Source organism: Hylobates moloch, unplaced genomic scaffold (assembly GCF_009828535.3).
Source record: "Hylobates moloch isolate HMO894 unplaced genomic scaffold, HMol_V3 SCAFFOLD_12, whole genome shotgun sequence".
In the NCBI taxonomy this organism is placed as follows: Eukaryota; Metazoa; Chordata; class Mammalia; order Primates; family Hylobatidae; genus Hylobates; species Hylobates moloch.
Window position 1 is genome coordinate 42,419,971 of NW_026652287.1, and position 144,179 is coordinate 42,564,149.

Below are 144,179 nucleotides of genomic sequence, written 5' to 3' on the forward strand. Positions count from 1 at the left end.
CCTCAGCCTCCTGAGTAGCTGGGATTACAGGCATGCACTGCCACGCCCAGCTGATTTTTGTATTTTTAGTAGAAACGGGGTTTCACCATGTTGGCCAGGATGGTCTCGATCTCTTGATCTCGTAGTCCACCTGCCTTGGCCTCCCAAAGTGCAGGGATTAGAGGCATGAGCCACTGTGCTCGGCTGATTTTTTTTTTTTTAATCTGGACAGTTACCCAGTTGGGTTCAGCTTGCAAGTTTTAGTCAACACTCTGAGTTGTGGTTTCAATGGGAGCTTTATTTTCAAAGATTTTGTTGTACTCTTTGTGTCTACCTGGAGGCTAGACAACACGGAAGGTCATCTATCTCACAGTCCAACTCTCAAAGTCGATGGTATGTCTCATTGCCACCACAGGATTGCTTGCAGGCTGGAACCAAGTAAATAGAGAAAACAAACTGAGGTATTTGTCTCCCTCTCTTTCTCACTGAGCATTAGAAACCACCCCTCCCACCCCCTTGTTGATATTACCAGAACCAGAGGGCTTCTTCTGGAGCTCTCCATGTTGGTCATGATACGTGCCTCTGGTTTTTCAGCCACACTGAGTACAGACCAGATGAAACCAGAAGGGGGAAAACTGGTAAACTTACTGCCTGCTTGGTGGTACTTTAAAAGCTGATTTTTTTTTTCCATCTCCTTGCTGCTATTTACTTTTTAGATTCTTCAAATAGCTGACACATTCTGTCCAGGTGTTATCCTGCATTCAGTGGGACAGACAGGATAACCGCATTTACTCCACCTTTCCCTAAACCAGAACCAATTTTGCCAAGTCATACACACACACACACACACACACACACACACACACACACACAAACACACACATAAAATATAGGATGCATTCTCTTGTTACTTCTGGTTTCTTTCACAACATCATGTTTGTGAGATTCATCCACATTAGGGGGTGTACCTGTATAGTAGGCAGAATTCTGAGATGGTGCTTATGAGTCCTGCACTCTGGTATGCCTTGGTATAATCCCCTCCTGTTGAGTGTTGGTAGGATAAACAGTTTCCTCCTAATCAAGAAAATATAGCAAAGGTGATGCAATGTCAACCCTGTATTACATTATTTGGCAACAATGAAGGAATTTTGCAGATACAATTCAAGTCCCTATTCAGTCGATTACACATTACACAAAGTGAATAATCTCCTAGAATATCCCTAGGAGAACTTGATTTACTTACAGTATAGAGATATCTAGGGATATTCACCTGACCAAATTAGGTGAGTCCCTTCAAAGGGGATCTGGATATCAGAGACTAAAAAATAGCAGATGGCTGGGCGCCATGGCTCACACTTGCACTTTGGGAGACCAAGGTGGGCAGATCACAAGGTCAGGAGTTCGAGACCAGCCTGGCCAATATGGTGAAACCCCGTCTCTAGATAAAAATACAAAAATTAGCTGGGCATGGTGGCGCGTGTCTATAGTCCCAGCTACTCGAGAGGCTGAGACAGGAGAATCGCTTGAACCTGGGAGGCGGAAGTTGCAGTAGGCCAAGATCATGCCACTGCACTCCAGCCTGGGCAACAGAGCGACACTCCGTCTCAAAAAAATAATAATAATAATAATACTCTCTGTTGCTGGCATTGACAAAATAAGCTGTAAGGAATTCTACAGCCATAACAAAATTAATTCTGCCAACAATCTGACACAGATTAGAAGCACATTATTCTATATTTTAGCCCCAACCTCTCCAGATGAGAAGGAAACAGTGTAAGAATTCTGCCACCATGAAAAAGCTGAATGTTGTGATACCACCAAAGGATCACTGTCACTCTACAGCAATGGTCCCTTTCCAAAATGGAGGCACAGAGATGACAGGTGGAGAATTCAAAGCTTGGCCTGCAGGGAAACTCAACTAGATCCAAGACAAGATTGAAAATCAACACAAACATAAAGCAATCAACAAAATAAGAAATAAACATCTTAAGAAGTAATTAAAGCTACAGGAACTGAAAACCTCACTTAAGGAATTTTAAAATAAAATCGAAAGCTTCATCAACAGACTATACCAAGCAGCAGAATTTCAAAGCTTGAAGACTGGTCTTTCAACTAACCCAGTCAGACAAACACAAAGAAAAAAACGTAATGAGCAAAGTCTCCAAGAAATATGGGATGATGTAAAGTGATCAAATTTACAAATTACTGGCATTCCAGGGAGAGAAGGAGAAAAAGTAAGCAACCTGGAAACCATACTTGAGAGAATAATTTAAGAAAATTTCCCTAATTGTGCTAGAGAGGTAGCCATCCATATATAAGAAATCCAGACAACATTGCCAGATACTACATAAAACGAACACCACCAAGACATATAGTCACCAGCCTAGGGTCAACGCTAGAGAAAAAAGCTTAAAGGCAGCTAGAGTAAACGGCACATCAGGTACAAAGGGAATCTCGTCATCAGGCTAATAGCAGACTCCTCAGGAGAAACCCTACAAGCCAGAAAAGACTGGGGGCCTATTTTCATCATTCTTGAAACTCCAACCAAGAATTTCAAACCTGACCAAACTAAGCTTCATAATAATAGAATAAATAACATTTCTAAAGACAAGCAATCACTAAGGGATTTCATTACCACTAGACCAGCCTTACAATAAATCCTTAATGGAGTTTTTGTGTGGTGGGGGGGGTTTGTTTGTTTTTCAGACATTTCACTCTTGTTGCCCAGGCTGGAGTGCAATGATGCAATCTTGGCTCATGGCAACCTCTGCCTCCCGGGTTCAAGTGATTCTCCTGCCTCAGCCTCCCGAGTAGCTGGGATTACAGGCATGAGCCACCACACCCAGCTTTTTTTTCTTTTTTCTTTTTTTTTTTTTTAAGTGGAGACAGGGTTTCTCCATGTTGGTCAGGCTGGTCTCGAACTCCTGACCTGAGGTGATTCACCCTCCTCAGCCTCTCAAACTGCTGGGATTACAGGCATGAGCCACTGCACCCGGCCCCTTAACGGAGTTCTAAACATGAAGACAAAAGAATGATACCTGCTACCACAAAGCAACCAAACCTAAGTACACAGCCCACAGACCTTTTGAAGCAAAAACAAAATAGAAACTATAAAACAACCACCTAACAGCTTCATAATAGGATCAGATCCTCACATATCAATATTAGCCTTGAATGTAAATGGTCTTACCACCCCATTTAAAAGGGACAGAGTGGCAATCTGGATAAAAGCAACAAGTACCATCCTTCTGTTATCTTCAAGAGACCTATCTCACACATATGAGACACCCATGGACTCAAAAAGTGGGAGAAAGAGCTATCATGCAAATGCAAAACGAGAGCATGGATCATTATTCTTTTCTTGGATAAAATAGACTTTAAACCAACAACAGGAAAAAAGGACAAAGAGCACTATATAATGATAAAGGGTTCAATCCAACAAGATGACAACCTCCAACATTAGAGCATTCGCACTCATAAAACAAGTACTTCTAGACCTACAAAAAGACAGCCAAACAAGAATAGTGGCAGGCTTCAACACCCCACTGGCAGTGTTAGATCACTGAGGCAGAAAACTAACAAAGAAATTCTGGACTTCAATTTGAAACTTCACCAATTGGACTTAATAGATATCCACAGAACATTCTACCCATCAACCACAAATACATATTCTTCTCATCTGCACACAGAACACTCAAAGACCACATTCTCAGCCATAAAGCAAGTATCAATAAATTCATTCAAAATTTGAAAATCATACCAACCATACTCTCAGACCACAGTGAAATAGAAATAAAAATAAAGATCAATACCAAGATCTGTCAAAATCACACAATTACATGGAAATTGAACAACTTGCTTCTGAATGATTTTTGGGTAAACAGCTAAATTAAGGTGGAAATTTAAGAATTCTTTGAAATTAATAAAAGCAAAGAAACAATATACTAAAATCTCTGGGATGCAGCTAAAGCAGGGTTAAGAGAAATGTTTGGAGTGCTAAAACACCTACAGCAAAAACTTAGAAAGTCAGCACCATATGAAGTGAAAAAACAAAAAAGGAACATATCTCAAAATGATAGAGCCATCTATGACATAGCTACAGCCAACATCATACTAAATGGGCAAAAGCTGGAAGCACCCCACTTAAGAACTGAAAAGGCTGGGCACAGTGGTTCATGCCTGTAATCCCAGCACTTTGGGAAGCCAAGGTGGGTGGATCACCTGAGGTGAGGAGTTCGAGACCATCCTGGCTAACATGGTGAAACCTCGTTTCTGCTAAAAGTCCAAAAATGAGCCTTGAACCCAGGAGGTGGAGGTTGCAGTGAGCCAAGATCGCGCCATTGCACTCCAGCTTAGGCAACAAGAGCAAAATTCTGTCTCAAAAAAAAAAAGGAAAAAACTGAAAAAAGGCCAGGCACGGTGGCTCTTGCCTGTAATCCCAGCACTTTGGGACACTGAGGCAGGTGGATCATGAGGTCAGGAGTTCAAGACTAGCCTGGCCAAGATGGTGAAACCCTGTCTCTATTAAAAATACAAAAATTAGCTGGGTGCAGTGGCAGGCGCCTGTAATTCCAACTACTTGGGAGGCTCTGGCAGGAGAATCGTTTGAACCCAGCAGGCAGAGGTTGCAGTGAGCCAAAATCATGCTGTTGCACTCCAGCCTGGGTGATAGGGCAAGACCTTGTCTCAAAAAAAAAAAAAAAAAAAAAGAAAAGACAAGGATGTGCACTCTAACCACTGCTATTCAACATAGTACTAGGAGTCCCAGCCAGAGCAATCAGTCAAAGAAATAAAAGGCACCCAAATAAGACTATTTGTCTTTACTGTTGATATGAGTCTGTACATAGAAAACTCTATAAGACAGACACACATAGACTCAAAATAAAGGGATGGAGGAAGATCTATCAAGCAAATGGAAAACAAAAAAAGGCAGGGGTTGCAATCCTAGTCTCTGACAAAATAGACTTTAAACCAACAAAGATCAAAAGAGACAAAGAAGGCCATTACATAATGGTAAAGGGATCAATTCAACAAGAAGAGCTAACTATCCTAAATATATATGCACCCAACACAGGAGCACCCAGATTCATAAAGCAAGTCCTGAATGACCTACAAAGGGACTTAAACTCCCACACAATAATAATGGGAGATTTTAACACCCCACTGTCAACATTAGACAGATCATCTAGACAGAAAGTTAACAAGGATATCCAGGAATTGAACTCAGCTCTACATAAAGTGGACCTAATAGACATCTACAGAACTCTCCACCCCAAATCAACAGAATATACATTTTTTTCAGCACCACACCACACCTATTCCAAAATTGACCACATAGTTGGAAGTAAAGCTCTCCTCAGCAAATGTAAAAGAACAGAAATTATAACAAACTGTCTCTCAGACCACAGTGCAATCAAACTAGAACTCAGGATTAAGAAACTCACTCAAAACCGCTCAACTACATGGAAACTGAACAACCTGCTCCTGAATGACTATTGGGTACATAATGAAATGAAGGCAGAAATAAAGATGTTCTTTGAAACCAACGAGAACAAAGACACAACATACCAGAATCTCTGGGACACATTCAAAGCAGTGTGTAGAGGGAAATTTATAGCACTAAATGCCCACAAGAGAAAACAGGAAAGATCCAAAATTGACACCCTAACATCACAATTAAAAGAACTAGAAAAGCAAGAGCAAACACATTCAAAAGCTAGCAGAAGGCTAGAAATAACTAAAATCAGAGCAGAACTGAAGGAAATAGAGACACAAAAAACCCTTCAAAAAATTAATGAATCCAGGAGCTGGTTTTTTGAGAAGATCAACAAAATTGATAGACCGCTAGCAGGACTAATAAAGAAGAAAAGAGAGAAGAATCAAATAGATGCAATAAAAAATGAAAAAGGGGATATCACCACCAATCCCACAGAAATACAATCTACCATCAGAGAATACTACAAACACCTCTATGCAAATAAACTAGAAAATCTAGAAGAAATGGATAAATTCCTCGACAAATACACCCTCCCAAGACTAAATCAGGAAGAAGTCGAATCTCTGAATAGACCAATAACAGGTTCTGAAATTGTGGCAATAATCAATAGCTTACCAACCAAAAAGAGTCCAGGACCTGATGGATTCACAGCTGAATTCTACCAGAGGTACAAGGAGGAACTGGTACCATTCCTTCTGAAACTATTCCAATCGATAGAAAAAGAGGGAATCCTCCCTAACTCATTTTATGAAGCCAGCATCATCCTGATACCAAAGCCAGGCAGAGACACAACCAAAAAAGAGAATTTTAGACCAATATCCTTGACGAACATTGATGCAAAAATCCTCAATAAAATACTGGCAAACCGAATCCAGCAGCACATCAAAAAGCTTATACACCATGATCAAGTGGGCTTCATCCCTGGGATGCAAGGCTGGTTCAACATATGCAAATCAATAAATGTAATCCAGCATATAAACAGAACCAAAGACAAAAACCACATGATTATCTCAATAGATGCAGAAAAGGCCTTTGACAAAATTCAACAACCCTTCATGCTAAAAACTCTCAATAAATTAGGTATTGATGGGACGTATCTCAAAATAATAAGAGCTATATACGACAAACCCACAGCCAATATCATACTGAATGGGCAAAAACTGGAAGCATTCCCTTTCAAAACTGGCACAAGACAGGGATGCCCTCTCTCACCGCTCCTATTCAACATAGTGCTGGAAGTTCTGGCCAGAGCAATCAGGCAGGAGAAGGAAATAAAGGGTATTCAATTAGGAAAAGAGGAAGTCAAACTGTCCTTGTTTGCAGATGACATGATTGTATATCTAGAAAATCCCATTGTCTCAGCCCAAAATCTCCTTAAGCTGATTAGCAACTTCAGCAAAGTCTCAGGATACAAAATCAATGTACAAAAATCACAAGCATTCTTGTACACCAATCACAGAAAAACAGAGAGCCAAATCATGAGTGAACTCCCATTCACAATTGCTTCAAAGAGAATAAAATACCTAGGAATCCAACTTACAAGGGATGTGAAGGACCTCTTCAAGGAGAACTACAAACCACTGCTCAATGAAATCAAAGAGGATACAAACAAATGGAACAACATTCCATGCTCATGGGTTGGAAGAATCAATGTGAAAATGGCCATACTGCCCAAAGTAATTTATAGATTCAATGCCATCCCCATCAAGCTACCAATGACTTTCTTCACAGAATTGGAAAAAACTACTTTAAAGTTCATATGGAACCAAAAAAGAGCCCGCATCACCAAGTCAATCCTAAGCCAAAAGAACAAAGCTGGAGGCATCACACTACCTGACTTCAAACTATACTACAAGGCTACAGTAACCAAAACAGCATGGTACTGGTACCACAACAGAGATATAGATCAATGGAACAGAACAGAGCCCTCAGAAATGATGCCGCATATCTACAACTATTTGATCTTTGACAAACCTGACAAAAACAAGAAATGGGGAAAGGATTCCCTATTTAATAAATGGTGCTGGGAAAACTGGCTAGCCATATGTAGAAAGCTGAAACTGGATCCCTTCCTTACACCTTATACAAAAATTAATTCAAGATGGATTAAAGACTTAAATGTTAGACCTAAAACCATTAAAATCCTACAAGAAAACCTAGGCAATACCATTCAGGCCATAGGCGTGGGCAAGGACTTCATGTCTAAAACACCAAAAGCAATGGCAACAAAAGCCAAAATTGACAAATGGGATCTCATTAAACTAAAGAGCTTCTGCACAGCAAAAGAAACTACCATCAGAGTGAACAGGCAACCTACAGAATGGGAGAAAATTTCTGCAACCTACTCATCTGACAAAGGGCTAATATCCAGAATCTACAATGAACTCAAACAAATTTACAAGAAAAAAACAAACAACCCCATCAAAAAGTGGGCAGAGGACATGAACAGACACTTCTCAAAAGAAGACATTTATGCAGCCAAAAAACACATGAAGAAATGCTCATCATCACTGGCCATCAGAGAAATGCAAATCAAAACCACAGTGAGATACCATCTCACACCAGTTAGAATGGCCATCATTAAAAAATCAGGAAACAACAGGTGCTGGAGAGGATGTGGAGAAATAGGAACACTTTTACACTGTTGGTGGGACTGTAAACTAGTTCAACCATTGTGGAAGTCAGTGTGGCGATTCCTCAGGGATCTAGAACTAGAAATACCATTTGACCCAGCCATCCCATTACTGGGTATATACCCAAAGGAGTATAAATCATGCTGCTATAAAGACACATGCACACGTATGTTTATTGCGGCACTATTCACAATAGCAAAGACTTGGAACCAACCCAAATGTCCAACAACAATAGACTGGATTAAGAAAATGTGGCACATATACACCATGGAATACTATGCAGCCATAAAAAATGATGAGTTCGTGTCCTTTGTAGGGACATGGATGAAACTGGAAAACATCATTCTCAGTAAACTATCGCAAGGACAAAAAACCAAACACCGCATGTTCTCACTCATAGGTGGGAATTGAACAATGAGAACTCATGGACACAGGAAGGGGAACATCACATTCCGGGTACTGTTGTGGGGTGGGGGGTGGGGGGGGCGGGGACAGCATTAGGAGATATACCTAATGCTAAATGACGAGCTAATGGGTGCAGGAAATCAACATGGCACATGGATACATATGTAACAAACCTGCACATTGTGCACATGTACCCTAAAACCTAAAGTATAATAAAAAAAAAAAAAGAAAACTCTATAAGACTCCGACACTAGGCCCCTGGAGCTGATAAACAACTTCAGAATTTAGAAAACTCAATTCAGTTCTGGATACAAAAATCAATGTATAAAAATCAGCATTTATTTATTTGTTTTTAAAGATACAGTCCCGCTGTTGCCCAGGCTGGAGTGCAGTGGCATGATCTCAGCTCACTGCAACCTCTGCACATCAGCCTCCCGAGTATCTGGGATTATAGGCATGCAGCACCATATCCAGATAATTTTTGTATTTTTACTAGAGACAGGGTTTCACCATGTTGCCCAGGCTGGTCTTGAACCCCTGCCTCCAAGTGACCAGTGTGCCTCAGCCTCCCAAATTGCTGGGATTACAGGCATGAGCCACCACACCAAATCACTATTTCTATACACCAATAATGTTCAAGCTGAGAGCCAAATCAAGATGCAATCCCATTTACAATAATCACAAAATAAAATACCTAGGAATACATCTAACCAAGGAGGTTAAGGTTTCTGCAAGAAGAACTATAAAACACTGCTGAAAGAAAATGGAAAAACATCCCATGGTCATGGACAGGAAGAATCAGTATCATTAAAATGGCCATAGTGCCTAAAGCAGTGTGCAGATTCAACACTATTCCTATCAAACTCTCAATGTCATTTTTCAAAGAATTAGAAAAAAAAACTATTCTAAAATTTATACAGAACTTAAAAAGAGCCCAAATAGCCAAAGCAATCCTATGCAAAAAGAACAAAACCAGAGACATCACCCTACCTGATTCCAAACTACACTACAAGCTTACAGTAACAAAAATAGCATGGTACTGTTACAAAAACAGACACATACACCAATGGATCAAGGTTAAAAAATTTAAAAAGCCACATACCTACAACCATCTGATCTACAAAGTCAACAATAACAAGCAATAGAGAAATAATTCCCTATTCAATAAATTGTACTGGGAATAACTCACTAGCCATCTGCAGAAGAATAAAACTGGATCCCTACCTTTCACCATGTACAAAAATTCAGGATGGATTAAAGACTTAAATGTAAAACCTAGAACTGTAACAATCCTAGAAGAAAACTTAGGAAATACCATTCTGGATATCAGCCTTAGCAAAGAATCTGTGAATAAGTCCCTAAAAGCAATTGCAATAAAAACAAAAATTGATAAGTAGGACCTAATTTAACTAAATAGCTTCTGTACAGCAAAAGAAACTATCAAGAGAGTTAGACAACCTACAGAAGAAAATATTTTCAAATTATGCATCTGACAAAGGTCTAATATCCAGAATCTATAAGAAACTTAATTCAACAAGCAAAAAACAAATCCCATTAAAAAGTGGGCAAATGGTTTGGCGCGGTGTCTCACACCTGTAACCCCAGCACTTTGGGAGGCCAAGACAGGAGGATAACTTGAATTCAGGAGTTTGAGACCAGCCTGGCCAGCATGGTGAAACCCCCATCTCTACCAAAAATACAAAAATTAGCTGGGCATGGTGGCAAACATCTGTAATCCCAGCTACTCACGAGGCTGAGGCAGGCGAAGCGCTTGTATCTGAGAGGCGGAGGTTGCAGTGAGCGGAGATCATGCCACTGCACTCCAACCTGGGTGACACAGTGAGACTCCATGTAAGCAAAAAAAAGGGGGGGGGGCAGGGCAAAAGAACATAAACAGGCAGTTCTCAAAAGAAGACATACATGCAGCCAATAAACATAGGAAAAAATGCTCACTACTAATCATTAGAGAAATGCAAATCAAAACCACAATTAGATACCATCTCACACCAGTCATAATGGCTACTATTTAAAAGTCAAAAAACATGTTGGCCAGGATGCAGAGAAAAGGGAACATTTTTATACACTGTTGGTTGGAATGTACTGTGGAAAGTAGTGTGGAGACTTCTCAAAAGAACTTATAACAAAGCTACCACTGTAACCAGCAATGCCATTGCTGGGTATATACCCAAAAGAAAATAGATTTTTCTATCAAATAGACACATACACTCATATATTCATCACAGCAATATTCACAATGGCAAAGACATGGAATCAACCTAGATGCCAATCAACAGTGGAATGGATAAAACGTAGTACATATACACCATCGAATACTACACAGCCATAAAAAAGAACAATATCATATCCGCTGCAGCAACATGGATGAAGTTGGAGGTGATCATCCTAAACAGATTAACGCAGGAACAGAAACCTAAATACTACATGTTCTCATTTGTAAGTGGGAGCTAAATGAGTACACATGGATAAAACGATGGGAACAATAGACACTAGAGACTACTGGCGGGTAGGTGGGAGGCTGGGGGAGGAGAGGGTTGAAAAACTACCTATGGGATACTATGCTTACCACTTGGATGATGACGGATCATTCATTTCACAAACTCCAGCAATACACAATTTACCCATGTTACAAACATGCACATGTATGCCCTGAACCTAAAGGTCAGAAAAAATAATGTACTACAATGTAAGCAAAAATTAAAAATAGAAACTAACAAAATAGAACACTATAGACTGAACTGTATATACCCTCCTCCCCCCACAATGTTCATATCTCAAAATCCCAATACCTAAGGTGTTTATATTTGAATATGGGGGCTTCTAGAGGTAATTAGGGTTGGATGAGATCATGATGATGGGGCTCTCATGATAGTATTAGTACCTTATAAAGAAGAGACACAAGAGAGTTTGCTCTATCTGTCAGCCAAAGGAGAGCCAGCAGAATGAGAGATAATGAGAAAGCAGCACTCTACAAGCCAAGAAGATGCCCTCACCAAAAACCAACCATGCTGGCACCCTGAAAACATTTACAGCCTCCATAACACTGAGAAAATTAATTTGTTGCTTAAGCCATCCTGCGATAATTTGTTGTGTCAACACAACTTTACTACAGAAATCAAACCAAAAATATACTATAATAATCAAACCCATTTATTTTGAAAGGAATTAACAAAACTAAGTAAATTATAGCAATATTAATGTTTTTCATAAAGGAGAAAAGGCACAAGGAAATGATATCAGGAATGAAAAGGGGTATGCAAAAGGTATGTAACAGCAAAAGCCACAAATACTTAAAATATCAGAAAATATTACAAACATTGAGCATAAATTTTAAAATACAAAACTACCTATAAAAACAACTCTTGCCATAACAGACTTAAGATGAAATTGGAAAAGAATAAATAAAAACTTTAAAAAGATGAAATTGGAAACCTTACTAGTGCCTACAAAATATAAAAATAATTGAGTCCATGCTTTGAATTCATTCCAAAACATGAAAATAAAATCCCATAACAACGGCAACAAGTAATCCAGATTCAGCTGATTCTGCCAGTGAATTGTGACTGATAATACTTGTAATAAGAAAGTACTGTATGAGTTAAGGAAAGGAGAAAATATGCCAACCCTAACCTTCATACAAAAAAACAGGCAATGATAGACTAAGAAAAGAATATTGCTTGGAACAGGCCCCAAGCCTGAACATAAACAGGCCATGAGAAACTGGCCATAAACAAGATCTCTGCAGTACTGTGACATGCTCATGATGGCCATGATGCACACACTGGAGGTTGCTGGTTCACCAGAATAAGGGCAAGGAACACCTGGCCCACCCAGGGTAGAAAACTGCTCAAGGCATTCCTAAACCACAAACAATGGCATGAGCAATCTGTGCCTTAATGACATGTTCCTGCTGCAGATAACAAGCAAGAGCCTGTCCCTTGGTTCTCCATAAAGAATACATTCAGTTAATCTATAAACTGCAGAAATGATGTTTATCATGAGTTTACTGTCAATAAATAGGTGGGTCAAACTCTGTTTGAGACTGTCAGCTCTGAAGGCTGTTAGCCCCCTGATCCCACTTTGCACTCTTATTTTTGTGTCTGTGTCTTTATTCCTCTAGCACCGCTGGGTTGGGGTCTCCATGACCAAGCTGTTCTCAGCAAGTGGCGCCCAATCATGGGCCCGAACCTGGGTCAAAGGGTCACCAGAGCGATAGTTGGAGAACGTGGAACTATGCTGGAGGACACCTGAGTACTCTTAAGCAACCCGTGGCGAGTAAGAAGGGGAGCTCAGAAGCATCAGGGTAACAATGGGACAAGGGTCAAGCAGGCACAATTGAGTCTGCTTCGGCAGCTCCTCAGAAAAGGAAGAGTGAAAGTTAGCACTAGCCGACTTATGCAGCTTTTTAGTGTGGTAGAGAAATATTGCCCCTGGTTTCCCAACTGAGGAACTATGGAGGTAGAGGTCTGGGAGGAGGTAGGCAGCACACTGAAAAAGGCATATAAAGATGGCACTGAGGATATTCCTGTAACTGTCTAGTCAGTGTGGGCTCTGATTCATTCCACCTTGGAACCTTTTCACACTGATGAGGAGGAGGGAGACAAGAGGGGGAGAGTGATAATGTTGTGGAAGAGATAAAAGAACAGATCTGTCCACCACTTATAAGAGACCCAAGAAGGAGAAGCTTGTCCCTGCCCCTCAGCACCCCCTCAATACCTTGAAGATAGAGAATGGCCTGACCCTCTGGATCTTTCTTTTCCGGAGGACACTGAGCAAAAAGTAGTCTCCCCAACAACTGTTCAAGCAGCGCCCTGAGCAACTGCCCTCAGTTCTATTCAGGCAGGAATTCAGCAAGCTAGAAGAGGGTAATTTAGAGGCTTGGCAGTTCCCTGTTAGGATACACCCCCCAGATCAACAGGGGAATGTTATGGCTACATTTAAGGCTTTTCCCTTTAAATTACTGAAAGAGTTTAAACAGGCTATCAATCAGTATGGACCAGGTTCTCCTTTTGTGATGGGTCTGTTAAAGAATGTGGCTACCTCCAGTCAGATGATTCCCATTGGTGGGACGCTCTTATTTAAGCCTGTCTGGCTCCTGCTCAGTTTTTACAGTTTAAGACCTGGTGGCCAGATGAAGCTTCTACTCAAGCTGCCTGCAGTGCACAAGTTCAACCTCCAATTAATATAACTACTGACCAACTTTTGAGAGTTGGTGGCTGGGCTGCATCAGACGCACAAGTGGTCATGCAGGATGATGCTATACATCAGCTTAGAGGAGTGTGCATTAGAGCTTGGGAAAAAAATCTCTTCCGGTGGAGAACAATACCCTTCTTTTAGTGCTGTTAAGCAGGGGCCGAAAGAACCCTATGCAGATTTTATAGCTCGGTTACAGGAGTCTCTTAAAAAGGTGATTGCAGATTCAACTGCTCAGGATATAGTGTTGCGGTTATTAGCTTTTGACAATGCTAATCCCAAGTGCCACGCTGCTCTGTGACCTATTAAAGGGAAAGCACATTTAGTTATGTCAAGGCCTGTGACAGTATTGGAGGTAATCTGCATAAAGCTACTCTGTTAGTGCAAGCCATGGGAGGACAGAGTGGGTAAAGGAAATGCTCCATTTCCTGGAGCTTGTTTCAACTGTGGGAAACATGGGCATACGAATAGAGAATGTAGAAAAAATCAGAGGGTCCAACGGCCCATTGATGGAAAAAAGAAAACTGCTGAACCAGATCTATACCTGAAGTATAAAAAAGGAAAGCATTGGGCCAATCAGTGTCATTCTAAATTTGATAAAGATGGAAACCCAATTTCGAGAAACGCCATGAGGGGCCAATCCCGGGCCACATTCCAAACCAGGGCATTCCTGGCTCAGGCCACTCCCTCACCCCTGTATAATGCTTGTCCCCCACCACAGCTGGTAGTGCCACAGTAGATCTGTGTTGCACCAGGACTGTGAGTCTCCTGCCTGGAAAGCCACTGCAGAAAGTACCAACAGGAGTCTGCAGACCTCTGCCAGCAGCAATGGTAGGACTACTTCTGGGAAGATCTAGTTTAAATTTAAAAGGAGTGCAGGTTCATACAGGAGTAATTGATTTGGATTGTAATGGGGAAATTCAAATCGTTATATCTACCTCCGTTCCTCAAAAGGCAGAACTGGGAGAGCATATAGTGCAGCTTCTGTTTTTAGCATATGTGGGACTAGGAAAAAGTGAAACTAAAAGAACAAGGGGATCTGGCAGTACAAATAAACAAGGGAGAGCCACCTACTGGGTAAATCAAATTACTGATAACCGTCCTACCTGTGAAATAAGTATTCAGGGAAAGAAATTTAAAGGTTTGGTAGATACAGGAGCGGACAGTTAAATCATATCTCTGCATCACTGGCCGTCTGCATGGCCAATTCAGCCCACTCAATCTAACACAGTTGGAGTTGATGAAGCCCCTGAAGTATATCAAAGTAGTTATACTTTGCATTGTAAAGGGCCCGATGAACAACCTGGGACTATTCAACCAATTATAACTTCTATACCTATAAATTTATGGGGGCTCTCCCCCCATAAATTTATTACAACAATGGGGAGCACAAGTTCTAATTCCTGAGCAATTATACAGCCCTCAAAGTCAACATATGATGCATGAAATGGGGTATGTCCCTGGTATGGAACTAGGAAAAAATTTGCAAGGTTTGAAGCAACCTCTTCAAGCGGAAAGACAAAGTTCCCGCCAAGACTTAGGATACCATTTTTGATGGTGGCCACCGTTAAGCCTCCAGAGCCTATCCTGTTAAAATGGCTGACAGACAAGCCAATATGGATAGAACAGTGGCCGCTGAGTAAAGAGAAACTGGAGGCTTTAAATGAACTAGTCAAAGAACAGCTTCAAAAGGAACATATAGCTCAAACGCTCTCCCCTTGGAATTCCCCAGTTTTCGTAATTAAGACAAAACCCGGTAAATGGAGAATGTTAACTGACTTAAGGGCCATTAATTCAGCTATATAACCTATGGGGGCATTACAGCCAGGACTGCCTTCTCCTGCTATGATTCCAAAAAACTGGCCTTTAATAGTCATAGATTTAAAAGACTTGTTTCTTTACTATCCCCTTAGCTCAGCAGGACTGTGAACAGTTTGCATTTACGATTCCTGCGGTAAACAACCTGCAGCCTGCTAAGCATTTTAATTGGAAAGTGTTGCACAAGGCATGTTAAACAGTCCAACAATTTGCCAGACTTACGTAGGGCAAGCAATTGAACCTACTCATAAAAGATTTTCACAGTGTTACATTATTCATTATATGGATGATACTCTTTGTGCTTCCCCCACTCTGAAAATATTACTCCAATGTTATGATCACTTGGAAAATTCAATTTCTTGTGCCAGTTTAATTACAGCTCCTAATGAAATTCAGACTACTACTCCTTACTTCTACTTGGGGGCCTTAGTAAATGTCACCACAATAGTGCCACAGAAAGTAGCCATATGTAGGATCAATTGAAAACATTGAATCAGACTTTCAAAATTTACTAGGGTATATTAATTGGATATGGCCTGCTCTAGGCATTCTGACTTATGCCATGAGTAATCTGTTTTCTATCCTTAGAGGAGATCCTAGTGTCACAAGCCCTTGGCAATTAACAAAAGAGGCTGAGACAGAGCTGCAACTAATCGAAAAGCAAGTCCATAAGGCCCAAATAAATAGAATAGATCCAGAGAATAATCTAGATTTGCTAACTTTTCCAACTCATCATTCACCTACTGGTGTTATTGTTCAAGAGCAAGATCTTGTAGAGTGGCTTTTCCTTCCACATACTAATTCACGGACTTTGACTCCTTATTTGGATCAAATTGCTACTATGATAGGAAATGGGAGAACTCAGATTGTTAAATTACATGGATATGATCCTGGAAAAATTATTGTCCCTCTCACAAAGACACAAATACAGCAAGCTTTTGTAAATAGTCTTACTTGTCAAGCCCATTTAGCTGACTTTGTGGGTATTCTCAATAACCATTTCCTAACATGAAACTTTCAATTTTTGAAATTAACTAATTGGATTCTCCCTAAAATAACTAAATTCAAACCAATTGAAAGTACTGAGAATGTCTTCACAGGAGGGTCTAGTAATGGTAAAGCCTCTTATTCTGGATCGAAAAGTAAAGTTTTTCAGACGCCCTATACTTCAGCTCAAAAAGCAGAGCTTGAGGCTGTAATTGAGGCATTGACTGCTTTTAATATGCCTATTAATGTGATTTCTGATTCTTCATATGTGGTTCATTCTACACAGTTAGTTGAAAATGCTCAGCTATGATTCTACACACAGGAGCAACTGATGACTTTATTTACCCAATTGCAAACAGCAGTTAGGAGTAGAATGCACCCTTTTTACATCACTCACATTAGGGCTCATACACCTCTTCCAGGATCTTCAACTGCAGGAAAACAAATGGCTGATCGCCTAGTTGCTACTGCAATATCTAATGCTAGACACTTCCACAATTTAACACGTTAATGTCTCCAGTCTCAAACACAGATACAGCATTACCTGGAAAGAAGCTAAAGCTATTATTCAGTGATGCCCAACTTGCCAAATGGTGCATTCCTCATCTTTTACAAGAGGAGTTAATCCTCAAGGATTGGAACCTAATTCTCTTTGGCAAATGGATGTCACACATGTTCCCTCGTTTGGGAGACTAGCTTATGTACATGTATGTGTAGACACCTTTTCTCACTTTGTCTGGGCTACATACCAATCAGGAGAGTCTTCTGCCTGTGTTAAACATCACCTTTTGCGGTGTTTTGCGGTGATGGGCATTCCAGCTTCTATTAAAACAGATAATGCCCCAAGCTATACTAGCCAAGCTCTAGCTACATTCTTCTCTATATGGAATATTGAACACATTACTGGTATCCCATATAATTCTCAAGGACAAGCCATAGTGGAAAGAATGAATCTCTCCCTAAAACAGCAGTTGCAAAAACAGAAAGGGGGAGACGGTGACTATAGGACTCTGCACATGCAACTAAATCTAGCATTATTTTTTTGAGCCTGCCTAAAGGCCGATTGTTATCAGCAGATGAAAAACATTTACAGAAGACAGCTAAAAAGGCAGAAGTGGAACAACGGGTTTGGTGGAAAGACCCGATAACAAAAGATTGGGAAACAGGTAAAATAATAACATGGGGCAGAGGTTATGCTTGTGTTTCTAAAGGACCGAATCAACAGCCAATTTGGGTGCCATCAACACATCTAAAGCCCTATTATGTTGGGGTGATCAGACCGAACACCAGGCCATGGGGGCTATGAAGTATGGCAGAGTCAAAGAATGAGACAAGTTAAGAGTTCATAGGGTGGGTCCAGGGGGCCAATGCTAGTATGGAGGCTGTGAAGGCCCCGAGCTCTGGGAACCCACGCTATTGGTGATCAAAGAAGCAGGTGGTGAGGATGTGCAGATATGGGGGTAGACAGGTGAGGACGTGGGGGTAGAAAGGTAGTGGTGCCTCAAGTGTAGCTGTGATGGTTTAGCATATGCTCTGCTACTTGAGATAATGGAGAATAGGTTCTTCTAACTCAAGATACAATTGATTTATGAGCCACAAGGGGTTTTATGCCCTGGGCTTAGACTGTAGTGCAGCGGGGCAGCCTTCCACCCTTAGGCACAGAGCTTGGTGTTCCATAGGCCACGAGGGGTTTTGGACCCTGGACCCAGGACAAGTTCCAAGACTCTTTTACATTATGTCAGACAAGCAGGCCCTGCCTCAGCCCTTCTACCAACACAGAAGTGGAACAATGGGTTTGGTGGAAAGACCCAATAACAAAAGGTTGGGAAACAAGTAAAATAATAACATGGGGCAGAGGTTATGCTTGTGTTTCTCCAGGACCGAATCAACAGCCAATCTGGGTGCCATCGAGATATCTAAAGCCGTACTATAAGCCAGATAACCAGGAAGAGGTTTGGGGAGGATCCTAAAGACCCACTCGTGGCAGCATTATCCAAGTTGACACTGAGGATGACCCCCAGCTGTCACGAGCAACACTCATTGAACGCAGCCACCTACCTGGGGACAGATCAAGAAGCTGTCACAGATGGCAAAGAAAACCTGAGGAAAGCAGGACAACCAGTCACAATGAGTAATTTAATGATAGCTATGATAGTGGTGATCACCATTGCCATGAGTATTCCTTCAGCAAGGGCTGACACAGAGGGCAGTTATACTCATTGGGCATATTTACCTTTTCCACCACTTCTATGGCCTGTAACTTGGCTGGACCCTCCTAGTGGAGGTATACACTAATGATAGCTCTTGGATGCCTGTTCCTACAGATGATAGAGGCCCATCTCACCCACATGAGGAAGGAACTGTTATGAATATTTCTTTAGGATTTAAACATCTGCCCATCTGTTTGGGAAAGGCTGCTAGTTGCCTACCCCCTCAGTATCAATCTTGGCTGGCAATAATGCCTGGACGTAATCACTCTATGGCACAGTTACACATGCTTTCTGATCTCAGTATTTACCATAATGAATCTGCTCCTCTAATTGAGGCACACCGCACTCAAAAACCTATTTGTAAACAGGATTGGACCTGGTCAGAAAAAATGAACATGCTCGTTTGGGAAGATTGCATTGCAGAACAGGTAGAGGTGCTGCATGTTTCCTATGGAATCATTATTGATTGGTCCCCTAAGGGGATGTTTAGCATGAATTGCACCTCTGTCTGCATGCGATGGCCACATTATGTTCAGCTCGTCTGAACAAAATGATCAGATGGTAAAAATGATAAGTATGGCAAGAGTTCCTATTAACTGGAAATATGGCGGTATAGTGGCACCTCAACCTCAAATGATATGGCCCACTGTAGGAGCTAAACAGAAGGATTTGTGGAAACTATTAATAGCTCTTGATAAGATCAAGATTTGGGTAGGAAAATATACTATGCCATCATAATATAATCCTAATTACATTTTAGAACTTGTTGAAAACAAGAAAATTTGGATACAATGTTGTGTTCACCCTCCTTTTGTTGGTAATGGGTGATCTAAAATTTGACACCCCTAATTATCATGTAACTTGCCAGGAAGGTAGATTGTTCTCTTATGTGAACTCTTCCTTATTTAATACTAATCATTCTATCCTAGTAGTGAGAGCTCGAGAAGGAGTATTGTTACTGGTGAAGCTTTCCCATCCTTGGGAAGCCTCTCCCTCTGTACATATTACTGAAATTCTTCAGAAAATTCTAAGAAGCTCTCGGTGTTTCATTGCTACTTTAATCTTGATTATTATGGGACTGATTGCTGTCACAGCTACTGCTGCAGTAGCTGGAGTTGCACTACATTCATCAGTGCAGACAGCAGATTTTGTAAATAAATGGCAAAAGAACTCTACTCTGCTGTGGAACTCTCAAACTAAAATAGACCAAAAGATAGTTAATCAAAACAATGATCTCCAACCAACTGTAATGTGGCTGGGAGATCGAGTAGCTAGTTTGGAATACAGAATGCAGCTGAAATGCGACTGGAATACTTGTGACTGTTGTATCACTCCTCACTATTATAATGAATCACAGCATGAATGGGAAAGAATTTTAAAAAGCATCCAGAAGGACACTCTGCAGACTTGTCTTTGGATGTTGCAAAATTAAGAGAACAAGTATTTCAAGCATCCCAGGCACACCTGACCTTAATGCCAGGAACTGGCACACTTGAAGGAGCTACAGATGGATTGGCAGCCATAAATCCCATGAAATGGATAAAAACACTTGGAGGCTCTGTGATTTCTATGATGGTTGTGCTATTAATCTGTGTTGTCTTTGTGTAGTCTACAGATGCAGATCCCGACTCCTGCAAGAAGTAGCTCACTGTGATAAAGCCACCTTTGCTTTTATTGCCCTGGAAAAACAAAAAGGGGGACATGCTGGGAATAGGCCCCAAGCCTGCCCATAAACAGGCCATGAGAAACGTCATAAACAAGATCTCTGCAGCATTGTGACATGCTCGTGATGGTTATGATGCACACACTAGAGGTTGCTGGTTCATCAGAATGAGGGCAAGGAACACCTGGTCCACCCAGGGCAGAAAACCGCTTAAAGTGTTCCTAAACCACAAACAATGGCATGAGCAATCTGTGCCTTAATGACATGTTCCTGCTGCAGATAACAAGCCAGAGCCTGTCTCTTTGTTCTCCTTAAAGAATACTTTCAGTTAATCTATATACTGCAGAAATGATGTTTATCACAGGCTGTCAATAAATAGGTGGGTCAAACTCTGTTCGAGGCTGTCAAGCTCTGAAGGCTGTTAGCCCCCTGATCCCACTTTGCACTCTATCTCTATGTCTGTGTCTTTATTTCTCTAGTGCCACTGGATTGTGGTCTCCATGACTGACCTGGTCTCAGCAAATATTATATGCCAATGTTAATAATATTTTTTAAAAATCTTTACACTATAGGTATATAAAATATTCTAGCAAAAGAAAAGTTAACCCATTATACTCAAATGGCATTTTTCTGGAATTACAAGATGATATAACATTGGAATGTCAATCAGTTATCTTTCCACATTTAAAAAAATCTTTTATTTACTTACACATTTAAATATTAGGTATCTATCAAGGGCAGGTTCAGTCAGTCCCAGGTACTTGAATTTTCTGAGTAAGGCAAGATCATCAAAGAGGAATCAGGGGAAAGCATTCAATAAATTCTTAAGCCATTCATGGGAAAGATTCCCTAAACAATGAAAAGTAGAAAAAAGCCTTGACCTTTTAAAAATCTACAGCAACCAATACAGTGATTAGTAATGATGGAAACATCTGCCATTAGGATTAGAAATAAAAGTATGCTTGTTTTACTACTTCTAGTTATTATTCTAGTCTTTTCTGCCTAGACAAGACATAAATGACCGAAGGTTACAAGTTAAGTCAGTTACAGATGATATGAAATATGGAAAACTCAAAACAATACATAAAACTAGGATGTTAAAGAATGTTGAACAAGGCTTCTAGTAAAATTCAGTATACAAAGATCAAGTGACTTTATCAGAAATCAGCTTCTAAAAAAAATAAAAAAGGAAATCAGCTCCTGAAGCTAGGCAATTTCTAGGCTATGAGACTGGAGTATCATTTCTTAGTGATACATCACTATTAGTCCAAGCACCAGGATGAGGCCAACCTACAGTATTGTCCTCACCCATGACCCACAAGTGCTCATACTCCAGCAACTGTGAAAAAGTTTCAGGAAGAACCTATAGGTTTTGAGACAATCAGGATGGCATCTAAGGACAGTCTATGAGGTGATAGAAGTCACACAAGGCAATTAAGACTAATCTGCGTCTTTTGTGTCACTGGCAACAGTTAAACGCAACAAAGATGGGTTACAATAATCACACTCATACCACAAGAGAACCACTCTAAAACCCGTTCCTCTCCATAAGAAAACATGTAATGTGAAAATGCATGGACCTTGATTCAGTTTTTTTTGTTTTTGAGACAAGGCCTCTGTCACACAGGTTGGAGTCCAACGGCACGATCTGAGCTCACTGCAGCCATGACCTCCCTGGGGTCAGTGAGACTCCTATCTCAGCCTCCTGAGTAGGTTGGACTACAGGCACGTGCCATCATACCATGCTAATCTTTGTATTTTTTGTAGAGATAGGGTTTTGCCATGTTGCCCAGGCTGGTCTTGAAATCCTGAGCCCAAGTGATCCACCTGACTTGGCTTCCCGAACTGCTGGGATTACAGGCATGAGCTATTACACCCAGCTGATTCAGGATTGGTAAACTTACCTGAAGCTTTGGATTACCATTACACTGGCTGGATTAAGAACCACAGAAAGAATCACCAAGAAACAACAGCCTTAATGGCTGTACATGATATAACAGAAATATTTAAATTTGTACCACTCAGACTGGAACCTGGTTATGCAGCTTTTGTGTGTATGTATTCCAGGGCCACATTCAGGAAGTGCCAGTGATGGTGTCAAGCACAGCAGAATATCATGATCATCCATGTTCACAGGAGTTTTTGTTTTCATAGCACATGGGCAAAATGAAAACCCAGAAATGGGTCATACTGCCAATCATAGCAGTTAACTGAGTCAGGCATATATGATTGCTTTGCCAAACAGTGGCATCAAAGACAACATTCGTGGTTCCCACCACCTCTCTGCACTGCCTGATAGTACAAGAGTTCCCACCTCTCCAGGTGAAGGGTTATGGGTGTCCCTCCATGGCCATGAAATCACGGTATCTTATGTTACTATCTGTTAGTTCACCCTTTCTCCACTCAGACCCTTCTTCAACCCTGACCATTTACCTGAAAAGATCAGGTTTGAAAAGAGGAACAAGAGTATTTTTACATTTTAAAGCCGTATTATAACTTTTACCTTGGACAGTGTGAACCACTACAGGTGGACCATGTCTAAGAATATGACAAACCAAAAAGAGAATCTACACTGTTAAAACAGGATTGTCTGAATCCTGAAGGCCCACTTTAGGTCAGTTGTAACCCAGAGGATGTATAGCAACTAGAGTGGTGTTGCTATAGGATAAAGACATACCATGCCAGGAATGAGCAGTGGGGTATGAGAAACTTCCAAAATAGTTCTAGAGAACCACCCAGAAAGCCATGTCTTTGACAGGCTTCAGGGAAGCAATTCTGATATTCCATACATGCCCAGTTTCTCATAAGTGTGAATGCCCCTCATATTCACTAAAGGATGAAGAATATAAAAAATTACTTTCCAAGATTTATTACCTTCATGAAGTTTTTCTCCACTGTGAAATTACAGGTAAACACCAAAGTATTTGGCAAGAATAAAACTTCTGAACATATCTTACATCAAACATATCTTACATAAAAAGGGTTTATCTCTATTCCAAGAACCCAAGGAAACAGTGAAAGCTATTTCTTTTTTTTTTTTTTTTTGAGATGGAGTCTCGCTCGGTCGCCAGGCTGGAGTGCAGTGGCGTGATCTTGGCTAACTGTAACCTCTGCCTCCCTGTTTCAAGTGACTCTCCTGCCTCAGCCTCTCGAGCAGCTGGGATTTCAGGGGCGTGCCACCATGCCCAGCTAATTTTTATATTTTTTAGTTAGAAAGGGTTTCACCATGTTGGCCTGGATGGTCTCAATCTCTTGACCTTGTGATCCACCTGCCTCAGCCTTCCAAAGTGCTGAGATTATAGGCATGAGCCACTGCACCTGGCCAGTTTTCTATGTTTCTAACATTGTACAGCTTCAGGGTGAACTCTTACACAGTGCAATGTCAGCAGATTCCAATGGTTCTCCCACATGCCTTTAACTTTATGGAGCATCTTCAGAGTGTAAGTTCTTTCCTATCTTTGAAGTGAACAGGGACAAATGAGCACTTTGACACAGTGCTTACATTGATGTTTTCTCACCAGTGTGAATTACAATGTGACAATTAAGGCATATGGACTTCCAAAAGGATTTTCTTCATTCCTTACATGAAATGGGTTTCTTTGGCCAGGCGCGGTGGCTCACACCTGTAATTGTACCACTTTGGGAGGCCAAGGCAGGCAGATTACCTGAGGTCAGGAGTTCAAGACCAGCTTGGCCAACATGTTGAAACCCCATCTCTACTAAAAATACAAAAAATCAGCCAGGTGCAGTGGTGCGTGCCTATAATCCCAGCTACTGGGGAGGCTGAGGCAGGGGAATCGCTTGAACTCAGGAGGCGGAGGTTGCAGTGAGCCGAGATCACGCCACTGCACTCCAGCCTGGGCTACAGAGCGAGACTTCATCTCAAAAAAAAAAAAAAAAAGTTTCTCTCCATGGTGTTTACATGTTCAGTAAGATGACAAGAACACCAGGTGCAGTGGCTCACACCTGTAATCCCAGCATTTTGGGAGGCGGACGCACATGATCACTTGAGGTCAGGAGTTCAAGACCAGCTTGGCCAACATGGTGAAATTCTGTCTCTACCAAAAATATAAAAAATTAGCCAGGTGTGGTGGTGCATGCCTGTAATCCCAGCTACTCAGGAGGCTAAAGCAGGAGAATTGCTTGAACTTGGGAGGCAGAGGTTGCAGTGAGCCAAGATCATGCCACTGCACTCCAGCCTAGGCGACAGAGGGAGACTCATCCAAAAAAAAAAAGAGAAGAACTAGTGTTTTCCCACATCCCTTACATTTACAGGGTTTCTCTACAGTGTGAGTTTGTACATGTCTAGAAAGATTCAAGTGTTCAGGCTTTCTCACATTCCTTACATTGATAGTGTTACTGTCTCCTGTGAATTTTTACATGCTCAGTTAGGATTGAGGAAACAGCAAAGGTTTTTCCACATTCTTCACATCCACAGGGCTTCTCTCTAGTGTGTTTTCAAATGTGCAATACGAGCTGAGAAAGAAGCAAAGGCCTTCCCACACTGGTCACATTCAAAGGGTTTCTCTCCCATGAGTTCTTAAATGTTGAATACGTCCTGAGGATGTACGGAAGGCCTTCCCACATTCCTTACATTTATAGGGCTTCTCTCCAGTGTGAATTCGCACATGATTAGTAAGATCTGAATGACAAGTGAAGGCTTTCCCACAGTCCTTACATTTATAGGGTTTTATTTCAGTGAGAGTTTTTAAGCGATCATGAAAGCACAAGGAATCTTGAAAGGAATTTCCACATGCATTACATTCAGAGGTCTTCTCTGCAGCATGAGTTTTTAAGTGTTGAGTTAGTACACAAGACCTACTGTAAGCTTTTTCACATGCATTACATTTATAGGGTTTATATCCAGTGTGAGTTCTTAAAGGATCAACTAGACTGGAGGAGACAACAAAGGCTTTCCCACACTCCTTATATTCATAGGGCTTGTCTCCAGTGTGTCTTCGTAAATGTTTAGTAAGATCTGAGCGTTCTGTGAAGGCTTTTCCACATTTCTTACATTCAAATGGCTTCTCTCCAGTGTGTCTTCGTAAATGTTTAGTAAGGTATGAGCGCTCAGTGAAGGCTTTCCCACATTTCATACATTCATAGGGTTTCTCTCCAGCATGTGTTCGTAAATGTCTGGTAAGATATGAGCACTTAGTGAAAGTTTTACCACATTTCTTACATTGATAGAGTCTCTCTTCTGTGTGAGTTCGCATGTGAATACGAAGACAGGCAGAAGAGGTAAATTGTTTCCCACATTTGTAACACTTAAAGGGCTTCTCTCCAGTGTGAGTTCTCAAATGAGCAAAAAGAGATGAGAAAGAAACAAAGACTTCCCCACACTGGTCACAATCAAAGCATTTCTGTCCTGTGTTACTTCTTCTATCTTCGATAACACCTGAGGATGTACCAAAGGCCTTCCCATATTCCTTATGCTCATATGGCTTTTCTCCGTTATGAATTCTCAAATGTCCAAAAAGAGATGGGTAAGAAATAAAGGCTTTCCCACAGTGGTCACATTTAAAGGTTTTCTCTCTGGCGTGACATCTTATATGTTCAATAAGGCCTGCAGATGTACCAAAGGCTTTACCACATTCCTTACACCCATAAGGCTTCTCTCCAGTGTGAGTTCGTACATGTTCAAGAAAACCTGATGGCACAGTGAAGGTTTTGCCACAGTGCTTACATTTATAAGGTTTTATCCCAATGTGGGTTTGCATGTGATTATTAAGGTGGGTAGGGTATCTAAAATCTTTTCCACATTCCTTACGTTCATAGGGGTTTTTAATAATGTGTGTTTCAACATTTACAGCATGGCTTGTGGAGTGAGTAAATGCTTCCCCACATTGCTTCCATTCATAGAGTTTTTCTCTGCTCTGAGTTTTCCTGTGTGCTTCAAGTTGTGACTGATGAACGAAGGCTTTCCCATAGTCAATGCATTCAAAGGATTTATCCTGTGTACACTTTCTCTGGACCTGAACATTTAAAATCAGGCTGAAAGATCTTCCACGCTTACTGAACACAGAAACTTTCCTTATGGTAGAGGTTTTATTGTATAGAGAAAGGAGGTCTTTTGCATACTGAATACATTCAGACGTGTTGTCTCTATTTTGAGTACTCCTATTGGTCTTAAGGCATGAATGTTTACAGAAGACATCTTTACATTGCTTACAGTCATAGAGTTCCTCTCCATCTTGGTTTCTTGCCTGTTAACACAGGAATGAACAATAAAGGAAGCATTTTAGCAGACTTATTAATAGATACCACTCATCTAAGAAACATGATTATTATTATTTTTGCCACTTTTATAACATGCATATATTTTCTACCTTTTGGATTTCCTTCAACTTGAATAATGGAACCCTACTGTAAGAATCCTATGCCATCTGCTCTAATCTTGGAAAGATTCCTATAGCTTTTCATGAAGTTATTTTAAAAACTCAAATGTCTAGTTATACATGTCGGAATGAACATTCAGGGGAAGTCTTAAGTACCAAGCTTCACACTAGGTATGGGATCTCTCTCCAGATATTTCTCCCCTTGGGTGAATTGGGTGAATGCCACTTCTCTAAAAATATCTATCATTTCTGCTGCTTCCTTTCTTTTTTTTGAGATGGGGTTATGCTCTGTTGACCAGGCTGGAGTGTGCAGTAGCATGATCTCAGCTCACTGCAACCTCCACCTTCTGGGTTCAAACGATTCTTCTCCCTCAGCCTCGCGAGTAGCTGGGACTACAGGCGCATGCCACTATGCCTAGCTAATTTTTGTATTTTTAGTAGAGACGGGGTTTCACCATATTGGCCAAGCTGGTCTTGAACTCCTGACCTTGTGATCCACCTGCCTCGGCCTCCCAAAGTGCTGGGATAAGAGGCATGAGCCACTGTGCCTGGCCATTTCTGTTGATTTCTACAATGCAATATCAATCTTCTCTGAATGTGAAAAATAAGAAAGTTCTTTTGTTAATCTTACCAACTGTATCCCATTTGATGTTTTTAAACAAAAATTATCTTGCCAAAGGGCTGGCCCATTGGTTTTCAGGCACATTTTCCATTCTGAAATAAAAGAAAAATATATGAGAGTTTACACATGAAATGGTAGGTTAAATAAAAAGCAGATAGATTTGAGCAATTAATGTATGTCTAAAATTTGGCAATCATATGGGGTCAAGTTTTAATAATTTTTAAAACAACTTATTCTATGAAAATTAAACACAATAGTGAACAGAAACAGTACTATCAGGGAAGGAAAAGTAGGAAAAATTGGAACAAAAGCATACAATAAAACTATAAACATAAAGAAGGTCATTTGTTAGGTAACAGGGAAGTCTGGATAGATGCAAAGCAATGGAGGATGAAAAGTTAAGACATCCCAAAACATCCAAGTCCAGTGGACTCAGCCTTCTGATTCAAAGGGCATCTTATAAAACTTCATTATGCTTCCAAACATACTGAGAACTTCTCATGGACCACGGTTGTTCTTCACAAACACTCACCTTGGAGAACTCTTGGCAATGTGCTCAACTCTTCCTCTTCCTCCAGCCAAGAGATCAGACTGGGTTTGAAGAGCTGGTAACCTGTACACAGGGAGATACACCAATGGAAGAGGCTCATGCAAGAAATGGCAAACTTTTCCATGAAACAGGGACCATGTTTCTAATTAAAGCAGTGAAAAGCACTTAAATTGCATATATCCCATCTTTCTGTTCTCTGAAGACACTGGTTATCTCTGACCTCTGAAATTCACATTCAGGTTTAATCCATTTCCTGTTTGCCCCAAGAAATAAGCACTAGCAGTGAGCTGCACTTTTTCTTTCTAAATGGCAAATGTTAAATACAAATTCTAAAAACCACTAAAACCTTTATTAAAATAGAAACTAATGGAAGCTCCAAGACAGATCTTGATTCTCCTGGGAAAACTCCCATTCCAGTAGTTCTGAACTTTAGAGTGAATTACTCATCTGAATACAGGGCCCCAACAGCAGACTTTTTGATTTAGTACATCGAGTCTGAGAATGTACACATATCTAAGAGAGTGATGGTGATGCTACTGATGCAAACTACCATACAAGATTAAAACCCATTAGTACAGGAACAGTCTCTGTTATTTCCTATTTTACTCATTAAAAAAATTTTTTTTCAATGTGTATATATCCCACTGTATTCAGATTTGACATCACTAATCCTAGAATACAGTAAGTACATAATTTGTATCTTGTTCCAGAATAGGCCACAAGGGATGATGCCAGACTTACCTACTGAGGACAGGTTCTTGTAGTTCTCCAGCATCACATCACTGTACAGGTTTCTCTGAGTTGGATCCAGTAAAGTCCACTCTTCCTGGGTGAACTCCACAGCCACACTGTCAAAGGTTACCAGGTCCTAAACCATCAGACACATGCTGATTTGAGCCAAGTAACATCTCCACCAATGTTGGCTAAAGAATGAGGAAGGCGGACCCAATCCCTGTAAAGGGTACTGAGTGCTCCCACTATCTACACCCCAAGGTTCAATGGCCCTAGGAACTCTTCTATCCACATTCACTGTCAATTCCCTCCAATAACATGGCTGTAACAGAACCTCTTACACGTAAACTTATCAACCACAACTAGACCGGGAGCTCATCTCATTTGATTCCTCTCTATTGCAATACACTCCTGAGCATATGACAAATACTTGATAAATGAGGATATGGATAAATTCCTTAAGAAAAGAACACTTTCATACCCCTTACCCTCTGTTCTGGCACCCAGAAAAATAAATGTGCAGCTGGCACCAGGAAAATGAACACTAATTCGTAACTACAAAAATACTGAGATAATTTCCAGGGTAATTCCTCACCAATATGAGAGGTATGACTTTCTGGGGAAAATTCAACTAGGGTCTATATTTGCTTTAAGGAAAAATACGGACAGGAGTACCTACAAGAAAATGAGCCTTTGTTGATATCATTACTCCAATTTTAGAAGGATACAACTTTCACACTAAGTTTGGATCTCCCCAAATTCATCATTATCAGAGCATCTCTCCAGAGACATTGCTCCCTCTTGAGTGCATGCTATTTCTCTCAATTATCTTTTGTGCTTATTTTCTACATTGGAAGTCCCAACATTCTCTGAGTGTGAAAAATAAGAAATACCCTTTCTTAACATTACCATTTGTATCCCATTAGAAGTTTGTATTTTCCAAAAATCCTGCTGCAGTGCTGAAACACTGGTTTGATGTTTTATTGCCCAGTCTGAAACAAAAACATAAACTGAGGTTTTTTTAAAAAAAAAAAAAAAAAGGTAAAATGAAAGAGTTAAAAATTATAGGCCTCATTCATATTTGTTTTTAAAATAAACATAAGAAAAAGGAAAGCTAAATTTGAACATTTAGACTATGTCAAAAAATTGGCAATGATGAGAATAAAGGGTCAAAATTTTAGCTAATTTGCTACAAATTGACTCATTTAAATTTAAAACTAATGTTAAACAGAAAGAATGTTATTAGAAAAGTAGGAAAGATCTGGGCCAAAGCCATATTTCAAAGCAAAGAACTTGAAAAACAAAATATATAGTTTCATAAGATCATAGAAAGTTGGAGTAGATGGAAATTTAAAGAGTATCAGAAATTGAATATTTTCTAACTTCTGAGATAAATGGCCTTAACCTTGTGAGAGAAGGTGCATCTTAAAAAGTTCCCTCAGAGGGCCGGGCATGGTGGCTCACGCCTGTAATCCCAGCACTTTGGGAGGCTGAGGCGGGCAGATCATGAGGTGAGGAGATCAAGACCACCCTGGTAACACGGTGAAACCCCATCTCTACTAAAAATACAAAAAATTAGCCGGGCATGTTGGCGGGCACCTGTAGTCCCAGCTACTCGGGAGGCTGAGGCAGGAGAATGGCGTGAACCTGGGAGGCAGAGGCTGCAGTGAGCCAAGATCACGCCACTGCACTCCAGCCTGGGGGACAGAGCGAGACTCTGTCTCAAAAAAAAAAAAAAAAAGTTCCCTCATTATGTTTCTGATGGTTTGGATGTTAGCTCCCTCCAAATCTCATATGGAAATGTAACACCAAATACTGGAGGTGGGGCCTGGTGGGAGATGTTTGGCTCATGGGGGTGGGTCCTTCATGAATGGCTTAGTGACATACTCGGAGTAATAAGTGAGTTCTTGTTCTGAGTTCATGTGAGACCTGGTAGTTTAAAACAGGAGTCTCCAACTCCAGAGCCATGGACCAGAACCAGGCCACAGCACAGGAGGTGAGTGGCAGGAGAGCAAGTGAAGCTTCATTTGTATTTATAGCTGCTCTCCATCCTAAATGCCTCCTGAACTCCGCCTCTTGTCAGATCAGCAGCAGCACTTGAGTCTCATAGAAGAGGGAAATCTATCATGAACTGTGCAAGTGAGGGATTTAGCTTGCGCGCTCCTTTTGAGAATCTAATGCCTGATGATCTGTCACTGTCTCCCATCACCCCCAGTTCCCCAAATGGGACCATCTGGTTACAGGAAAACAACCTCACGGTTCCCATTGATTCTACATTATGGTGAGTTGTATAATTATTTCATTATATATTACAATGTAATAATAGTAGAAATAAAGTGCACAATAAATGTAATGCACCTGAATCATCCTGAAACCATCTCCCTGCCACTTGGTCTGTGGAAAAATTGTCTTCCATGAAACTGGTCCCTGATGCCAAAATGGCTGGGGACCGCTGGTTTAAAAAACTGTGACACCACCCCCAACTTCTCTTTTACTCCCTTTCTCATCATGTAATTTGTCTGCTCCTCCTTTGCCTTCTGCCATGATTGTAAGGTTTCTGAGGCTCTCACCTAAAGTAGATGTCAGAACCATGCTTTCTGTAGAGCCTGCAGAATCGTGAGCCAAATAAACCTATTTTCTTTATAAATTACCCAGTCTCAGGTATTTCTTTCTTGCAACACAAGAACAGACTAACACAGCTTCCAAACATACTGAACTTCTCACTGACCAAGGTTGTTCTTCATAAATACTCACCTTGGAGAACTCCTTGCTGAAAGGTCCTCAACTCTTCTTCTTCCAACCAAGAGATGACACTGGGTTTAAGGAGCTGAAATCCTTTACATGAAGAAATGATACATTAATGGAAGAGGCTCAGGCCAGGCACAGTGGCTCATGCCTGTAATCCCAGCACTTTGGGAAGCTGAAGTGAGTGGATTACCTGAGGTCAGGAGTTCGAGATCAGCCTAAGATGGTGAAACCCCCATTTCTACTAAAAATACAAACACTAGCTGGGTGTGATGGCCTGTGCCTATAATCCCAGCTACTTGGGAGGCTGAGGCAGGAGAATTGCTTGAACCCAGGAGGCAGAGGTTACAGTGAGCCGAGATCATGCCACTGCACTCCATCCTGGGCAACAAGAGCAAAATTCCACTTCAAAAAAAAAAAAAAATTAATGGAAGAGGCTCATGCAAGAGATGATAAACCTTACATTATAGAACTATAGTTCTTAGAGAAAGCAGTGAAATTATTTCAAATGGACTAAAACTGAAAATATCTCTTCTTTCTGTGCACCCAAAAATTGGCTATCTCTAACCTCTGCAATGCAAATTAATGCTTATGTACACATTTACAAAGCAATAACCCTTTAGTCACAGAAATAAGGTATGTTGTCAAACTCCTGAATAAAGAAAAAAAAGAAATAAAGTGAAACAAAGTGATCCTTGTATACTTGGAGAATAAAACTACACCAGTGATTCTTATAGTGCATCAAATTGATGTGGAACGATAGTTAACACACAGATAACAATCCAAGTAGAGAGTTTCTGATTCAGTAGGTCAAAGGCAGAGACTAAGACTGTACATTTCTAAGGGAGTAACAGTGATGCTGTCGAAACTGGACCACACTTTGAAAACAACCACAGTAATTAAGACCTATTATGGCAGGGACAATGTCTCTGGTGAATTCAGTGTTGAACAAACCAATTCTGAAACATAGCAAGTACACAATGTATATCTCTTCCCTAAGAGGCTGCATAAAATCATGGCAGTCTTACCTACTTTGGCCACGTTCTCATAATTCTCCAGCATCACATCTCTGTATAAGTTTCTCTGAACTGGGTCCAGTAAAGTCCACTCCTCCTGGGTGAAGCCCACAGCCGTATCCTCAAAGGTCACTGAGTCCTAAACCATCACATACATGCTGACTTGAGCCAAGTAACAGATCAACAAATGTTCACTGAAGAATCAGTTAACAGACCCCAATGCCTATAAAGAGTTGTCTCTCACTATCTACCCAAAGCTTAATAATCCCAGGTAAATCTCAGGTATTCCTCTCTCTATCCTTGCTCATTCACTACTTAACAATTCCAGTTACATGGCTTTAATGGCACATCTCAAACATGAACTTCTCATCACAAGCAGACTGTTGAGTGCTTTCTCAACTTATTTCCCTCTACTAAAAGATGTCCCAGAGTACACTGCATCATATACTTGATAAACAGTGATGAATGATTAGCCTTTTTTTTTTGGGAAGCAGGGTCTTGCTCTGTCATGCAGACTGGAGTGCAGCAGTGTAATCATAGCTCACTGCAGCCTTGACTTACTGGGCTCAAGTGTTTGTCCTGCCTCAGACTCCCGAGTAGCTAGGACTACAGCCATGCACCACCATGCCTGGCTTTTTTTTTTTTTTTTTTTGTAGAGACAATGTCTCACTATGTTGCCCAGGCTGGTCTCAAATTCCTAAGATCAAGCGATAATGCCACTTCTCAGCCTCCCAAAGTGCTGAGATTACAAGTGTGAGCCACTCACTGCACCTGGCCAGGATTAGCCTTTGAGTAAAGGATGCTTTCATCTTCCTTTCCATCTGCCAGACCACTCAGCAAATAAGAAACATATACCTGGCACCAATAAGGGACAAAATTAATTAACAATTACTGAAATGCTGAAATGCTTTTCAAGGATTACCAGTATGAGAACCTCCACTCCCTGGGGAAATTCAACAAGTGACTCAGTGCTTGAGTCTTTATTTACTTAAAGAAGCTCTGGAGACACATCTGCCTAGAAGGAAATGTGTTTACCTGGTGATGCAAGTATGTCATTTTGTGGAAGTATACATTTTCTGCATACCTGATAACAATTTGTCAGGGAGTAAGCCATCTTCCTTTCTGCCTCTGTCTTTTCTTCATGAAGGCAGATTGGGTTCCTAGAAAGAAGACCTGGAAAAGAAAGAAGGCATAAGAACCCAGACATAATCACAGTTCCAACATTCGCATGCATGGAAGTTATTCCATCCTGGTTCGAAATTCTCTTATAATTCATATAAACTCACACAAATATACATTACATCCATAAAATGCCACTGCAATTCTGTCTAACCTAGGGCAAGAAAAAGGAATTGTGAGCCAAGCTGTCGTAAGTAAAAGTATAATATCCTCATTGCACAGATAAAGAAACTTTTTTTTTTTTTTTTTTTTTTTGGAGATGGAGTTTTGCTCTGTTGCCCAGGCTGGAGTGCAGTGGCATGATCTCAGCTCACTGCAAGCTCTGCCTCCTGGGTTCATGCCATTCTCCTGCCTCAGCCTCCCAAGTGGCTGGGACTACAGGCGCCCACCACCACACCCGGCTAATTTTTTGTAGTTTTAGTAGAGATGGGGTTTCACCGTGTTACCCAGGATGGTCTCAATCTCCTGACCTCGTGATCCGCCCAACTTGGCCTCCCAAAGTGCTGGGATTACAGGTATGAACCACTGCACCCAGCCAGGTAAAGAAACTTAAGACCTGAGGAATGTAAGTCTTTTTGTGCCCACGGTAATATAACTCACAAATGAGATTACACAGTACCTCTTCTCAAAGTACACACATAAGGGGGCTAACTTACACAACAGCCCTCTCTGGCCCACTTCAACACCTCAGAAAGGAACTACTAACGTGAATACTAAGGCCTAGAGCCCTGGACTATATATTCTGCATGGGGTACTGATATGGTGTGGCTCTGTGTCCCCACCCAAATCTCATCTTGAATTGTGATAATCCCCACAGGTCAAGGGCAGAACCAGGTGGAAGTAATTGGATCACGGGGGCAGCTTCCCCCATGCTGTTTTCGTGATAATGAGTCTCACAAGATCTGATGGTGGGTTTTTTGTTTTTGTTTTTGTTTTTGAAACAGAGTCTTGCTCTGTCACCCAGGCTGGAGTGCAATGGCGCAATCTTGGCTCACTGCAACCTCTGCCTCCTGGGTTCAAGCAATTCTCTTGCCTCAGCCTCCTGAGTAGCTGGGATTACAGGCATGTGCCACCAGACCTGGCTAACTTTTGTATTTTTAGTAGAGACGGGGTTTCACCATGTTGGTCAGGCTGGTCTCAAACTCCTGACCTTGTGATCCACCTGCCTCGGCCTCCCAAAGTGCTGGGATTACAGATGTGAGCCACCGTGCCCGGCCAATCTGACGGTTTTATAAGTATGTGGCATTTCCCCAGCTTGCACCCATTCTCTCTCCTGCTACCCTTCTGAAGAGGTGAAGAGGTGCCTTCTGCCATTGATGCCACCCTGTGAAGAGGTGCCTTCTGCCATTGATGTAAGCTTCCTGAGGCCTCCCCAGTCATGCAGAACTGTGAGTTAGTTAAACCTCTTTTCTTCATAATTATCCAGTCTTGTGTATTTTTTCATACCAGTGAGAACAGACTAATATGGGTACCTAAAGCAGATTTTTGGAAAAACTTACCATAGGGCAAATCCATGGCTTCAATCCTGTGAGGCTGACAGTGAAATATGTCTGGACACAGTTTTTTGTGATTCCAAGGACATGTCAGGGTAGCTTATAAATCTAAGTGGATAACTGGCAATCTATTCCTCTTTATATAGAGTATCTGGACTCATGTAGACATCAATCATTAATCAACAAGCATTACTTATCAGTCATCAAATACCATATATTAAATCTTTACTGCTGGTGATATGTGTGAAGCCCACTAGAAATGGTATATGTTCTGTATAAAATGACTATTAATAACACCGACTGCCATTTACTAGGGACTGTTATATGTTAGACATTACATATATATACACATATATATATGCGTATACATATATACACATATATATATGCTCACTTATCTGAACAATATCCCTATTTAGTGCTGAAAAAAATCTAAATTCAGAAAACACAAATGACTCTTCTAATATCATCTACTTAGGAAGTGGTGAACCAGGACTTGAATGCAGTCAAGTTTGTCCCTAAGTCTAATCCTCTGTGGTTGTTGTTACTCCCCCATAATGACTGCCATATAAAGGACTTGGAATTGATACCTGGCTTACTAAAAATGTGCTATTCTACTTTTGACTATAAAGAATTAGAACCAGAATGTCATGGCTTTACAAACAAGTCAGAACTCATTTCCAACTCTGGTTGCTTCAACAGGGTTCCAAGTAGAAACACTGAAGTTAGTGTTCTGAGCTCTGCCCATTGCTCCTGCAAGAGGACAAAAAACATGCAGAGCAGCAATGGCAAATCACTCTGCCCCCCTACATTGACTATTTGATGGGTTTTCTCAGAAAATCACCTCTTATTATTATTCATGAGTTCTCTCTTTCCTAAAACTTCTGCTTGTATTTTTATTCCTTCCTTCCTTTACAGTTCTTACAAATCAAATGAAAAACACAATTGAGATCATCAACAGTAGAGAAAGAAAAGAAAAAAATCTTTGAACTTGAAAACAGACTATTTAGAAATACACAAAGGAGAAAAAACAAAAATGCAGAAAAATTACACGATTCAATGGACATCATCAAAAGAGCAAATTTTTGAGTTACAGGAGTACAAGAAGACAAGAAAGAAACAAAGAGAACAGGCCGGGTGCAGTGGCTCACGCTTGTAATCCCAGCACTTTGGGAGGCCGAGGCGGGCGGATCACGAGGTCAGAAGATCGAGACCACGGTGAAACCCCGTCTCTACTAAAAATACAAAAAAAAAAATTAGCTGGGCGTGGTGGTGGGTGCCTGTAGTCCCAGCTACTCAGAGAGCCTGAGGCAGGAGAATGGCATGAACCCGGGAAGCGGAGCTTGCAGTGAGCTGAGATCGCGCCACTGCACTCCAACCTGGCTGACAGAGCAAGACTCCGTCTCAAAATAAAATAAAATAAAATAAAATAAAATAAATAAATAAATAAAAAAAACAGAGAACACATACTTAAAGAAACAATAACAATGTTTCCACACTGAGGAAAATATATAAATATCCATACTCGCGAAGGGCAAACATCGCCAATCACATTCAATCCAAACAAGGCTACCCTAAGATATAATATAATCAAACAGTCAAAAATGAAAAGCAAAGTGAGGATCTTGAAAGCAGCATGAAAAAAAGATGCAAATCACATATGAACGAGTTCCAATAAGGTTATAAGCAGGCCTGTCACCAAAGACGTTACAGGCCAGGAGAGAATGGGATGACATATATAAACTGTTGTCAGGAAAAACAAACAAACAAAAAAACTGCTCATGAAGAATGCCATACCCAGCAAAGCTGTCCTTCAGGAATGAAAAAGAGATGAAAATTTTCAAAGAAAAACAAAAGCAGAGGTAGTTCATCGACACCAGACCTAACAAGAAATGCTAAAGGGAGTTCTCAAGCTTAAAAAAAGGACACTAATTAGTAACAAGAAAACAAAGTACAAAACTCAGGTAAAAATAAGCACATAGCTAAATTCAGAATACTCAAACACTGTAATGGTGGTTTATAAATGAATTATATCCTTACTATGAAGGTTAAGAGATAAAAGTATCAGAAACAGTAAGAGCTAAAATAATTCGTTAAGGGATATACAATATAAAATATGTAAATTACGATATCAGAAAAATAAAACGAGGAGAGGTTGAGTTAAAGTATAGTTATTTTATGTGATCACAGTTATTGGCTTAAAATATCCTGCTATAAGATGTTTCATGTAAGTCTTATGGTAACCACAAAGCAAAAATGTATAGCTGACACACAAAAGATAAAAATTAAAGAATCGAAAGTACACCACTAGAGAAAATTATTAATCACAAAAAAAGACAAAGGAAGAAACAAACAAAGAATATAAAAAAAAACCAGAAAACTTAACGAGCCAGGTACAGTGGCTCATGCCACTAATCCCTGCACTTTGGGAGGTGGAGGCAGGTGGATCACTTGAGGCCAGAAGTTCAAGACTAGCCATGGCCAACATGGTGAAACCTTGCCTCTACTAAAAATACAAAAATTAGCCAGGCATGGTGGTGGGCACCTATAATCCCAGCTACTCAGGAGGCTGAGGCAGGAGAATCACTTGAACAAGGAAGGAGAATCGCTTGAATCTGGCAGGCGAAGGTTGCAGTGAGCCAAGATCATGCCACTATACTCCAGCCTGCACTTTTTTTTCCAAAAGGAAAAAAAAAAAAGAACACTATTAACAAAATGGCAGTAGTAGGTTCTTACCTACAATGATTACTCTGAATGCACACACACTAAATTCTCCAATTCAAAGACAAAATGGCCAAGTGGATTAAAAAAACAAAGACACAAATGATATGTTGTTTACAAGAGACTCGCTTCATCCTCAAGGACATACATAAATTAAAAACAAAAAGGTGGGGAAAAAAACACTCCACACAGATAGAAACCAAAAGACAGCTAGGTTAAGTATTACTTATATCAGACAAAGTAAACTTTAAGTCAAAAACCATAACAGGACACAAAGGTCGTTATATGATAATAAAGGGATCTACCAATCAATAAGATAGAATAACTATAAATATACAATTGGCCATCTGAATTCATGGGTACCACATCTCCACTTATTAGGGTAGATTCAACCTGCCATGGATTGAAAATATCCAGAAAAAAAAAATGCATGGGTCCAACTTTATTATGCATGTGCAGATATTTTCCCTGCTCATTATTCCCCAAATAATACAGCGAAACAACTATTTACATAGCACTTAAGTATTACAGTAATCTAAAGATGTTTTAAAGTATATGAGAGGATGTGCATGATTTTCAAACAAATACAGCATCATTTTATAAGAGACTTGAACATGCCTAAATTTTGGTATCCACAGGTAGGGGAGGGGTTACAGGAAGGGGGGTTAACCTGAAACAAATCCCACACAGATTCCAAAGGATGACTACATATGCCAACAACAACAGAGCACAAAAATATATAAAGCAAATTAATAATAGATCTGAAGACAGAGATAGACTGCAATAAAATAATGGGGGACTTTAATACCCTACTTTCAACAATGGACAGATCATTCAAACAGAAAATCAAGAAAGAAACATGAGACTAGAACTACACTTTAGACCAAAACAATCTAACAACATACACAGAACATTCCATCCAACAGCGGCAAAATACACATTCTTCTCAAGTGCACCCAGAACATTATCCAAGATAGAGCATATGTTAGGCCACAAAACAACAACAACAAAGCCAGTCTTAACAAATTTAAGAAGGTTAAAATCATATCACACATCTTTTCTGACTACAGCTGTATGAAAATAGAAATCAACAACAGGAAGAAAATTAGAAAATTCACAAATAAGTGGAAATGAAGTAACACACACCTGAACAAGCAAAGGATTTAAGAGGGCAGTTAATAGCAATAAATGCCTGTATGAAGAAAGAAAATCACAAGTAAACACCCTAACACTGCACCTTGAGGACTTAGAAGAACAACAAGAACTAAGCTGAAAGTTAGTAGAAGGAAGGAAATAATAAAGACCAGAACTGAAATAAATGAAACTAAAAAAACAACACAAAAGATAAAGGAAACTAAAAGTTTTCTGAAAAGATAAACAAACCTTTAGATAGACCAAGGGGTGAAGAAAAAAAAAAATGCTGGGCACAGTGGTTCACAACTGTAATTGCAGCACTTTGAGAGGCTGAGGTAAAAGGATCACTTGAGCCCAGGAGTTCAAGGCCAGCCTGAGCAACATAGCAAGGTCCTTATCTGTACAAAAAATGCTTTAAAAAATAGCTGGGACCGGGCATGGTGGCTCACACCTGTAATCTCAGCATTTTGAGAGGCCAAGGTAGGCAGATTGCTTGAGCTCAGGAGTTGGAGACCAGCCTAGGCAACACAGTAAAACCTTCTCTACAAAAAATACAAAAATTAGCTGGGTGTGGTGGTGCATGCCTGTAGTCCCAGCTATTCAGGAGGCTGAGGTAGGAGGATAGCTTGAGCCCAGGAGAGAGAGGCTGCAGTAAGCCGAGATCATGCCACTGCATTCCACCTGGGCAATACAGCCAGAGCTTATCTCAAAAAAAAAAAAAAAAAAAAAAAAAAGGCCTCAGAAATAACACCACACATCTACACCTTTGTACAAACCTGACAAAACAAGGTTTGTACAAAATCTTTGACAAACCTGACAAAAACAAGAAATGGGGAAAGGATTCCCTATTTAATAAATGGTGCTGGGGAAACTGGCTAGCCATATGTAGAAAGCTGAGACTGGATCCCTTCCCTATACCTTATACAAAAATTAATTCAAGATGGATTAAAGACTTAAATGTTAGACCTAAAACCATAAAAACCCTAGAAGAAAACCTAGGCAATGCCATTCAGGACATAGGCATGGGCAAGGACTTCATGTCTAAAACACGAAAAGCAATGGCAACAAAAGCCAAAATTGACAAATGGGATCTAATTAAACTAAAGAGCTTCTGCACAGCAAAAGAACCTACCATCAGAGTGAACAGGCAACCTACAGAATGGGAGAAAATTTTTGTAATCTACAAATCTGACAAAGGGCTAATATCCAGAATCTACAAAGAACTTAAACAAATTTACAAGAAAAAATCAAACCATCCAATAAAAAAGTGGGCAAAGGACATGAACAGACACTTTTCAAAAGAAGACATGTATGCAGCCAGCAGACACATGAAAAAATGCTCATCATCATTGGACATCAGAGAAATGCAAATCAAAACCACAATGAGATACCATCTCACACCAGTTAGAATGGCGATCATTAAAAAGTCAGGAAACAACAGGTGCTGGAGAGGATGTGGAGAAACAGGAATGCTTCTACATGGTTGGTCGGAGTGTAAACTAGTTCAACCATTGTGGAAGACAGTGTGGTGATTCCTCAAGGATCTAGAACTAGAAATACCATTTGACCCAGCAATCCCATTACTGGGTATATACCCAAAGGATTATAAATCATGCTGCTATAAAGACACATGCACAGGCTGGGCGCAGTGGCTCATGCCTGTAATCCCAGCACTTTGGGAGGCCAAGGCAGGCAGATCACGAGGTCAGGAGATCGAGACCATCCTGGCTAACACAGTGAAACCCCGTCTCTACTAAAAATACAAAAAATTAGCCGGGCGAGGTGGCGGGCGCCTGTAGTCCCAGCTACTCGGGAGGCTAGGCAGGAGAATGGCGTGAACCCCAGGGGGCAGAGCCTGCAGTGAGCCAAGATCGTGCCACTGCACTCCAGCCTGGGCGACAGCGAGACTGTCTCAGAAAAAAATAAAAAAAATAAAAAAATAAAAAGACACATGCACATGTATGTTTATTGCGTCACTATTCACAATAGCAAACACTTGGAACCAACCCAAATGTCCATCAATGATAGACTGGATTAAGAAAATGTGGCACACATACACCATGGAATACTATGCAGCCATAAAAAAGGATGAGTTCATGTCCTTTGAAGGGACATGGATGAAGCTGGAAACCATCATTCTGAGTAAACTATCACAAGGACAAGAAACCAAACACAGCATGTTCTCACTCATAGGTGAGAATTGAACAATGAGAACACTTGGACACAGGGTGGGGAATATCACACATCGGGGCCTGTTGTGGGGTGGGGGGATGGGGGAGGGATAGCATTAGGAGAAATACCTAATGTAAATGACAAGTTAATGGGTGCAGCAAACCAACATGGCACATGTATATATATGTAACAAACCTGCACATTGTATACATGTACCCTAGAACTTAAAGTATAATAAAAATAAGGAAGTAAGGGAGGAAGGGAGGGAGGGAGGAAGGCAGGAAGGAAGGAAGGAAGGAAGGAAGGAATGAATGACGGAAGGATGGAAGGAAGGAAGCCAGGCATGGTAGCACAAACCTGTAGTCCTAGCTACTCAGGAGGCTCAGGTGGGAGGATCACTTGAGACCAGGAAGTCAAGGCTGCATTCAGCCATGACTGCAGCACTGCACTCTAGCACAGGCAAGAGCAAGACACTTTCTCAAAAAGAAAAGAAAAAATAAAAAAAGAACACTCAAATAAAATCAGATATGAGAGAGGAAACATTACAACTGTTAACTACAGAAATACAAAGGATCATAAAAGACTACTTGGAACAATTACATGCCAATAAACTGGATAACCTAGCAGAGATGTACAAATTTCTGGACACACACAACCTACCAAACACTAAATACTAAAAAGGAGAAAATCTGAACAGACCAATAATGAAGAAGGAGACCGAATCACTAACTAAAAATCTCCCATCAAACACACACTTAGGACTTGACTGCTTCATGGCTGAATTATATAAGACATCTAAGAATATCTAAACCAATCCTTCTGACATTATTCCAAAAAACTGAAGAAGGATGCTACAAAGAGAAACTTATGGGCCAATATCCCTAATGTATACAGATGCAAAAATCCTCAACAAAATACTAGCAAGCTGAATTCAACAGTACATTAAAATTATCATTCATAATGATCAAGTAGGATTTATCCCTGGAATGCATGGATGGTTCAACATATGCAAATCAATGTGATTAGAACCACATTAACAGGATTAAGTATAAGAATCATATGATCTTGTCAACAGATGCAGAAAAAGGACGAGATCACACCACTTCACTCCAGCCTGGATGACAGAGCAAGACTACATCTCAAAAAAAAAAAAAAAAAAAAGTGCTGAAGAACATTAACCAAAAGATTTTTTTTTTTTGAGACAGAGTCTCGCTCTGTCACCCAGGCTGGAGTGCAATGGTGTGATCTCAGCTCACTGCAACCTCCACCTCCCAGGTTCAAGTGATTCTCATGCCTCAGCCTCCCTAGTAGCTGGGAAGACAGGCGTGCACTACCACATCCAGCTAATTTTGTATTTTTAGTAGAGACAGGATTTGGCCACACTGGTCTTGAACTCCTGGCCTCAAGTGATCCTCCCACCTCTATCTCCCAAAGTACTGGGATTACAGGCATGAGCCACCATGCCCAGCCCCGAAGATCTGTAACCTCAAATAAGTTGAGAAACATGCTCAAGTATCTTAGGGGGAGAGGGATCAAGTACTCCTTCCATTCATTTTTTTAAAAAACATTGAGCTACCATTCTCCATGAAAGCCATCTGCCATAACCCATGGAGCTGGCAGGGGCAGGGAGCACCAGCACTAAACCAGAATAGCATTGCAACATAGGAGGCACCTAACAAGGTGTAGTTGGTGCAAATATACAAAAGAGGAGCCCAGTTCTATTGCCAGGGTCCCTTCTTCAAATCACAGTCACTTGTATGTGCACTAAGAAATGCCCAATGCACATGAACAAATGACTCCAGATCCTGGAGAAGAACAGGATAATTACCCCTCTTCCTGGGATCATGGCTGGTAAGCAGTATCTTGGGGTGCATTACTGGGACTAGCACAGGGTCCAAACTTTATGACAAAGACTCTTGGCTAATACTTGGAAGGGACAACACAAAGCATGACACAGCAATACACATAAACTCCAACAAGACAGGCAGCCTTCCCAAATGGTACAGGGTGGAAAGTAAAAAAGTTCCTCTTCAAAGTTTTCCTTCTTGTTAAAGAATAAATCATAAGTGTTAGAAATAACATTTTCTTTTAGGCTGGGCGCGGTGGCTCACACCTGTAATCCCAGCACTTTCGGAGGCTGAGTCAGGTGGATTACCTGAGGTTAGGAGTTTGAAACCAGCCTGGCCAACATGGCAAAACCCTATCTCTAGTAAATAAACAAAAATGAGCCAAGCATGGTGGCAGGTGCCTGTAATCCCAGATACTTGGGAGACCAAGGCAGGAGAATCACTTGAACCCAGGAGGTGGAGGCTACAGTGAGCCGAGATCATGCCACTGCACTCTAGCCTGGGTAACAAGAGTGAGACTCTGTCTCAAAAAAAAAAAAAAAAAAAAGAAAAGAAAAAAAGAAATAATAGTTTCTTTTAAAGGCTAACTTCCTTCAAGCCTCCTTGCTTTGTGCTAATAACTCTTTGTTAAGCCCTATCCTATGTAGCTGTTAGATATAAGGGAATGAGTACATTCTATGTCCTTGTACTTTAACCAAGATATTTATTCTATACATGCTCAGCCATGTCCCAGCTCACAGCTTATGCCCCTTCCTTATTTGGAAATGTTATTACTTCTCTAAGTCTTTTCGTAAGCAACTTCCTCTTTTCCTTTGTTTTTCCTTGCCTTTACCTATTTAGGAAAGTTTTAAGTTACTTGCCAGTCGGGTTTAGCTTCAATTGTGTGGTCCAGCTCCAGCCAATGAAGACAGGACACAGTAGCGGGGACAAGCTCCATAAGGGATAAAAATTGCTTCCTTCCTTTGTTCATGTGTCCTCTCGCCATTGTTCCATCTGCAAGGAGCACCCTTTCTGCAGAAAGTAAAATTGCCTTGCTGAGAAAATTCTTTGAGTGCTAGTTCTTCTCAGCACTGAGGAACAAGCATTTCCAAAGGAATAAGTATTTTACTTAATATGGCCAATCAGCAAGCCATGAAAGGTCAAAGGGCACTTACAAGAGACTTTCCACCCCAGTTCAAAGTGATCTTCACCCTTTTCACCAACTGTGTTGTAAATGGGGCACTAAGTCACTTTTGTGGGATGTTTCAGGATCCCTCCAACACACTCTGGCAATTACACTTGGAGAGGCTCATGAAATTAGATTTATTACACTCATAGACCCTAGAGAGAGAGGCATGCCATGCCATGCAGGGGGCCATGCTGGAGGAGGACCAAAGCAGGAGGCTCTGACAAGCAGGTAGGGAGCTGAGACAGAAGCCTCCCTTGAGGGCAACTGCCTTTACTGGGGCTTGGGGTATAGTACTAAAGCAAAAGGCATTAGATTTCATTGGTGCATTTGAATGTTACTAGGTCATGGTCAGGGGAGGGCCAACAGAAGAACCTGTGGTATAAGTACCTTATCATCCTTGTACATCTGGTCACTTGAGCAAGGAGCTCACAGCTTGTTTGTTAGAAAGCTGAGGCATCAAGAAAATATGAATTTTTAAAAATGTACAATGTATTCAGGGAAGAATGACAATATGGAACCTGGAATGAAGACATCTGACTGGATCCAGATGAAAGACATGATCTTAAACCCCTGCTATGATTTGGATGTGATCTGTCCCCATCACAACTCCTGTTGAGGCTTGGTCAATATCACAGCACGGAAGGAGGCACCTAATGAGATGTTTGGGTCATGGGGGTAGATATCACATAAATAGATTAATGCTGTCAGGCAGAAGTGAATTTTAGCTCACACAGGACTCAATTAGTTCCCACAGGAGCTAATTGTTATAAAGCAAGGCTGCTGTTTGTGTTTGGTCCGTTTTGCACAAGCCTGCTTCCTCTTCTGCTTCTCTACCATGTTTTGCTGCAGCATGTGAGCCTCATCAGTAGAGCAGATGCTGGGGCCATACTCTTGGACTTTCCAGCCACCAGAATCCTGAGCCAAAGAAACCTCTTTTCTTTATAAATTACTCAGGTATTATGTCATAGCAACAATAAAGAGACTAACACAACCTAAGACACTATGAGCCTCCCTTACCAGGGATATAGCTTACCCTTTGGTTTCTGAGGAGAAAGCCTTCTGCTGGAAATTCTTTTTTTTATTTATTATACTTTAAGTTTTAGGGTACATGTGCACAATGTGCAGATTTGTTACATATGTATCCATGTGCCATGTTGTTTTGCTGCACCCATTAACTCGTCATTTAGCATTAGGTATCTGCTGGAAATTTTTGTGACAATCTCATTTGGTCCAGATACCTTGGAAGATAATACATATTCTCCTCAAGACCCACACCATAATCACTTATTTTTATCATCAGAGTCCTAACTATGATAATGTATCACAAGAAACCCAGGGAACATGTATGGGATGGATTCTAAGGTACTAGATCAAGGAGGTTAAAATGTAACATTAGATAGGCCCAAATTCATTGATATGGAGCACTGATATGGTTTGGATCTGTGTCCCCACCAAATCTCATGTCGAACTGTAGTCCCCAGTGTTGGAGGTGAGGTCTGGTGGGAGATGATCGGATCATGGGGGCAGATTTCTCATGAATGGTTTAGCACCATCTCCTTTGATACTGTCCTCATGAACTGGTCATTTAAAAGTGTACAGCACCTCCCCCTCATTCTCCCTTGCTCCTGGCTACTGCCATATGAGATGTACCTACTCCTGCTTTACCTTCTGCCATGACTGGAAGCTTCCAGAGGCCTCCCCAGATGCAGAAGTCACTATGCTTCCTGTACAGCCTACAGAACTGTGAACCAATTAAACTTCTTTTAATTCTCCAATTTAAAACTTTTAATTAAAAAATAAACTTTAATGTTGAAAATGCAAACTTGGGGAGGGCAGAAAGATCACACACAAGGCTGTCACTTCACACTTGGAGGGTTGCACAGTGGCTCGACAGAGGCACTCCTCACTTCCCAGACAGTAGGGCAGCCAGGCAGAGGCGCTCCTTGCTTCTCAGAGGGCAGGGCGGCCAGGCAGAGGCACTCCTTGATTCCCAGACAGTGCAGCGGCTGGTTAGAGGCACTCCTCACTTCCTAGACAGTGCAGTGGCCAGACAGAGTTGCTCCTCACTTCCCAGACAGGGTGGTGGCCAGGCAGAGGTACTACTCACTTCCCAGACAGGGTGGCAGCCAGACAGAGGTGCTCCTCACTTCCAGGGTGGTGGCTGAGCAGAGGTGTTCCTCACTTCCCAGACGGTGGGCAGCCAAGCAGAGATGCTCCTCACTTTCCAGACAGTGGGGCTGCCAGGCAGAGGTGCTCTTCACTTCCCAGACAGTTGGGCGGCTGGGAACTTCTTTATAAATTACCCAGCTGGAGTGCAGTGGCATGATCTCGGCTCACCGCAAGCTCCGCCTCCCGGGTTCACACCATTCTCCTGCCTCAGCCTTCTGAGTAACTGGGACTACAGGCACCTGCCACCACACCCAGCTAATTTTTTTGTATTTTCAGTAGAGACAGGGCTTCACTGTGTTAGCCAGGATGGTCTTGATCTCCCGACCTCGTGATCAGCCCACGCTGGCCTCCCAAAGTGCTGGGATTACAGGCGTGAGCCACTGCACCTGGCCAGTCTCGTGTATTTCTTTATAGCAATGTGAGAACAGCCTAATACATGTACTTACTACACATTTTGAATTTTACATATTAGCTAATGGACCATGGCATGATTCTAATAGCTAAACTGGTTGGATGATTGAAACGTGTATTCATGACCTAGTTAACAGAGTTAATATGTAAGAGCTTCCGTGGCTAATGTAAAGGAGGGAATCCTAGACACATAGGAAGGTTGCACTGGATTTATCACATGTGATCTGCACAGCTTTCCTTCTTCAACCTACATTAAGGTCCCAGAAGACACCTTCTTCACAAAGGCATTCAGAAATAGACAACTGAAGGGAGTACCTCCATTCTTGAAAAGTTCTGTTTATTCTCCTTTAAACATTTGTTAAGACTATAGGAGATACAATCATTGAGATGAGTTCCCTGTTTCAATGGGGATGATGAGAACCTTGAGTGCCAAAAATCAAGTGGGTAGCACTTAACTATCAAAGACAACGAGGCTACATCAAATGTCAAGGGCACACTGAATGTACCAATAATTGGAATGCTTTGGCCGACAGAGATTATTTGTGTTAGCAAACTGATCACATTTCGTCCCTAGGATGAAACAGATAAGCACCCTACTACAACAGGGATCAATAAATCTTGTTGTAATGGGATATATAGTAAATGTTATACTTTGTGGATCACACAGTCTGTTACAAATACTCAACTCTGCCCTTGTAGTATGAAAGAAGCCTCAGAAAATATGTAAACAAATGAACATGGTTGTTCTGTTCCAATTATAATTTACAAAAACAGGTTGAAGTTTAGGTGTGTCCCATAAGCCATAGTTTGCCAATGTAAGTCTTGGAATACTGCTTGATCTATGTAACAAGAAGTCTCAAGTCTAATGGCCAAAAACCTGATAAGAGTCACCACAGGGGAGATTCACAGTCTCTCAACCCAATCACCAGACCTAGGTAACACACCACTCAGGATTGTGCAGAAGTCACATGGACTTTGGAGAATTACGGGTGACTATCATAACTTACATCAATTCTCCTCTTTTCTACCAAAATAGAGTCTTCAGAGGTTTTGGCATTACACAAAACATTGCAACACTCCATCACACTGAAAATATTTTGTACATGATATCCCATGAACAGGAAACAGTAAATAGTTTGGATACCTTTATAGGCTACAAAGTAGAGGATGGGAGATTCAAGAGCCAGCTAAATCAACAAAGTTGGTTTTGTTTTTTTTTTTGAGACAGGGTCTTGCTCTGCTGCCCAGGCTGGAGTGCAGTGGTGTGATCATGGCTCACCACAACCTCCACCTTCTAGGCTCCAGTGATCCTCCCACCTCAGCCTCCCAAGCATCTGGGATGACAGGTGCACATTATTATGCCAGGTAATTTTTTTTCTTTTAATCTTTTTTGGTAGAGATGGGATCTCACTATGTTGGCCAGGCTGGTCTCAAACTCCTGGCCTCAAGCAATCTGCCTGCCTCGGCCTCCCAAAGTGTTAGAGTTACAGGCCTGAGCCACCATGCCCTATCCAATCAACAAAGATTTGGGGGTTCAGTTGTCTAGACCATATCAAGATATCCCCTCCAAGGTGTCATTCCTAGTTAGTGCTCCCCAAAATTAGGTGCAACACTTGGCAGAACTATAAGATTCTTGGCCAGGCACGGTGGCTCACACCTGTAATCCCAGCACTTTGGGAGGCTGAGGCTGGCAGATCACGAGGTCAGGAGATTGAGACTATCCTGGCTAACATGGTGAAACCCCATCTCTACTAAAAATACAAAAAATTAGCTGGGTGTGGTGGCACGCATCTGTAGTCCCAGCTACTCAGGACACTGAGACAGGAGAATTGCTTGGACCTGGGAGGCAGAGGTTGCAGTGAACCGAGACTGCACCAGTGCATTCCAGCCTGGGTGACAGAGCGAGACTCCGTCTCAAAAAAAAAAAAAATTCTTTAGACAGCATATACCACATTTCAATGTGCTTTAACCCATCTACAGAGTTGGTTATAATGCTTACAAGTGAGTGAACACCAAGTGATTGCAATGCACCAAGCTCAGGCTGCAGTACAAGATTTTTAAGCACTTGGTCGATATAATCCACCAGATACAATGATACTCGAAGTATCCATAGTAAATAATATGTTGCTGGAAGCCTCTAGCAACCACCAGTAGGAAAATCATAGCAGTAGTTCAGAATAAATATATTCCCTCTTCTGCAGGAAACTAGCCTCCTTTTGAGTAAACAGTTATCACTGGGTTCAACACAGAAGTCGTACATGGGACATCAAGCGACCAAGTGGCCTGAGCTTCCTACCATGAACTTGAGGTTGTCTGACCCACAAAACTCCAAGTTCAGGGAAAATGCAGCAGCAATCTGTTATCAAATGGAAATGGCACAGAAGACATTGAGCTCTAAAAGTTCCAGCTAGTACAAGTAAACTGCATGAGCAAATGGCAAAGACTCAACACAAGCTCCATTTGCACTGTCTCATTTCCCTCAATCCATACCTGTGGCTTCCTGAGCTATTTCTTACGCCTATCTGAGACAAGTCCTGTTTACAGATGTGTCTGCACAATATGCTAGCACGACCCAAAAGTGGGAGCACAAACACAATGGCTCAGCTGAACAATGACACCAAAAGACTGTAATATCTTTCAGATAAGAATAGCATCCCAGTGGCAGAACTCGCAGTATATTTGACTATCCTCTGGGTCTGGAGGACATGGCCAGAAGGACACGTAAACAATGATCCATGAGCAGTTGCTAATGGTTTCACTGAATGGTCAAGGATGTATATGGAACAAGACTGGTAAGTCTAGAAAAACATATATGCATAGATCTCTCTTAAAGGACATCAGCTGTGAAGATATTTGTGTCCCATGTAAATGGCCAACAAAGGCAATTCACTAGAAATGAGACTTTTAATAATCAGATGGACAAAATGATACTCTATATAGAAGTCAACTGCTTTCCCCTGCCACCCCAATGTTTGCTCCATAGGCCCTTGAATAAGATGGCCAGAAAAACAGAGATAAAGTCTACTACGGCTCAACAGTATGGACTTCCATTTACCAAAGCTAATGCAGCTAATGCTACTGCTAGGTGCCCAATCTGCTAAAAGCAAAAACCAAAACTGAATACATAAGGGCATTAATTTCTTTTTTCTTTTCTTTTGGGGGGAGGGGGACAGGGTCTCACTCTGTCACCTAGGCTGGAGTGCAGTGGCATGACCACGGCTCACTGAAGCCTCAATCTCCTGGGCTCAAGCAATCTTTCTGCCTCATGCTGCTGAGTAGCTAGGACTACAGGCATATATCACCAAGCCTGGCTAATTTGGGGTTTTTTTTGGGGGGGGCTTGATTTTTTGTTTTTGTAGAAATGGGGTTTCACCATGTTGCCCAGGTTAGTCTTGAACCAAGGGCATTAATTTCTAGAGTAACCGGGGAGCCAGCTGGTGGCAAGATGATTACATTGGACCACTCCTATCATGAAGGTGACTAAGATTCATCTTCACTGGAATAGACTCATGTTCTGGATGTGGATTTGCCAGAAGCCTAACTAGTAGAGAAGCAAATCCATATAGGATTTATATAGAGGCAGATTTGTACAGGGGAGAGGCAAATCCACTAGGCTTCTGCCTATACAATGCATCATCCATGCACTCACAAAATGCTTTCACTGCAATCACAGCATTCACAAAATACCGTCTTTCATCAAGGAACCCATTTCACTGCAAAGGAAGTGCAACAGTGGGAACATGTCCCTCTCATCAGCTGGTCTCATCACACACCCCATCACTCAGAAGCAGCTAGTCTAAATGAAAGATGAAATAGCTTACTGAAAATTCAGATACAGGGCCAACTGGGAGACAACCTCTGAAAGAATGGGATTGTGTTTCACAAGACATAGTGTATGCTCTGAATCAGAGATCACTAGATACTACTATCTCACCACAGTCAGAACAAACAGGCCCAGGAACTGATGGGTGAAGGCAGAATTAGCTCCAGGACAAAAACTTTGCTTCCAATCCCAGCAATGTAGAGCACTGTAATTTGGAGATCTGAGTCCATAATGGGGAATGCTTCCCCAGGGGCAACTATTTGGTCCCAATACACTGGAAAGAGAGATTAACATCTGGCCCTTATAAGTTTCATATCCATTAAACCAAGAAGAAAAAGAAAAATAAGGAGGTGAGTGGGAATAATCTATTAACTGAAGGGATTAATCTCAATTACCAAAGGGAAATTGGGGTACTGCTATACAACTGAGGCAAAAAGAATGAAGTCTAGAACCTCCTAGCACTTCCATACCACTTAGAAAAGTTAACAAAAAATTACAATAGAAAAAAGGCAGGAAAATGGAGGACCAAGATCCCTTCAGAAGGAAGGTTTGAGTCACTCCATCAGGTACAGAACACAGAGCTGCTGAGTTTCTGGCTGAGGGCAAGGAAAATACAAAAAATATTCATTGAAAAAGTAAAACCATGGATATCAACTATAACTTCAAGATCAACGACAGAAACAAGAACTGCAGTAGTTTGGCGGGTTTTCTGTTTTTGCTTTTTTGAGACGGAATCTCACTCTGTTGCCCAGGCAGGAGTGCAGTGGTGCGATCTCAGCTCACTGCAGCCTCCACCTCCCAGATTCAAGCAATTCTCCTGCCTCAGCCTCCCAAGTAGCTGGGATTACAGGCGCCCACCATGCCCAACTAATTTTTGTATTTTCAGTAGAGACAGGGGTTCACCATGTTGGCCAGGCTGGTCTCAAACTCCTGACCTCAAGTGATCCACCTGCCTCGGCCTCCCAAAGTGCTGGGATTACAGGTGCTAGCCACCACACCCAGCCCCAGGTTTTCTCTTTGATTGTTATGTATACATGTTAGTTTCTAAGCATGTATTTACATAACCCAATCATTCACTTCTATCTCTTTTCTATTTCTATTTTGTATATGTTACTAGAGGTTAAATTTTTAATTTAGTTTTCAGGTAACAGAATATTCAAGGAGAGTATGACTAAATTTCAGTAGAAATTAACATGGCTTTGGGTGTGGTGGCTCACACCTGTAATCCCAGCACTTTGGAAGGCCGAGGCGGGCACATCGCCTGAGGTCAGGAGTTCGAGACCAGCCTGGCCAACATGATGAAACACTGTCTCTACTAAAAATACAAAAATTAGCTGGGCGTGGTGGCGCGCACCTGTAATCCCAGCTACTTGGAAGCTGAGGCAGAAGAATCACTTGAACCTGGGAGGCGGAGGTTGCAGAGAGCTGAGACCGCACCACTGCACTCCAGTCTGGGCGAAAGAGTGAGACTCCATCTCAAAAAAAAAGAAATTAATATGGCCTGTGATGAGGGGCTGTGCACATTCTCACTTAGGGGTGAGAAATTCTCCCTTCAATGTTGTTAAGTGGAAAGGCAGACTTAATCATTATAAGAGAATCAAAGTGTGTATAGATGGGCACATATGGATGCTGACTAGGCAAAACGGTGAACATGCCAGTTACCAATTTATCCATCTCAGCTCCGAATTCACGATCATTATCTGCTATGGAACAAAGGGCTGCATTCCTTAAGCATTTATCTTTTAATGGAACATGTTAAGCTTTATCGTGTTGCATTAAAAGATGGGAGGGAGGCCAGGTGCAGTAGCTCACCCCTGTAATCCCAGCACTTTGGGAGGCCAACATGGGTGGATCACCTGAAGTGAGCAGTTCGAGACCAGCCTACCCAACATGGCGAAACCCTGTCTCTAGTAAAAATACAAAAAATTAGACGGGCATGGTGGCAGGTGCCTGTAATCCCAGCTACTCAGGAAGCTGAGGCAGGAGAATTGCATGAACCCGGGAGGCAGAGGTTGCAGTGAGCCAAGATCACACCACTGCACTCCAGCCTGGGCAACAAGAGCAAAACTCCATCTCAAAACAAAACAAAACAAAAAATTAGCCGGGCATGGTGGCGAATGCCTGTAATCCCAGCTACTCAGTAGGCTGAGGCAAAAGAATCACTTGAACCCAGGAGGCGGAGGTTGTGGTGAGCCAAGGTCACGCCATTGCACTCCAGACTGAGCAATAAGAGTGAAACTCTGTCTCAAAAACAAAACAAAACAAAACAAAACCAACAAACAAAAAACCTGCAGGTAGATTCTAGGAACTGAGCACAGCCTCCTCCAGCAACAGCCAGCAACAAGTCCTATAGGTACAAGGAAATGAATTTTGCCTATTCACTGAATGTGGAAATACATTCTTCTCTAGGCAGAGGTTGCAGTGAGCCGAGATCGCACCATCACACTCTAGCCAGAGCAACAGAGCAAGACTCTATCGCCAAAAAAAAAAAAAAAGACTGTACTGTAGGTTTCAGCTAAGGCAATTAGATAAGACACAGCATGCTTATCAAATTTGTAAATGGACTATAGAATTTGATGACTGATAGAACTGGATTCAAAATTACTGCCACAGGCTAGAGTGATACACTGAATAAACAGGATATTTATTTTTAAAAAAGAAATAGAATATACAACACAAGAATTAAACAATACTCATATAAAATGTCTCACACATAAAATATAAACCAAAACACTACACTTCTGGCCAGCCACAGTAGTAGCTCACGGCTGCAATCCCAGCACTTTGGGAGGCCAAGGTGCAGATCACTTGAGGCCAGGAGTTCAAGATCAGCCTGGCCAACATGACGAAACCGCATCTCTACAAAAAAATACAAAAGTTAGCCAGGCGTGGTGCTGCATGCCTGTAATCCCATCTACTTGGGAGGCTGAGGCATGAGAATAGCTTGAACCCAGGAGGCAGAGGGTGCAGTGTATTGAGATGGCACCACTGCACTCCAGCCTGGGCAACAGAGCAAGAATCTGTCTCAAAAAGGGCAGGGTGGGCAGGGGGAAAGAAAGAAAAGAAAGAAAGAAAGAACACTATACTTCTGAAAATATATTTGAGTATTTTTATTCAGGATGAAACTGAACCAGACATTGACTTTCTTTTTGAAAACAAGTGGCTTTCAGTTAAAACTAAAATCTATCTTCAAAGGTGGCAACAGTAAAACAAACAGAAAAAAAAAACAAACAAAAAAACAAACTAAAGTCTGCTCCTTCTTTCCAGAATAATTTTTACACAACTTTACAATACCTCCATTCAGAAACTGCCAAATGGCGGTCGGATCACGAGGTCAAGAGATCGAGACCATCCTGGCTAACACAGTGAAACCCCGTCTCTACTAAAAATACAAAAAATTAGCCGGGCATGGTGGCGGGCGCCTGTAGTCCCGGCTACTCGGGAGGTTGAGGCAGGAGAATGGCGTCAACCCAGGAGGCAGAGCTTGCAGTGAGCCAAGACCGTGCCACTGCACTCCAGCCAGGGCGACAGAGCAAGACTCTGTCTCAAAAAAAAAAAAAAAAAAAGAAACTGCCAAATGGTACAAGACCTATGGATGGGAAGTTATAATATCCAGCAAAATTAAATGTACATTTGTCCTCTGACCTAAAGTCCAATATTAAAGGTTTAACCTGGTAATACACTTATAAAAATGTTAACTACATATAAAGAAGTTCATTTACTGCAGGTTACTCATGGATGCTAAAATAATTAGTAGAAATGTTGCTGGGGAACAAAATATTCCGGGTGTCCTGCAAGGGATGGTGGCTCATGCCTGTAATCACAACATTTTCTGAGGTTGAGGTGGGAGGATCACTTGAGCCCAGTAGTTCAAGGCTGCAGTGAGCTAGGATCGTGACACTGCACTCCACCCTGGGCAACAGAATGAATCTCAAAAAAAAAAAAAAAAAAACCCACGAACATATATATATACATATATGTGCGAATACAGAGTTATAGAGATATCTCTCTCTCTCTCTACATATCTATGTGATAGATACATTCTCATATAGATACATAATATACATATGATATATATATTCCAGGTGTCAAAATATCAACCCACATATTACTTTCTTTTGTGCTGATGACATGGTAAAAAGATATGAGGGAGGCACATCTCACACAAGAGTGTAAAAACTCAACCCACAAAAGGATCTCACATATTACTTTCTTATTCAAAAGGAAAAGGCTATCTTTAAAATAAAGTGCTCTGGCCAGGCGTGGTGGCTTGTGCCTGTAATCCCAGCACTTTGGGAGGCCAAGGTGGGCAGACCACAAGGTCAGGAGTTCAAGAGCAGCCTGGCCAGCATGGTGAAACCCCTGTCTCTACTAAAAATACAAAAATTAGCTAGGCATGGTGGAGAACGCCTGTAATCCTAACTACTTGGGAGGCTGAGGCAGGAGAATCACTTGAACCCAGGAGGTGGAGGTTGCAGTGAGCCAAGATGGCACCACTGCACTCCAGCCTGGGAGATGGAGTGAGACTCTGTCTCAAAAAATGAATAAATTAATAGATCATTCTACCATAAAGACACACACACACAAATGTTCAAAGAAGCGCTATTTACAAGAGAAAAGACATGGAATCAACATAAATGCCCTTCAATGACAGACCGGATAAAGAAAATGTGGTACACATACACCATTGAATACTATGTAGCCATGAAAAAGAACAAGATCATGTCTTTGGCGAAAACGTAGATGGAGCTGGAGGCTATTATACTTAGCAAACTAAGGCAGGTACAGAAAACCAAATACTGGCAGTTGTGTGCTAGGTCACCAAGATGTCGTTCCCAAAGTATACTCCATCATGCCTGGCCACTCTGCCCTCGACGCTTGACCAGGCCAACTATGTATGACATGTCTCTGGAAACCGGGAGGGCACAAGCTAAGCAGTTGGCCATAAGAGCCCAGCTTCAGCAGGAGTACCTGCTCCAGTACAATGACCCTAACCACCGCTTGTCGAAGATCCTGCCTTGATTCGTTGGACCTATGCAAGATCAGCAAATGTCTATCCTAATTTCAGACCCACTCCTAAAAACTCACTCTTGGGAGGGCTATGTAGAATTAGGCCCCTCTTCTTCTGGTATTATGTTTTCAAAACTGACACGGATAGGAAAGAAAAACTTATCCGGAAGGAAAATTGGATAGAACATTTAACATCTCATATTAAGTCTGGCAATGATGATTATATATATTCTTGCTTAAATAAATCGTCTATTAATCAATAAAAAGAAAAGAAAAGAAAACCAAATACCACAGGCTCTCACTTATAAGTGAGAGCTAAAAGATAAGAACTTATGAATACAAAGAAGGAAACAATAGACACTGGAGTCTACTTGAGGGTGGAGGGTGGGAGGAGGGAAAGGAGCAGAAAAGATAACCACTGGGTACTGGGCTTAACACCTGGGTTTCTTTACCTATGTAACAAACCTTCACATGTACTCTCAAACCTAAAATAAACGTTAAGAAAAAAAAAAGGAAATCAGTATATTGAAGAGATATCTGCACAAGAAAAAAAAAAGGAAATCAGTATATTGAAGAGATATCTGCACTCTCGTTTGCTACAGCAGTATTCACAGTAGCCAGGATTTGGAAGCAACCTAAGTGTAGATCAACAGATGAGATGAATGGATAAAGAAAATGTGGTACACATATACAATGGAGTACTGTTCATTCACAAAAAAGAATGAGATCTGGGCCAGGTTCGGTGACTTACACCTGTAATCCCAGCACTTTGGGAGGCTGAGACGGGTGGATTACTTGAGCCCAGGAGTTTGAGGCCAGCCTGGGCAACACTGCGAAACCCCATTTCTATGTAAAAATACAAAAATTAGCCAGGTGTGGTGGCGAGCACCTGTAGTCCCAGCTACTCAGGAGGCTGAGGTGGGAGGATCACTTGAGCCCAGGAGGCGGAGGTTGCAGTGAGCTGAGATTGCATCACTGCACTCCAGCCTGGGTGACAGAGCTCAAACTTTCCTCAGCTGCCGTCAAGGTGCTCAGTCCTTCCAAGGAAGCTAAGGCCGCATTGCAGTGAGGCCCTCACTTCATCTGGCAACTAGCACCGCATCCAGCAGCACCAGCCCCATACTGGCCCATGACATGGCCTCTGTCTCTAAGCTCGCCTGCATCTACTCAGCCCTTATTCTGCACGACGATGAGGTGACCATCACGGAGGATAAGATCAATGGCCTCATTAAAGCAGCCAGTGTAAATGTTGAACCTTTTTGGCCTGCCTGTTTGCAAAGGCCCTGGCCAATGTCAACATTGGGAGCCTCATCTGCTACGTCAGGGCTGGTGGACCTGCTTCAGCAGCTGGTGCTGCACCAGCAGGAGCTCTTGCCCCCTTCACAGCTGCTGCTCCAGCTAAGGAGAAGAAAATGGAAGAAAAGAAAGAAGAATCCAGGGAGTCTGGTGATGGCATGGGCTTTGGTTTTTTTTTTTTTGTCTTTTTTTTTTTTTTTGAGAGGGGGTTCACCTTTGTCGCCCGGGTTGAGTGCACTGGCGTGGTCACCACACACCCCCACCTTCTGCCTCTTGGGTTCAAGTAATTTTCTGCCTCAGCCTCCTGAGTAGCTGGGATTATAAGCGCCTGCCACCACTCCTGGCTAATTTTTTTGTATTTTTAGTAGAGACAGGGATTCACCATCTTGGCCAGGTTGGTAGAGAACTCCTGACCTCATGATCCACCTGCCTCGGCCTCCCAAAGTGCTGGGATTATAGGCGTGAGACACCAGACCAGGCCTGGCTTTGGTCTTTTTGACTAAACCTCTTTTGAAATGTGTTCAATAAAAAGCTGAACTTGAAAAAAAAAAAGCGGGGGGGGTGGGGGGGACAGGGAGGAAGGCAAGAAAAACAAAAGACAAAAAGGGAGATCCTGGCCAGGCGCGGTGGCTCATGCTTGTAACCCCAGCATTTTGGGGGGCTGAGGCAGGAGGATCACGAACGAGGTCAGGAGATCAAGACCATCCTGGCCAACATGGTGAAACCCCATCTCTACTAAAAATACAAAAATTAGCTGGGCATGGTGGCACGTGCCTGAAATCCCAGCTACTCAAAAGGCTGAGGCAGGAGGATCGCTTGAACCAGGGAGGCAGAGGTTGCAGTGAGTCGAGACTGCACCACTGCACTCCAGCCTGGCGACAGAGTGAGACTATGTCTCAAAAAAAAAAAAAAAAAAAAGAATGAAATCCTGTCATTTTCAACAACATAGATGGAACTGGAGGACAGTACGTTAAGTGAAATAAACCAGGCACAGAAACACAAAGCTGGGCGTGGTAAGCAGTGTTTGCAGTGAACCAATATCATGCCACCGCACTCCAGCCTGGGCAACAAGGCAACACCCTGCCTCAAAAAAACTCTCAAAAAAAAAAAAAATCTTGAACAGAGCTCAGATCCAAAAACATTCCGTTATATTTTAGAACAATTTGGAAAACTTTCATTTATTATACACAGTAAATATTAGATAACATTATTATTTTTAATTTTCTTGATGCAAATAGTATTACGGTTTTAGTAAAACAACACTCTTATCATTGAGTCAGGCATTACCCACTACTTAAATGTCGAGCTTACCATCCTGGCTAACACGGTGAAACCCCATCTCTACTAAAAACACAAAAAATTATCCGGGCATGGTGGCACGCGCCTGTAATTACAGCTACTTGGGAAGCTGAGGCAGGAGAATCGCTTGAACCCGGGAGGCGGAGGTTGCAGTGAGGCGAGATCGCGCCACTGCACTCCAGCCTGGGCGACAGAGCAAGACCCCCTCTCAAAAAAAAAAAAAAAAAAACTCGAGCTTCATCTCTGCAATGAATTTTCCATTAACTGCCAAACAGTTCACCATAAAATTTATTTACGAGACAGCAAATACACAAAACGCTAAAAAACAGGTGCAGCTACAATGGATATTTATTCGTCGTACTGGATGGTCAACATACCCATAGGTTTAAGTTTTTTCGAAAGAAAAATGCGGGAAAAATACACTTAGTACAGTCATCCTGTTAACGGTAAATTCGATTACTCTAGTATTAGTGTGTAAACCCTCCATCCTTTCTTCCAGGAAGCCTGGTTATGAAGCTCTTTAGAGACGTACAGAGCTAGGAACTTCAGATGAAAAGAATGGCTGAGTATTCTTAGTTTTTAGTAGAAAGACTCGCGGTCTACAAACGTTTATAAGCACATGCAGAAATACGCACACCCTAGACAACTAAGAAAGCACCTTTCTACCTGAACGTAATGTGTCAATAATATACAGGTTTCACAAAGGCAAAATGCCAAAATCTCACATGAAACACTCGTTTGCATAAAAAAGGAAGCAGCTGCCCCCTTGAACCAACTTTCTCCCAGTGCTCACCCGAACACAGTGGAGTCGCCAGGTCCGTGGGGCTGCAGGATCTTGGGGACGGAGTCAATCGAACGCGAACGGCAAAATTCTTTTCCCTCTGAAACACAATTCACAAACGTTGCCTTGGAGACTTATTTTTTAAGGCCTCAGAACGCTTGGACACTTTTGAAGACGGGAACACACGGCTGAAAACATCCCTCGGACGCCGCCCATACTGCACTTCCCACCCGGCTCCTCTAGGGGACCGAAGGTCCCAATGGCCTCTTCGACGTGGCCTCGCCCGATGGCTCCGCGGCTCCTGCGGACTCCTGTGGAGTGGTCCAGGCCTCTGTAAGGAGGTTCCTCGATTACCCTGGGTCGATTGTGACCTCTGCCACCCCCCGAAACACCGCCCAACCCACTAGTCCACACAAGCCTCACCAAAGTAGTGAACGACCAGACGACACAAAGGAAAAAGTGGCTGAGGCAATACGCGCCAGAGACCAAAAGAGAGAACTGGCGCGCCGCTAACGTCACTTCCGTTTGGGGCATCGGAAGGGGCGTGACTCGTTGTGTGGGCAGTTGGACAGGATGAAACTCTTCAGGATTCTAGTTTCCCTCCGCGTGGGTGCGGAGGTGTCAAGGAGTCGGCTCAGTGCCTGTGTGGGCAAGAGAGAAATGGGCCCACAGGGCAAGGTGGGGGTTAAATCAGTGCTGTGGGCGGGGATGTGGGCGGGGCCCATGCCCGGGGGCGGGGCTAGAGGTGGGACCAGACCCAGCCGGTGGCTTCGGTGGCAGAATGGACCAGGAGGGCGAAACGTCGGGCGATGGACTCACCCCTCAGGATGCTCATGAGAAACTCCCCCACGTTCCTGGATCCCTTTCAGGAGTCTCTGCAGTTGATAATCTGCCAATCCACAAAATGGCCTGCTTCCTCCATTCCATCACGTCTTTAGAACTTTATTTTCTCTTATTTCTTTTTATTTATCTGACCTTGCTAAACTCTAATCATTGATTCCTCTGCGTTTTCAATGTATCGATACTTTCTGTAAATATTGCAATTTTTTTTCTTTTCTTTCTTTTTTCTTTTCTTTTTTTTTTTTCTTTTTTCTTTGAGGCAGGGTCTGGCTCTGTTGCCCAGGCTGGAATGCAGTGGTAGGAACACGGCTCACTGCAGTCTCGACCTCTCCAGGCTCAAGCCATCCTCCCTCCTCAGCCTCCCGAGTAGCTGGGACCACGGGTGCAGCGCGCCGGCTAATTTTTGTATTATTATTATTATCATTATTATTATTATTATTTTGTAGAGACAGAGTCTAACCATGTTGCCCAGGCTGGTCTGGAACTCCTGGGCTCAAGCAATCTGCCGGCCCTGCACTCCCGAAGTGGGATTACAGGCGTGAGCCATCACGCACCATGCCTGGCCTTATTGTATTTTTTTTCTTCTTCAACTTTGTATTTGTTACTATTTCTCAGATCTTACCAAATGATTCAAAGCCTCCCGTACTACTTTATGAAATACCACTGATACCAGGCATTCTTCACTTATTCTGTGCAGAAAAAAAAAAGAAGACTGTTGGACTTGTGGTAGAGATTTAGTTGAGTCTTCGAGTTATATTGGTATCTTTATAATACTGAGTCTTCCTATGTGTGAATATACAATATCTCTCTATTTAGGTCTTCTTTAAACTCTCAGTAATGTTTTGAAATTTTCAGTTTACAAATATTTTACCTCTTGGGGTAAAGTTATTCCCATGTAACTTATTTGTAAAAGGGATCACATTCTCAGTTTCCTTTTCTGATTGTTCTTTGCTGGTGTATAGATACAAAACTAATTTTCATCTCAATGTTGTACCATGCAACTTTACGGAATTTATTACAAGCTCTTCTAGTTTTCTTGTAGATTCTTCAAAATTTTCTATATATCAAATATCACCTATAAATATATTTTTATTTGTTCTATTCTAATTGGGAAACCTTTTATTTTATTTTCTTGTGTAATTGCTCTGGCTAGAATTTCCTGTAGAGGCTGGGCGCGGTGGCTCACGCCTGTAATCCCAACATTTTGGGAGGCAGAGGTGGGTGGATCACCTGAGGTCAGGAGCTCAAGACCAGCCCGACCAACATGGTGAAACCCTGTCTCTACTAAAGATACAAAAAATTAGCCAGGCATGGTGGTGGGCACCTGTAATCCCAGCTACTCGGGAGGCTGAGGCAGGAGAATCGCTTGAACTCGGGAGGCAGAGGTTACAGTGAGCCAAAATCATGCCACTGCACCCCAGCCTGGGTGACAGAGCAAGACCTCGTCTCAAAAAAGAAAAAAAAGAAAGTGTTCTCTCATGTTTTGTTTTATTTTGGTTTGGTTTGGTTTCATTTGGTTTGGTTTGAGACAGAGTCTCGCTCTGTTGCCAGGCTGGAGTGTAGTGGCGCAATCTCGGCTTACTGCAACTTCCACCTCCCAGGTTAAAGCAATTCTCCTGCCTCAGCCTCCCGAGTAGCTGAGACTACAGGTGCATACCACCATGCCCAGCTAATTTTTGTGTTTTTAGTAGAGATGGGGTTTCACCATGTTGGCCAGGATGGTCTTGATCTCTTTACCTTGTGATTCACCTTGCTCGGGCTCCCAAAATGCTGGGATTACAGGCATGAGCCACCACACCTGGCCTCCTATTCTCCTTTTTTGGAGGATATTGAGAAACCCTGGTGTTGATTATTCTTTAAATGTTTAGTACAATTCATTTGTGAATTGACAATTCATTGCTGGGAAGTTTTGAAATACTGATTTAATCTCTTGTTACAGGTCTCTTGAGATTTTTCATTACTTTTTAATCCAGTTAATTTCTGTGTTTCTAGAAATGTGTCCACTTTATTTAGGTTATCTAACTAGTTGTACAATTAATTGTTCATAGTATCCTCTTATAATATTTATTTCTGAATAGTTTGTTGTAGTGTGCCTCAGTTTCATTTCTAATTTTAATTATTTGCATCTTCTGTCTTTTTTGTCAATCTAGGTGAAGTTTTTCAATGTTATCAATCTTTGCAAAGAGTAACTTTTAGTTTCATTGATTCTCATTGAATAGATTCTTATCTATTCTCCATTTCACGTATTTCCCTTCTTTATTATTTCCTTTCTTCTATTAGATTAGTTTACTTTCCTCTTTTTGGTAGTTCCTCAAGATATAAAATTATTTATAGGTATTTATAGCTATAAATTTCCTACTGAGGCCAGGTAATGTGGCTCACACCTGTACTCCCAGCACTTTGGGAGGCCAAGGCGAGAAGATTGCTTGAGCCCAGGGATTCAAAGCTGCAGTGAGCTGTGATCGTGCCACTGCACTGCAGCTTGGGGGACCAGAGCCAGACCTTGTCTCGAATAATAATAATAATAATTTTCCACTGAGCACTCTCTTCATTGCATCCTATAAGTTTAGGTCTGTCCTGTTCATTTTTGTTTTTCTCTACATATTTTCTTTTGTAATTTGTTTTTGTTCTTGTTGTTGTTTGTGACTAACAGAAATTTATTTCTTATAGCTCTAGAGGCTAGAAAGTCCAAGAACAAGGCACAAGCAGATTCAATGTCTCAGGAGGGCCTGCTTCCTGGTTCATACATGATTATCTTCCCATAGTGCAAAGGAAAAGGCAGCTATCTGGGCCTCTCATTTTAAAATTACTTTGTTTTTTGATATGTTTTGAGAAAGGATCTTGCTCTCTTGGCCAGGCTGGAGTAGAGTGGCAAAATCACAGCTTACTGCAGCCTCAACCAACTGGGCTCAAGCAATTCTCTCACCTCAATCCCCAGAGTAGCTGGGACTACAGGCAGGTGCCACCATACCCAGTTGATTTTTTAGAAAATTTTTTGTAGAGACAGGGGTTCACTATGTTGCCTGACTGGTCATGAACTCGCAGCCTCAAGCGATCCTCCTGCATCAGCCTCCCAGCATGCTAGAATTACAGGCATGAGTCATCGTGCCCAGCCTAATTGCTTTTTTTAATTGACAAATTTTCATCATACATATTAATGGAGTATAAAGTGATATTATAAATTGTGAATACAATACAGAATAATTAAATGAAGCTAATTAACATATCCACCACCTCAAGTACTTATCATATTTTGTGGTGAAAACAGGTGCCTTGTAATTTGTTCTTGATCCTCTGTTTTTTAAGTGTGTGTTAATTCGCACATATTTATGTATTTTAATGTTTTTCTGCCATTATAGATTTCTAGCTTAATTCTGTTGTTCTGACAGGTACTTTATATATATTCAGTGCTTTTAAATTTACTGAGACTTGGCTGGGTGTGGTGGCTCACACCTGTAATCCCAGCACTTTGGGAGGCCGAGAGTGGTTGGATCATTTGAGGTCAGGAGTTGGAGACCAGCCTTGCCAACATGGTGAAACTCTGCTTCTACTAAAAATACAAAAATTAGCCAGGTGTGGTGGCATACATCTGTAATCCCAGCTATTTGGGAGGCTGAGGCAGGAGAGTCGCTTGAACCTGGGAGGTAGAGGTTGCAGTGAGACGAAATTGCACCCCTGCACTCCAGCCTGGGCAACATAACAAGATTCTGTCTCAAAAAAAAATAAAAATTAAAAAGAAATTTCCTGAGACTCGTTCTGTGGCATATACATTTGACATATCCTCAAGGTGTTCCACATGAACTTAAGAACGTGTGTTCTCATGATATCGGATGGACTGTTCTACATGTCTCTGAGGCTTAGTTGGCTTACAGTATTTTTCAAGCTATATCCTTACTGATCTTCTATGTAGATGTCCTTTTATTAAAAGTGTCATACATAACTCTCCAATTATTGCTATAGAACAATCTATTTCTCCCTTAAGTTTTGTCATATAACTTTGGGGTCTGTTTTTGGTGCATACATGTTTATGATTGCTATATCTTCTTTTTCTAATTTTTAATTTTTTTAAAAGACAGTCTCGGCTGGGCACAGTGGCTCATGCCTGTAATCACAGCACTTTGGGAGGCCAAGGCGGGCGGATCACAGGGTCAAGAGATTGAGACCATCCTGGCCAACATGGTGAAACCCCATCTCTACTAAAAGTACAAAAATCAGCTGGGTGTGGTGGCACACACCTGTAGTCCCAGGTACTTAGGAGGCTGAAGCAGGGGAATCGCTTGAACATGGGAGGTAGAGGTTGCTGTGAGCCGAGATTGCATCACTGCACTCCAGCCAGGTGACATGGTGAGCCTCTGTCTCAAAATAAATAAATAAATAAATAAATAAATAAATAAATAAATAAATAAATAAATAAAAAATAAATAAATAAATAAATAAATAAATAAATAAATAAATAAATAAAAGACAGAGTTTCATTGTGTTGCTTACACTGAACTTAAACTCCTAGGCTCAAGCAATCCTCCTGCCTCAGCATCTCAAGTCGCCAGAACTAAAGGCATGTACCATCATGCATGGCTTATTACATATTCTTTATGAATTGAAGCTTTTATCAATATATTGCCATCCTTTGTATATTATAAAGTCTTTTACTTAAAGTTCGTTTGTCTGATATAATTATGGTCAATCCAATTATCTTTTAGTTGCTATTTGCATGGAATATCTTCTTCCCATCCTTTCACTAACAACCTATCTGTTGCTTTTTATATAAAGTGAATTTCTTTTAGACAGAATACGATTTGATCATGGTCTTTATTATTTCATCCATTCTTCAACAGCACGACTTTTTCTTGGAGTGTTTGATTCATTTACATTTAAAGTAAAAATAAAGGATTTTCTTCCTGCTATTTTGCTATATGTGTTCTGAATGTCTCATACTTTTAGCTCCTTATTTCCTCCACTGCTGATTTTTTTTGTGTTTACTTGATTTTTAGGGTGAATCATTTAACTCTCTTCTAATTTTCATTGATTGTTTTTGTTTTGTTTTGTTTTTCAGACAGTCTTGCTGTGTTGTCCAGGCTGGAGTGCAGTGGCACAATCTCACCTGCCAGGTTAAAGTTATTCTCATGTCTCAGCCTCCTGTGTAGCTGGGACTACAAGCTCGTGCCACTACACCTGGCTAATTTTTGTTTTTTTTTTTTTTTTTTTTTAATTTTTTGAGACGGAGTCTCGCTCTGTCGCCCAGGTTGGAGTGCAGTGGCGCAATCTCGGCTCACTGCAAGCTCCGCCTCCCGGGTTCACGCCATTCTCCTGCCTCAGCCTCTCCGAGTAGCTGGGACTACAGGCGCCCGCCACCACGCCCGGCTAATTTTTTGTATTTTTAATAGAGACAGGGTTTCACCGTGGTCTCGATCTCCTGACCTCGTGATCCGCCCGCCTCGGCCTCCCAAAGTGCTGGGATTACAAGCGTGAGCCACCGCGCCCGGCCTAATTTTTGTATTTTTAGTAGAGATAGGGTTTCACCATGTTGGCCAGGCTGATCTTTAACTCCTGACCTCATGTGATCTGCCCACCTCACCCTCCCAAAGTGCTGAGATTACAGGTGTGAGCTGCTGCACCAGGCTTTCATTCATATTTACTTTCTTTCTTTCTTTTTTTTTTTTTTTTTGAGATGGAGTCTTCTTGCTCTGTTGCCCAAGCTAGAGTGCAGTGGTGTGATCTCAGCTCACTGCAACCTCCACCTCCTGGGTTTGGGTGATTCTCCTGCCTAAGCCTCCCAAGTAACTGGGATTACAGGTACACACCACCACGCCTGGGTAATTTTTGTATTTTTAGTAGAGACAAGGTTTCACCATGTTGGCCAGGCTGGTCTCGAACTCCTGACCTCAGGTGGTCTGCCTGCCTCAGCCTCCCAAAGCATTGGGATTACAGGAGTGAGCCACTGCACCCAGCCAAAGCTTTAACAGCCCTCATAAGCATTACATTTACGATTCCAAAGTTATATTAAGATTATTTGAATTTGTACCTACTTAACTTCAATAGCATACAAAAACTCTGCTATACAACTGCACACTTCTGTTTTGTTTTTTTTGCAAAATGTATCTTTATATATTGTATGCCCAAAACACACACTTATAATTTTTATTGATTTTTTAAAAATCCAGTAAAAAGTAAAAACTGGAGTTATATACAAAAATACCATAAATGTGGTTCTGTATTTTCCAATATACTTACCTTTACTAGAGATCTTTATTTCTCCACACAGCTTGAGTTACTGTCTAGCATCCTTTTATTTCATCCTGAAGAACTCCTTTTAGCATCTCTTTTATGTTTAGTTTATTTATTTATTTATTTATTTATTTATTTATTTGAGACAGAGTCTCACCCTGTTGCCCAGGCTGAAGTGCAGTGGCACGATCTCGGCTCACCACAACCTCTGCCTCCCAGGTTCAGGCAATTTTCCTGCCTCAGCCTCCCAAGTAGCTGGCACTACAGGCATGCAACACTGTACCTGGCTAGTTTTTGTATTTTTAGTAAAGACGGGGTTTCACTATGTTGGCCAGGCTGGTCTCAAACTCTTGACCTCATGATCCACCTGCCTCAGCCTCCCAAAGTGCTGGGATTAAAGGCATGAGCTACCATGCCCAGCAGCATTTCTTGTATGGCAAGTGTAGTGGTAACCTTCCTTGGCATTAGTTTTTCTAGGAATGTCCTAAATTCTCCCTCATTTTTGAACATTTCTGGTAAGCACAGAATTCTTGGTTGATAGTGTTTCTTTTTCAGCTCTTGAATATGTCATCTCACCAACTATGTCCCCCATGATTTCTGATGACATATTTCTTATTAATAGTATTGAGAATCCCTTTATATAAGGAATCACTTCTTTCAGCACTTTGTCTTTGCCATTTGACATTTTGATGATAATGTGATTCACTGTAGGCCTGAGTTTCTCTCTTTTTTTTTTAATAATTTTTTTTTGAGATGAAGTTTTGCTCTTGTTGCCCAGTCTGGAGTGCAATGGTGCAATCTTGGCTTACTGCAACCTCCACCTCCCGAGTTCAAGGGATTCTCCTGCCTCAGCCTCCCAAGTAGCTGGGAATACAGGCACCTGCCACCACGCCTGAGTTTCTCTCACTTGGAGTTCGTTGAGCTTCTTGGATTTATTTTTTTTTTTAATTTTTTTTTTTATTTGAGACAGAGTCTCGCTCTGTCACCCAGGCTGGAGTGCAGTGGTGCAATCTCGGCTCACTGCAAGCTCTACCTCCTGGGTTCACGCCATTCTCCTGCCTCAGCCTCTCCGAGTAGCTGGGACTACAGGCACCCACCACCACGCCCAGCTAATTTTCTTTTTTTAGTAGAGATGGGGTTTCACCGTGGTCTCGATCTCCTGACCTCATGATCCGCCTGCCTTGGCCTCCCAAAGTGCTGGGATTACAAGTGTGAGCCACTGTGCCCGGCCTGAGCTTCTTGGATTTAAAGATTAATGTCTTTCATCAAATTTGGAAAGTTTTGCTTAATATTTCTTCACATTTTACTTCTTCCCCTTTATTTCTCTCTTATCTTTCTCCACCTTCCGTAATGTATATGTTGGTCTGATGCATGGTGTACTACAGGTCCTTTAAGTTCTGTTTGGTCTTCATTCTTTTTCCTTTAGTCCCCTCAGAGTTGATATTTTTCAAAAGTTCTATCTTCAAATTTGTGGATTCAGTTCTTCTGCATGCTCTCATCTTCCATGAAAGAGAAGATGCAACCAGTGACCAAAGGACTAATGTTAGGAGTTTGGCTTTACAAAGAAAATAGCTCCATGTTATCTTATTTAGAATTGCTAGGTATTTTATTTAGAAAGTATTTTGAAAAGAAAATAAAAAAGGACGTAATCTAGAAAGCAAAGCACAGAAAACTTTACAAAGAACACTTAATAAAAACATTTAAAAGGAATTAAAACAGGTACTTCTCTGAGAGTAAATGAAAATGTGAATAAATGGATAGACAATGTAAAGGTGGAAAAGCTCATGTAATCGTGTTTTTTATCTTCTGCCACAGACCCTGGTGGACTGAACAAAGGAGGATGAACACAGGAATAAAGACAAAGATAAAAAGATCTGTTTTAAAAGAAGGGGTCAGGGGGCTCCTTGCTTCGAGTGAACAAGGGCCCTGAGCTTCTAGAGCCCTTTGTATTTATTGAGTAAAGGAAATAGGGAGGAGTGGGTGATTGTCAGCCAGATGCATGATTTAGTGCAGGCCTGCATGTCTGCTTTCTTTGAACAGTAGGCTCCAAATATTCCAGTAGATAACCCAAGGAGCACAGCACCAGGCAGTGATTGCCCTCAGCATACCTTCTGGTGGCAGGTGCAGATGTGAATTAGCCCATATCCTGCATTCATGATAAACAGTTTGCTGTTTGATCATATAGCCTCCAATGGAATGCTGAATTGGTCACAACCCTCAGGCTTTCAGCTCCCAATATCTCCCCCTTTCTGTTTTTGCATTAACTGAATGAATGTAAGGCCAGGTTGGGCAGCTCTCATTTTCTGATTGGCAGTCCATCTAATTTTATAGACTATGAACAGAAAACAAAGACAGAACAGCATTATTCCCAGAACTGTACATGAGATGTTAACGTGGCGCTTTAGATAGGTCCAAGGATTGAGGCTCTCCAGACCTCACTGGAATTTGGTCCAGGCTTCTAAAGAAGGCTGAAACTCTTGAGTTTGCTTATTTAAATCAAGAATTTTGTTTCGTAATTCACCAATATCAAAGGTGATATTGGATGTGAAAGGCCCCTGCAAATGGGCTTTCACAAGATCCCATGGATACTCACTTTGGTTATATTCTAAGTTGGTTACACAAATATGAGTGTGATTAAAATGACAGCACAATTGCTGTTGCAATTGTAAGCTTTGTACTTGTTCCCCTAACCATAGAACCATGGATTTTAACATTGCTACTTCAGTTTGTAACTCAGTGTTAATTTTACTCTGAAGAAGCCATGTCTAGTTCTCCATGTACTGAGCTGTTTGAACAGAACTATGCAAAGCTACACAGGACATTACTACAGATGTTATTAATGTGATCAAGGAAATAATAGCAAAAATTATCATGCCTAAGGCTTTACGGGTACAATGAGTAAGCTGAGTTAGAAGAAGTTTCATGAAGTGCAAAGCAGGGGTGGCAGCCCAAGGCTCAGGCAGGTTAACAGGAATCCATACCCCAGGGATGTGACCCATAATTATCAAGGTAGAGATGTGTTTACAATGTGCTATGATTAATGCAGTGATATAGTTGACAAGATTTACAGGTCAATTGGGTATTGTTTACCTGGAGCTGATCCTTAGCTGCCATAAAGACATAAGGATTAAAAACACAAACTGTAAATTTAGTGGTGATACTCTTTACAAATGTAACATCAAAACTATGTCAAGTAGCAGTACTAGTATTAGAGAGTACCTCTATCCAGATACTACCATTTGTAAGTAGGACTGCTGCTTTCCATATTGTTTCTTGAATTGGACCTTTCCTACCTAGTTATTGCCACTGAAGAAGAGGCAGGCTAAAGCCTGTTCCATGCCAAGCAACCCAGGCAGCAGAATGGGATTGGATCCCAGTGTGGTATAAAGAAGAAGCATTAAAAGTCTGCTACCAATATCAGTGAAGTTTGTGCCATGATGTCTGATTTTCATGTTTACCATCTAGTTGACCTTTAGGTCCCCAATCCACAATGTCTCCAGTTAACATAGATTGTTTTCTAGCCAATGGGCCAAGACAGTGGGTCCATGGAGGGAGTAGGAACTATTGAAAGGAATCCATTCCATATAGTAAACACAATTGGGGTGATGGGGCTGGGAATGGTTGGTTAGCACACCAGTTACATTAATAGAACTAAGAACTAATAAGCACATGACTTTTCCATGGTGACTCAATCATGCTTGAGCTTGAATTGTAAGACAGCTACTACGGTTGAGCAACGTCTTTGTAGTGATACACCAGGGGAGTCCCTTCCAGTGGGGCCATATAATTGATGACATTGTTCTGAGAGTCTAACTGTTCTATGTCAGGGGGAGTTAGGGGTCCTGGATTGCATGCTCCCTGATCATGATAGATCTCAGGGGGAGTGTCACTCCAAAGAACAGGCCGTACTACTGGGAGATTAGGAACATATGCCAAATATGTTTTTACCTCTGCACAGAGAAAACATACTGCACAGGACATTGTGGCTAACATGTCCAAGGACATGGATTCAGGGGTTTTTGCCTGGTTTTTGCCTTGACACTCCAGCATTTTCTCAGCTTCCTGCGTGTTTTTCTTGAGTTGCCCTCAGGTTATGGGGGTTGATGTCATCATGGCTCTGGTCAGCCTTCTCTCCATCTTCACACTCAGGCTCAGCTGACTGATGGCCCGTACCAGAGGGACTGGGCCCATGGTTGGCCACCTTGGATCCCTCCAGTCTCTCATTCCATGGTTGCATGCACCTTGAGGGCACCCAAATGGTTTGTCCATCTCCTGCAAAAACACAAGCATACCCTCATCCCCATGTCAGTAAATCCACTGGAGCTTTCCATTGTCCTTCCATATTTATTAACAGCAAGCCAGTGATAAGTATTGTTTCTATAGATTATAGATTAACAAAAAGTATTCCTTATGGGAAACAAAGGGATGGGCCGAAATAAAGGGATGGGTCTCGCTAGTTATCTGCAGCAGGAGCATGTCCTTAAGGCACAGATTGCTCACGCTATTGTTTGTGGTTTAAGAACATCTTTAAGTGGTTTTCTGCCCTGGACGGGCCAGGTGTTCCTTGCCCTCATTCCGGTAAACCCACAACCTTCCAGTGTGGGAGTCATGGCCATCACGAACATGTCACGGTGCTTCAGAGATTTTGTTTATGGCCAGTTTTGGGGCCAGTTTATAGCCAGATTTTGCGGGGCCTGTTCCAAACATCCATTGTCAGTTTTTAATTGTTTAGGGACCCCCATATGAGCAAATGATGACAATGTCACCATACATGACCAGCTGTCTCACCTGTTTGGCATGTAGCATGCAGCATATGAGAATAAGTGTCTATAGTCACATGAAAATAGCTAAGCTTGCCAAAGACTGCTATAGGTGTAACATCCATTTGCCATATTTCATCTGGAGCCAAGCCTGAGGGATTTCATCCTTCCATGGGTATAACACCAGTGACATTCTGACAAGTGGGACAAGCTTGCACAACAGCTCGAGACTGGCTGTGAGGCAGATGAAACATCCGAGGATGCAGTAATGCATGAGAACGAATCAATTTATCTGCTTTGTCACTGCCTAAAGATAATGGTCCAGGGAGATGGGTGTGAGAACGGATATGAGAAATATGAAAAGGAGCAGCATGAGAATTAACAGCTTGTTGAAGTCTTAGGAACAAGTTAAGCAATTCTGGCTCTAATGTACTTTTAATTGTAGCAGTTTCTATGTGACTGTCTACATTTACAACATAAGCTGAATCACAGACAATATTAATAGGAGTTGAAGCTGTAATCTCTAAAACTAGAATGACTCAATTAATTCTGAGCATTAAGCTGAAACCCCAGAGGTCCTTATTGTTTGAATATGTTTAGGCCCATAAATAGCTGCGTGACCTTTGGAAGAGCCATCAGTAAAATAAGTTTGTCCATCTGGAATAGGCTTGTGAAGAGTGATCACAGGAAGAATGAAAGAATGGACTTTATAAAACTGCAAAATTTTGTCTGAGGGATAATGATTATCTATTGCACCTACAAAATCTGTGAGAGCAGTTTGCCATTCAGTCGATATTTCCCATGCTGAGGCCTGTTGCTGGGAGTCTAAAGGAACAATAATCTTATCAGGGTCATATCCTCTTGAAGGTGTGGCCTGCCCCTCCACACCTGTGGGTATTTCTAGTCGGGTGGGATGAGAGTCTGAGAAAAGAAATAAGACACAGAGACAAAGTATAGAGAAACAACAGTGGGCCCAGTGGACCGGCGCTCAGCATACCAAGGACCTGCACCGGCACCGGCCTCTGAATTCCCTCAGTTTTTATTGATTATTATTTTCATTATTTTAGCAAAAAGGAATGTAGTAGGAGAGCAGGGTGATAATAAGGAGAAGGTCAGCAAAAAACATATGAGCAAAAGAATCTATGTCATCATTAAGTTCAAGGGAAGGTACTATGCCTGGATGTGCACATAGGCCAGATTTGTTTCTCTCCACCCAAACATCTCAGTGGAGTAAAGAATAACAAAGCACATTACTGCAAACATGTCTCACCTCCCACCATAGGGCGGTTTTTCTCCTATCTCAGAATTGAACAAATGTACAATCGGGTTTTATAGCGAGACATTCAGTTCCCAGGAGCAGGCAGGAGACAGTGGTCTTCCTGTATCTCAACTGCAAGAGGCTTTCCTCTTTTACTAATCCACCTCAGCACAGACCATTTATGGGTGTCAGGCTGGGGGACAGTCAGGTCTTTCTCATCCCACAAGGCCATATTTCAGACTATCACATGGGGAGAAACCTTGGACAATACCCCGCTTTCAAGGGCAGAGGTCCCTGCGGCTTTCTGCAGTGCATTGTGCCCCTGGTTTATTGAGACTAGAGAATGGCGATGACTTTTACCAAGTATACTGCTTGTAAACATTTTGTTAACAAGGCACGTCCTGCACAGCCCTAGATCTCTTAAACCCTGATTTCATACAACACATGTTTTTGTGAGCTCCAGGTTGGGGCAAAGTGGCTGGGGCAAAGCTACAAATTAACAACATCTCAGCAAAGCAATTGTTTAAAGTATAGGTCTTTTTCAAAATGGAGTCTCTTATGTCTTCCCTTTCTACATAGACACAGTAACAGTCTGATCTCTCTTTCTTTTCCCTACACCTGTAAGCATTTTTGACCTATGCCTGCCCATAGTCACTATTTGTGTAATTAAGGAAAGATAGACTTGCAAAGTTTTCTCTGTTTGATTAGATAAAAATAGCCATTCTATCACTGTTACAGATTTCTCTAATTATTGGCCCATGAGTCCTGTTGGAGAATAGGGGATAGGAAAAATAAACAAAAGCAAAGGTTTTTGCAGCTGCAGCCATGAGGCATGTCGTTGTTGAAGCATTTGCTCAGTTGTAACTCAGCTTCTGCCTCTTTTGTAAGCTGCTGCAGGGAATTTAAAGAAGAATCTCCTTGTGGGGTTTGATAAAGATGTGTAAGTTAATAAGTAGCAATACCTAGCATTGGTCACAACCAATTAATGTCCCCTAACAATTGTCAAAAATCATTTAAACTCTGTAACCTGTCTTTACAGAGAACCATTTTCTGAGGCCATACACTCCTCTCCATGACAATAGTTCGTAAGTAATGGTATGGGGAAATTGTTTGCACTTTCTCTGGAGCAATTCTGAGCTTCCATTTAACAAGAGCTCACTTTACTTCTCTGAATAATTGATGCAATATTTGATTTGTAGGAGCAGCCAAAAGAATATCATCCATGTAATGAGTGACATATGCAGTGGGAAACATATTTTGAGGCTCTTTTAATGCTCTTTGCACAAAATGCTGACACAATGTGGGACTGTTAAGCACGTCTTGAGGTAAAACTCTCCATTGATAATGAGAAACACGTTCTTTTTTATTAATAGAAGGCACAGAGAAGGCAAATCGAGGCTTATCTTTCTCATGTAATGGTACAGTAAAGAAACAATCTTTAAGATCTATTACTACAAGAGGACAGTCCCTTGGAATGGCTGCCAGGGATGGCAGACCTTGCTGTAATGCACCCATTGGTTTAATCTGTGCATTAATAGCTCTCAAATCATGTAGCAATCACCATTTTCCTGACTTCTTTGGAATTACAAATACTGGTGAATTCCAGAAGCTAACTGACTCCTCAATATGTCACGCATCCAATTGCTCTTTTACTAGCTGATGGAATTGAGCTAGTTTCTCCTGTGATAGGGGCCACTGATCCACCCACACAGGTTTGTCAGTCAGCCATTCTAGCAGCAAAGCAGTCAGTAGAGGAGAAATATTAATGACCGCAATCATAAATCCTGATGTCTCTTTTTCTGTCTGTCTTTCCAGTTATTGATATCAGGTTAGGGTTTCCTTGTAGGAATTTTTCTAAACCTTTCCCACTCTGATATCCCATGTCTTTCAACATTTTAAATCCTGGGTTATCAAAGTTTTCATTTGAAAATCTCATATCCCAAGCTGTAAGTCTCGACCCCATAAATTGATAGCTATATTTGCAACATAAGGCTGGAAAGTACATGATTGTCCACCGGACCAAGACAAGATAAAATTTCAGCACTCTGTTGAATGCTTTGAGCAGCTCCTACTCCCACTAGGGATGTGGATGTTCGTCTGAGGGGCCAAGATGGAGGCCAATCCTTACCAGATATTACTGACATATCAGCTCCTGTGTCTATAAGCTTATAAAAAATTTTTTCCTTTAATTTGCACTACACAGATGGGTCTGTTAGAGGCCATGGGTTGTGATAAATAGATTTCTCATGTAGTTGTGCTCTCAAATCCTTTATTTCCTCATTTCTCCTTTCATGGAGAAGGGTGTAATTTGCAGGGGATAGGCAATAATTGCACTATATATTCCCCCAGTTCAAAAACCCAAAGAGCTTGTGACATTAAAACTACTTCAATTTCTCCTTCATAATCGGAGTCAACTACTCTGTGGACTACATTGATGCCTTGCAAGTTAAGGCAGCTTTGCCTAAAATTAGTCCCATGTATCCTGCTGGTAAATGTCCCCAAATGCCAGTGGGAACTTTTGTAGGTTTGTGTCCTCCAACTAGTGTAATTCTTTCTCTGGCAGGGAGATCTAATCCTGCACTTCCTGGTGTTCCTGGGGAGAGGGAATCAATATTTGTCCTGGGACTCACCCCTGAAGTGGGGTTGTGGTCTGAACTGGGAATGCCCTGATTGTCTGAGGGGCCCGGGTCCAGGCCCCCTTATCGTTTCCCAACAGGTGGGGTGCCATTCTGATGAAATTTTGAGTGGCATTGTATAGCCAAATGATTTCCTTTGTTACAGCGAGGACAGAGTCCTGGCATTTTTTCTGCTGGCAGGGGCACCACATTGTAAAATTCTTTCTGTTCTGAGATCTGGTGGCATTCCTTTTTAAAACGTCCAGTTTTTCCACAATTATAACATTTTCCCACTTTGGGGTTTGACCCTTGGCTCCTTTTGGATTTGTCAACTACTAAACTAGCCATTGCTGGAGCTAACATTGTAGAATGATGAAATTCAGTTCCTACATCCTGACAAGCTTTAAGATAATTCCCCAAGCTCTTTGTGGATCTCACAGGAGCCATTGCATGCTCGCAATCTGCATTTTCGTTTTCATAGGCTAGAGTTACGGTAAGCATTTCTGTAGCAGAGGCATGAGGGACCTGATGCCACACTGCCTCTTGCAGCCACGTGATAAATTGTGCATAAGGTTCCCATGATCCCTGCATGACAAGTAGAAAAGACTGCACTGCAACTCCCTCTTCAGGAATTGTGCTCCAAGTATGCTTGGCGGCTAAGGCAGACTGGTGGTAAGCGGCCTCTGGGAGTGTTAATTGTTGTACCAGATCTGAAAAGGGGTCACTGCCTGTCAGCATTTTCTCTGTAGTGTTTCCTTGACCAGAGGTGCAATTCTGCCTAGCCTGGTCTGTGCACATTTCTTGCCAATTTAAACTCCATGTGAGATATGCACTGACAGATAAGCAAGTGCAAGCCAAATGTTTTATATCAAAGGGTGGGAGGCGCAGGGCTCCGAACATTGATTCTAACAGCCTTATAGTAAACAGGCTTTGCACCCCATTATTAACCACACTAGCTTTTAATTATTTTAGTAATTTAAACTCTACAGGAGTGTGCGCTTGTAAAAGATGTTGCGGATCATTCAGATCAGGCCTTACAGTAATAGGAAAACTGCAAGGTCCTAAAGGTTCCCCAGCCATAGCAGCAGCGTGCAAAATTTTTCATACGTGGGTTTCTACTTCTGTTACTGGATGGGGTGGCAAAGGTCAATTCTCCTCTCCTATTTCCTGCTTAGCAAACAGCCAATTCTCCTCCCCTTTCTCCTGCTCATTATTTTCAATAGGCGCTGTCAGAGAAACAAATGATGTTTTTAATTCTTGAGACTCAGAACCTGACTCCTGCTGTCCGACAGAAGAAGAAGACAATGGCAGTAGGACCGTGTGAACAAAAACCCAAGCAGAAAAAACAGAAGGGTCTACTTTGAGACCTTTTTAATGAGCCCGTTTCAATCCCTCTTCTATTTTGTCCCAATTTCCCATATTGAGAGTGCCTGCCTGCAGAAACCATGGGTTATGTGTAATAACCTCCTGCAGAAGCCTAGTTAATGTCTGTGAATTAACTTGAGCTCCAGACTGTTTCAACAGAACTTTAAGAAATTGCACATAATGTTTTTCTTCAACAGACAAATTCTGCCCTATGTTACCCTGATTCAGAAACTTCCCATTCCCAGTACTTCTTTAGAGCACTGATCTTATATTCCCTGCTGGCAGATTTGTCCCAGGGTCCTCATTCATCTTGTTAGTTTCACTTCCTCCGCTCCAGCAGAACTTCATTCACGTCCTTGAAGTCCCTGTTCATGACACCACTTTGCCACAGACCCTGGTGGACTGAACAAAGCAGGACGAATGCAGAAATAAAGACAAAAACAAAAATATGTGTTTTAAAAGAAGGGGTCAGGGGGCTCCTTGCTTCTAGTGAACAAGGCCCCTGAGCTTCTAGAGCCCTTTGTATTTATTGAGTAAAGGAAATAGGGAGGAGGGGGTGATTGTCTGTCAGCTGTTTGATTTAGTGCAGGCCTGCATGACTGCTTTCTTTGAACAGTAGGCTCCAGATGTTCCAGTAGATAACTTCAAGGAGCACAGCACCAGAGAGTGATTGCCCTAGGCATAACTTCTGGTTGCAGGCACAGATGTGAGTTTGCCCACATGCTGCATTTATGATAAACAGTTTGCTGTTTGATCATATAGCCTCCAATGGAATGCTGAGTTGGTCACAACCCTCAGGCTTTCAGCTCCCAACATTTTTCACTACAGAGAATTCCTTCATGTAAGGAATTACTTCTTTCAGCACTCTTTGTCTTTGCCAATTGACATTTTGATGATAATGTGGCTCACTGTGGGCCTCTCTGGGTTTCTCTTACTTGGAGTTTGCTGAGCTTCTTGGATTTAAAGATTCATGCCTTTCATCAAATTTGGAAAGTTTTACCTATTATTTCTTCACATTTTAATTATTCCCCTTTATTTCTCTCCTATCTTTCTCCACTGGCTTCTCACTAGACAGGGCTGTCCCACACAATGGCACTTTTCTGCCTGGGGCTCACATGTACAGGTGACTTGAAGGATTCCTCTCTTCTCTGACCTCACCTTTTTGTGCTACGCCTTCTTAATCACACTACATTTGCAGAGATGATACCCTGTTCATGGGACAAGACATAGGATGTGGGAGTAATGCGTAGTAGACAAGAACTTTGCACAAAAAGAATTCTAACACTTTGGATTTAAAGCATTCTGAAGATAGACAAGTCCAATTTTAGAAACAGCAAAATAAGAAGAGCAGAAAATTTTCACAAGGACTCAAAAGCAAATACCCTCACTCACTACCCCATATAGAATTAATCCTTGAAAACCATGACAGAGAAAATGAAATCTGTGCAAGGAACAGATTTTTATTTTCCTGGGAAGTCACTAGACTGCCTCACAAGGACAGGGACCATCAATTTTGTGTTCACCACTAACTTGCCATTATTATAGCAAATCTTGGAACACAAGACATGCTTAAGAACAACTATTTGCTGCATTACAAATGAAGCAGGAATGAGGCCAGCCTGCTTCATCAAGGTTAAGTTTCTAAAGTTCTCCAGCAACATGTCTCTGTACAGGTTTTCCCAAACAAACTCCAGTAATGCCCACTCCTCCAACGATAAGTCTACTCCCATTAACTTGAAGGTCGGGGAGTTCTAAAACATCACACATATATTCTGGCTCAGGCAATGAGCATCTTCAAGAATGCACCAGGATGGATGTCGCAGGAGGATAATGGATGGGCTGGTAGCACTAGGGAAGGAGACTCAAAACAGGAATTCAGACATGTTCTTGAGGCCTCTTATTATCTGCCCCATGACTCACTTCTCTCCTCTTTTACCCACAGACACTGAACCATCTTCTAGATAGAAGCTTTAATGGCTTCACTAGCATATAGTTGACCTGATTTTTCCACTATGTTGTAAAAACTCATCCAGTGGCTGGGCGTGGTGGTGCATGCCTGTAATCCCAGCACTTTGGGAGGCTGAGGTGGGTGGATCACCTGAGGCCAGGAGTTTGAGACCAGCCTGACCAACATGGAGAAACTCCAACTCTACTAAAAATAAAAAATTAGCTGGGCATGGTGGCACACGCCTGTAATTCCAGCTACTCGGGAGGCTGAGGCAGTAGAATTGCTCAAACCTGGGAGGTGGAGGTAGTGGTGAGCCGAGATTGCACCATTGCACTCCAGCCTAGGCAACAAGAGTGAGACTCCATCTCAAAAAAAAAAAAAGTGAGTAGGGGAGAATGAATATTGAGAAGGCAACTAGCTATTATTTGACATGCGAGGTCAGACAGAATTTTCTTATAAACAAGAATAAAGAGGCCAGGAGTGGTGGCTCACGCCTATAATCCCAGCACTTTTGGAGGACAAGGCAGGTAGACCACGAGGTCAAGAGATCAAGACCATCCTGGCCAACATGGTGAAACCCCATCTCTACTAAAACTAGCTGGGTGTGGTGGTGCACGCCTTTAGTAGTAGCTGTAGTTCCAGCTACTCAGGAGGTTGAGTCAGGAGAATCGCTTGAACCCAGGAGATGGAGGTTGTAGTGAGCTGAGATTGCGCCACTGCACTCCAGCCTGGCGACAGAGCAAGATTCCACCTCAAAAATAAATAAATAAAGGAATAAGGAAACTGAGTACGATGGTTCATGCCTGTAATCCCAGCACTTTGGGAGGCTGAGGTGGGTGGATCACCTGAGTTCAGGAGTTCCAGACCTGCCTGTCCAATATGGTGAAACCCCATCTCTACTAAAAATACAAAAAATTAGACAGGCATGGTGGCACGTGCCTTTAATCCCAGCTATTCAGGAAGCTGAGGCAGGAGAATCACTAGAACCCAGGAGGCAGAGGTTGCAGTGAGCTGAGATCGTGCGTGCCATTACACTCCAGCCTCGACAGTAAGAGTAAAACTCTGTCTCAAAAAATATATATAAATAAAAATAAAGGGCCGGGCGCAGTGGCTCATGCCTGTAATTCCACAACTTTGGGAGGCCGAGGTGCGTGGATCACGAGATCAGGAGATCAAGACCATCCTGACCAACATGGTGAAACCCCATCTCTACTAAAAATACAAAAATTAGCCAGGTGTGGTGGTAGGCACCTGTAGTGCCAGGTACTCAGGAGGCTGAGGCAGGGGAATCGCTTGAACCTGGGAGGCAGAGGCTGCAGTGAGTTGAGATCGTGCCACTGCACTCCAGCCTGGACAACAGAGCGAGCCTGTCTAAAATAAAGTAAAATAAAATAAAATAAAATAAAATAAAATAAAATAAAATAAAGGCCAAGTGCAGTTGCTCATGCCTGTAATCCCAGCACTTTAGGAGGCCAAGGCAGGAGACTCTCTTGAGGCCAGTGGTTCTAGACCAGCCTGGGCAACATAGTGAGACCCCCACCTCTATTTTTTTTTTTTTTTTTTTGAGGTGGAGTCTTGCTCTGTAGCCCAGGCTGGAGTGCAGTGGAGTGACATTGGCTCACTGCTAGCTCAGCCTCCCGGGTTCACGCCATTCTCCTGCCTCAGCCTCCTGAGTAGCTGAGACTACAGGCTCCCCACAACGCCTAATTTTTTTGTATTTTTTTAGTAAAGACAGGGTTTCACTGTGTTAGCAAGATGGTCTCGATCTCCTGACCTCGTGATCTGCCCGCCTTGGCCTCCCAAAGTGCTGGGATTACAGGCGTGAGCCACTGTGCCCGGCCCCCCATCTCTATTTTTTTTTAACTTTTTCTTAAAAGAAGAAATGCGACCACTGAGACTGCATCTATCCCGCGAGCACAAACCTTGCCCCCACCCACTCTGCAGCCTATACACGCCCGCTGTCAGCTCACCATGGATGATGATATTGAGGTGCTTGTAGTTGACAATGGCTGCGGCATGGGCAAGGCCAACTTCGCGGGTGACAATGCCCCCCAGGCTGTCTTCCCCTCCATCATGAGGCATCTGCAGTACCAGGGCGTTATGGTGGGCATGGGTCAGAAGGACTCTTACGTGGGTGACGAGGCCCAGAGCAAGAGAGCAACCTACCCTGAAATACCCCATTGAGCACAGCATCGTCACCAACTGGGATGACATTGAGAAGATCTGGCACCACACCTTCTTTTTGGGTTGTTTGTTTGTTTGTTTTGAGACAGAGTCTCGCTCTGTTGCTCAGGCTGGAGGGCAGTGGCGCAATCTTGGCTCACTGCATGCGCCACCTCCCGGGCTCATGCCATTCTGCTGCCTCAGCCTCCTGAGTAGCTGGGACTACAGGCGCCTGCCACCAAGCCCAGCCAATTTTTTGTATTTTTAGTAGAGATGGGGTTTCACCATCTTAGCCAGGATGGTCTCAATCTCCTGACCTCGTGATCCACCCGCCTCGGCCTCCCAAAGTGCTGGGATTACAGCCATGAGCCACCGCGCCCAACCTGGCACCATACCTTCTACAATGAGCTGCATGTGGCTACTGAGGCCCCCCTGAACCCCAAGGTCAACCACGAGAAGATGACCCAGATCATGTCTGAGACCTTCAACACCCCATCCATGTACACAGCCATCCAGGCTCTGCTGTCTCTGCACGTGGCCTCCAGCTTCTCCCTGAAGAAGAGATTCCAGCCGCTCGACAGCCAGGTCATCACCATCAGCAACGAGTGGTCCCCATTGTCCCATTGCACTCTTCCACCCTTCCTTCCTGGGCATGGAATCCTGTGGCATCCACGAAACTACCTTCAACTCCATCATGAAATGTGACATGGACATCTGCACAGACCTGTATGCTAACCCAGTGCTGTCCAGTAACACCATCATGTACCCTGGCATTGCTGACAGGATGGAAGAGGAGATCACCATCATGGCTCCCAACATGAAGAAGATCAACATCGTTGCTCCTCCTGAGCACAAATATTCTGTATGGATCAGTGGCTCCATCTTGGCCTCACTGTCCCCCTTCCAGCAGATGTGGATCAGCAAGCAGGAATATGAGGAGTCCGGCCTCTGTATTGTCCACCCTACCGCAAATACTTCTAGGCGGACGGTGACTTACACTATAACCTTTTTTGACAAAAACCTAACTTATGCAGAAAATAAGATGAGATTGGCAATTTTTTTTTTTTGGCTTAAGATTTAAAACCTGGAATGGTGAAGGTGACAGCAGTTAGTTGGAGTGAGGAATCCCAAATGTTCTACAATGTGGCTGAGGACTTTGATCATACATTGTTCTTTTTTTTAATAGTCATTCCAAATATTGGGAGATGCATTCTCTTTTTTGTTTTTCTTGAGACAGAGTCTCGCTCTGTCGCCCAGACTGGAGTGCAGTGGTGCAATATTGGCACACTGCAACCTCCACCTCCCAGGTTCAAGCGATTCTTTTGCCTCAGCCTCCCAAGTAGCTGAGATTACAGGTGCACCACCACACCCAGCTAATTTTTGTATTTTTAGTAGAGATGGGGTTTCACCATATTGGCAAGGATGGTCTCGAACTCCTGACCTCATGATCCACCCGCCTCAGCCTCCCATGCTGGCATTACAGGCGTGAGCCACCGCGCCCTGCTGGGAGGTGCATTCTTACAGGAAGTCCCTTGCCCTCCCAAAAGCCACCCCATTTCTAAGGAGAATGCCCAGTCCTCTCCCAAGTTCACATAGAGTGGTGATAATATGGCTTTCATGTAAATTATATAATACAAAATTTTTTAAATCTCTGCCTTTGTAATTTTATTTTGTTTAATTTTGAATGATCAGCCATCATGTCCCCCCTTTTTTCTCCCCCAACTTGAGATGTATAAAGGCTTTTGGTCTCCCTAGGGATGGGTGGAGGAATGGAGGCAGCCAGGGCTTACCTGTACACTGACTTGACACCAGTTGAATGAAAGTGAACACCTAAAAAAAAAAAAAGAAATTCCATGTAGACCCATGGTATGACCAATTATCAATGACACTAGAGAGGACTATCTAAAAGCATCTATTAATAATCCCTCATGACAGCCAGGTGAGGTGGCAGAGGTTGCAGTGAGCAGAGGTTGCACCCCTGGACTCCAGCCTGAGTGACAGAGGGAGACTCTATCTCAAAACAAAAACAAAAAATCCCCAAGTTTTGCAGAATCTGGATTTTATGAAAAAAGAGAAAAACTTATCTTCGCAGTTAAACACACATTCACTGTGAAATGAACATATAATGCAAATGAGAGAGTGTTTACAACTGCAGTCATGAAGAAAGTGCTAATTTATAAAATGTGCATAACAGAACAAGTAATATATTCGGAAACTCTTTCAAAAACAAATTTAATCATATAAAACCACCACAGAAAACTAAGGGGCCAACGTCTTATCTGAGAATAGGACACACAGAAAGACAATTTCATCTTCATGTCATTTATTTGAATGTACCCCCAAAATGAATTATCTTGTTTGCAACAAGAGTGATACAGAAAGGCTTCCACAGCTGGGCATGGTGGGTCATGTCTGTAATCCCAGCACTTTGGGAGGCTGAGGTGGGTGGATCACCTGAGGTTGGGAGTTCGAGACCAGCCTGACCAACACGGAGAAACCCGGTCTCTACTAAAAATACAAAAAAAATTAGCCGAGTGTGGTGGCGCATGCCTGTAATCCTACTCAGGAGGCTGAGGCAGGAGAATCGCTTGAACCTGGGAGGTGGAGGTTGCAGTGAGCCAAGATCCCACCATTGCATTCCAAGGCTGGATGCCTGGAGAAACCCAGTGGACACATTCAGCTTTCAGCTTATTCCAATCATGACTGAAGAGGCCCAGCCGGGCAATAAGGGTCCCCTTGAGCCAGCAGCTTAGCTTCAGGTAGAGGGATGCATGATAAAATTATGATAAAGTTTTTCCAAAAGATGTATCTGCCAATAGGTAAAGCCACAAGTCTGCTAATGTCAGGCTGCTGCACTCATTCCATCTCCATTTCTATGTGACCAGTGAAGCTTACTGGGACATTCCCTTGCTGGTCACTGAATTCTTTGGAGATGTCAAGCATTCAGTTTCAGAAAGAGATTAGTACCAGGTCGCTATCTGACCTTTTTTCTTTTTTTTTTTTTAATAGAGGCAGAGTGTTGCTATGTTGCCCCAGGCTGGTTGTGAACTCCTGGGTTCAGGTGATCCTCCTGTCTTGGCCTCCCAAAGTGCTGAGACTACAGGCGTGAGCCACTGGGCCCAGCCCTTACCTCATCTTTTTTTTTTTTGAGATGGAGCTTCACTCGTCTCACCCAGGCTGGAGTGCAGTGGCACAATCTTGGCTCACTGCAACCTCCACCTCCTGGGTTTAAACAACTTTCCTGCCTCAGCCTCCTGAGTAGCTGGGATTACAGGTGCCCACCATCATGTCTGGCTAATTTTTGTATTTTTAGTAGACATGCAGTTTTGCCATGTTGGCCAGGCTGGTCTTCAATTCCTGCCTTGGCCTCCCAAGTAGCTGGGATTACTGGCATGCACCACAACACCTGGCTAATTTTGTATTTTTAGTAGAGACGGGGTTTCACCATATTGACCAGGCTGGACTCAAACTCCTGACCTCCAGTGATCCATCCGCCTTGGCCTCCCAAAGTGCTGGGATTAGAGGTGTGAGCCACCATGCCAGGCCCCCTACCTGACCTTTTAAAGAAGGGACATGCTTGTTGGCTCCATCAGGCAGATATTATGGCATGTGAAATATCTAAGGGTTGTATCCCACTTTTCCCCTTCCCATGGCTTCACAGCAATTTACTATGTACAAAAGAAGCCTTATGAATGAACAAAGGCGATTCCACTTGATTTACAAGCAGGTTTCTCTCCACTGAGTTTCTACGCCTTCTATAAGGTATGAAGTTTTTAAAAGCCCTGCCACATTCCTTTTTTTCTCATTTTTCAGTCAACTTTTTCTTGAGACAGGGTCTCATTCTGTTACCCAGGCTGGAGTGCACTGGCACAATCTCGGCTCACTGCAACCTCCACCTCTTGGGCTCAAGTGATCCTCCCACCTCAGCCTCCTCAGTAGCTGAGACTACAGATGCACACTACCATGCCCAGCTAATTTTTGTACTTTTGTAGAGATGAGGTTTCACCATGTTGCCCAGGCTGGTCTTGAACTCCTGGGCTCAAGTGATCTGCCTGCCTCAGCCTCCCAAAGTGCTGGGATTACAGGTGTGAGCCACTGTGCCTGGCCCACATTCCTTATGATGGGGCTTCAATCCACTCTAAGCTCTTCCATTTTGTGCAAGATCACGTTCTTTGATTTCATACTACAAGAAACCTCTTCTTTATATTCTTTTATTTTTTCTCATGTGGGTTTTATAAGTTCTTTCACCAGATGAGTTTGGATGCTTTAAGGGATAATAAAATGGTTTTTCACGTGCCCTTAGATTCACTGAAATGGTCTCCTGTGTGATTTCTGACATTTAGCAGACCAAAGATTGAAAAGAGGCCAGGTGTGGTGGCTCATGCCTGTAATCCCAGCACTTTGGGAAGCCAAGGTGGGCAGATCACTTCAGACCACGAGGTCGAGACCACCCTGACAAACGTGATGAAACCCCAGCTCTACTAAACATACAAAAATTAGCCAAGCATGGTGGTATGTGCCTGTAATCCTAGCTACTCCAGAGGCTGAGACAGGAGAAATGCTTGAACCCAGGAGGCAGAGGTTGCAGTGAGCCAAGATCATACCATTGTACTCAAGCCTGGGCAACAGAGGGAGACTGTGTCTCAAACACACACACACACACTACACAGACAGAAAACACTTCATTCCTTACATTCATAAGGTTTCTCTCCATTGTAACTCTGAACATGAATATTAAAGACTATAGAATATCTAAAGGTTTTCTCACATTCTTTACTGTATTATTTTGATAGAGTTGACCAAAAAAATGAACCCCACACGTTGGATGGCTTAAACACAGAAATTTATTTGCTCATAATTTTTGAGGCTAGAAGTCCAGGATCAAAGTGTAGATAAGGATGATTTCCTCTATAATGAGCCTTAAAAGAAGGATCTCCTCCAGGAATCTCTCTTTGCCTTGGAGGTAACCATTTCTGGTCACTTAACATAAAATTCTCTTCCTGCTACCCTGGTATCTCTTTCACTTCTTATAAGGAAACCAGTCATATTGAATGAGGGCCCAATTCTAACTGCCTCATTTTAAAATCACCTCTTTAAAAAACCACATCTCCAAACACCACCATTATCTTGAGGTCCCAGGGATGAAAGCCTTAATGTTAATGGGTGGATGGGACATGTGACATAATCTAGATCAGCAGTCCCTTTTGGCACCAGGGGCCAGTTTCATGGAAGACATTTTTCCCATGGACTGGATTTGGGGATTAAACTGTTCCAGTTCAGATCATCAGGCATTAGATTCTCATGAGTGTGCAGTCTAGATTCCTTGCATGTGCAGTTCACAATAAAGTTCATGATCCTATGAGAATCTAAGGCCACTGCTGATCTGACAGAAAGTTGAGCTCAGGCAGTAATGTTTGCTCATCCTACATTCACCTCCTGCTGTGCAGCTTGGATCCTAACAGGCCACAGACCAGTACCAGTCCATGGCCCAGGGGTTTGGGGATCCCGGATCTAGGCCATTCCACCTATTATATTCATCAAGTTATTCTCCAGCATACATTGGTATATGAATATTAAAGCTTGTGGAACATAAAAGGGTTTTCCCACAATCCTTGAATTCATAGTTTCTGTACAGTTTGTGTTCTAAAATGTTTACCAAGGACTGAGTGGCAGGCAAGGGCTTTCCCACATTCCTTACATCAATATGGCTTCTCTCCACTGGGAATCCTGACATATACCTTAAGGCTTGAGAAATAAGTGAAGATTTTCCCACATTCCTTATAAACATAAGTTTTCTCCTAGTGAGAGTTTTGTGGTATCAGTCCTATGGATTAAATGAAGCCTTTTCCATATTTTCCATATATGTAGGGTTTCCTGCCACTGTGAATTCTTACAAGTTCATTATGACCTGAGATAATAAAGAAGCCGTTCCAGATTCCCAACTCTCATAGCATTTTTCCACAATGTGACTTTGTTCACATCTTTCATGTAAATGGGAACAACAGAGAGCTTTACCACAATTCTAACATGGATAAGGTTTCTCTCCAGTGTGAGTTCTTTAATGATATGGAAAGGGACTGTAAGAACTGAAGAACTGGCTGGGTGTGATGGCTCATGCCTGTAATCTCAGCACTTTGGGAGGTCAAACCAGGCGGATCACTGGAGGTCAGGAGTTTGAGACCAGCCTGACCAACATGGAGAATCCCTGCCCCCACTAAAAATACAAAATTTGCCAGGCGTGGTGGTACATGCCTGTAATCCCAGCTACTTGGGAGGCTGAAGCAGAAGAATTGCTTGAACCTGGGTGATGGAGGTTGTGGTGAGCCAAGATTGAGCCATTGCACTCCAGCCTGGGCAACAGGAGCAAAACTCCGCCTCAAAAAAAAAAAAATTTTCAAGAATTTATCATACTACTTATATTCACAGGGTTTCTTTACACTGTGAGTTCATATACTTGAAATGAATTTAAATAACTGTAGTTTTTTCAACATTGCTTTACATTTTTAGGGTTTTTCTTCAGTGAGTTTGTATGTGGATATTAAAAAAGATTATATAAATCCTTTCCAACATTTCTTATGCCGAAAGGGCATCTCTCCAGAGCAAATTTTCACACATTCAATAAGGTTTGAGTAACTAGTGACGACTTCTCCATATTCCTTACATTCACAGGGCTCTGTCCACTATGAGTTCATGTTTAAGAAATGCTGAGCATTGATGATGGGTTTTTGTTTTGTTTGTTTGTTTGTTTGTTTTGAGACAGAGTCTCACTCTGTCACCCAGGCTGAAGTGCAATGGTGTGATCTCGGCTCACTGAAAGCTCTGCCTCCTGGGTTCATGCCATTCTCCTGCCTCAGCCTCCCAAGTAGCTGGGACTGCATGTGCCCACCACCACGCCCAGCTGATTTTTTTGTATTTTTAGTATAGACGGGGTTTCACCATGTTGGCCAGGATGGTCTTGATCTCCTGACCTCGTGATCCACCCTCCTCTGCCTCCCAATGTGCTGGGATTACAGGGGTAAGCCACTGCGCCCAGCCTTTTCTTTTTTTTTTTTTTTTTGAGAGTGTCTCACTGTTGCCCAGGCTGGAGTGTGCAGTGTCAATCTCAGCTCACTGCGACCTCCACCTCCTGGATTCAAGCGATTCAGGCTGGTCATGAACTCCCAACCTCAGGTGATCCGCCTGCCTTGGCCTCCCAAAGTGCTGGGATTACAGGCATAAGCCACAGCATCTGGGGTTTTTAGTCAGAGCTTCAGTGACCTGGAGGAAGGGAAATATCCAACTCCAGCCAACTCTATACATCCTGACCCAACTAAAGGGTGGGAAAAACTGTGAATTTCACAGTGCAGAAGCACAGACTCACTGGAAGACTGACATCTAATTCCTGGACAATAGAATGCTGCCCCTCTCCCCACAGCTTACCACTATTACTAGAGGCCTGCTTACAGCAGTTCCTCTTATCCAGTATGCCATGTCCAGCTAAAGAAAAATTACAAGCATACTAAAAGGCAAAAGTTAGTTTAAAGAGAAAGAGTAAGAACCAGAACCAGATGTAGCAGGATTGCTGAAATTATCAGACTGGGAATTTAAAACAATTATGATTGATATGCCATGGGTTCTACTGGATAAAGCAGACAGCATCCAAGAACAGACAGGCAGTGTAAATACAGAGATGGAAATTCTAAGAACCACAAAGAAATGCTAGAGATTGAAGACAGTGTAACAGAAATGAAGAATGTCTTTGGTAAGATTATTATTGGCCAAGAAACAGCCAACTAAAGAGCTTGAGACTATATCAGCAGAAACATCCACAACTGAAAAGCAAAGAGAAGTAAGAATAAAAAAACAAGATATAAGAACTGTGGGATACCTACAAAAGATGTATCCTACATATAAAGGAAATACCAGATGGAAAGAAAAAAAGGGAAAGAAATATTTGAAACAATGACAGAATTTCTCAAAATTAACTCAGACACCAAAACACAAATCCAGGAGGCTAAGCAAACACCAAGAGGACAAGCACCAAAAACCTATACCTAGGCATATCATTAAAAAATAACAGGATATCAAAGATAACAAAAAATTTTCATAGAAGCCAGAGGGGGGGAAATGCTTTAAGTACTGAGGATCAAGTATAAGAATTACATCCAACTTTGAGCATAGAAGGAAGAAGTGAAGGTAAAATAAAAATGTTTATTTTTCTAATTCTTAATTGATCTAATAGATAACTTCTGAAAAATAGCTACAATGTATTAGATTACATATGCTAATTTGTGTGTGTGTGTTTAGGCATATAAGTGAAATATAGTAACGATGGAAAGTCTGAGAGGGAGGATTTAGGATTATTTTGATAGTATAAGGTACTAACACTACTCAAGAACAGTACAGTATTATGAAAATTCATGTAAATATTATGGCATGTGAAATATTTAAAGGCTATACCATATTCCTTACCTTCCCAGGGTTCTGAGGTAATTTTACATGTGTAAAAAAAATTCTGTGGAATTAATGTAAGGCTTCCTACATGCATTACAGGTAGAAGGCTTCTCTCCAGTTCAACTTCTTACAACTTCTAGAAGGTAGAAAACATTAATGTAAGCTTTTCCACAATCCTAATGGGGTTTCGGTCCATTCCAAGTTCCAATATGGTGTATGGGGTCACATTCCTTGCTTTCACAGTAAAAGAAACTTTCTTTCCTTTTTTCCCCTCTATTTTCACACGGTCTATGACCAGACAACTTGCATGTGAATATTAAAATATAGTGAACACTCACAGGCTTTTTCATATGCCTTACATTCATACAATTTCTCTCCTACATAATTTCTCCTGTATGTAGAAAGGACTGAAGACTCAATGAAGGCTTTCCCATGTCTTACATTCATATAGTTTCTCTCCAGTGTGGCTTTGCATGTGAATATTAAGGCTTTTGGACAATCTATAAACATTTTTGCTTATTGCTTACTGTATTGACTTGCTAGAGCCACCACAACAAAATGCCACAGACTGGGTGGCTCAAACAAGAGAATTTTATTTGCTCAAAGTTCTGGAAGCCCAAGATGAAGGTGCCAGCAGGGTTGGTGGCTTTGATAGAAGGATCTGTCCCAGTCCTCTGTCTTTGGCTTGCAGATGGCCATCATCTGATGACTTCACATCATCTTCTATTTGTTGTCCCAGTTGTGTCTTTCTCTTCTTATAGGGACACCAATCATATCAGATTAGGGATGTACCCTAACAGACTCAATTTAATCAAATAATTTTTTTTTTTTTTTTTGAGATGGAGTCTCACTCTGTCACCCAGGCTGGAGTGCAGTGGCACGATCTCTGCTCACTGCAACCTCTGCTTCCTGGGTTCAAGTGATTCACTTGCCTCAGCCTCCCAAGTAGCTGGGATTACAGGTGCCCACCACCACACCTGGCTAAATTTTTTGTATTTTTAGTAGAGACAGGGTTTTGCCATGTTGGCCAGGGTGGTCTCAATCTCCTGACCTCAAGTGATCCACCCACCTCAGCCTCTCAAAATGCTGGGATTACAGGAATTAAGTAATTTTCATGGAGCTTCTCCTCTCCAGAGTGAGTTCATTCATGTCTTTGAAGTGAACTGGAACAAATGAGAGCTTTCCCACATTTATTACATGGACAGTTTCTCACTAGTGAATTTGTTCATGTCTTCGAAGTGAACGGGGATGACTGTAAGCTTTCCCGCACTGCTGACATTTATAGGGTTTCTCTTCTGTGTGAGTTTTTTCATGAATTCTAAAGGAACTGGAACACGTGAAGGCTTTCCCACACTCCTTACATTCATAGGGTTTCTCTCCAGTGTGAGTCCTTTCATGTATTTGAAATGAACTGGAATGACTGAAGGCCTTTCCACATTGTTTACACTCATAGGGTTTTTCTCCAGTGTGGATTCGCATGTGAATTTTAAGGTGGGTGGAATAGTTAAAAGCCTTCCCACATTCCTTACAGGTGTATGGTTTCTGGGCACTGTGTGTTCGCATGTGATTATTAAGACATGAGGGATACCCAAATACTTTCCCACATATCTTACACTCACAGGCCTTCTCTTCAGTGTGAGTTCTCAAATGTCCACTAAGATTTGAGGAAACTGCAAAGGCTTTCCCACATTCAACACACACAAAAGGCTTCTCTCCAGTGTGAGTTCTTATATGTTGAATAAGGCGTGAGGATGTAAGGAAGGATTTCCCACATTCCTTACATTCATAGGGCTTGTCTCCACTGTGAGATCGTACATGCATACTAAGGCCCGAGTACTGAGTGAAGGCTTTCCCACATTCCTTACATACATAGGGTTTCTCTCCAGTGTGAGTTCTTCCATGTATCTGAAATGAATTGGAATAATTGAAGGCTTTCCCACATTCCTTACATTCATATGGTTTCTCCCCAGTGTGGGTTCGCATGTGAATACTGAGGTAGGCTGGGTATCTATAGCCTTTTCCACATTCCTTACATTTGTAAGGCTTTTTTGCATTGAGGGTTTCTATAAGCATAGAAAGGCTTGTGGAGTCAATAAAACCTGGCCCATAATCCCTCCATTCATAGAGTTTTTCTCCATTGTGAGTTCTCATATGTGCCTGAAGGTATGACTCATTAATGAAGGATTTTCCACAGTGACTACATTCAAATGACTTTTCTTGTGTGCTAGTTCTCTGGTATACAATATTTGGTGTCAGGCTGAAGATTTTTTCACTCTGATTAAACTCAGAAAGTTTCTCACCAGTAGAGGTTTTCTCATGCAGGGTAAGGAAATCTTTTCCATACTGATTACAGTCATGAGTGTTCCCTGTACTTTGAGTTCTCATGTGCGTCTTCAGGCATGAGTGTTCACTGAAGACTTCTCCACACTGCTCACAGTCACAGAGTTCCCCTCCATTGTGCTTTCCTTCCTGTTGAAGGGATGATGATGTTTTAAGGATTTTTCTCAAACTTATTAACAGAACATACCCATCTGAAGCTAGAAACATTATAATGGTGATTATAATTGATGCCATTTTTATTACATGCATTCAGGTCCTGCCCTGTAGATTTAAGTGGTATGACTTAACTCTTATTCTAGAATGTTGTGCCATCTACTTTAATCTTGGCTAGGCATGGTATCTCACACCTGTAATCCCAGCACTTTGGAAGCCCAAGGGGGGGGCAGATCACCTGAGGTCACGAGTTCAAGACCAGCTTGGCCAACATGATGAAACCCTGTCTCTACTAAAAATACAAAAATTATCTGGGCTTGGTGGCATGTGCTTGTAATCCCAGCTACTTCGGAGGCTGAGACACAAGAATTGCTTGAACCTGGGAGGCGGAGGTTGCAGTGACCCAAGATCGCGCCACTGCACTCTAGCCTGGGCAACAAACTGAGACTCCGTCTCAAAATAATAATAACAGATTTCTGCCGGGCACGGTGGCTCACACCTGTAATCCCAGCACTTTGGGAAGCCAAGGTGGGTGGATCACCTGAGGTTGGGAGTTCGAGACCAGTCTGACCAACATGGAGAAACCCCGACTCTACTAAAAATACAAAAATTAGCCAGGCATGGTGGCACATGCCTGTAATCCCAGCTACTCAGGAGGCTGAGGCAGGAGAATTGCTTGAACCCAGGAGGCGGAGGTTGTGGTGAGCTGAGATTGTGCCACTGCACTCCAGCCTGGGTAACGAGCAAAACTCCGCCTCAAAAAAATAATGACAACAGATTGCTGTAGAATTCAACATCTAGATGGGTGCAGTAGCTCACATTTGTAATCCCAGCATTTTGGGAGGCAAAGGTGGGTAGATCGTTTGAACCCAGGAGTTAGAGACCAGCCTGGGCAACATGGCGAAACTTCATCACTATAAAAAATATCGAAAAATTAGCTAGGCATGGTGGTGTGTTCCTGTAGTCCCAACCACATAGGAGGCTGAGGTGGGAGGATCACTTGAGCTAAGGGGTCAAGGCTTCAGTGAGCCATGTTTGTGCCACTGCACTCCAGCCTGGGTGACACAGCAAGACTTTGTCTCGATAAAAAAAAAAAAACACAAATTCATAGTCTAAGCCAGATGTGGTGGCTCATGCCTGTAATCCCAGTGCTTCTGTAAACTGAGGCAGAGGATCACTTGAGCACAAGAGTTCGAGACTAGCCTGGGCAGCACAGCAAGACCCTGTCTCCACAAAAATTTTAAAGAATTAGCTGGGTGTGGTGGTGCATGCCTGTAGTCCCAGCTACTAAGGGAGGCTGAGGTGGGAGGATCGCTTGAGCCCAGGAGGTCAAGACTACACTGAGCCATGATTGCACCACTGCATTCCAGCCTGGGTGACAGAGCAATATCTCATTTCAAAAAAACAACAAAACAAAACTCAATGTCTAGTTACATAAGTGGGAATGTGTGAAAGCTCTGAAGAAACAAGTTTCACATTTGGAGCATCCCCAAATTCTTTGCTCCTTTTTGTGTGTATGCAACTTCTCTCAAATATCTCTTATTTTTGCTGACTTCTCATAACAGAATTCCTGATTTTCTCTGAGGGTGGAAAATAAAAAATATCCCGTGCAAATCTTACCAATTGTATCCCGATGGATGTCTGACCGCTCAAAAAGTCCTGCTGAAGTGTGGACCACTGGGCTTCAAGTTGCATTTCCCATCCTGAAATAAAACAAACAAATAAAAGGACTCAGGCTAGGCGCAGTGGCTCATGCCTGTAAATCCCAGCACTTTGGGAGGCTAAGGCGGGTGGATCACTTGAGGTCAGGAGTTTGAGACCAGCCTGGCCAACATGGCAAAACCCCATCTCTACTAAAAATACAAAAGTTAGCTGGGTGTGGTGGTGAGCACCTGTAATCCCAGCTACTCGCGGGGCTGAGGCTGGAGAATCTCTTGAATATGGGAGGCAGAGGTTGTAAGGAGCTGGGATCACATCACTGCACTCCAGCCTTGGCAACAAACAGAGTGAACCACAACAAGAACAAATGAAAGGATTTGGAGAAAGAAATGGAAAAAGTTGAAAACAATATGGCTTATTTCTATTTGTTTCAAATTAAACATGGCAAGAAAAAGTAGAAAGACATTTGGGGATTTGGGCTATATCAAACACTTGGTTTTGATGTAAATGATCCAAAGGAGGAAAAATTGGCCAAGACAAGGACATGAGGTAAAACTTTTCGATCGTTTATTACAAATTGATGCTATGAAAATTAAAACTGATAGTGAATAGAGAGTATCAGGGAATGAAAGTAGGAAATTTCTGAAAAAAGAGCATATATCTAAACAATGAACTTGGCCAGGTGTGATGGCTCATGCCTTTAATCCCAGCACTTTGGGAGGCCAAGGCAGGCAGATCACGAGGTCAGGAGATCAAGACCATCCTGGCTAACATGGTGAAACCCCGTCTCTACTAAAAATACAAAAAATTAGCCGGGCATGGTGGTGGGCACCTGTAGTCCCAGCTACTCGGGAGGCTGATGCAGGAGAATGGCATGAACCCAGGAGGTGGAGCTTGCAGTGAGCCGAGATTGCACCACCACACTCCAGCCTGGGTGACAGAGCAAGACTTCATCTCAAAACAAACAAAAAAACACAATTAACTTAAAGAAATGTTCTAAGACCCCAGGTGGATGCCTGTATCATGGCTAGTTCTGAACCCTGTACATACTGTGATTCTTTGATCTGGTAACTGAGATGACCACTACGTGACTCACAGGTGGTGTACACAGTGTAGATATATTGGACAAAAGGATGATTCACACCCCAGGCAGGATGACATAAGAGTTCATCATACTACTGAGAATGGTGAGAAATTTAAAACTTATGAATTATTTTATTTCTGGAAATTTTTCTTTTTTTTTTTTTTGTGGGGTGGGGGTCAGTGGCCAGGGTCTCACTCTATCACCCAGGCTGGAGTACAGTGGTGCAATCACATCTCACCACAGCCTTGACCTCCTAGTCTCAATCGATCCTCACAGCTCAGTCTCCTGAATTGCTGGGACAGCAGGTGCGTCCCACCACCCTCAGCTAATTTTTATATTTTTTGTAGAAACAAGGTTCTCGGTATGTTGCCCAGGCTGGTCTTGAACTCCTGGGCTCAATGATTCACCTGCCTAGGCCTCCCAATGTGTGGGGATTACAGGCATGGGCCACCGTGCCTGGCCGAGTTTCCCATTTAATATTTTTGGACCATGGTTGAATGCAGATAACTGAAACCGTGAAAAGTGAAATCACAGACAAGGGGGGACTGTTCTGTAAGTAAAAGCATGTGGGAAGTTAAATATTTCCTAACTTTCTCTAAACCTGCAGGGAGAAAGTACATGTTAAAAAGTTTCCTAATTATGCTTCCAAACATACTGAACTTCTCATCAACCAGAGTTGTTCTTCATGAACACTCACCTTGGAGAACTCCTCCCTGAACTGTCCTTGACTCTTCTTGTTCCAACCAAGAGATCAGACTGGGTTTGATGATGTGACCTCCTGAGCACAGAGAAATACATTAACGGAAGAGGCTCATACAAGAGATTACAAACCTTTCTGTGATTCAGGAACTACAGATGTAATGAAAATGGTGAAGCTATTTCAAAAGGGCTAAAAATGCAAATAACAACTCTGACTGTGCCCCAAACAGTCTGGTTACTTCTGTCCCCTAAAACCGAAATTCAGGCTTATGTACACATTTAAAAAGCACTAAGACTTTTATTCAAACACAAAATAATGGCCGGGTGTGGTGGCTCATGCCTGTAATCCTAGCACTTTGGGAGGCTGAGGCAGGCGGATCACTTGAGGTCAGGAGTTCGAGACCAGCCTCGAGTCAAAATGGTGAAACCCCATCTCTTCTAAATATACAAAAAAAAAAATTAGCCAGGTGTGGTGGTGTATGCCGGTAATCCCAGCTACCCAGGAGGCTGAGGCCCAAGAATCGCTTGAACCCAGGAGGCAGAGGTTGCAGTGAGCTGAGATCATGCCAATGCACTCTAGCCTGCATGACAGAGTGAAACTGTCTCAAAACAACAAGAACAACAACAACAAAAAATAAGAAATAAGGAAGTATAACAGAGTTCTTCATTCTTCTGGGGAAACAACTACCCCAGTGTTTTTTAAAACATTATTGTGCATCAGAGTCATCCAGAGAACTTGTTCAAACACAGATGATTGGGCTCCAACTCCAGGTTTCTGGGTGGAGAAGGAAAATGTACATTTCTAACAGGCAGATGGTGTTGCTATTAATCTTGGACCACATTTTGAGAATAGTCACAGATTAAAATCTATTTGGGACAGGGACTATGTCTCTGTTATTTCTCTTTGTATTCAGAGTTGACATTGCCAATGCTGCAAAACAGTAAGTACATAACATATCAGTTCCATAGAAGGCTGCAAGGGATGAGGCCAGTCTTACCCACTGTGGCCAGGTTCTTGTAGTTCTCCAGCATCACATCACTGTAGAGGCTTCTCTGAGTTGAGTCCAGTAAAGTCCACTCCTCCTGGGTGAAGTCCACAGCCACATCGTCAAAGGTCACTGAATCCTAAAGCATCACACACATGCTGGTTGGAGCCAAGTAACAAGTCCATCAGCGTTCACTGGAGAATGAGGAAGGGGGACCCAATGCCTATGCAGGATTCCAAGGGCTGCAATGACCAGCCCCAGGGTTTAAGGGTCCTAGAAACTCCTCGCGCCCTAAACATACTCATTGTTATCTCCTCCGCTCATAGTGCATTAACGGCACTTCTTGAATACGAATTTATCTCAGCACAACCAGACTAGGAGATCTCATCTTTTTTTTTTTTTTTTTTTGAAACGGAGTCTCACTCTGTTGCCCAAGCTGGAATGCAGTGGTGCAATCTTGGCTCACTGCAACCTCCGCCTCCCAGGTTCAAGCAATTCTCCTGCCTCAGCCTCCTGAGTAGCTGAAATTATAGGCACATGCCACCATGCCCGGCTAATTTTTTGTATTTTTAGTAGAGATAGGGTTTCACTATACTGGCTAGGCTGGTCTCGAACTCCTGACCTCATGATCTGCCCCCTTCAGCCTCCCAAAGTGCTGGGATTATAGGCATGAGCCACTGTGCCCGGCCAAGATCTCATCTTATTTCCATCTATTTGAGCACATTGCTCAGCACATTCCAGACATCTGATCAGTGCTGATAAACAACTTAAAGAAAAGACACTTTTTTTTAATTTTTTTGAGACTGAGTCTGGCTCTGTTGCCCAGGCTAGAGTGCAGTGGTGCAATCACAGCTCACTGCAGCCTCAACCTCCAGGGCTCAAGTGATCCTCCCACTTCAGCCTCCAAAGTAGCTGGGAGTCCAGTCATGTACCACTTTGCCCAGCTAATTTTTAAAGTTTTTGTAGAGACGGGGTCTCACTATGTTGCTCAGGCTGGTCTTTAGCTCCTGTACTCAAGCAATCTGCCTGCCTCAGCCTCCTAAAGTGCTGGGATTATGGGTGTAAGCCACCACGCCTGGCCTGGGATGATTTCCAAGTTAACACCTCCCTATATGGGAGGCCCCAATTCTTGGGGAAATTCAAATGGGGATTCAGCCCTTGAGTGACACTTTATTTGCTTTAAGAAGCCTGGAGACCAGAGCTTGCAGTGAGCCGAGATCATAGCACTGCACTCCAGCCTGGGCAACATGGTGAGCTCCGCCTCAAAAAAAAAAGAAGTCAGGAAACAAGTCTGTCTAGAGGGAAATGTGTCTACCTGGTGGATGCAAGTATGTCACTATGTATAAGAATATAGCTGCTGTTTACCTGATAACAATTTGTTAGGCAGTCAGCCACTATTCTTCCTGCTGGTGTCTTTTCTTCATGAAGGCAAACTGGGTCCCCAGAAAGGTAATGTCCTGTAAGAAAATGAAGGTATGAGAACCCCGAGCTGACCATAATCCCCACATCCACCTACCTAGAGGTCATTACCTCCTAGTATGAAATTTCCATATATTCCTGCAAAATCAGGAAAACACACATAAGGCCAGTTGTAGTGGCTCACATCTGTAATCCTAGTGCTCTGGGAGGTTGAGGTGGGAGGATTGCTTGAGGCAAGAAGTTTGAGATCAGCCTGGGCAACACAGTGAGACCCCGTCTCTACAAAAAAATTTTAAAATGAGCCTGGTGTGGTAACGCACACCTGTAGTCCCACCTCCTTGGGGAGGCTGAGGCAAGAAGATTGCTTAAGCCTAGGAGTTCGAGACTACCCTGGGCAACATAGTGAACACAGACCCCCCATCTCTACAAAAAAATTTTTTTTAATCAGCCAGGCATGGTGGCATGTGCCTGCAGTCCCAGGTACTTGGGAGGCAGAGGTGGGAGGATTGCTTGAGCCTAGAAATTTAAGGCTGCAGTGAGCTATGAATGCACCACTGCATTCCAGCCTGGGCAAAAGAGCGAGACTTTGTATCAGAAAAAAAAAAAAAGAAAGAAAGAAAACACAAACATACAACCTACTGCCATACAATGCCAGAGCAGTCCTAAACGTGATGATGAGCCGTGCTGCCCGTCAGGAAAAGTACAATAGTCTCATTTCACATATAAGGAAACATATACCCAGAGCATGTGACTCTATCATGCTGATTAAAATTCATGAAGGAGATTATGCAGTACCTCTTTCCAAAATTCACAGGCAGGGGCTGACTCACAAAACAGCACGTTCTGGGCCCCCTCAGCACCTCCCAAATGAATCAACAACGTGACCAGCTGCCCAAACCACTAGACCCTATATTGTGTACAGGGAACCTAGAGCAGGATATCCGAAAAAGAGCAACAGGACTTACCATGGGACAAATCAACAGCTGCCATCCTCTGAGGTGAGAACGTGCCAGAATCCTCCTTTCATTGATGTCACCATCACTTCAGGACACTTCATTAATCTAAATGGACAGTGGCAATCTCCATTCCCCTTTAAACAGGGTTATTGGGATTCCTGTTGGTATTAATCAATAATCAACAAGCAGTACTTAATCATGAGCCATCAAACATATACACTGGCTTGGGCAGTAGCTCACGCCTGTAATCCCAGCATTTTGGGAGGCCAGGGTGGGAGGACTGCTTCAGCCCAGAAGTTTGAGACCAGCCTGGGCAACATAGCAAGACCCTATCTCTAAAGAAACAAAAATAAAAATAAGTTAAAAAAAAAAAAACAAATGAAGCGGTAAACCAGAACCTGAATGCAAGTACAAGTTTTGCACACACACATAGAAAAAACAATCCCACGATACACTTTTAAGTATTGGGTAGCCTCAACAGGGCCTTGATTTGAAACACTCAAATCAAATCTGCATCACCAGCTCACACTGTCAGAGAGGCAAGGCCAAACCGCTCTGTGCCTAACACTGGTCTGTTATATGGGTCTTCAAAGAGAACTACCTTTTCATAGTATTTATCTGGTTAATTTTTTTCCACCAAAGTTTGGTTTTATTTAGCTGGGCAGGGTGGCTCATGCCTGTAATCCCAGCACTTTGGGAGGCCAAGGCCAGCAGATCATGAGGTCAGGAGTTCAAGACCAGCCTAATCAACATGGTGAAACCCCATCTCCACTAAAAATACAAAAAATTAGCCGGGCGTGGTGTGCGCCTGTAATCCCAGCTACTCAGGAGGCTGAAGCAGGAGAATCGCTTGATCCTGGGAAGTGGAAGTTGCAGTGAGCCGAGATCACACCACTGCACTCCAGCCTAGGTGACAGAGCAAGACTCTGTCTCAAGAAAAAAAAAAAGAATTAATGACAATCATTAATAAATCAAACATTAAACAGTGGCTCAAACAATCACCTACAGAATGGGAGTCAAATGATGATAAACAGTGCAAGTTCCGCAGTTCATTATCCATGAACCAAATTCACAAAAACTCTACAGGCCTCATTCTACCAATAAGACTAAAACCCTAAAGTCACAGAAACCACAGTTCTGGACTCCTGGTATAGATCACACCTACTCCCAGGGGTCTCAAACTAGGGGTCCTAGGGCTGACTAGGCCCACAAATATTCAGTTTGGGGGCATCTGTATAGAATATTTGACTTTTTTTTTTTTTTTGGAGAGATGGAGTCTTGCTATGTTGCCCAGGCTGGTCTTAAACTCCTGGGCTCAAGAGATCTTCCTGCCTCCGTCTCTCAAAGTGCTGGGATGACAAGTGTGAGCCACCGTTCCCAGCTAACTTTTATTTTTTTTATTGACATACAATCAATGTAGCTTAAAATGCACACATCCTTCATTTCTCTTTTTTTTTTTTTTTTTGAGACGGAGGCTCACTCTGTCTCCCAGGCTGGAGTGCAGTGGCACGATCTCGGCTCACTGCAACCTCCACCTCCTGGGTTCAAGTGATTCTCCTGCCTTAGTCTCCCAACTAGCTGGGATTACAAGACCCCACCACCACGCCCAGCTAATTTGTTTTGTATTTTTAGTAGAGACGGGGTTTCACCATCCTAGCCAGGCTGGTTTCAAACTCCTTAATCCAACCATCGTGTTAATTGTAAATTTGATTATTGTGATACTAGAATAATAAAGCCTTCATTTTTTCCTTCTGGAGGTCTGATTAAGAAGCTCTCTTGGTATGTACAGGCCTAGGAACTCCATTCGAAGAGAATGAGTTATTATTCTTTAGCAGAAAGACTTGCGGTCTACAAACGTTTATATTCACATACACAAATATGCATACCCTATAAACCTAAACAGTATCTTTATCTTTCGCCATGGAAGTAATGGTCAAAAATAAAACACAACGCAATAAGACGAAACCAAACTTACAGATGAAACATTCATTTGCATAAGAGAAGACAGAAAAGTCCCCCTAGAACCAACTTTCACCCAGTGCTCACCGGAACACTCAGAAATCACCAGGTCCCTGAACCGGGAGGACCCTGGGGAAGGAGCCAACGTGGATGCAAAAGGCGGCAATTATTTTCCTGCTGGAAAAAAATTCACAAACGCTGCTTTGGAGGCCTTTGGGGAGGGGCGCACAGATGAAAACACCCTGCGGACACTGTAACTAGAAACCCGACTCCTCCCGAGGAGCCACAGTCCGAGCGGACGCTAGCGGCCCCGGCGGACGCGAGCAGAGCGGGCCAGGCCTCTCTAACGTCCGGGCCAAACCCGTCCTTCACCCCAAAACCACTTCATCTCCTCGGAACTCACCAAGGCCAGAGAGGCCTTAACTCTGAAAGGCAAAAAGACTCTCAGGCGCTCACAGCCGGCGTCACAAAATGAACGGCGCGCCGCTGACGTCATTTCCGCTCTCCGCCTTGGGCCAGGCGGGGTTTCAGGACTAGGGTTTCTGCCCTGTAAGACCTCCTGGAGGCAGAAAAATTCTAGTTTCCTCCTGCTTGGCTGTGGAGGACTTTGGGGTGGGCTCAGCGCGGGGGCTGCAGGCAGAAATGGGCCCAGAAGGCAAGGTTGAGGTTTGAGCCAAGCCTGTGGGCGGAGCTACAGGCAGGGGGCGGGGAGGAAGGTGGGGCCAGGCCCAGAGGAAAAGTTATAGCCAGGCCTGTGGGCGAGGCCAGAGCACGGCGGCCATAGGGGAAGGAGCCAATGTGTTATGCATCTAGAAAATAGGTAACTACGTATTTTGCTGTGTTACTATTTCAACATTTGATGTTAAAAACATTTTCTATGCAGCTAAAAGAATTGTTTTTAAAAATAATTTCTAGGTTTTCTGCCTTGCTTTAAAACGTCTTTTCTTTCTTTTTTTTTTTTTTTGAGACAAAGTCTCACTCTGTCACCAAGGCTGGAGTTCAGTGGAGCCATCTCAGCTCACTGCAACCTCTGCCTCCCAGGTTCAAGCGATTCTCCTGCCTCAGCCTCCCAAGTAGCTGGAATTACAGGCGCATGCCACCATGCCCTGCTAATTTTTGTATTTTTAGTAGAGATAGGGTTTCGCCATGCTGGCTAGGCTGGTCTTGAACTACTTGTCAGGCCTCTGAGCCCATGTTAAGCCATCATAAACACTGTCACCTGCACATGTACATCCAGATGGCCTGGAGCAACTGAAGAACCACAAAGGAAGTGAAACAACCAGTTCCTGCCTTAACTGATGATGTTCCACCATTGTGATTTGTTCCTGCCCCACCCCAACTGATCTGTTGACCTTGTGACATCTTCTCCTGGACGAGTCTCAGGAGTTCCCCACCGAGCACCTTGTGACCGCCGCCCCTGCCAGCAAAAGATAACCACCTTTAACTGTAACTTTCCACTACCTACCCAAATCCTATAAAACTGCCCCACCCCTATCTCCCTTTGCTGACTCCTTTCTCGGACTCAGCCCACTTGCACCCAAGTGAATAAACAGCCTTGTTGCTCACACGAAGCCTGTTGGTGGGCTCTTCACACAGATGCATGTAACATTTGGTTCCAAAACTTGGGACAGGGGGACTCCCTTTGGAGACCGGCCCCGTGTCCTCACCCTCACTCTGTGAGGAGCTCCACATACTGCCTCGGGTCCTCAGACCGGCCCAAGGAACATCTCACCAATTTCAAATCGGATAAGCAGTCTCTTCACTCTCTTCTCCAGCCACTCTCAATACCCTTCAATCTCTCTGTACTTCCAATTCCAGTTCTTTTTCCTCTCTAGTAGAGACAAAGGAGACACATTTTACCTGTGGACCCAAAACTTCGGCTCCAGTCACAGACTCAGGAAGACAGTCTTTCCTTGATGGCTAATCACTGTTGGGACGCCTGCCTGATTATTCACCTACATTTCATTGGTGTCTGATCACTGCAGGGACGCCTGCCTTGGTCATTCACCCACATTCCCTCAGTGGCAAGTCAATTGCAGGGACGCCTGCTTTGGCTGTTCACCCACATTACAGCCCAGGGCTGCTCACCCCCACCCCACCCCACTCCACTGCCTTCTCCATGTCTCTACCTTTCTCTGTCTTTTTTTTTTTTTTTTTTTTGAGACGGAGTCTCGCTCTGTTGCCCAGGCTGGAGTGCAGTGGCGTGATCTCAGCTCACTGCAAGCTCCGCCTCCCAGGTTCACGCCATTCTCCTGCCTCAGCCTCCCGAGTAGCTAGGACTACAGTTGCCCACCAAGACACCCAGCTGACTTTTTGTATTTTTTAGTAGAGACGGGGTTTCACCGTGTTAGCCAGGATGGTCTCGATCTCCTGACCTCATGATCCACCTGCCTCGGCCTCCTAAAGTGCTGGGATTACAGGCGTGAGCCACTGCGCCCGGCCTGTCTCTACCTTTCTATTTAAACTTACCTCCTTTACTATGGGCAAGCTTCTGCCTTCCATTCCCTGTTCTTCTCCCTTAGCCTGTGTTCTCAAGAACTTAAAACCTATTCAACTCACATCTGACCTAAAACCTAAACACTTTATTTTCTTCTGCAACACCACTTGGCCCCAATACAAAGTTGACAATAGTTCTAAATGGCCAGAAAATGGCACTTTTGATTTCTGCATCCTACAAGATCTAGATAATTTTTGTCATAAAATGGGCAAATGGTCTGAGGTGCCTGACATCCAGGCATTCTTTACACATCATCCCTCCCTAGTCTCTGCTCCCAATGCGACTCATCCCAAATCTTTCTTGTTCTTTCCTGTCTGAGTCCTTTGAATCCTCCTTTTCTACAGACCCATCTGACCTCTCCCCCCCTCCCCAGGCTGCTCCTCGCCAAGCCGAGCCAGGTCCTAATTCTTCCTCAGCCTCTGCTCCCTACCCTGTAATCTTTCTATCACCTCCCATCCTCACACCCGGTCCAGCTTACAATTTCGTTCCATGACTAGCTGTCCCCCACCTGCCCAACAATTTCCTCTTAGAGAGGTGGCTGGAGCTTAAGGCATAGTCGAGGTTAATGCTCCTTTTTCTTCATCCGACCTCTCTCAAGTCAGTTAGCCTTTAGGCTCTTTTTCATCAAATATAAAAACCCAGCCCAGTTCATGGCCTGTTTGGCAACAACCCTTAGACACTTTACCACCCTAGACCCAGAGAGGCCAGAAGGCCATCTTATTCTCAATAAGCATTTTATTATCCAATCTGCTCCTGAGATTAGAAAAACCTCCAAAAATTAGATTCCAACCCTCAAACCCCACAACAGGACTTAATTAACCTCACCTTCAAGGTGTACAATAATAGAGAAGAGGCAGCCAAGCAGCAATGTATTTCTGAGTTGCAATTACTTGCCTTTGTTGTGACATAAACCCTAGCCACACCTCCAGCACATAAGGACTTCAAAACACCTAAACCACAGAGGCCAGGTGTTCCTCCAGGACCTCCTCCCCCAGGTTCTTGCTTTAAGTGCTGGAAGTCTGGCCACTGGGCCAAGGAATGCCCACAGCCCGGGATTCCTCCTAAGCCATGTCCCATCTGTGGGACCCCACTGGAAATCAGACTGTCCAACTTGCCCATTAGCCACTACCAAAGCCCCTGGAACTCTGGCCCAAGGCTCTCTGACTGACTCCTTCCCAGATCGTCTCAGCTTAGCAGCTGAAGACTGACACTACCTGATCACCTCGGAAGCCTCCTGGACCATCACAGATGCTTTGGGTAACTCTTAGAGTGGAGGGCAAGTCCTTCCCCTTGTTAATCAATACGGAGGCTACCCACTCCACATTACCTTCTTTTCAAGGGCCTGTTTCCCTTGCCTCCATAACTGCTGTGGGTATTGGCGGTCAGGCTTCTAAACCTCTTAAAACTCCCCAAATCTGGTGCCAACTTGGACAACATTATATATATATATGCTTTTATTTTTCCGTGATTACAAACACAACTGATATCAAATGCACAAAGTAAGAATTATACGGGGAAAAAAAATCAGATACGTTCATATATATATCACCTTTTCAAGGCTATTTCCATCCAGAATAACCTTGGTTTGCCAGGGCCAATAGAAAGAAGTCACAAAATCGCCTTTAGCCAAATTTGTGTGTTTGCTTTCTTCTAAAATTCCAATACTTCCACCATCAATGACTTGAGATAGCTGCCAAGGTGTTATATAATCAGTGCCAGTGTCTTCGTTCATTCTACAATGAAGGCTGTCACTTCACACTTGGAAGGTTGCACAGTGGCCAGGCAGAGGCGCTCCTCACTTCCCAGATGGGGTGGCCGGGCAGAGGCACTCCTCACTTCCCAGATGGGGCAGCCGGGCAGAGATGCCCCTCACTTCCCAGATGGGGCAGGCGGGCAGAGGCGCCCCTCACTTCCCAGACGGGGTGGCCGGGCAGAGGCGCCCCTCACGTCCCAGACGGGGCGGCCGGGCAGAGGCACTCCTCATGTCCCAGACGGGGCGGCAGGGCAGAGGCACTCCTCACATCCCAGATGGGGCAGCCGGGCAGAGGCGCTCCTCACTTCCCAGACGATGGGTGGCCGGGCAGAGGCGCTCCTCACTTCCCAGATGGGGCGGCCAGGCAGAGGCGCTCCTCACTTCCCAGACGGGACGGCTGGGCAGAGACGCTCCTCACTTCTTAGACAGGGTGGCGGCCCGGCAGAGGCGTTCCTCACTTCCCAGACGGGGCAGCCGGGCAGAGGCGCTCCTCACTTCCCAGATGGGGCAGCCGGGCAGTGGTGCTCCTCACATCCCAGACGATGGGCGGTTGGGCAGAGGCGCTCCTCACTTCCCAGATGGGGCGGCCAGGCAGAGATGCTCCTCACTTCCTAGACCGGGTGGCGGCCGGGCAGAGGCGCTCCTCACTTCCAAGATGGGGCGGCCAGGCAGAGGCGCTCCTCACATCCCAGACGATGGGCGGCCAGGCAGAGACGCTCCTCACTTCCTAGATGGGGTGGCGGCCAGGCAGAGGCTGTAATCTTAGCACTTTGGGAGGCCAAGGCAGGCGGCTGGGAGGTGGAGGTTGCAGCGAGCTGAGATCACGCCACTGCACTCCAGCCTGGGCAACATTGAGCATTGAGTGAGCGAGACTCCGTCTGTAATCTCAGCACTTCAGGAGGCCGAGGCAGGCAGATCATTCGAGGTCAGGAGTTGGAGACCAGCCCGGCCAACACAGTGAAACCCCGTCTCCACCAAAAACACAAAAACCAGCCAGGCGTGGTGGCGTGTGCCTGCAATCCCAGGTATTCGGCAGGCCAAGGCAGGAGAATCATGGGAGCCCGAGGCAGGGAGGTTGCAGTGAGCCGAGATTATGCCACTGCACTCCAGCCTGGGCAACAGAGGGAGACCGTCTCAACAAAAAAAGAAAGATAAGAAAGAAAGAAGAAAGAAAGAGAAAGGAAGGAAGGAAGGAAGGAAAGCAGGCAGGCAGGCGGACAACATTCTTTTACGCACTCCTTTTTAGTTATCCCCACCTGCCCAGGTCCCTTATTAGGTCAAGACATTTTAACTAAATTCTCTGCTTCCCTGACTATTCCCGGGCTATAGCCACATCTCATTGCCGCCCTTTTCCCCAGTTCAAAGCCTCCTTCGCCTCCTCCCCTTGTGTCTCACTACCTTAATCCACAAGTATGGGATACCTCTACTCCCTCTTAGGCAACCAATCATGCACCCCTTATAATCCCTCGGGGGTAAAACCTAATCACCCTTACCCTGCTTAATGCCAGTATCCCATCCCACAACAGGCTTTGAGGGGACTAAAGCCTGTTATCAGTTGCCTGTTACGGCATGACCTTTTAAAGCCTACAAACTCTCCTTACAACTCTCCTATCCTACCTGTCCAAAAACTGGACAAGTCTCACAGGCTGGTCCAGGATCTTTGCCTTATCAACCAAATTGTCTTGCCTATCCACCTCATGGTGCCAAACCCATATACTCTCCTATCCTCAATACCTCCCTCCACAACCCATTATTCTGTTCTGGATCTCAAAGATGCTTTTTTTTTTTTTTTTGAGACGGAGTCTCGCTCTGTCACCTAGGCTGGAGTGCAGTGGCCCAATCTCGGCTCACTGCAAGCTCCGCCTCCCGGGTTCATGCCATTCTCCTGCCTCAGTCTCTCCGAGTAGCTGGGACTACAGGCGCCCGCCACCACGCCTGGCTAATTTTTTGTATTTTTTAGTAGAGACGGGGTTTCACTGTGGTCTCGATCTCCTGACCTCGTGATCTGCCCACCTTGGCCTCCCAAAGTGCTGGGATTACAAGCATGAACCACCGCGCCCGGCCAAAGATGCTTTCTTTACTATTCCTTTACACCCTTAATCCCAGGCTCTCTTCGCTTTCACTTGGACTGACCCTGACACCCGTCAGTCTCAGCAACTTACCTGGGCTGTACTGCCTCGAGGCTTCAGGGACAGCCCCCGTTACTTCAGTAAAGCACTTTCTCATGACTTACTTTCTTTCCATCCATCTGCTTTTCACCTTATTCAATATTTTGGTGACCTCCTACTTTATAGCCCCTTCTACAAATCTTCCCAACAGGACACCCTCCGGATCCTCCAACATCTATTCTTAAAGGGATATCGCGTATCCCCCTAGAAAGCCCAAATTTCTTCTTCATCCCTTACTTATCTTGGCATAATTCTTCATAAAAACACACGTGCTTTCCCTGCTGATCATGTCTGGCTAATCTCCCAAACCCCGACACCTTCTACAAAACAACAACTCCTTTCCTTCCTAGGCATGCTTGGGTGCTTTCGCATTTGGATACCTGGTTTTGCCATCCTGACTAAACCATTATATAAACTCACAAGAAAACCTAGCTGGCCCCATAGATCATAAATCCTTTCCCCACTCCTCTTTCCATTCCTTAAAAGTAGCCCTAGAAGCTGCTCCTACACTAGCTGTCCCTAACTCATCCCAACCCTTTTCATTATACACAGCCAATGTACAGGACTGTGTGGCTGGAATTCTTACACAAGAGCTGGGACCGCGCCTTGTAGCTTTTCTGTCCAAACAACTTGACCTTCCTGTTTTAGGCTGGCCCTCATGTCTGCGTGTGGTGGCTGCCACCACTTTAATACTTTTAGAGGCCCTCAAAACCACAAGCTATTCTCCACTTACTCTCTACAGTTCCCATAACTTTCAATATCTATTTTCTTCCTCACACTTGACACATATACTTTCTGCCCCCTGGCTCCTTCAACTGTACTATTTGTTGAATTTCCCAAAGTTACCATTGTTCCTGGCCCAGACTTCAATCCGGCCTCTCATCTTATTCCTGATACTACATCTGAACCCCATGACTGTATCTCCCCATTTCCCCATATTTCCCTCTTTCCTGTTCCCCACCCAGACCACACTTGGTTTATTGATGTTAGTTCTTCCAGGCCAAATCACCAATCACCAGCAAAGGCAGGCTATGCTATAGTGTCTTCCATATCTATCATTGAGGCTATGGCCCTGCCCCCTTCCACTACCTCTCAACAAGCTGAACTCATTGCCTTAACTCGAGCCCTCACTCTTGCAAAAGGAATACATGTCAATATCTATACTGATTCCAAGTATGCCTTCCATATCCTTCACCACCATCCTGTTATATGGGCAGAAAGAGGTTTCCTTACTACACAAGGGTCTTCCATCATTAATGCCTCCTCAATAAAAACTCTTCTTAAAGCTGCCGTACTTCCAAGGAAGCTAGGGTCATTCACTGCAAGGGCCATCAAAGGACATCAGATCCCATGGCTCAGGGCAACAATTATGCTGATAAGGTAGCTAAAGAAGCAGCTAGCCTTCCAACTTCTGTCCTTCATGGCCAGTTTTTCTCCTTCTCATCAGTCCCACCTACTCCCCCACTGAAACTTCCACCTATCAATCTCTTCCCACACAAGACAAACAGTTCTTGGATCAAGGGAAATTCCTCCTTCCACCTTCAGAGCCTCATTTCATTCTATCTTCCTTTCATGACCTCTTCCATGTGGGTTACAAGCCAGTAGCCTACCTCTTAGACCCTCTCATTTCCTTTCCATCATGGAAATCTATCCTCAAGGAAATCACTTCTCAGTGTTTCATTTGCGATTCTACCACTCCTCAGGGATTTCTCAGGCCCCCTCCCTTTCCTACACATCAAGCTCAGGGGTTCACCCCTGCCCAGGACTGGCAAATTGACTTTATCCACATGCCCTGAGTCAGGAAACTAAAATACTCTTGGTCTGGGTAGACACTTTCACTGGATGGGTAGAGGCCTTTCTCTCAGGTCCTGAGAAGGCCAGCGTGCTCATCTCCTCCCTTCTGTCAGACATAATTTCTCAATTTAGCCTTACTACCTCTATACAGTCTGACAACAGACCGGCCTTCATTAGTCAAGTCACTCAAGCAGTCTCTCAGGCCCTGGGCATTCAATGGAAACTTCATGCCCCCTACCGCCCTCAGTCTTCTGGAAAGGTAGAAAGGAATAATGGTCTTTTAAAAACACACCTCACCAAACTCAGCCTCCAACTTAAAAAGGACTGGACAGTATTTTTACCACCTGCCCTCCTCATAATTTGAGCCTGTCCTCGGGATGCTACAGGGTATGGTCCATTTGAACTTTTATATGGACATACCTTCTTGCTGGGCCCCAACCTCATTCCAGACACCAGCCCTCTGGGGGACTATCTTCCAGTCCTCCAGCAGGCTAGACAGGAAATTCGCCAGGCTGCTAATCTTCTTTTGCCTACTCCAGATTCCCAGCCATATGAGGACACCCTAGCTGGACAATCGGTTCTTGTTAAGAATCTGACCTCTCAAACCCTACAACCTCGGTGGACTGGACCCCACTTAGTCATCTATAGTACTCCAATGGCCGTGCATCGGCAGGACCCTGCCCATTGGGTTCACCGTTCCAGGATAAAGCTGTGCCCATCAGACAGCCAGCCTGATCTCTCCTCTTCCTCTTGGAAGTTGCAAGTACTCACCCCTACTTCCCTTAAACTCACCCGCATTTCTGAAGAACAGTAGTAACACTTATGAGCCTAATACACCCTTTCATTTTGTTAGGTCTATTCTTCCTTACCCTGATCTTTACAACAGGGCTTCACACAGTCACCCCCACTACTTGGACTGCACCCCAAAACTTTTCATCCCTGCTATCTTCTGTCTAGTCATACTCCTACTCTTCGTTCTCACCTACCCATAAATGTCCTGCCCTTGTCTACACTGCCAGTTTACACTTTTTCTCCAAACCATCATAGCTGATATCTCCTGGTCTCAGCCCCTAACCACCACTCTTAACTCCCACTTGGAGTGGATAGGTGACCTTTGCTGGCAAGGCACACTCCGATTCTTTTACCCTGATGAAGTCCCTTTCTTTACTTTCCCTCATTCCCGTTCTCCTGCCATCCTCTACCCCCCAATTACCTCCAACATACTATCAATCTCGCTCACTCCCTCCTCACTCTTTCTAATCCCTCCTTAGTGAACAATTGCTGGCTTTGCATTTCCCTTTTTTCCTGCTCTTACACAGCTGTCCCCACCTTACATACCGACTGGGCAACATCTCCTGTCTCCCTACATCTCCGAACCTCCTTTAACAGCCCTCATCTTTACCCTTCTGAAGAACTTCTTTACTTTCTAGACAGGTCTAGCAAAACCTCAGACATTTCATATCAGCAAGCTGATGCTCTTCTCCGCATCTACTTAAAAAACCTTTATCCTTGATTGAGACCATCCTGGCTAACATGGTGAAACCCTTCTCTACTAAAAATACAAAAAATTAGCCAGGCATGGTTGCAGGCGCCTGTAGTCCCAGCTACTCAGGAGGCTGAAGAAGGAGAATCACGGGAATCTGGGAGGTAGAGCTTGCAGTGAGCTGAGATCGTGCCACTGCACTCCAGCCTGGGTGACAGAGTGAGACTCCGGCTCAAAAAATAAAAAAACAACAGCCTTTATCCTTATATCAATTCTACTCCGCCCATATTTGAACCCCTCACAACATAAACTACTATCCCTGTTGTCACTCCTTTGTGCATCTCTCGGCAAAGACCCACTGGAATTCCCCTAGGTAAACTTTCACCTTCTCTATGCTTCTTCACTCTTCATCTCCAAAGCCCAACTACACATATTACCAAAACCATTGGGGCTTTTTAGCACCACATTACAGATAAGCCCTCTATCAATACTGGCAAACTTAAAAACATTAGCAGTTACTATTACTCAGGAAGATATTTGTCCTGCACTTCACTCCATCCTTGGCTACCTTCTCCTTGTTCTTCAGACACTCCTCCCAGCCCCCCTTCTTGTTTACTTATACCCAACCCCATGAATAGCAATGAAAGGTTGCTTGTAGACTCTAAACTTTCTAATACACCATGAATGTTGAACCTCCCCCTCTACCCAGTTGCCCTATCAATCTCCATTACAACCTCTAATGGATGCTGCCCTTGCTGTGAAAGGTGACAAGGTGCTGGCAGCCCTCACTTGCTCCCAGCACCTCCTCAGCCTTGGCGTCCACTCTGGCCACACTTGAGGAGCCCTTCCACCCACCACTGCACTGTGGGAGCCCCTCTCTGGGCTGGCTGAGGCTGCAGCCAGCTCCCTCTGCTTGCAGGGAGGTGTGGAGGGAGAGGCACGGGTGGGAACCAGGGTTGCGCTTGGCACTCGCGGGCCAGCATGAGTTCCAGGTGGGCCCCGCATTCAGAGTGGCCGGCTGGCACCACCAGCCCCAGGCAGTGAGGGGCTTAGCACCTGGGCCAGCAGCTGCAGAGGGTGCGCAGGATCCCCCAGCACTGCCGGCCCACCCGCACTGTGCTCGAATTCTTGCCAGGCCTCAACCACCTCCCCACAGGGCAGGGCTCAGGACCTGCAGCCCGCCATGCCTGAGCCCCCCTGTGGTGGGCTGCCACACGGCCCAAGCTTCCCCAATGGGTGCTGCCCCCTGCTCTGTTGTGCCTGATCCCATTGACCACCCAAGGGCTGCGGAGCGCAGATGCAGCATGGGACTGGTGGGCAGCTCTGCCCATGGCTGTGGCATGCGATCCACTAGGCAAAGCCAGCTGGGCTCCTGTGTCGGGTTGGGACTTGGAGAACTTTTATGTCTAGCTAGAGGATTGTAAATGCACCAATCAGTGCTCTGTGTCTAGCTAATCTGATGGGGACTTGGAGAAACTTTATGTCTAGCTAAAGGATTGTAAATACACCAATCAGCACTCTGTGTCTAGCTCAAGGTTTGTAAATGCACCAATCAGCACCCTGTGTCTAGCTCAAGATTTGTAAACACACCAATCAGCACTCTGTATATAGCTAATCTGGTGAGGACTTGGAGAACTTTTATGTCTAGCTAGAGGATTGTAAATGCACCAATCAGCACTCTGTGTCTAGCTTAGGGATTGTAAATGCACAAGTCAGCACCCTGTCAAAACAGACCAATCAGCTCTCTGTAAAACAGACCAATGAGCTCTCTGTGAAATGGACCAATCAGCTCTCTGTAAAATGCACCAATCAGCAGGATGTGGGTGGGGCCAGATAAGGGAATAAAAGCAGGCTGCCCGAGCCAGCAGCAGCAACCTGCTCATGTCCTCTTCTACACTGTGGAAGCTTTGTTCTTTCACTCTTTGCAATAAATCTTGCTGCTGCTCACTCTTTGGGTCTGCACTGCCTTTATGAGCTGTAACACTCACCGTGAAGGTCTGCAGCTTTACTCCTGAGGCCAGCAAGACCATGAACCCACCAGAAGGAATGAACAACTCCAGACAGGAGGAATGAACGACTCCAGACTCACCACCTTAAGAGCTGTAACACTCACTGCGAAGGTCTGCAGCTTCACTCCTGAAGCCAGCGAGACAACGAGCCCACCAGAAAGAAGAAACTCTGAACACGTCCGAACATCAGAAGGAATAAACTCCAGACACACCACCTTTAAGAATTGTAACACTCACCATGAGGGTCTGTGGCTTCATTCTTGAAGTCAGTGAGACTAAGAACCCACCAATTCCAGACATAGCTGGATCCCTAGGAGTCTGGGTGCAAGACACCTCTTTTGGTGCTCCCTCTCATCTTTTCACTTTATATTTCCAATTTTGCCTTACACAAGGTCTCTTTTTCCTCTGTGACTCCTCCACCTACGTGTGTCTACCTATTAATTGGACAGGCACATGTACATTAGTTTTCCTTATTCCAAAAAATCAATTTGCAAATGGGACTAACAGCTTCCTGTTCCCCTCAGGACACCAACACTTCACTACTGTTTTGTTTTCTTATTAACATAAGAAGACAGAAAGAGGCCGCCACCTACTCACTGCTGAAAAAGGAGGACTCTGCATATTTCTAAAAGAAGAATGTTGTTTTTACCTGAATCAGTGTGCCCTGAATAAGACTACATAAAAAAACTCAAAGGTAGAGCCCAAAAAACGCACCAACCAGGCACACAATTATGCTGGACCTCCCTGGGCACTTTCTAATAGGATGTCCTGGCTTCTCTCAATTCTTAGTCCTCTAATACCTGTTTTTCTCCTTCTCTTATTCAGACCTTGTGTGTTCCGTTAGTTTCTCAATTCATACAAAACCACATCCAGGCCATCACCAATCATTCTATACAGCAAATACTCCTTTTAACAACCCCACAATATCACCCCTTATCTCAAAATCTTTCTTCAGTTTAATCTCTCCCACTCTGGGTTCCCATGCTGCCCCTAATCCTGCTTGAAGCAGCCTTGAGAAACATTGCCCATTATCTCTCCATAGCTCCCCCAAAATTTTCACCGCCCTCCCAACACTTCACCACTATTTTGTTTTTCTGATATAAGAAGACAGGAATGTCAGGCCTCCAAGCCCAAGCTAAGCCATCATAACCCATGTGACCTGCACGTATATATCCAGATGTCCTGGAGCAACTGAAGAACCACAAAAGAAGTGAAACAACCAGTTCCTGCCTTAATTGATGACATTCCACCATTGTGATTTGTTCCTACCCCACCCCAACTGATCTCTTGACCTTGTGACATTCTTCTCCTGGACAATGAGTCTCAGGAGCTCCCCACCTAGCACTTTGAGACCCCTGCCCCTTCCCACAAATGATAACCACCTTTAACTGTAACTTTCCACTACCTACCCAAATCCTATAAAACTGCCCCACCCCTATCTCCCTTTGCTGACTCCTTTCTCGGACTCAGCCCACTTGCACCCAAGTGAATAAACAGTCTTGTTGCTCACACAAAGCTTGTTGGCGGTCTCTTCACACGGACGCATGTAACACTCCTGACCTCAAGTGATCTGCCCACCTTCGCCTCCCAAAGTGCTGGGATTACAGGCATGAGCCACCACACCTGGCCTAAAAAGTCTTTTCAAACTCTAGATGACAGAGATTTTGATCTTTTCATTTGAAATGCATTACTTTAAAAATTTATATCTTTTGTTAGGGTGCAGGGGCTCACACCTGTAATCCCAGCACTTTGAGAGGCCAAAGTGAGCAGATCACATATGTGTGTGTGTGTGTGTGTGTGTGTGTGTGTATATATTTAATGGAATGTATTTGGGCATGTGGTGTGGAGTAGTGGATCCAATTTTATCTCATCCAAAAAGAGGGACAATTTTTGTAGCACCACTTACTGAGAGAAACTGCCTGATATGGTTTGGCTCTGGGTCCCCACCCAAATGTAATCCTCAATGTTGGAAGTGGGGCCTGGTAGGAGGTGACTGGATCATGGGGGTGGTTTCTAATGGTTTATCACCATCCCCCTAGCACTGTCTCGTGATAGGGTTCTCAGGAGAACTGGTTGTTTAAAAGCGTGTAGCACCTCCCGCTTTGCTCTCTCTCTCCTGCTCCAGCATGTGAAGTCCTGCCTGCTTCTCCTTCACCTTCCACCATGATTGAAAGTTTCCTGAGGCCTCCCAGCCATGCTTCTTGTACAGCCTGTGGAATTAAACCTGTTCTATTTATACATTTCTTTATAATTAGAGCAGTGCAAGAACAGACTAATGCACTACATTTGACCTGCTGGTATGAAATTCTACCTCATTAATTTTTTTTTTAATTGGGCCGGGTGCAGTGGCTCAAGCCTGTAATCCCAGCACTTTGGGAGGTTGAGGTGGGCAGATCACAAGGTCATGAGTTCAAGACCAGCATGACCAACATGGTGAAACCCTGTCTCTACTAAATATACAAAAATTAGCTGGGCGTGGTTGCACGCACCTGTAATCCCAGCTACTCGGGAGGCTGAGGCAGGAGAATTGCTTGAACCCGGGAGGCAGAAGTTGCAGCAAGCCAATATTGCACCACTGTACTCCAGCCTGGGTGACAGAGAGAGACTCCATCTCAAAAAAAAGTTTTTTTATAATTATGGATACATAATAGTTGTATTCTTAAAGTTTTTAAAACTTTGTTACTCCTAATTTTATGACATTAAACTTTTGAATTATTATGGACACATAATTGTATCCACCTTTTTAACAGTAATTCTTATATATACCTGTATCAGCTTCTAGATCCTTCTGTGCCATTCATAGATTTACTCATACCAATCTTATTATATTCCTTTGATTCCAATGGTTTTATATCAAATTTTAATATTTAGTTGTAAAAATATAAGGGTAGCCAATGTTTGTTGACTATTACTGTTATGGGATCTTTGAGGTGTCAATTATCTTCCCCTGGAAATCCTCTGTTGCTAGTGGCACCTTCACCCAAGTTGAAGAAGAAGAAGAAGAGCTTTATTTAGTGTTAGAGCAGCTCAGAGGAGCTGGGTACGGTGGCCTACACCTGTAATCCCAGCACTTTGGGAGGCTGAGGTGTGCGGATCACCTGAGGTTGAGAGTTCAAGACCAGCCTGACCAACATGGAGAAACCCCATCTCTACTAAAAATATAAAATTGGCCAGGCATGGTAGCACATGCCTCTCATCCCAGCTACCTGGGAGGCTGAGGCAGGAGAATCACTTGAACCCAAGAGGCAGAGGTTGTGGTGAGCTGAGATTGTGCCATTGCACTCTAGCCTAGGCAACAAGAGCAAAACTCTGTCTCCAGAAAAAAAAAAAAAAAAACAGCTCAGAGGAGACCCACAGTGAGTAGCTCCCCTCTGTGGGCAGGCAGGTCATTCGTCGAGTGTTCAGCTCTCAGCAGAGAGGAGGCCCTAGAGAGGGTAGCTCCTCTCCTCAGACAAGTTGTTCTGTGGTCTCTGCAGGTCTCTGAGGGTCTCAGCAGAGACACTAGCTCCTCTCTTCTGCTAGTGGCACCATCTGCTCAGCTCTGGCTGAGCCAGGAGCATTTTGTGAGCCTCAGAGGGCAGGAGGTGCATGCCAATTGGCCCATGGGTGGCCATGGACGGGCCTGGAAAAGGCACCAATTACCACTCCAGTTCATGGGACTGGCAGCCCAGCCACCAGCCTTCAGGCCCTCCCTGGCCAGAAGGAGGAAACTTACCAGGGACCTACCACTTTCCCCCAGGACTCTCTCATGTCTATCCTGCTGTTCATGGTGACCCGGCTTGGCCTGACTTTGCTCCAAGATAGGAGGGGGCATGGACAGCAGGGAGAAGCCAGGCAGCTGGGGCAGGCATTAAACATTAGCCAGGCACAGTGGTGCATGTCTGTAGTTCCAGCTACTCAGGAGGCTGAGGTAGGAGGATTGCCTGAGCCCAGCAGGCTGAAGCTGCAGTGAGCAGTGATCACACTGAGATAGGAGGAAGAATTTGACTCCAGAGGTGGGGCTCAGACCTGGACAAAACTGAGGACTAGCTAAAACAGGGATGGGGCAGAAGCAGCTTTCCATAAGACATGACCACCAGTGAGCCATGTCAGTTTACCATTGTCATGGCAACACCCAGGAGTTACCACCCCTTTCCATGGCAACAACCTGATGACCAAAGTTACCACCATTTTCCTACAAATTTCTGCATAAACTGCCCCTTAATCTACATGTAATTAAAAGTAGGTATAAATATGACTGCAAAACTGCCCTGAGCTGCTACTCTCAGCACACTGCCTATGAGGTTTCCCATAGGAGTAGTCACAAAGCTGTACCACCACCAGAGCTGAAACACTGCTTCTTCGATAAAGCTTCTTTCTTCTACCACCAGCTCCCCCTGAATTATTTCCTGGCCAAAGCCAAAAACCCTCATGGGCTAAGTCCCAATTTGAAGCTTTCTTGTCCTACAGCAGCATGAGTGCACTCCAGTCTGGGTGATGGAGCGAGACCCTGGCTCAAAAAATATACTTTATCAAACAGAGGTATATTAGAGGTAAGTTAACATAGAACAGTCCCTTAATTCCAAAGAAAACAAAACATTTGAGTGAAGAACAATCTTTTGAATAAAAGTCATAAAAACAAGCCAGGCGTGGTGGCTCATGCCTGTAATCCCAGCACTTTGGGAGGCTAAGGCAGGTAGATCAACTGAGGTCAGGAGTTTGAGACCAGCCTGATCAACATGATGAAATCTCATCTCTAGAAAAAATACAAAAATTAGCTGGACATGGTGGTGGGTGCCTGTAATCCCAGCTACTCGGGAGGCTGAGGTAGGAGAATTGCTTGAACCTGGGAGGTGGAGGTTGCAGTGAGCTGAGATCATGACATTGCACTCCAGTCTCAGCAACAGCGCATGACTCCATCTCAAAAAAAAATAAAAAAGAAGGCCAGGTGTGGTGGCTCACACCTGTAATCCCAACACTTTGGGAGGCCGAGGCAGGAGGATCAACTGAGGTCGGGAGTTCAAGACAAAACTGACCAACATGGTGAAACCCCACCTCTACTAATAATACAAAAATTAGCCAGGCATCTTAGCGCACACCTGTAATCCCAGCTACTCGGGAGGCTGAGGCAGGAGAATTGCTTGAACCCAGGAAGCAGAAGTTGCAATGAGCCAAGATCGTGCCGTTGCACTCCAGCCTGGGAGACAGAGTGAGACTCCGTCTCAAAAAAATAATAAATAAAATAAAATAAAAAGAATTTGAATTTGGGGAAGTTTGTCAAAGATGTTAAAAGGCTCAAAACATTTGATTAAAACAAGATAACAGTTCACTTGTTAGTAATCCATGTAAATACAGTGCTAATCAAAAGTCATTAGTAGGAGTATAGAGTTACTGGGAAAAAATGAATCCTTTTAAAGCCCAGGGTTTTTTGTTGTTTCTTTTTATTTATTTCGGGGGTAGATGTGGGACAGCATCTCACACAGTTGCCCAGGCTCGAGTGCAGCAGCACAAAAGCTCACTGCAGCCTTGATCTCCCAGGCCTAAGTGATCTTCCCACCTCAGCCTCCCGAGTAGTTGAGACTACAGGCACGCATTACCACACCCAGCTAATTTTTGTATGTGTGTCTCTTTTTTTTTTTTAGAGATGGGCTTTCATCATGTTGCCCAGGCTGGTTTCGAACTCCTGAACTCAAGCGATCCTCCCACCTCAGCCTCTCAAAGTGCTGGGATTCAGGCATGAAACACCATGCCCAACCAACCAGGTTTTTTTTTTTTAAGTGATAAAAAACTTAATAAAGGCAACACAGGAAATTATCTCGATAATTTCTTGTAAAACCTTTCTTAGACCAGCTACCAAAAAGGTAAAGAAAAACCTTCTACATTGTGATTATTTCTCCTTATGCGAAGCGCATTTAGATAACCTGGAAGTTGGCCAGGCATGGTGGCTCACACCTGTAATCCCAGCACTTGGGAGGCCGAGGCAAGTGGATCACTTGGGCTGGAGTTCCAGACCAGCCTGGCCAACATGGTGAAACCCCTTCTCTACTAAAAAACACAAAAATTAGCCAGGGGTGGTGGCACACACCTGTAGATCCAGCTACCAAGGAGGCTGAGGCAGAGAATCACTTGATCCCAGGAGGCAGAGGTTGCAGTGAGCTGAGATTGCGCCACTGAACTCCAGCCTGGGTGACAGTGCAAGAATCCATCTCAAAAAATAAAATAAAAAATAACCTGGAAGTTGAACCTGATGAAAAGTGTGCTTGGATTTATTTAGGAATATGTCCAAGGCTATGAGTGTAAAAATTTAGGTACATCATGAAAAGCCAAGAGTACAGAATCAAGTTACACAGAGGAAACACATTGCTTTTCTAGGCCTTCATGATAAATATTTCAGTGTCAGGCCATAATAGCCGATTTAGAACCAAAGAAAAAACTTACAGGAGCAGACAAAAAAGTTGGAGACAGTCATCATCCCAGGCCTTCTCAATGTGAAAAAAAAAAGGCAATGATGTATGACCTGCAAATGACATACATTGAGATGCAAGTAAAGTTGAGCCTCTGAGACATGAAATGAGAAATCTGAAAACCAAAACTCTACCTCAACAAATTGGCTGGTTTTGTTTTTGGTGGCTCATTCCTGTAATCTCAGCACTTCGGAAGGATGAGGCAGGAGAGTAACTTAAGGCCAGGAGTTTGAGACCAACCTGGGCAACATAGCAAGGCGCCATCTATATTAGTCTGTTCTCACATTGCTATAAAGAAATAACTAACAGTGGGTAATTTATAAAGAAAAAAGGTTTAATTGGCTCACAGTTCTTCAGGCTGGACAGGAAGCATGTTGCTGGCATCTGCTTTCTGCTGGGCTTCTGGGGAGGCCTCAGGAAACTTACAATCATAGCAGAATGCAGACAAGCAGGCATGTCACATGGCCAAAGCAGGAGCAGGAGAGAGGGGGAGGTGCTACACACCTTTAAACGACCAAATCGAGTGACAAGAACTCACTATCTATCACGAGGACAGTACCAAGGCAGGTAGTGCTAAATCACTCATGAGAAATCCACCCCCTCCATGATCAAGTCACCTCCCACCAGGACCTACCTGTAACATTGGGAATTACAGCTGAACATGAGATTTGGGTGGGGACACATAACCCAACCACATCATCATCTCTACAGATTTTTTTTAACTGTATGAAATTCCACCTCAATAAATAAAATTACTGTTTTAAATGACGAGGACAGCATTTAAAACCTGAAAACTACAGAAATTAAATCGATCTCAGGAAAAAATGTGGCAGAAATAGAAACTAGAGTTTAGAAGACGGCTACTAATAGATTTTAGAATGAACAAACAAAACGTCTTGCAAATTTATTAAGTGCAGATAAATATGTCAAAAAAAAAAAAAACCTTCCTGTTTTCAATATAGAGGACCAGATTCTGGTCCTATATTAGTGCACCCAACACCACTGTTTAATTTTTAGGAAAAAAAAAAAACACCTATGTACAATTTCCTTTCAATCCTAGCCAACACAATCATACAATAAACCGTCCATAAGGCCTATCTTTCATAAATCCTACTCAAATTGTTTAGATGTTTAATCATTTTCTTAAACCTTCAGCCTTAGACTTACAGTTTTCTCCTTTTATATTGGTACAACCAATCATTTTCCCTTAGGACAAAAATTTACCACATAAGATTCTCATACAAAAATTACTTTTTCCTAAATTTGTATTTTGAGTAATAGACCAAAATATATCTAGTCTTTTTAGAAATTTTAAGAAGCCAGCTGGGCACGGTGGCTCATGCCTGTAATCCCAGCACTTTGAGAGGCAAAGGCAGGTGGATCACCTGAGGTCAGCAATTCAAGACCAGCCTGGCCAACATGGTGAAACCCCATCTCTACTAATAATACAAAAATTAGCCTGTCGTGGTTCCAGGCACCTGTAAACCCAGCTACTTGGGAGGGTAAGGCAGAATTGCTTGAACATGGGAGGCAGAGGTTGCAGTTAGCTGAGATTACGCCATTGCACTCCAGCTGGGTGATGAGTGAAACTCCATCTCAAAAAAAAAAGAAAGAAATTTTAAGAAGCCAAGAATGAACTTATTTTTCAGTAATTTGTTTGCTTTATATCTTATTTGGATATGACTCAAATACTTAATGAGTATTATTTAATTTAAGATTTTAAATTACATGAAAAGTTTATTTATAAACATTCCATTTACAGTTGCCAACTTTAATTTCTAATTATACCTAGATTACTTATTAAAATTAAGATTTGACACACCCAGTCATTGTTTTAAATTATTTTTTATTAACCAATTTTGTATACTGTTAATATTGTTTACCAAAGTTCAAACCTTACACTAAATACATGGTTATTCTGTCAATAACCCAGAAGATATAGCTATTGTTATTAAATCAAAAATATTAAATCTCACTTATAAAAGAATTGCACAAAGATCATTGTTTTAGATTGGGTTTAGCTTCATCAACTTAAAATATCTAATAGAGACAGACATAACAGTCAGACCAGTAAACCCAGACAAAAATATACGATGACAATTTTGAAGACATATCTAATTTTATCAGCAACTTTAAAACCAATTAATTTATCGAAGACTTATCATGTGAACTAAAAAAAAAAAAATTGTGATCGCTTCTCGGCCTTTTGGCTAAGATCAAGTGTAAAAAAAAAAATTGTGTTCATTTTTTTATGAACACATTTTTTTTGATCTGCCCTCCTCGGCCTCCCAAAGTGCTGGGATTACAGGCAGGAGCCACCATGCCCAGCCTGATTTCTGTAGTTTTATAGTAACTTTTGACATCAGGAAGCATGAGTTGCTCTTTTTTAAAATTGTTTTTAATACTGGGGCTCCAGGTATGTGTGGGCTTTCATAACCTAATTTCAGAACTGGCTTACCAGAACTTCTGCCATATTCTGGTGGTTACACACATCAATCAGGGGACAGAGGATTACACATGGGTAGTCCTCAAATACCAGGAAGCAGAGACTGGAGGCCAATTTGGAGGCTGCCTAGCAGAGAATTTGTCAATGTCTAACATGCTACCTATTTAAATCAGCAATCCTAATTCTAGGAATTTGTCCTGATTGTAAATGTCTAAATATACAAAAATACACATGCTCAAGAATACTAACTGCAACCCTGTTAGTAATTGCAAATTTGAATTCTCTAATTGATGACATGTAGTAGAGCAGCTGAATATTACATGGTACATCCACAAAAGGAGTATTATGCAGCTATAAAATGAAGGTGAAAAAGGAAGATATATCTATGAATTTATATGGAGTGGTTATCAAGATACACTGTTAGGCAAAAATAGAAACTGCAAGAGTATAGTATGAAACTTTTTTTTTTTTTGGAGATGGAGTCTCGCTCTGTTGCCCAGGCTGGAGTGCAGTGGCGCCATCTCAGCTCACTGCAAGCTCCGCCTCCCGGGTTCATGCCATTCTCCTGCCTCAGCCTCCCGAGTAGCTGGGGCTACAGGCACCTGCCACCACACCCAGCTAATTTTTTCTAGTTTTAGTAGACGGGGGTTTCACCGTGTTACCCAGGATGGTCTCGATCTCCTGACCTCGTGATCTGCCCGCCTCAGCCTCCCAAAGTGCTGGGATTAGAGGCGTGAGCCACCGTGCCTGCCTGAAATCTTTTTTTAAATAGGCAATAACAAATATATATATTTATATGTTCATTTTTACAAGAAGAAAACACAGGATTATTCAGAAAACAAGGTTCATTACCTATAGGTGATGGATAGGAACAGGTTGTAAAGGACAGTGAGATTAGAACAGAGTGGAAAGGATAAGGCAAGGAAAACTTTTATGTTTAGTTCTAATGTTTAAAATATGCAATTAGGTGGGCGTGGTGGCTAATGCCTGTTACACCGGCACTTTAGGAGGCCAGGATGGGAGGATCCCTTAAGACCAGGAGTTTGAGGCCAGCCTGGGCAACATTGCCACATCCCCTCTGTACAAAAATTTAAAATTAGCCGGTCCTGATACTGCACACTGGTAGTCCTACCTACTCAGGAGGCTGAGGGAGGACTGCTTGATCTCAGAAGTGTGAGGCTGCAGGGAGCTATGACTGTACCACTGCACTCCAACCTGGGTGACAGAGCAACACCCTGTCTCAAAAAAAAGTAAGGGTAAAAAATTTAAAAACTGCCTGCACCTGGTGGTGCATGCCTGTACTCCTAGCCTCGAGACACTAAAGTGGGAGGAGTGCTTGAGCTCAGGAGCATAAGGCTGCAGTGAGGTACAATCATGCCACTGCTCTCTAGTCTAGGTGACACAGCAAGATCCTGACTCAAAAAAAAAAGATAAACCAGTATAAAATAAAACATACTATTGTTTCACATATTTACTTAATGTTTTTGAGATAGTCTCATTATCTAACAGGCTGGAGTACAGTGGCACAATCTCAGCTCACTGCAACCTCCACCTCCAAGGTTCAAGCGATTCTTCTGCCTCAGCCTCCCAAGTAGCTGGTATTACAGGTGGGTGTCATGAGGCTATTTTTTTTTCTTTGAGACAGTCTCACTCTGTCACTTAGGCTGGAGTGCAGTGGTACAATCTTGACTCACTGCAACCTCTGCTTCTGGGGTTCAAGCAATTCTCTTGCATCAGCCTCCCCAGTAACTGGAACTACAGGCACCCACTACCATGCCCAGCTAATTTTTGTATTTTTAGTGGACATGGGGTTTCCCTATGTTGGCCAGGCTGGTCTTGAACTCCTGACCTCATGATCTGCCCACCTAGTCCTCCCAAAGTGTTGGGATTACAGGCATGAGCCACCACGCCTAATCTTTTTTTTTTGAGATGGAGTCCCACTCTGTCACCCAGGCTGGAGTGCAGTGGCACGATCTCGGCTAACTACAGCCTCTGCCTCCCGGGTTCAAGTGATTCTCCTGCCTCGGCCTCCTGAGTAGCTGGGACTATAGGCGCCTGCCACCATACCCAGCTAATTTTTGTATTTTTAGTAGAGACAGGGTTTCACCACATTGGCCAGGCTGGTCTTGAACTCCTGACCTTGTGATCTGCCTGCCTCGGCCTCCCAAAGTTGTGGGATAACAGACATGAGCCACGGCACCCAGCTGCCTGGCTAATTTTTGTATTTACGGTAGAGACAGGGTTTCACCATGTTGGCCAGGCTGGTCTCCAACTCCCAGTCTCAGGTGATCCACCCACCTCGGCCTCCCAAAGTACTGGGATTACAGGTATAAGCCACCGTGCCTGGCCTGTTTTATATATCTAATTTTAAAAAAATTGACAAGGGTAACGGTGTGACACAAAATGGAAAACGAACAGGAATTACTGAAATGAACTTTGTATGAAATGGATAAAAATTCAACAGTGAAGAAGGGGGGAAAAACACAAAACTGACCCAAGTAACTTCTTTTATTACAATTTTTATTGTGATAAAAACACATAAAATTTACCCTTTCACATACTTTGTGTGTACCGAACAGTATTGTTAACTATAGGCATATTTTTATACAACAAATCTCAAAAAGCTTTTCCATCTTGCATGGCTGACACTCAATACCCAATGAACAACTCATTTTCTCCTCCACCAGCTTGTGGCAAATACTGCAGTACTTTGTTCTTCTGAGTTTGACGTTAGATACCCCATATAAGTGGAATTGGGTGGTATCTGTCCTTTTGCAACTGGTTTATTTCACTTAGCATAATGTCCTCAAGGTGCATCCATGTTGTAGCATATGGCAGAATTTTGTTTTTAAGGCTAAATGATATTGCATTTTATGTATATAATGCATTTTATTTACCAATTCAACTGTCAATGGACATTTACTTTGCTTCCACCTCTTGGCTCTTCTGAATAATGCTGCAATGAACACAGGCAGGCATTCACACATTGAGATGCTTTCTTCGGTTCCTTTGGACATGTACCTAGAAGTGGATTGCTGCTGACCAAGTAAGTTTTAAACCTAGTGCTTTTATATTATGCCCTGAGCTAAATATAAGAACTGTGAATAAAAACTGAACTCTGGTTAGTAGATTTTTAAAGAGTGGTATGAGTTATCAATTCTGAAAGTAGCTTATATTTTAATCTAGAATTGAGCACGCGCTATTTTTTGCAAGTGGTGAAAGATAGCTACAGACAAAGGAACTTGGAAGGCAAGAAATAACGCAGTAGTGTTGCAGTGGAATTAAAAGTGTTGGCTTGTAGTCATGTTTTTAATATAGAAATATAGTTATTAATGTGTGTGGATACGTACATATAATTATGTATGTCTTTGCCATATCCTCCATAGAGAGGACCTAAAAGCCAGGGCACTATTACCTAGGAACACCTCCCTACACAGAGATTGCAGCTTCTAAATGGTATTCTCCATTAAAAGAAACTAGATTTTTCTGATTCTAGGGCTGGAGACAAATGTACCATGAACAAACTGTTGCCCAGAAAATAATTATATACCCATGAAATTAGGAGAATACATTTTTAAAGATTCAGAAGATAGCTTGATGGGGATCCTACTTATTGAATCTGGAAAAATATGTGCATCAAATTTACAGTAGCTAACTACACCCCATAGAGTAAGAATTTATGATACATGTTCCTACAAGTAAATGGGTAAATAAATGAATAAGGATAACTCTTCCTTACAAAATTCCAGTTAAGAAATGTAGAAGAAACTATGGAATTAGAAAATCACTTTTTGGACTGGGTGTGGTGGCTCACACCTATAATCCTGGCACTTTGGGAGGCTGAGGTGGGAGGACTGCTTGAGCCCAAGACCTTGAGACCAGTCTGGGCAACATAGTGAGACCTTGGCTCTATGAATAAAAAAATTAACTGGGTGCGTTAGCATGTGCCTGTGGTCCCAGGTACTCAGGAGACTGAGGTGGGAGGATCGCTTGAGCCCAGGAGGTCAAGGCTATAGTGAGCCATGATCGTGCCACTGCACTCCACACCCTAGGCAACAGAGCAAGACCCCATTGCAGACCAACAAAAAAAAGAAGAAAAAGAAAAGGAAAAGAAAACCACAATTTTGAAACCACTACAGCAATAGCTACAGACATACCTCATGTTACTTCACTTTGCTTCATCACACTTTACAGATATTTTTCACAAGTAGAAGTCCTGTGGCAATGTCATGTCTAATAAATCTGTAACACTATTTTCTGCAACAGCATGTGCTTACTTTGTCTCTCACATCCTGGCAATTCTGACAATATTTCAAACATTTTCCTTATTATTATACTTATTGTGGTACTCTGTGATTTTTTTTTTTTTTTTTGAGACGGAATCTCACTCTGTCGCCTGGGCTGGAGTGCAGTGGTGCAATCTCAGCTCACTCTAACCTCTGCCTCCTGGATTCAAGTGATTCTCCTGCCTCAGCCTCCAGAATAGCTAGGACTATAAGTGCCTGCTACCACGCCCAGCTAATTTTTTGTATTTTTAGTAGAGACGGGGTTTCACCATGTTGGCCAGGCTGGTCTCGAACTCCTGACCTCGTGATTCACTTGCCTCAGCCTCTCAAAGTGCTGGGATTACAGGTGTGAGCCACCGTGCCCGGCTGCTCTGTGATCTTTGATGTTCCTATTGCAATTGCTTTGGGGTACCACAAACCACAACCTTGGAAGACAGCAAACTTAATAAATGCTATGTTCTCACTGCTCCACCAACTGGCCACTCTCCCCTCTCTCCTCCTCTTCCCAGGCCTCCTAATTCCCGGAGGTACAACAATATTGAAATTAGGCCAATTCATTACCCCACAATGGCCTCTAACTGTTCAAGTGAAAGAAGGAGTTGCACATTTCTCACTTTAGACCAAAAGCTGGAAGTGATTAACCTTTGTGAGAAAGTCATGTCAAAAGCCAAGGGCCAGGTGCAGTGGCTCATACCTGTAATCCCAGCGTATTGGCAGGCAGATAGGGGAGCATCACTTGAGGTTTTAAGTTCAAGATCAGCCTGGTAAACAGTAAAGTCCTGCCTCTTTAAAAAAATAAAAACAAAAAATTAGCTGGCCATGGTGGTGCACACCTGCAGTCTTAGCTACTCAGGAGACAGGAAGATCACTGGAACCCATAAGTTTGAGGCTGCAATGGGCTATAATTGTACTACACTCCAGCCTGGGCAAAAGGGAGACCACGTCTCTTAAAAAAAAAAAAAAAAAAAAACTGGGATAGGCCAAAATCTAGGCCTCTTGCGCCAGTTAGCCAAGTTGTGAATGCAAAGTTCTTGAAGGAAACTAAAAGTGCTACTCCAGTGAACACACAAATAATAAGAAAGGAAAACAGCCTCACCACTAACACGGAATAAGTTTTGGTGGTCTGGATAGAAGATCAGACCAGCCACAACATACCCTTAAGCCAAAACCTAATCCAGAGCAAGGCATTAACTCTAATTCTATGAAGGCTGAGAGGTGAGTTAGCTGCAGAAGAAATGCTGGAAACTGGCAAAGATCAGTTTGTGAGGTTTAACAAGTCATTCCCATAACATAAAAGTACAAAGTGAAGTAGCAATTGCTGATGTGGAAGTTGCAGCAAGCATTTCCAGAATATCTAGATAACTGGCAGAGGTAGCTCTACTAGAGTTTTAACAGAGACAAAACAGCCTTACTTCAGGAGATGCCATCTAGGACTTTCATAGCTCTAGGTAAGCTAATATCTGACTTCAAAGCTTCAAAGGACGGGCTGACTCTTTACTTTGTCGAGACAGGGTCACACTCTGTTGTGCTGGCTGGTCTTGAACTCTTGACCTCAAGTGATCCTCCAACCTCAGCCTCCCAAAGCACTGGAATTACAGGTGTAGGCCACTTTTCCCAGCCTGGGCTGGCTTTCTTGTTAGAGGCCAATGCAGTTGGTGACTTTAAATGAATGCTAATATTCAATTACCCTTCCGAAAATCCAAGGGCCAGTTAAGAATTATGCTACATCTACTTTCCCTGTGGTATCTATTTACATCTATTTACAGCATGGTTTACTGAATATTTTAAGCCAACTGTAAAACATATACTGTTCAGAGATTCCTTTCAAAATATTACCGCTGATAATGCACATAGTAACCAAGAGCTCTTATGGAGGTATAAACAAGATTGGCGTTTTCATGCCTGCTAACCGCAGCCCATGGATTAAGAAATAATTCTGACTTTCAAGTCTTATTATTTAAGAAATACATTTCATAAGGCTATAGCTGCCACTAATAATGCTTCTTCTGATGGATCTGGATAAATTAAGTTGCAGACCTTGCAGAAAGGATTCTCCATTCTAGATGCCACTAACAACATTTATGATTCATGGAAGGAGGTCAAAATATCAACATTAAGGCAGGTGTGGTAGTGTGTTCCTGGAGTCTTGGCTACTCAGGAGGCATAGGCAGGAGGATCACTTGAGGCCAGGAGTTCAAGGCTAGAGTGTGCTCTCATCATGCTGGTGAATACCCACTTGTACTCCAGCATGAACAACACAGCAAAACCTTGTCTCTAAAAAAAATTTTTTAATTAAAAAAATAAAAACCAACATTAACCAGAGTTTGGAAGAAGATGATTCCAACCTTCATAGGTGACTCTGAGGGGTTCAAGTCTTCAGTGGAAAAAGTAACTGTGGATGTGATGGAAAAAAGAGAACTAGAATTAGAAGTGGAGCCTGAAGATGTGACAGAATTGTTTCAATCTCATGAAAAAACTTGAACAGATGAGAGGCTGCTTTGTATAGATGAGCAAAGAAAGTGATTTCCTGAAATGAAATCTACTCCTAAAGATGCTGTGAACATTGTTGAAATGAAAACAGACTTAGAATATTACATCAGCTTAGTTGATCAAGCAGTGGCGAAGTTTGAGAGGATTAAGTCCAATTCTAAAAGAAGTTCCACTATGCGTAAAATGTTATCAAACAGCATCGCATGCTAAAGAGAAGTTGTTCATGTAATGAAGAGTCAATCAATGCAGCAATCTTCACTGCTGTCTTATTTTAAGAAACTGCCACAGCCACCCGGATCAACAGCCATCAACATTGAGGCAAGACCTACCACAAGCAAAAAGATTACAACTCGCCAAAGTCTCACATGATCATTAGCACTTTTTGGCAATAAAGTATTTTAAACTAAGGTACTTTACTTAGACAGAACACAACTGCACACAAGAGACTACTATATGATGTAAAACCTAACTTATATGCACTGGGAAACCAAAACATTTGTATGATTCATGTTATTGTGATATTCGCTTTATAGTGGTAGTCTGGAACAAAACTCGCAGTATCTACAGGGGATGCCTGTATCTTGTATCAATAGGGTTTCTCTCCATTGCAACATCTTACATACTTAGAAAGGCCTAAGGAAATAATGAGGGCTTTCTGTGTTTTCTACATTGTATGGCCCCAGGGTGAGTTCTCAAATGTTGGATTGTGACCACAATCCAATGTCTTGAGAAGAGAAGAATGTGTATTAACAACAACTTAAAAAAAAAAAAAGGCCGGGAGCAGGGGCTCACTCCTGTAATCCCAGCACTTTGGGAGGCCAAGGCGGGTGGATCACCTGAGGTCAGGAGCTCGAGACCAGCCTGGCCAACATGATGAAACCCCATCTCTACCAAAAATACAAATATTAGCTGGGCATGGTGGAGGGCACCTGTAATCCAAGCTACTCAAAGGCTGAGGCAGAATCGCCTGAACCCAGGAGGCAAAGGTTGCAGTGAGCTGGGATCATGCCATTGCACTTCAGCCTGGGTGATGACAAGAGTGAAACTCTGTCTCAAAAAAAATAAAATAAAATAAAATAATAAAAAAAGATTCCAATGGCTCCCTAACATTCCTAAAATTTATGGGGGACACATAGAGTATGAGTTCTTTCATGTCTTCAAAGTGAATGGGGATAACTGAAGGCCTCCTCACATTCTTTGTACCCATAAAATTTCTCTTCAGTGTGAATTCAAATGTGGTAATTATGGTATGAGAAATTCCTAAAAGATTTCCACATTCCTTACATTCAGAGTTTTTCTTCAGTGTGTTTTTAAATGTTTAGTAAGTAAATAAAATCTATTGTAGGCTTTCCCACATTCGTTACATATATAGGGTTTCTCTCCAGTGTGAATTCTAACATGTTTCTGTAGGTGTGAAGAAGCACGGAAGGTTTTCCCACATTCCTTACATATATACGGTTTCTCTCCAGTGTGAGTTCTTATATGTTCAATGAGTTGTGAAGATGTAGCAAAGGCTTTCCCACAGTCCTTACATTCATAGGGCTTCTCTCCAGTATGGATTTTTACATGATTATGTAAGCTTGAGGAAACAGTGAATGCTTTCCCACACTCCTTACATTTATAGGGTTTTATTCCAGTGTGAATTCTAAAGTGATTCTTAAGGCATGAAGAGCTTCTGAAGGATTTTCCACATACCTTACATTCAAAGGGCTTCTCCTCTGTGTGAGTTTTAAAATGTTCAGTTAGTAGATAAAACCTGTTGTAGGCTTTCCCACATTCGTTACATTCATAGGGCTTCTCTCCAGTGTGTATTCGTACGTGTTTAGTAAGGCCTGAGCGCCCAGCGAAGGCTCTTCCACATTCCTTACATTGATAAGGTTTCTCTCCAGTATGAATTCTTACATGTTCAACTAGGTGTGAAGAAACAGTGAAGCATTTCCCACATTCCTTACATTCATAGGGTTTCTCCCCAGTATGCGTTCGCATGTGACTATTAAGATATGAAGAATATCTGAAGAATTTTCCACATTCCTTACATTCGTAGGGTTTTTCTACAGTATGCATTTTAACAGACACAGCATGGCTTGTGGAGTAAGTATAAGCTCTCCCACATTGCTTCTGTTCACAGAGTGTTTCTCCATTGTGAGTTATCCTATTTGCCTGAAGATGTGACTGATCAACAAAGGCTTCCTCACAGTCACTGTATTCAAAGGATTTGTCTCCTATCCACGTTCTCTGGTGAACATTTGGTGGCAGGCTGAAGGCTTTTCTGCACTGATTCAACACAGAAAGTGTCTCTCCAGTAGGGGCACTGTTGTGTAACATGGGAAAGGTTTCTCCATACTCATCACAGTCATAAGTGTCCCCTGTATTTTCAGTTCCCATGTGTGCATTAAGGCATGAGTGTTCATTGAAGATTTCTCCATTTTCCATAAAGTCACAGAGTTCCCCTCCATTGTGGATTTCTGCCTGTTAATAAAGGGATGAATGATGATTAAAGGATTTTTTAGACTTATCAATAGAATTTACCCATGTGAAATCAGATATGTTATTATGATTATAATTTTTGCCATTTTCATTACATGCATACAGTTGCTGCCCCATGTATTTTTTACAAGTTGAATGAAGAAAATCTGCTGGCAAGAACCATGTGCCATTTGCTCTAAGAATCTTGAAATAATTCCTGTATATTTTCATGAAATTGTTTTTATAATCTATCTAGCCACATGTGATAATTTGTGTTTGTGAGAATGCTGAAGCACCAAGTTTTAAGATAGGATTAGGGTACCCCCAAATTCATTATATTTAGAGTATCCCTCTAGAGCAGAGGTCCCCAACCTTTTTGATACCAGGGACTGATTTCATAGATGACAGTTTTTCCATAAACAGGGGTGGAATGCGGGTGGGATAGGGATGGTTTCAGCATGATTCAAGAACATTACATTTACTGTGACTTTATTTCTATTATTATTACATTGTAATATATAATGAAATAATTATACAACTCACCATAAAGTAGGATCAGAAGGAGGCCTGAGCTTGTTTTCCTGCAACTAGACAGTCCCATCTAGGTGATGGGAGACAGTGACAGGTCATCAGGCTCATAAGGAGCACACAATCTAGAACTCTCACATGGGTGGTTCACAGTAAGGTTTGTGCTTCTGTGAGAATCGAATGCTGCTACTGATCTGACAGGCGGAGTAATATGACAGGCAGTAATACGAGTGATGGGAAATGGCTATACATACAGATGAAGTTTTGTTCACCTGCCGCTCACCTCCCACTGTGCAGCCCAGTTCCTAACACTAATAGAAACAGTACCAGTGAGGACTCTTGCTCTAGAGACATTCCTCCTGCTTGAGTAAGTGTTACCTCTCTCAAATATCTCTTATTTTTGTTGATTTTTTATAATTGAATTCCCAATCTTTTTTGAGTGTGGTAAATAAGAAATCTTAATCTTACCATTTGTATGCCGTTTGATGTTTTGTTAAGCCAAAAAAAAAATGTTGCTGAGGTGCTGACACTTTGCTTTTAACTTGCCATTCTGAAGTAAAACAGAAAAAAAAGAAAAAAAAAAAGGGTCTGAGAACAAAACAGTAGGTTAAATAAGTCAGAATTATAAAGCTCATTTTTATTTTTCATATTCAGCACACTCAAAAAAAATTAGACAGACATAGATTTGAACAGTTTATCCATGACGAATATTTGGCAATCAAAAGGACTTGGGGTCTAAACTTAGTAAGTTTTTTTTTTTTTTTTTTTTTTGAGGCAGAGTCTCGCTCTGTCACCCAGACTGGAGTGCTGGAGTGCAGTGGCATGATCTTGGCTCACTGCAAACTCTGCCTCCTGGGTTCAAGCAATTCTCCTGCCTCAGCCTCCAAGTAGCTTGGATTACAGGTGCCCACCACCAGGCCCCGCTAATTTTTGTATTTTTAGTAGAGACGGGGTTTCTCCATGTTGGCCAGGCTGGTCTCAACTCCTGACCTCAAAAGATCCACCCGCCTCAGCCTCCCAAAGTGCTGGGATTACAGGCATGAGCCACCATGACCAGCAACTTAGTAATTTTTTAAACAATTTATTCTATAGAAATTAAATGAGATAATGAACAGAAATAGTATTATTAGGGAAGGAAAAGAGAAATGATCTGGATAAACAGCACACATTAAAGTAATAAACAAAAAGATAAAAGAGCATATCATTTGCAAAATCACATGAAAGTCTGGGTTAGATGAAAAAGAGAGGAATATGGAAAGTTGAAGATACCCTAAAACTTCCAAGTCCAATGGCCCCATGTTCTGTGACAAAGTACATCTTTTAAATATATCTTCATTATGCTTCCAAACATACTGAACTTCTCATTGACCAGGAATGTTCTTCATACTCACCTTGGGGAATTCCAGTTGGCAATGTGCTCCACTTTTCCTTTTCCTCCTCCAGTCAAGAGACAGACTGAGTTTGAACAGGTCCTGTACAGAGGGAAAGATACACCAATGGAAGAGGCTTATGAAAGAAATGACAAACGTAACCAAGAAAAAATAACTATATTCCTAAAGAGAGTAGTGAAACTATTTTAAAAGAGCTCAAATTTCACGTATCTCATCTTTTTGTGCCCTGAGGAGATTGGTTATCTCTGACCAAATACCCACTATTCAGACTTAAATACACATTTAAAAACCATTAAAGACTGGGTGCAGTGGCTCATGCCTGTAATCCCAGAACTTTGGGAGGCTGAGGCGGGAGAATCACCTCAGCCTGGGGAGGTTGAGGCTGCAGTGAGTCATGACTGCGCCACTGTACTCCAGCCTAGGCGACAAAGTGAGAACCTGTCCCGAAAAAAAAAACAAAAACAAAAGAAAACATTAAAACCTATTAAAATAGGAAATAATCCAAGTGCAAAGAGAGATCATTATTTTGTTTTTTGGGTTTTTTTTTGAGACAGAGTGTCACTGTCACCGAAGGTGGAGTGCAATGGCACTGTCTCAGCTCACTGCAACCTCCACCTTCCAGGTTCAAGTGATTCTCCTGCCTCAGCCTCATGAGCAGCTGGGTTTACAGGCACCCACCATCAGATCTGGCTAATTTTTTTGTATTTTTATAAAGACAGGGTTTCACCACGTTGGCCAGGCTTGTCTTGAACTCCCGACCTCAGGTGACCCGCCCACCTCAGCCTCCCAAAGTGCTGGGATTACAGGCCTGAGCCACGGCGCGTGGCCGAGATCCTTTTTTTTTTACAATATCGTCAAAAGTTTGAATATTGTGTCTTTTGTAGCTTTTTTTATATCATGGGTAGTATTACATCTCTCTCTCTCTTTTTTTCTTTTTGAGACAGATTTTTGCTCTGTCAGCCAGGCTGGAGTGTAGTGGCACAATCTTAGCTCACTGCAACCTCTGCCGCTGCCCACCCTGGTTCAAGCAATACAAAAATTAGCTGGGCGTGGTGGCACATGCCTGTAGTCCCAACCACTCAGGAGGCTGAGGCAGGAGAATCGCTTTTACTCAGGAAGCAGAGGCTGCAGTGAGCCAAGATTGTGCCACTGCACTCCAAGCTGGGCAACAGAGCAAGATTCCATTCAAAAACAAAAGAATCAGAGAGCTTCTTTAGGACATCCCTGAAATAAAGCTATTTCTTATGTTCTCAGGGCTGAAATTGTTGTAATTAATGAGGCTCATATGCCAGAGCTTCCCTGGCATAATGTGAAGGAGGGAATCCTAGAGAGACAGGAGTGTTGCACTGGATTTACTATGTGTCATCTGTGTAGCCCACTCCCCTACCCTTTGTTGACAGAGCAGAAGACACTCTCTTCACAAAGGTTATTAAGAGAGTAGTGGGAGGAGTATCATAATCCTTGAAAAGCTCTGTTGGTATTCTCCTTCACAGGACAGGTAGGACTGCAAAGAATACCATCACTGAGATGAGTTCCCTGGGTTTTTTTGTTTGTTTGTTTGTTTTTGAGACGGAGTTATGCTCTTGTTGCCCAGGCTGGAGTGCAATGATGCAGTCTAGGCTCATGCAACCTCCGCCTCCTGGGTTCAAGCAATTCTCCTGCCTGAGCCTCCCAAGTAGCTGGGATTACAGGCGCCTGCCACCACACTTGGCTAATTTTTTTTTGGGGGGGTGGCGGTATTTTTAGTAGAGACGGGGTTTAACCATGTTGGCCAAGATGGTCTAGAACTCCTGGCCTCAGGTGATCTGCCCGCCTCAGCCTCCCAAAGTGCTGGGATTACAGGCATGAGCCACTACACCCGGCCGAGTTCCCTGCTTTCAATTGAGATGAAGAGGACCCAGAATAGCAGAAATCAAGAAGGTAGTATATTTAATCACCAAAGACAAGGTGAGAAAATCAACTATCAAGGACAGTAGAAATGTACCAGTAATCAGAATGCCCTGACCTACAGAGATCTGTGGTGGTGGCTAACTGATCGTGCTGTCCCTAGAAATGAAATAGATAAGCAGTTAACAAATCCTACTCTAAAGAGCCACAAAATATATGTTAGGCATTATGAGTCACATGGTCTCTGTTGCAGCTACTCAACTCTGCTGTTGTAGCATGGAAAACACCATAGAAAATGTAAACAAATGAACACGTTGTGTTTTGATTAAACTTTATATACAAAAAACACATGGAGGGACAGATATGGCCCATAGGCCATAGTGTGCCAATCTCTGTACTTGAATACTGCTCTATCTATGTAAAAAAGTCTAAACTACAGTAGCCAAAAACTGGATTTATCCCAGTGGAGAATCATAACCTCTCACTCAATTACCACACCAAAATCATTCATAAATCATGAACTTAGGTGATCACTCCAATTACACCCATTTTTCAAAATGTAATGTCTTTACCAGATAAATCAACATAATTTCTGTCACTTGGTATGCAGGCATTGACATAGCTAATGACTTTTCTCCATACCAATTTGAAAAAAACAAGACTCGGTTACCTTTCATCTGGCAGGACCAACAATGTGTCTTCATAGCATTGCCCCTAGCATGTGTCAGTTCTCCAGGTCTCTGTCATAACTTAATCCCCAGAGAAAATGACATTCCATGAAACACCACACTAGTACACTATGTTGACACCACTATACTGATCATATCCAATGAATAGGAAGTAGAAAGTACCTTCCTAAAAATTAGAGACAGGTTCTTACTCTGTCACCCAGGCTGGATTAGAGTAGCATTATCATAGCTCACTGCAACCTCAAACTTCCAGGCTCAAGCAATCCTCCTGCCTCAGCCTCCTGAGTAGGTGGGACTATGGGCACATACTACCACGCCTGGCTAATTGTTTTTTTTTTCTTTTTACTATAGACATGAGGTTTCACTACATTGCCCAGGCTAGTCTCAAACACCTGGTCTCAAGCAATCCTCCCATGTCAGCCTCCCAGTGTTAGGATTACAGGCATGAACCATTGTGCCCTGCCTGAAAGTATCTTAGACAACTTTATTAGAAGCATGCAGCATTTACGGTTCCAAAATGGTAGTACAGAAGCAAGCTGGTTTCAATCCCCTTACAGAAAACTAAAACCAAATACACATTGCGAAAATTATCACCAGCAATATCCCTGATCTCAAATATAAAAATTAGGCAGTTTCTGGGGCTACAAAGAGTGAAAAAACTCCAAGGAGACATTAAGAGAATCAAATTTCCAAGAATGTGGAAAATTTCTACCAATTTACAGTTTCCACACTGGAAAAAAACTGAGATCAATGTAGACAACCACCTTCTTCACCATCCTGGGTTCCCTGGTAAAAGATCAGTCCCTCCCTGTCTCAACCCACAGGAAGCATCACAAATGCCTGAAGGGAGAAACATCCCTGAGGACATCCAGGGACAAAGAGGGGAGGCAGGACTACCATCCCCAGCCCTGGAAACTCTGTTTTATAACTTGGCCAAAGGAGAAGCCAAGTCAGAGTGGCTGTTCAGGAGCACCATACTGTAGGGGTATGCTACACAGGTCACCTGGGCATGAACACACAGCCAGCCTTCCCACAGTGCTGGAATTTGCCCTTTAGGACTCCCTCATTCTGGATGGGCAGTATTCTTGATAGTTTGCTACAGCAGAGGCAAACCTGGGTTTAAGATTTCATCTAGTGCTAAAAAGGAGGCAGTGACCTAGGGAAATTTTAAAGAAAGAAAATCACTTTCGGAGGCTGAGACAGGCAGATCGCTTAAGCTCAGGAGTTCAAGACCAGCCTGGGCAACAAGATGAAAACCCGTCTCTACTAAAAAGTAAAAAAAGTAGCCAGGTGTGGTGGCGTGCACCTCACCTACTCGGGAGGCTGAGGTGGGAGGATTGCTTCAGCCTGGGAGGCAGAGGCTGCAGTAAGCCATGATCACACCGCTGCACTCCAACCTGGGTGACAGAGAGAGACCTTGTCTCAAAACAACAACAACAACAACAACAAAAAAAAACAGATAAAAAGAAAACATACCAAATAAAAACCACAAGCCAGACAAAGACTGTAACAAATAACTAATCCTTCAATGCACAGACACAGATGTACATCCACAAGAAACAACAGCAAATGGGGAACCATGACCTCCTAAAATGGACAAAAACAGTATCAGTGACTGAACCTAATGAAATGACAATATGTGAGCTCCCTAAGAATTCAAAATAACAGTTTTAAGGAAATTCAGTGATCTCCAAAATAACACAGAAGAGCAACTCAGAAATGCATCAGAAAAAACTTTAGAATATAACAACAAAGAAGAGAAATCTTACAACTGAGAAATACTCAACTCAAAAGTTCACAGTAGAGGCTCTCAACAGCAAGAGAGATCAGAGGAAAGATTCACTGAGCTTGTAGAAAAGCTATTTGAAAATATAGCCAGAAGAGAAGAATGAAAAAGAACTAAGATTGCCTGCAAGATGCAGAAAATTACCTTGAAAGACCAAACCTAGGAATCACCGGTGTTCAAGAGGGAATGCAGCAAGTGCAAGGGGTAAGCTTTGAAAGCTTTATTAAAGAAATAACAAAAGATTCCAAAAATTGAGAAAAATATAAATATCCAGGTACAGGAAGGTAAGATGACACCAAATAGATTCAATCCAAATAAGACTACTACAAAGCATACAATCATCAGACTCTCAAAGGTCAAGGACAAAGATAGGACCTTAACAGCAGTAAGAGAAAAGAAGCAAATAACATATAAAGGACTCCAACTGGTCTGGCAACAGGATTTCTCAACGGAAACCACACAGGCCAGAAGGGAGTAGGATGACATTTTCTTTCTTTTTTTGTGAGACAGTCTCACTCCGTTGCCCAGGCTGGAGTACCATGGCACAATCATGGCTCAATGCAGCCTTTATCTCCCAGGATCAAGCCATACTCTCACGTCAGCCTCCCAAGTAACTGGTACTACAAACGTGCACCACCATACCTGGCTAATTTTTTTTTTTCTTTTTTTTATAGAGACGGGGTTTCACTGTGTTTGAAATGCTTGTTTCCCGGTGCCATAAAGAAATAACACTTGAACATAAATTTTATTTCTTTAGCAACGCCATTTAAATTGATTTATACATTTTTTTGAGACAGAGTCTCGTTCTGTCTCCCAAGGCTGGAGTGCAACGGCGCGATCTTGGCTCACTGCAACCTCCGCCTCCCAGGTTCAAGTGATTCTCCTGCCTCAGCCTCCCTAGTAGCTGAGATTACAGGCACACGCCACCATGCCCGGCTCATTTTTTGTATTTTTTTTTTAGTAGAGACGGGTTTTCATCGTGTTAGTCAGGATGGTCTCAATCTCCTGATCTCGTGATCTGCCCGCCTTGGCCTCCCAAAGTGCTGGGATTACAGGCATGAGCCACCACACCCGGCCCTAGCAAGGCCATTTTTATACTTTTTACAGGAAGGGTACACTCCCCAGCAGATTTGCCATGAGGGTACACTGAACAAAGGAGACAGGGTCATTTATAACCTGAGGCATCCACCCTACTGCTGTGTCCAGTTTCCACTGGCTGGAATGGGACCTCACATTTTGTATTTGTTTTGATTGGCTAGCAACTTAGAACTTTTTAAAAGGGGTAAAGGCAGAGGAGAAGAAAGGAAGGAGGAAGTAACTTGTGGAATGCTGAGAAAGGCAAAAACACCTTCAAATAAGGAAGAGGAACAGGCTATGACCTAATGTTTGCTTGGACCAGTATAAGCATGCCAGGGCAAATATTTAGGCTAAATTGTGGGAGCTAAGAACATAAAGTACATTGATTTCTTTATTACAGCTAGCAGATATTTAAGAATGTTAACACAGGTCTTTGAATAAGTTTTGCTTCTAAAAAAAGTTATTTATTCCTCATTAGATGGAAATAAAAGTCTTTAAAGAAAAATCTCCACTTTACTTTTTACAACCAAGTTGCCCAGGCTGGTCTCAAAGTCCTGAGCTCAAGCAATCCACCTGGCTCAGCCTCACAAAGTGCTGGAATTACAGGCATGGGCCACCTTGCTGGCTATGGGATGAAATTTTCAAAGTGCTGGAAGAAAAAAGTTGATATCTAAGAATACCATATTCAGGCCAGCACAATGTCTCACGCCTGAAATCCCAACAGCATGGGAGGCCGAGGTGGGCGGATCACCTGACATCATGAGTTAGAGACCAGCCTGGCCAACATGGTGAAACCCAGTCTCTACTAAAAGTTAAAAAAAATTAGCCTGGTATGGTGGCACATGCCTGTAGTCCCAGCTACTCTGGAGGCTGAGGCAGGAGAATCACTTGAACCCAGGAAGCGGAGGTTGCAGTGAGCCAATACTGTGCCACTGTACTCCAGCCTGGGCGACAGAGCAAGACTTCATTTCAAAAAAAACAAAAACGAAAAGAGATAAAGAAGGTCTCTATAGCTGGGCGTAGTGGCTCACGCCTGTAATCCCAGCACTCTGGGGAGGCTGAGATGGGCAGATCACGAGGTCAGAAGTTCAAGACCAGCCTGGCCAACATGGCAAAACCTCATCTCTACTAAAAATACAAAAATTACCTGGGCATGGTGGTGCGTGCCTGTAATACCAGCTACTCATGAGCCTAGGCAGGAGAATCGCTTAAACCTGGAAGATGCAGGTTGCAGTGAGCTGAGATCACACCACTGCACTCCAGCCTGGGCAAAAGAGCAAGACTCTGTCTCAAAAATTAAAAAAAGGTGACTATATAATGATAAAGGGGTCAATTCAGCAGGAGGATACAACTGTCAATATTTATGCACCCAACACTGGAGCACCTAAGTATATAAAGCAAACATTAACAAATCTAAAGGGAGATACACACTGCAGTGCAGTAATAGTAGGGGATTTCAACACCACACTCTCAGTAATGGACAGATCATCCAGCTAGAAAATCAACAAAGAAACACAGAAGAAGTTAAGCAATACACTAAACCAAAAAGGCCTAACACAGGACATTTTATCCAACTGCTACAGAAGATACATTCCTTTCCTCAGCATATGGAATATTCTCCAGAACAGACCACATCTTAGGCCACAAAAAAAGTCTCCACAAATTCAAAAATGTAGAAATCATATCATCTTTTCTGACCACAAGGGAATAAAACTAGAAATCACTACAACAAGAGGAACCTTGATTCACAGGCTCAAAGTGGTGGCTCATGCCTATAACCCCAGCACTTTGGGAGGCCAACATGGGAAGACTGCTTGCACCCAGGACTTTGAAACCAGCCTGGGCAACATAAGGAGACCCTGTCTCTTAAAAAAAAAAAAATTACACAACGGAACATTGTTTTGGTATGTTGACATATCAAAATCCATGGGACAAAAGCACACAGAAATTTGGAAATTAAAATATTTCTTGAAACAAATTAAAGTGAAAATACAACATACCAAAATCTATGGGATAAAAGCAGTACTAAGGGAGTATTTTACAGCAATAAACACGTACATCCAAAAAGTAGAAAGATTTAAAATAACCGAATGATACCCCTTAAGATACTAGAAAAGCAAAAACAAATCAGACTCACAATTAGATCAAAAGGATAAAGACCACAGCCAAAATAAACAAAATTGAGAATAAAAAAACAGAATATCAATAAAACATAAAGTTGATTACTTGAAAAGATAAACAAAATCAACCAACCTTCGGCTAGACTAGGGGAAAAAAGGACCCAAATAAAATAAAAAATGAAAAAAGAAAACAGAATAGAAACCACAGAAACACAACCAATCATTAGAAACTATTACAAAAAACTATATGTCAACAAATTGATAAGCCTGGAAGAAATGGACAAATCACTGGGCGCATACAACCTACCATGATTGAACCATGAAGAAATAGAAAACCTCAACACACCAATAACAAGATTGAAGCCATAACAAAATGAATCCCATCAAAGAAAAGCCCAGGACCTGATGGCTTCACTGATAAATCCTACCAAAAACTGAAAGAATAATAATACAACTCGAATTCCTCAAAAAAATTGAAGAGAAGAGAATATTTCCAAACTTGGTCTACAAAGTGAGCATTATTCTCATATCAAAACCAGACAAGAGCACAACAGCAACAAAACTACAGGCCAGGCTGGGTGCGATGGCTCACGCCTGTAATTCCAGCACTTTGGGAGGCTGAGGCGGGTGGATCACCTTAAGTTAGGAGTTTGAGACCAGCTTGGCCAATATGGTGAAACCCCGTCTCTACTAAAAAAAAAAAAAACACACAAAAGTTAGCCGGGCATGGAGGCATATGCGCCTGTAGCCCCCACTACCCGGGAAGCTGAGGCAGGAGAATCGCTTGAACCCGGGAGGCGGAGGTTGCCATGAGCCAAGACTGAGCCATTGCACTTCAGCCTGGGTGACAGAGCAAGGCTCCATCTCAAAAAAGAAAAGCAAAGAAAAAGAAAAAAAAAAGTAACCAAAAACGTAAAGGAGCTATGCAAGCAAAACTACAAAACACTGATGAAACAAACTGCAGAGGATACAGAACAAATGAGAAGATATTCCATGCTCATGGATTAGAAGAATATTGTTAAAATGACAATACTACCCAAAGCAATTTACAATTCAGAGCAACCCTTCTCAAAATACCAATGAAATTTGTCACAAAAATAGAAAAAAAAAATCCTAAAATATATATGCAATTACAAAAGACCTCAAACAACTAAAGAAATACTGACCAAAAAAAACGAAGCTGGAGTGGCCAGGTGCAGTGGCTCACACCTGTAATCCCAGCACTTTGGGAGGCCGAGGCAGGTGGATCATTAGGTCAGGAGTTCAAGACAAGCCTGGCCAACATGATGAAACCCCATCTCTACTAAAAATACAAAAATTAGCTAGGCGTGGGCCAGGCGCAGTGGCTCATGCCTGTAATCCCAGCACTCTGGGAGGCCGAGGTGGGCAGACCACGAGGTCAGGAGATCAAGACCATCCCGGCTAACATGGTGAAATCCCGTCTCTACTAAAAAAAAAAAATACAAAAAAAAAAAATTAGCCTGGCGTGGTGGTGGGTGCCTGTAGTCCCAGCTACTCAGGAGGCTGAGGCAGGAGAATGGTGTGAACCCAGGAGGCGGAACTTGCAGTGAGCCGGAACTTGCAGTGAGCCCAGATTACACCACTGCACTCCAGCCTGGGTGACAGAACGAGACTCCACCTCAAAAAATTAGCCAGGCGTGGTGGTGCATGCCTGTAGTCCCAGCTACTAGGGAGGCTGAGGCAGGAGAATTCCTTAAACCTGGGAGGCAGAGGTTGCAGTGAGCCGAGATCACACCACTGCGCTCCAGCCTAGGAGACAGAGCAAGACTTAGTCTCAAAAAAAAAAGAAGGAAAAAAAAAGCTGGAAGCATCAAACTGCCTGATATCAAAATATACTACAAAGCTACCATAGCCAAATCAGCATGGTACCGACATAAAAACAAACACATAGATCTACGGAAGAGAACAGAGAATCTAAATATAAATCTACACATTTATAGACAGCTCATTTTCAACAAAGGCACCAAAAGCATACAATGGGAAAACAGCAGTCTTTTCAATAAATGCTGCTGGGAAAACTGAATAACCATATGCAAAATGAACTAGATGCCATCTCTCAGCATAAACAAAATCAAAACAGATTAAAGACATCTAACACTTGAAACTATAAAGCTACTAGAGGAAGAAACTGGGGAAACAATCCAGGACATTGGTCTGGGTAAAGATTTCTTGGGTAAGACCTCAACAGCAAGGCAACAGGAGCAAAAATAAACATACGAGATTACATCAAACTAAAAACTTCTTCACAGCAAAACAATCAACAAACTGAAGAGACAATCTAGAGTATGGGAAAAAATATTTACAAACTATCCACCTGACAAAGATTAGTAATCAAAATATATAAGGAACTCAACTTGAAAAGAAAAAAAAAAAAAAAACGATAAAAAAATTGGCAAAAGGTCAGAATAGTTTTTCTCAAAAAAAGACATACAAATGGCCAACAGGTATACGGAAAAAATGCTCAACATGGCAAAACATCAAAGAAATACAAATCACACATTAGCACAATAAGATGTCATCTCACCTCATAGAGTGTCTTTTATAAAGACAGTGAATAACCAATACTGATGAGGATGTGGTGAAAAGATAATCCTTGTATGCAGTTGATGGGAATGTAAATTAGTACAGCCACTATAGAGAACAATATTCAGGTGTAGTGGCTCATGCCTGTAATCCCAAAACTTGAGACTGCAGTGGGAGGATCACTTGAGCCCAGAAGTTTGAGACCAGCCTGGGCAACACAGGAAGACCTGTCTGCACACACAAAATCTGTCAGGCACAGTGGCTCATGCCTGTAATCCCAGCACTTTAGGAGCCCAAGGCAGGTGGATCACTTGAGGTCAGGAGTTCGAGACCAGCCTGGCCAACATGGCAAAACTCCGTCTCTACTGAAAATACAAAAATTAGCTGGGAATGGTTGCGTGTGCCTGCAGTCCCAGGCAGGAGAATAGTTTGAACCCAGGAGGCAGAGGTTGCAGTGAGCCGAGATCATGCCACTGCATTGCAGCCTGGGCAACAGCGAGACTCCGTCTCTAGAAAAAAAGAGAGGTTGATTCATGGGTAAAATACACAGAAGAAATAAGAACTGGTGTTCAACAGATCAGTAGGGTGACTACATTTAACACTCATCTATTGTACATTTCAAAACAGCTAAGAATAACTTGACTTTCCTGCAATAAAGGATAAATATTTAAGGTGACAGATATTCTACTTACCCTGATTTGATAATATAGATGTATCAAATTATCACTTGTACTCAGAAAATACGTACATCTATTATGAATCAAAAAACTTTTTTTGAATTGTCAAATAGGGGGTGGGAGATTCTGGGGCCACCATGTCTGCGGGTAAAGATATTCCCTTGTCAGCCATGCGTGGGTGGCTCACGCCTGTAATCCCAGCACTTTGGGAGACTGAGACGGGTGGATCACAAGGTCAGGAGATCGAGACCATCCTGGCTAACACAGTGAAACCTCGTCTTTACTAAAAATACAAAAAATTAGCTGGGCGTATTGGCGGCACCTGTAGTCCCAGCTACTCGGGAGGCTGAGGCAGGAGAATGGTGTGAACTCGGGAGGCAGAGCTTGTGGTGAGCTCAGTTCATGCCACTGCACTCCAGCCTGGGCGACAGAGAAAGACTCACCTCAAAGAGAAAAAAAGAAAGAAAAAAAGATATTCCCTTGTCTGGATCATGTAAAGACATTCCCTGCAAAAAGACATTGCCTGCAAGATGTCCCTCCAAGTTACTTCACCTAATACCACCTACCACTAAAAAAGAGCAATGAGCCATGCTTATGCCATTGCTCTCCAGCCTGGGTGATGTAGCAAGACTCTGTCTCAAAAAAACAAAACAAAACAAAACAAAAAAAAACTCAGTACGGAGGTTTCTCAAAAAACTAGAAATAGAACTATCGATAGAGCTACCACCCGTAAACCTCTTGAATTTTGGAGGCAACATATACATTTGTATGTGCTTTAATGCCCCACACAATTGCCTGTAAGAATTCTAGTTTCAACTGTGGACAATAGCAATTTCAGGCTGCAGTGCAAGCTTCCCAAGCACTTGGTCCGCCTGATCCAGCAGACCCAATGATACTCAACGTGTCCATGTTAAATAGCATCCTATTAATTGGAAGCCTCTGGCATGCACCAACAGAAGATGTAGAGTACAGCCCTCTGGTATTCCAGAGTCAATCCATGCCCTCTTGTGCAGATTAGCTGTTTCTCTTTTGAGAAACAGATTGTGGTTTGCCAGTGCCATGTGATAATGAACAACTAATCATGGGACATGAAGTAACTAAGGCAGATCTGAGTAATTTGAGACTTTCTGGTCCCCAAAGCATGAAGTACGTACTGTCAGCCCTTATCAAATAAAGGTTGTCAGCTTCTCCTTTAGACGAAAAATTCCAAGTTTGTAGGAAATTGCATGAAATAAAGGAATATTTACACACACCATGAGAATCCAATCAGAAATATCTGATTGTATGACTTTCTAAGAGAATGAGTGTTAGGAATAACGCTCAAAATCCTAAGGAAATTGAACACTCGAATAAAGGATTCTTAGCAAAGCAATTTTACTTCTGCGCAGAGGGGTGCCTCCTTGACCAGTTGCCATGAGAGCACACCTGAACAAAGGGGCATGAGAGCCTTTACTCCTGACGCAAGTCCTGCTCCTGTACCCTTTCCCCATTGGCCGGGGTCAGGTCGTACAATCTAAACTAATCCCGGTTGGCTAAACACTTGATTTTTTTTTAGATAGGGTGGGCACGGAAAGAAAGTGGAGAGGAAGGGGAAGGGATGTCTGTAATGAACTAGAAAGTCCTCTTTCCAAATAAGGAAAGGTATGTGAGCTGGTACTGATAAGGCTTTGTACTGTGGCACGTCTGGGCATCTAACAAAGGCAAAAAGGAGAAAAAAGGAGAGAAAGTGGGGGGTATTATGAATTAAAGAATAAAAGATTGATGAGATTATTTGAAGAGAAACCTCATCATATCCTCATATCCCACGGTGTGACTCTCCGAAAGTCAATACAATATACAATAATAACTGTTCTAGGTAAAAAGACACTGAAAAC

The 144,179-nt window shown here is 42.8% G+C and overlaps 3 protein-coding genes and 4 pseudogenes across 8 annotated transcripts; 4 read left to right on the forward strand and 3 right to left on the reverse strand.

Moving 5' to 3' along the window:
• Positions 1–229: 229 nt before the first annotated feature.
• On the reverse strand, positions 230–59,523 carry ZNF560 (zinc finger protein 560). Of its 3 annotated transcripts, none has more exons than XM_032169579.2 (13): positions 59,333–59,523; positions 58,922–59,009; positions 33,491–33,579; positions 32,419–32,545; positions 31,400–31,480; positions 29,555–29,637; positions 28,655–28,781; positions 27,896–27,976; positions 27,373–27,455; positions 24,750–26,609; positions 948–1,053; positions 628–734; positions 230–407 (listed from the first exon to the last, which is right to left on the reverse strand). In XM_032169579.2, the coding sequence occupies exons 1-10, from the start codon at positions 59,441–59,443 to the stop codon at positions 24,918–24,920; spliced, it is 2,562 nt and encodes an 853-aa protein (XP_032025470.2). In that variant the 5' UTR covers positions 59,444–59,523; the 3' UTR covers positions 230–407; positions 628–734; positions 948–1,053; positions 24,750–24,917. The 3 variants fall into 3 exon arrangements, with proteins under 3 accessions (XP_032025470.2, XP_058282054.1, XP_058282055.1); XM_058426071.1 differs by having other exon boundaries at positions 29,555–29,655; XM_058426072.1 differs by lacking the exon at positions 59,333–59,523 and adding an exon at positions 59,140–59,231 and having other exon boundaries at positions 29,555–29,655.
• On the forward strand, positions 55,350–55,738 carry LOC116478411 (NADH dehydrogenase [ubiquinone] 1 beta subcomplex subunit 4-like; annotated as a pseudogene).
• LOC116479495 (large ribosomal subunit protein P1-like) lies at positions 56,668–58,642 on the forward strand (annotated as a pseudogene).
• Positions 59,524–79,891: 20,368 nt separating the features above from the next.
• Positions 79,892–87,563, forward strand: LOC116478420 (actin, cytoplasmic 1-like; annotated as a pseudogene).
• Positions 87,564–89,093: 1,530 nt separating this feature from the next.
• On the reverse strand, positions 89,094–101,521 carry ZNF426 (zinc finger protein 426). 2 transcript variants are annotated; one of them, XM_058425308.1, is made up of 8 exons: positions 101,504–101,521; positions 99,859–99,945; positions 97,822–97,970; positions 96,803–96,894; positions 95,450–95,576; positions 94,450–94,530; positions 92,630–92,712; positions 89,094–90,985 (listed from the first exon to the last, which is right to left on the reverse strand). In XM_058425308.1, exons 3-8 carry the CDS (start codon positions 97,844–97,846, stop codon positions 89,729–89,731), a joined length of 1,665 nt encoding a protein of 554 aa, XP_058281291.1. In that variant the 5' UTR covers positions 97,847–97,970; positions 99,859–99,945; positions 101,504–101,521; the 3' UTR covers positions 89,094–89,728. The 2 variants fall into 2 exon arrangements, with proteins under 2 accessions (XP_058281291.1, XP_032025472.1); XM_032169581.2 differs by lacking the exons at positions 99,859–99,945; positions 101,504–101,521 and adding an exon at positions 100,175–100,219.
• An 18,587-nt stretch (positions 101,522–120,108) lies between these two features.
• LOC116479836 (U2 spliceosomal RNA) lies at positions 120,109–120,182 on the forward strand (annotated as a pseudogene).
• Positions 120,183–122,847: 2,665 nt separating this feature from the next.
• Positions 122,848–141,981, reverse strand: ZNF121 (zinc finger protein 121). 3 transcript variants are annotated; one of them, XM_058425320.1, is made up of 5 exons: positions 141,630–141,980; positions 131,526–131,606; positions 130,603–130,684; positions 128,836–129,609; positions 122,848–127,042 (listed from the first exon to the last, which is right to left on the reverse strand). In XM_058425320.1, the coding sequence occupies exons 3-5, from the start codon at positions 130,603–130,605 to the stop codon at positions 127,019–127,021; spliced, it is 801 nt and encodes a 266-aa protein (XP_058281303.1). In that variant the 5' UTR covers positions 130,606–130,684; positions 131,526–131,606; positions 141,630–141,980; the 3' UTR covers positions 122,848–127,018. The 3 variants fall into 3 exon arrangements, with proteins under 3 accessions (XP_058281303.1, XP_032025484.1, XP_032025486.1); XM_032169593.3 differs by having other exon boundaries at positions 122,848–129,609; XM_032169595.3 differs by lacking the exon at positions 130,603–130,684 and having other exon boundaries at positions 122,848–129,609; positions 141,630–141,981.
• Between the last annotated feature and the right edge of the window lie 2,198 nt (positions 141,982–144,179).

Excerpts from the sequence above, each read along its gene's own strand:
- ZNF560 (XM_058426071.1), bottom strand. The coding sequence starts at position 59,443 with ATGCCCCAAACGGAAGTGACGTTAGCGGCGCGCCAGTTCTCTCTTTTG. Across the intron at positions 33,580-58,921 it reads GGCGACTCCACTGTGTTCGG|GTCTTCTTTCTAGGAACCCA; the intron begins GTGAGCACTGGG and ends TTTCTTTTCCAG. Across the intron at positions 29,656-31,399 it reads TCAGCAAGGAGTTCTCCAAG|TTTATGTTTTTGTTTCAGAC; the intron begins GTGAGTATTTAT and ends AAAAAACCTCAG.
- ZNF426 (XM_058425308.1), bottom strand. The coding sequence starts at position 97,846 with ATGGCAGCTGTTGATTTGTCCCATG. Across the intron at positions 96,895-97,821 it reads AGCTGTTGATTTGTCCCATG|GACATTACCTTTCTGGGGAC; the intron begins GTAAGTCCTGTT and ends ATTTTCTTACAG. Across the intron at positions 95,577-96,802 it reads GCCTAACAAATTGTTATCAG|GATTCAGTGACCTTTGACGA; the intron begins GTAAACAGCAGC and ends GTGATGCTTTAG.